The sequence below is a fragment of the Contarinia nasturtii genome, unplaced genomic scaffold (assembly GCF_009176525.2).
Source record: "Contarinia nasturtii isolate CC-2019 unplaced genomic scaffold, AAFC_CNas_1.1 Cnas_scaffold_630, whole genome shotgun sequence".
Classification (NCBI taxonomy): domain Eukaryota; kingdom Metazoa; phylum Arthropoda; class Insecta; order Diptera; family Cecidomyiidae; genus Contarinia; species Contarinia nasturtii.
The window spans coordinates 2,442-146,620 of record NW_022197981.1 but is presented as its reverse complement, the minus strand read 5'-3'; the positions used below and the strand labels follow the sequence as shown (position 1 = coordinate 146,620).

At 33.2% G+C, this 144,179-nt stretch overlaps 8 protein-coding genes across 31 annotated transcripts; 4 read left to right on the top strand and 4 right to left on the bottom strand.

Annotated features, from left to right (window-relative positions):
• Positions 1-22,232: 22,232 nt before the first annotated feature.
• Positions 22,233-42,184, top strand: LOC116340353 (zinc finger protein sens). 3 transcript variants are annotated; one of them, XM_031766819.1, is made up of 7 exons: positions 22,233-22,303; positions 22,455-22,862; positions 33,414-33,594; positions 34,253-34,435; positions 34,643-35,346; positions 38,141-38,291; positions 41,494-42,184. In XM_031766819.1, the coding sequence occupies exons 3-7, from the start codon at positions 33,423-33,425 to the stop codon at positions 41,760-41,762; spliced, it is 1,479 nt and encodes a 492-aa protein (XP_031622679.1). In that variant the 5' UTR covers positions 22,233-22,303; positions 22,455-22,862; positions 33,414-33,422; the 3' UTR covers positions 41,763-42,184. The 3 variants fall into 3 exon arrangements, with proteins under 3 accessions (XP_031622679.1, XP_031622678.1, XP_031622677.1); XM_031766818.1 differs by having other exon boundaries at positions 22,272-22,862; XM_031766817.1 differs by lacking the exons at positions 22,233-22,303; positions 22,455-22,862 and adding an exon at positions 33,084-33,298.
• A 1,805-nt stretch (positions 42,185-43,989) lies between these two features.
• LOC116340354 (zinc finger protein 346-like) lies at positions 43,990-46,750 on the bottom strand. Its single transcript, XM_031766820.1, has 7 exons — positions 46,692-46,750; positions 46,550-46,618; positions 46,169-46,483; positions 45,732-45,931; positions 45,541-45,650; positions 45,383-45,451; positions 43,990-45,322 (listed from the first exon to the last, which is right to left on the bottom strand). Exons 2-7 carry the CDS (start codon positions 46,572-46,574, stop codon positions 44,608-44,610), a joined length of 1,434 nt encoding a protein of 477 aa, XP_031622680.1. The 5' UTR covers positions 46,575-46,618; positions 46,692-46,750; the 3' UTR covers positions 43,990-44,607.
• Positions 46,751-47,215: 465 nt separating this feature from the next.
• On the top strand, positions 47,216-53,702 carry LOC116340355 (protein FAM117B-like). 7 transcript variants are annotated; one of them, XM_031766825.1, is made up of 9 exons: positions 47,919-48,047; positions 48,292-48,310; positions 51,592-51,834; positions 51,916-52,022; positions 52,162-52,369; positions 52,440-52,579; positions 52,650-52,758; positions 52,816-52,916; positions 53,048-53,702. In XM_031766825.1, the coding sequence occupies exons 3-9, from the start codon at positions 51,597-51,599 to the stop codon at positions 53,249-53,251; spliced, it is 1,107 nt and encodes a 368-aa protein (XP_031622685.1). In that variant the 5' UTR covers positions 47,919-48,047; positions 48,292-48,310; positions 51,592-51,596; the 3' UTR covers positions 53,252-53,702. The 7 variants fall into 7 exon arrangements, with proteins under 7 accessions (XP_031622686.1, XP_031622687.1, XP_031622685.1 ...); XM_031766826.1 differs by lacking the exons at positions 47,919-48,047; positions 48,292-48,310 and adding an exon at positions 47,216-47,331; XM_031766827.1 differs by lacking the exons at positions 47,919-48,047; positions 48,292-48,310 and adding an exon at positions 47,351-47,834.
• A 6,064-nt stretch (positions 53,703-59,766) lies between these two features.
• Positions 59,767-65,510, bottom strand: LOC116340238. The gene is made up of 3 exons (XM_031766612.1): positions 65,006-65,510; positions 60,296-60,429; positions 59,767-60,167 (listed from the first exon to the last, which is right to left on the bottom strand). The coding sequence occupies exons 1-3, from the start codon at positions 65,090-65,092 to the stop codon at positions 60,050-60,052; spliced, it is 339 nt and encodes a 112-aa protein (XP_031622472.1). The 5' UTR covers positions 65,093-65,510; the 3' UTR covers positions 59,767-60,049.
• Positions 65,511-75,672: 10,162 nt separating this feature from the next.
• On the top strand, positions 75,673-77,223 carry LOC116340167 (E3 ubiquitin-protein ligase siah-1-like). Its single transcript, XM_031766467.1, has 3 exons — positions 75,673-75,912; positions 76,126-76,310; positions 76,536-77,223. Exons 1-3 carry the CDS (start codon positions 75,769-75,771, stop codon positions 77,035-77,037), a joined length of 831 nt encoding a protein of 276 aa, XP_031622327.1. The 5' UTR covers positions 75,673-75,768; the 3' UTR covers positions 77,038-77,223.
• Positions 77,224-78,740: 1,517 nt separating this feature from the next.
• On the bottom strand, positions 78,741-108,854 carry LOC116340044 (whirlin). 10 transcript variants are annotated; one of them, XM_031766208.1, is made up of 18 exons: positions 108,408-108,854; positions 96,210-96,749; positions 95,240-95,335; positions 94,864-95,158; positions 94,610-94,747; positions 94,337-94,511; positions 93,985-94,254; positions 92,949-93,302; positions 92,682-92,866; positions 92,268-92,439; positions 92,000-92,110; positions 91,489-91,566; positions 91,051-91,056; positions 87,343-87,432; positions 83,165-83,248; positions 82,892-83,086; positions 82,699-82,791; positions 78,741-82,616 (listed from the first exon to the last, which is right to left on the bottom strand). In XM_031766208.1, the coding sequence occupies exons 3-18, from the start codon at positions 95,247-95,249 to the stop codon at positions 82,488-82,490; spliced, it is 2,385 nt and encodes a 794-aa protein (XP_031622068.1). In that variant the 5' UTR covers positions 95,250-95,335; positions 96,210-96,749; positions 108,408-108,854; the 3' UTR covers positions 78,741-82,487. The 10 variants fall into 10 exon arrangements, with proteins under 10 accessions (XP_031622068.1, XP_031622067.1, XP_031622071.1 ...); XM_031766207.1 differs by having other exon boundaries at positions 96,214-96,749; XM_031766211.1 differs by having other exon boundaries at positions 92,268-92,433; positions 96,214-96,749.
• A 3,203-nt stretch (positions 108,855-112,057) lies between these two features.
• On the bottom strand, positions 112,058-137,537 carry LOC116340099 (ral guanine nucleotide dissociation stimulator-like 1). 7 transcript variants are annotated; one of them, XM_031766326.1, is made up of 9 exons: positions 127,729-128,150; positions 115,813-117,137; positions 115,531-115,632; positions 114,838-115,440; positions 114,537-114,698; positions 114,080-114,382; positions 113,381-113,796; positions 113,147-113,291; positions 112,058-113,030 (listed from the first exon to the last, which is right to left on the bottom strand). In XM_031766326.1, the coding sequence occupies exons 2-9, from the start codon at positions 116,281-116,283 to the stop codon at positions 112,509-112,511; spliced, it is 2,724 nt and encodes a 907-aa protein (XP_031622186.1). In that variant the 5' UTR covers positions 116,284-117,137; positions 127,729-128,150; the 3' UTR covers positions 112,058-112,508. The 7 variants fall into 7 exon arrangements, with proteins under 7 accessions (XP_031622186.1, XP_031622185.1, XP_031622190.1 ...); XM_031766325.1 differs by having other exon boundaries at positions 115,531-115,635; positions 127,729-128,144; XM_031766330.1 differs by lacking the exons at positions 115,813-117,137; positions 127,729-128,150 and adding exons at positions 132,895-133,399; positions 137,425-137,537 and having other exon boundaries at positions 112,059-113,030; positions 115,531-115,635.
• Positions 137,538-138,319: 782 nt separating this feature from the next.
• LOC116340129 lies at positions 138,320-142,011 on the top strand. The gene is made up of 9 exons (XM_031766387.1): positions 138,320-138,417; positions 138,828-139,091; positions 139,166-139,232; positions 139,311-139,434; positions 139,499-139,768; positions 140,068-140,245; positions 140,370-140,748; positions 140,819-140,952; positions 141,027-142,011. Exons 2-9 carry the CDS (start codon positions 138,915-138,917, stop codon positions 141,138-141,140), a joined length of 1,443 nt encoding a protein of 480 aa, XP_031622247.1. The 5' UTR covers positions 138,320-138,417; positions 138,828-138,914; the 3' UTR covers positions 141,141-142,011.
• Positions 142,012-144,179: the final 2,168 nt, after the last annotated feature.

Genomic DNA, 144,179 nt, shown 5'->3' with positions numbered 1-144,179 from the left:
CCTCCTACATATTGAAATCAATAAGAAAATTGTGAGTACGTGTCTCTCTCTCTCTCTCTCGTATTGTTTCTTTGATAAAAATGACTTTGTTTTGTTGCCGCTTTGCATAAATATTGAATGTGATTAAATAAGAACGACTCTTCAAATGGGAATAGTGGAACGATGTCCAATCGCACATAACAATGTACCATTCTTCCGGTGTAAAGCAATGGATTTCTGAAGTACAAGACACTTTTCTACGGAACTAGAACGAAAGAAGGTGTCGATGAATAAAAAAGAGAGATGGAAAAAGACAGAGAGTGAGAGAAAGAGTAAGGTGTGACAGTAGTTAAATTGTAGCTATATTGATGAAAATGCTCTGTGTTAACCACCGAAATTCTACCGAATTCTATTGAACACAGGAAGTTTGTTGTTCTCTTGAAAGAAAAAAAAAACCCGATGAACTAATAATTAATATTCAAATTATATCCAAATTATTTGTTGGTTTTTCTCAAGCCTAAAGTAATGTTAAAATAATACCATTCGATATGGTCAAATCAATGCCAATAACCGTTTGAAAGGAGAAAACAACATGGATCACACAGAAAACACTGTGTGCAAAAAAACCACACACATAAAAAACGAACATTTAACAGTTTGTTGATCATTTGATTGGCTTTTGAAGTCAAAGAACTCAAACGTCTTTTTTCTTTCTCTTATGTTGTTGTGCATTTGAAAAGGACTTTGAACCGAAACATGGGACCCCGATGCAGCTGGATACACGCATTTGACTTGAATACAAAAAAAAACAAACACACACACACTTTGTGACGTCTTTTCAAGTTCTTTGGTCCTGGATGCACTAATGATTTTTGTTGTTTCGATGTCCTTTTTTACGTTGATTCGTTGTGTTCTTTCTTCTGCATTTCTAATTTATTACACTTAGTCATCTCTCCTTCTCGTCGGAGTTGTTGAGTGCTTGTATGTTTTTTTTTTCTTCTTTCATGCGGCTTTTCTGCGTCACACAAACATAGGGGTCTCATATTATTATATAATGATAACTATGCATTTGGACACCAGCCTGTTTTAAGCCAAAGCAAAGGAAAAAGAAAAAAAAAATGATTTCAAATGCATTTTCAAACGAAGAAAAAACACACACAAGGAATTTTGATTCGATGGTTTCTTTTTTTTTCAGGATGAACACGCGGTACCCGCAATCAATACAGCTCATCAAAGAACGTTACAAAAAAATAACACAACGGACAAGAGAAAAGAAAAATACACACACACATACGCGCGCATCGAAGTGAAACAGATACACCAACGCGTATTTAAACATCAACAGCGATCATCTTGCCCCCATAATCCGAGAAGAGTGTTTTACAAACGGCCAATTTAACCGGCATATTGAGCAAAGGAGGTGTGCAACCAAAATCATTTTGACAATATCACAGCACTATCTGAATGAACAATTGATTTTTTTTCCTTTTCTGAATGTTTTTGATTTCATGCCTTGCAATAAAAAACAAATCCTTCAAAATGACGAATTTTCAACGCTAAACGATCGTCGTCGTCATTGCCATATTTTTTTTTCTCTCTCGTATGGATCGCGCGTGCTCTGAGCAAGAATAACGCATTCGACTTTGAACCGACCATATTGTGTTTCAATTGAAGCGAACATCGATTGCAACCTTTGAAAATGTTGTGTCGAGGGTGCATTTTCACCATGAACAATGCATGCTCATTTCGTTTTCTCTTTCATTCTCGGTGTTTTTATTTTGTTCTGGTTTGCTTAATATGCGCGATGCGCACACTCGATATGCGATTGTATCATTCATTCTCACCTATTCCACTTTATTTCATCGTCCATATGTGCAATTCGATGGTTCAATATGCTCATTATTCAGTTTACTCTCTGCGTATATAACTGTTTCACAAGATCGTTCTACTTCATTCGTTTTATTGTTGCTGATCGTAATTGATTTCCTTCATGTGTTTTCACAAAACAATCGCGCACCCGATGCGCACTTTATCTATTCAATAAAAACAACAAATACCATATTCAGATATCTGAATGTTTCAAGCCTACAAGATTTAACAACGATCTGCAGATCTGTGGCTTCATATCATCATCATTTTCTCTGTCCGATTTCCATTTGTTGGTGGTTACCTTTTCTTTTCTCTCTCCGTTTTTTTTTTTGTTTTGTTACGGTCGAAGCATCGAAATCAAGAGTAAGGATTTCAATGGTCATTCAGATCGATACGAAATAATTTGTTAAATTTCGTTTTGAATTTCTGTTCGTTTAAATTGCTCGGCACAATCACTTGAGGGTGAATACGCAACATTCGAAATTGATTTCATTTTCAGCACGTGCCGCCTGCCATTTTCACTTCCATTCATGTAGCCAACACCAACGAAAATAAAAGATGTGAAAGAGATCAATGAAAATGGAGCATGAATTGAGGATTCATCCAATTAAAATAGAAAATCGAATTGGTGATAGGGAAATTTAGATTTCAGTTTGAATTAATAATCACGAGTCAATGAAAATCCGAACCGCTTTTGAATATTCAATAAAAATGCGTTTTTTTCTACACCCCAATTGTCACATTCGATTGCTTCGCGAGATTCGAATGTTTACAAACGGCATTTTACACTTTTTTCCGTTCTGTATCGTATAACGATTAGATTCATTCTTTTTTTTCGGTCATTATTCCCTCTGAGTGTGATTATTGGTTGTGTATCTTCTTTCTTTCTCTCTCTGTTCTTTTGTTTTATGGGAGCACACGCTTGTTTTACGGAGAATGCGTACGCGTGCCTGCTGTCACAATTTTTTCGGGGTCATGCATTGTAAACACACAAAAAAAGCAACCGATCCGCACACACACACACACACACATGCACATTACACATATAGTAACGTATATTTTCTTTTCCCTGCTCTTTGTAGTTTGGATTGCGTATCATCCTGTCAAAAAAAGAGTAGTGATCAAGGTAAAGCGATGAATAATAAAAACGAAATGAAATGAGAAAGAAGAAAAAGGCACACATAATGCCACTGAAAGTTGAAAGTGTGGAGAAAACATATACTACAACAAATTACATTGTCGTATTTTGAAATGTCGCTAAAGAGCCGATACAAAACCAAAAATATTGTATACAAAACAAATTCTATCTGTGCTTTGGCCGATCAATTTTTTACCGGTACCATTTGATTATATGTGCTATTCAACATTGTACACAAAGCGAAAGAAAATGATATAAGAGAAAAATATGTGTCATTTTATCGTGTTTGCCAATATTCGATATACGTATCCATTTGCACCACAATGCACTCATTAATTAGTATTCGACAAAGAATAAAACGTTTAACAATGTATCGCCAAGAAGATGACATCGATCAGTAATTATATTTCTACTGCTGTTATACTCTGTTCACCGTCGCCTCTGACGATGGCTTCATGTATGTTTTTTCATTGTCGAAGCCAAAGTACGCTTGCCAATCTGCTCTCTTGTGCTATAAATGGTTTTCTTGTAACAATGTGTTGCAGCACATAGTATTTTTCACATCATAATGACAATACTTTCGATTGTTACTTAACTGCTTAATCGACCGGCCTCTTTTGTATTATATTTTCACCAAAAAAACACTTTTTAAGGTGAAAAAAAACGATACAAATAATAAACGGTGTCATTTCTGCTGATTCACACATGCACATATGATTCGTGCACAAGAGAATATGGTATTTGGCTTTATTTATTTATTCTGATTTTTTTTTTACATTTTATTCTTCTTTTTTTTAAATTGAATTGAATTTCAATTTAAAAAAGCAATTTTCGTTTTTCGTTTTAATTAAATAGAGATAATGAAATAAACTGCAATTGCTTGTGTCTTGAAAAATCGATCTGAAAGCATTAAAACTATTGCATTCAATAATCTGATAAAAAACAAATTCAATTTCATTTCGTCTTTTACCTGAACTTTTGTCCGTTGCATTTCATTTTCCTTCTCTGTGCTCTGTTTTTTTTGCAGTCCGAACTGTCAGTTGGAATGATGTTTTAAATGGAATTGAAATAAAATGTGTCATAAATTATTTTATGCCCTGTAAAATTTTCTTGATGTTATTTCGTCGGCGATTTCAATTGTGATTGATGAAGCGAACAAAGTGAATTGGTTTCTGGTGTGTTGCATTTAAATTGCACCGTTATTAAATGGATGACTGTGGCTTTTTCTTTTCTTATTGTTGCTTTGAATGATGTCCGTCATATTTTGATGCGATAGCAGCCCTTTTTTCGAGTGAAATGCATAATATGTGCATCGAAGTGTAGCATATGAGCCAATCTGTTGGTCATAATGAATTCTCTGTGTGTCTCTTTTTCGATGTGAATATTATAATACGTTTTTCGTCTCTATCTGTTGAATTTTCCTTTCATTTACATCCTTAAGCTGTTCTACCGCTGCTATCTAGAAGGTACTTTTTCACTTTGTGTGTGTGTGTTGTCGAAGAATGAATGTAACATTTGCTGTGTTTGATTCCATTGAGGGATGGATGAGCTCATGTGATACACAGGCAAAATCGGTGGTTTTTGGAACAAGAAATAACCTACGGCATAGCATATCTGCGCAGGTCATCACGCTCAGCCCCCGTTGTTGAAAGCATATAGAGACGAATAAGAAAAAAACAAATTTAGCTCCGAAAAAATAACATTACTTTAAATAAAAGAAGAAGTAAAATTATGCATGTGCTGTAAGCTGAATTTGAAATTGAAATTTTACAGTCGGCAGATTGAATAGTGAAAAGTTAATTTACGACAATTTCCGTATCCGCAGTGCGCCAATGAATTGACCCACTTTATCGATTATATATTTAGTCATCTTTTTTTTTTCTGCGGCACATTCACGATCGTTGCGTGCAATCATGAAATTAAAGAACGAAAAACATGCAACGAAATGCAAGCGCAGAGGAAAAATGAGAAAGGATACCTTAATGACGCGCCGAGGTAAGAATGGTAGACTCAAGCACTGGCTATGCTAAATTCGAAATTTAGATTACTCATTTATACGAAAGAGCGGGAAACAAGAGATGATTGGCACGACAACGCTTTTCTACGCCTCTTAAATGCATTTCAATGGAACAGAAGCATAATGAGAAAGCAAATGCCAAAAAGTTCATTTTAAATCGCTTGATAACATCAAACTCGCCAAACCAACTATGGGATTCTCTTTATATATATATTTATGTGTGTATTTGGATTGAAAAAGAACAAAACAAAGCCTAATGAGAATCAGATTCTAAGTCTAATTTTCATTCGTTATTTATATGCTTTAATTTCGTTGAAAAAAAAAATGGAAAGAAGAAGAAGACAAAACGTCAAATGCGTTCTTTGGCCTATCGATCTTGCGAACTTGTAGACTCAACAATAAAAACCATATTTATGTTCTCTTTCTCTCTCTCTTTGTGGATCGATTTTTTGTTTGGTTTGGGCAGCATTGCACTTTTATCTCTCCCTCTCTCTCTCTCTTGTTAGTTTGAGAGCAGCCGCGGTTGTTCGTTAACCTCTGTATAAAAATTGTTTGATAAATGTATATGTCCATTTACCTCATCAGTTTATGCACACAGAAAAAGTGGCAGCAGGACTCAACATTTTTGTTGTTTTTATTTCTTTCGGTTTTCCTTTTCTTTTACCGAAAAAGGAAGGAAAAAAACACACACACACAAAATGTACCAAAAATTGATATATTTCAACCAATAACATATAAATACACATTTAATAATAAAATTTAAATACATAGAATATGAATCATAATTGCCGCAATCGATTTTTTATTTGCTCGAAAATAGCTACAATGAGTATGTCGAATGAAAATGTGCGTATTAATGCGTTGACCTCCGACGAAGAAAGACGATTAATTATGCAAATATTTATATTAATCATGTTCATTATAACAACTCAATATGTATAATCAGCTCATTGCCAAATCGACATTTTCATTTGAAATACAGAAGACGCGCACTGATAATATGGCGCATATACTTGAGAATGGCCAACAACCTATCGAATAAATCGATTGACTTTCCTGCTGACAAGAATGAAATAATTGTTGTGTTTAAAAGAAAAGATGCAATTGAGTTATGGCGTTTTTTTTTCTGCAAGGTTCTTCTGCCGAAATGACGGGTTTTCTAAATGCTTTCATGAAGCGGTGAACAACAATTTTCTTAACCATAATCATCCGAAAGCAAGGCGAAGAAATGAAGAGAAAAAATGTTTAATTAAGTGCGTTTTGGTTTCGTTTCGGTCAATTGTTTTTTTTTTCTCTCGTTCGATTGAGATATGGGTGAGAGAGCGTGTGTTGTAAGTTTCAGCCGATCGAAAGAAAGTGAAAATAATGCTTTCAAGTAAGGCAACCTTGAATTCGTACTTAATAGTAAACGATGAGTGCGCACACACAAATTTAATGCCTAGCCATCCGTCGTACGCCAAAAAAAAAAACCATTTACCATTCGATCGAGGTAAATTGATTATGTCTTGTGCTGTTGCTTGCACCGTTTAATGAAATCGAAATTGCGGCCGTATGCATGTGATCATTCATTGAGCGATGAGATATAGAGAGAATCAGATGGTTTGAAATGAATATGTCTGTACAACGGAGGCTAGCGCACCTTGTGCCGTTAACAATGTGCTCGTTTGCATTGCTGCTTTAAAATAGATTTTCATCGGAATGTAAATCGGACTCGTTTATTTATTTTCTCTCTCCCTCTCTCTCTCTCTCTCTCCTTGTGTGTATGCACAATTTGTTCAACATTCTTTTTTACAAGTTTAACATCAGTTCGATACGGATGGCGCACGATGCAAGCGCATGTTTGACTGTTGATCAAAAATGCTTGATTGATCGACATCATGATGAGAATCAGGAAAATGGCATAAAAATAGCTAAAACCGTTGAGAAATAATGGAAAGGCGAACACAAAAATACTGACCAGAAACAATTTACTTGACCAACATGGATCTCACATCGTACAAAAACCACAATTTCTCTTACATTGTGTTTGTTACTCTTGACAACAGAAACCAACAAAAAAAAAGAGGAGAACAAAACTTGTTGAAATTTCAGCAAGCACGATCAATTTTTAATCCTTTTTCATGCGTTTGGTTAATTATACATGGCCATTATGGTTTTCAATCGAATAACGGGCATTGTGGGTTGAATTTGAAATGGTACCTGTTGCATGAGCAAAAGATTACCAAACAATCATTTATTAATTTTATCAAATGCAATTGATAACTGGGGTATATTATTAATTTACATGTTCGGTTCTTTCATTTTTTGTGAATTTTTCAGGGGGCCCATTTCCACTGAATACGAATGACTGACCAAAAAGGACAAACGCAATTTTATATGCTGGCAATTGAAGGCGGTATATCCAACTAATGTTGATGTTAACGTGCAGGAAAAGAGCTGAACAGTTATTAATCTTATGTTTCAAATTTGTCGTCAGTTTTCACTGTCCGATTTCGATGTCCATTATGAAGGTAAACGGATTTTGACTACAATTGAAAGTCAAAGTGGTACGTAAATATTTAACGGATTCATTGTTTTAATTTCCAGCAAAATAAACGGCATCGAAACGTCAAATTCCGCTGAAATTACCGTAATTAAAAGAAATCACCTGCATCAAAACGGTTCTAGGTTTTGTTTTTATTTCTCTTCATTTAAAAAAAATTGTTTTTTTTTTTTGTCTGTCCATTTGTTAATGCTGCTGTCGATGCTCGAGAGAGATTGTGTGGTGACTAATTGTTGACGCGAGTCAATTGCCGCGCACATTGTATTAATCTAAACCAGAAATTAGCCGGTCGGACGTTTATGTTTCGTAGTTTTCATTCGCATTCTCCACATGGATCGTGAGCTTGTGCGTTCCATATACGTGTATGGTGTTTGCGCGCGCTTATTTGTTGTACCGATTAATTTGCAGTTTGTGGCAGTACACTGTGTTTAGAGCCGCCGATAAATACGAGGTAAGAAATATTTTCCATATTATACATTATTCGTTGTTGTTGTTTTTTATATTAACATTACACATGTTTATAAGCACAATCTTACTGTCTGATTGAGTTTCGGAGAGTGGCCGAAATTCACCTGCCTTCCTTACTTTGTTTCATCCATGTGTGCGCGCATTCTTTATTCCTTTAATATTTTTCTGTATTGATATTTGTTGTTTCTTTCATTTCCACATTAAGCATTTGCGTACTCGTTCGACCAACAGACGACTACGCAAAACTTGAACGAAGAAGAAAAAAAAACCGAAAAGGAAAAATCGTCGCCGAAACACGAACGAACGCTGAATGGAAGAAGAAACATAAAACAAAGTGAGATAATATGATATGAATAATTATAATATAAGCACCAAAAGCACCTTATACCGAATTGAATCCATTTAAATAATTGATAATCATAGACAAATGCTACATGTTTTCTTTTCACTCTCGTTTCAAATCTGCGTCTAGATTTATGCTTTTAGCGCTTTACAATACACATTTTTACTGCGCAGCGACACAGACGTTTGAAGATCCATCGTCAAATGCACTAAAGACTATTGACCTAATACAATCGATTCAGATGATCATCTGTATGCCGAATGTGGTAACGAGATAAAAAGAGATAGAGGTAGAGAAAAATGAAAGAACTGTTACAAAAAAAAAAAAGTAAAATGCGTATCAAAGATTTTTATCCTATATAATGATGCACATCTCAAGAAACACTCTACAATAGCAACTACGATGGCATTAGTGCCAGTGCCAGTCAATTTAACATGTAGAGAGTATATATAAAACGATGACGAAATGGTCGGAGCAACAGGTGTTTTTTTTTATTCATTCTTTCTCTGTCTCTCGCTTTGCTTTTTGACCGCGCGCGTTTCGATTAACCGCTATAACTTATTATAGTCGCATGTGGATTTTTCGAATCACTTCTATATTGTCGTTCTCTTTGTGTCGCTATCATATGCTCTCTTTCTCTTTCACATTTCGCCGATGGTTGTACCTTGGTTTGTGACACAGACACACAGACATACACCGCATCACGGGGACGACACATTTGCTTAAGAGCCTTAGTATCTAGGTTTACTCTTTGTGATCATTCATTATTATAATTTATCGATCGGTGTAATAAATTCTTTTGAAATTCGTGTTGTGCCGTGTGTGCATTCGAAAATGTGCGCGACAACAATTATGCTGACAAGATGCGTTGCTTCTGCTGATTCTTTTATATTCCATTTCTTATTTGGCTTGATATTTCACGATCGACCGATGCATATGTGTATCTATTTATAACGATATAGTGCGATTAATCGTTAACCAAGTTTTTTTCCTCAATCAAACGGAAAATTTAAAAAAAAAATACGAAAATTCCTCAATCTGTTCAATTGACTCTCGGGTGCTTTTCAACCTTACTCGACCACAAACAGAGGGGAAAAAGACGATGCTCTTGGTGAACGAATAAAAAGGAGCAATGACGATCGAAAAACACCCAAAAAAAAATGATTCAATGTAAAGCATATGTGTACACCAATTGTCGAAAACCGTTAATGCCAGCCAGCACGTGACATGGACTCTACAATGTTTTTGGTGTATGCAAGTGGCTATCAAAATACACCACCAACGCGCACTTGCACCGAAGTGCATTCGCATTCGCACTCAAGAGACGCTATACAATTCTTTGTTGTTTTTTTTTAATGCCATTTTATTTTTGGTATTTTTAAGCAGAAAAAAGGGCGACACATGGAATTGTATGCATGTTGCCATACAATGACGAGTTGTGTTTATTGCTATAGTTTATTTGATGTGTATCTAAATCGTAGTGGCCGAAATCCGGGCGAGAAGCTAAAACAAAAAAAATAAACAAAACAAATCAATAACCGTAATAAAAATGAGAAGCAAAAGAGCTAATACCGAAAGAGTGAGAGAGACAGAGAGAGCGAGAGAGAAAGAGAAAAGAGACGAAAATATTGAACAATGCCACGAATCGAATTGGGTGCTGCGCATTTGCAGAGGGAAGGTGAAAAGCGAAAGCAAAACAAACCACGAAAGACTTCAATGGTAGCACAAGAGATGAACTTCAATATGTACACATTTTTTTTGTCTTGAATTTTCTGTTTTTATTTTTAATCAGATGCGTGTTAGTGTCTGTTGTGGTCAATACACGATGAATCATACCGCAAAACGTATTTCAGAAATCGGTTGCACCAAGTGAGTCTACTTGAGGGTGTTTTGTTGTGTTCGTATATATTTTTTATCCTCATCTTTTCAAGTTGCTGCGCTGTACATCGGCCAAGTGTTTTGTTCCTGATCATTGACCATTTGTGTGTTATAAACAGTCGGAACAAAGAACCATTCATATTCACTAATAGCAACAATCTTTTTGGCTAAAACAAGCCGAAACAGGTAAACGAACTCAGCTCGTTGAAATCTGTTTGTGTTGTTGTTGTCTCTTTTCGTTCTTTTATTCGCCGATGCACACTCACAACTGACCTCAACAACAAACAAGAAAACGAACGTATGAAACCAAGTGAAATTCTGTCGTACGTTTTTCTCTCTCTCTCTCTCCCCACTTTTCTTTCATTCGATTTCTTTAGAACCGAATTAAGTTGAAACCGAATGCAACAACAAAATATGCTACTGAAAATTCATTTCATCAATTAGCACACGAACCGTTTGCGGTTTGTAAATCATCTTCCACTGCATGAGTCCTGTATCAGCATTAATTGTGCACAAAACACAAATGAAACGGAACGAAAACTACGGCATGTTTCGAATCTCTTGAAACAACGACGATTTTTGTCATTTGCATTGCCACAAGTGATGCAAAGAATCTGCTATCACACCTCATTTTACTAAAGATGCATCGTAATTCCCGTTCGGCGCTGACTCTTCGGGCACACACAGAGAGAGAGAGAGAGTTCCAATCAACATATAAATAAAATCGAAAGCAACATCAGCGATGCTCAGTTTTTGGATTGCACAATCCAATCTTACCGCTGTTGTTGTTTTAGTGGTTTTCTTTAATTCTCTCCTTCTTCTTCTTCTTTTTCATAATCTTTTACTTCTGTTCTTTCTTCCACATGCAATTCGTCGTCTCTTTTTACTTTGGTTCGGTGGTGCTCTTGCTCCCTTTGCCCGATCATGTTAACTGACTGCATTTAAAATGTATTTATGTGCGTATAAATAAATGTACAGCCTTACACCTGCCGCGCATCATATTATATGGCCACAACAACTGACATTAGGCGCGTGCTCATCACCATCCACGTGCCGCTATCTCCTTTTGACGCGTGGCACCAGTGTGCATGAAACGACGAAACGCTGACCCATTACAACATTTTGATGTGACGATATATACTTCAATTGTACTTAAATTTGAATATGAATTTATTAAAATTCGGTGTAAATGGAGAAGGGAACGGAACAAAATAAAACAAAACGAGAAAAAAACTACACTTTAAAATCCTTTTGAATTATTATGTAATTGTTTAATATTTTTAATCCGCTTCAATTCTATTCAAATTCCACCTTTTCACCAAACTCAATTTGATGCAATACAGTTTGATCGTATTCGAAATTGAATAAAAAAAGCCGATTCGATGAATATATTTTATTTCCAAACACTGGCCTGTGTCGTGTCCGTTTATCCAATTTCCGTGTTTTTTTTTTTTTTTGCCTTTTTATCGGATTTCGTTTTCGAGCGCATTTTTACACATTTCTTTTCTCTTTTCATTCTTTGTTACTCTTCGTTCGATTAACTCTCATTTGGAGACGGTTTGCATGTATACCTTTCGTCATCATTCGTTTTTCTTTTTGTTAAATGTTATTGATTTGTGTAACATTTATGAGATTTGTTAAAAATTATGTTCTGTTCCAATACTTGATTGAATGCCGTTTGTTATTTTATTCGTATGTATACCGTCTTTCTCTCTTCCTCTCTTCTTTGTGATAAGTACTTAATGAGGTCTCATAAATGTGAATTAAACATTTTTTTTTGTTCTTCATTCTGAAATTTAATTCTGAGTTGCAATCATTGATTTTGATTCGTCCTTCTTACGATTCAATTCTTATATTCGAGGGAAAATTGTTCATTTTTTTTTTATTGCTTTGAAATGTTTTCAATGCAAACGTTGTATTACGTAGTTTTAGCGCCTCAATAATGAACTCGATGGAAAAACACACAACGAAAAAAAAAATTAAGTGCAATTTAAACTAACAGCGCGCAACACATTTTGGTTCACACAAAACAGTTAAAATAGCCGCCAAAAAATTAAAACGGGTTTGCTTGTTTAAGAAATTGTAGCCAAAATAAAAGAATGAAAACGAAAACAAAACGGGTGTAAACGGCGTACTATTCTACTTATTTTTCATGCGCGCACTGCAGTTGCATCGGTTGCATTGTTGCCGTCGTAATCGCATTCGAATTGGGATTAAAATGCCGTGGTGAAGTGCGCGGTAGGTGGAAGAAGGTGAAATAATTTGCTTTCCTTTCATATGCTTGTGTTCCTTTTCTTTTGTTATTGTGTTACGTTCTTTTCTCTCGTGTTCCTCTTTATTTTTTGCGAACGACATTTGTTTTGTTGGTTCAACCGTTAAGAATTTCCAACATTCCAGCTTGTAATAGCGGAATTTGATCGGTTGATCCGTGCGTCATATTGTAATACGTATGTACGTGCATTTCTAACAATTCCGTTAGGATTCTTCCAAAATAATTAAACTGCATTCGAAATATGTTATTGTGCATTTGGTCAGTTTTTCGTTTGTTTATTTGATTGAGGCTAACGGCGAATTTGGACAAGAGAATGGGCGAACGAGAAAAAGACAGAGAGAGAGAGAGAGAGAGAGAGAGAGGGAGGGGGCTAAGCGAGAGAGTACTCTAAGTATAGGGATTAATGCACCAGATCGCGTAATTCTCTTACTTTTCACAAAATGCATTTCAAAGCAATAGTTTTAGTGAGATGCACTTTTTTTACAGTGTATTTTTGTTGTTGGTCGAATTTATTTCTGTAACGGATTCACCTTATGGCGTCGCGAACGTACATAACCATACGTTCTATGAAGCGCTTGCTTATTTTCAACATTGAAATAGGGAGCAAAATACGAATAACCAACAACAACAACAACAACAACAGCCAACCAAACTAATAATATGTGTTTGCACGTGAACGCACGCACAATATAAATTACATGGAGAGAGAGAAAAAAAGGGAACGAAAATAAAACGGAACAATCACATATGTATCGAAATGTGACAAAGTCCTTAAACAAGGATTACGACGGGAAAGAAACGAGCACACGCGTGCGCGCGAACGGCACATGCACTCTACACATCAGATAGTAGACATCAGAGAGCATACAGTAAAAATTATTCCCGCTCGGTCATCTTCACCCTCTTCGTGCCATATTTCTGTGGCTTTTGAACATTTTTATTACCGTTTCCTTTTTTTGTGCTCCTGTTTCGTGGCATTTCTTCCCCAATTCCGTTTTTCGCTTTGGTCTCTGTATTTTGTTTTTTTTTTCGGTTCGTTTTGTTTTTCGATCGCATATGCGCGCGATCGACCATTGGTATGTTTCGCCAGTACACCGTTTTTTTTTTTGTCTCTTAAAAGATTCAATCTATATCTGATTGCTTTGGAACATTTTTGACCAATGATATCGTCCGAAATCTGCGTAAATGAACAACGAAAATAGATAAAGTATGACATAAATTGTTGGGCTTGATGATCAAGCGTCAAATAAAAAGAAATGAGACGAAACAGATGCCAACACAACGAAATGATCTTATCTTGATGTTACGGCGCATGATTTTTCGACGCAATGGCCCATAACTTTCAGCTTGATTTTAAACGAACGAAATAACGCAGATAACTTCATGAAAGTTTTTTTTTTACTAAAACAATTTCAAGAAGATTCTTCATAAATCAGGGTTAATGGGGTGGACATGTTTTCATCGATTTGATGTGAATTTGATCGAATTTATTTATTTTTTTACGACGAATCATATGTTTTCGATCAGTACCTAAACTACGCCTGTCGCTAATCACAGATTCTATTTAAGACCTTCTCCCATTAAAATGATTGAAAAACTTATCCCAGAAGCTCCAGAAACTATACAATAATTTCATTGCCAGAACTTGTTTTATTTGATATGCAATGAGTATATAGTTTATTCATTCAATTATATGGGATGTTTTTCTGTGAACCCAAAAAAAGTAGAACATTGTGAAAAACACAGACAGATTGAATTTACTATTCGATTGTGGCATGCGAAAAAGAAACCCAACCATTTTAAGAGGTACAAATTTTCGTTTTTTTCTAAATTGAAAAAAAAAAAACAGTTAAAATTGGAGCGATAGTACAAAAGTATAGTTGTTTTTCGGCAGACAGTGGATTCGATGCCTTAAAAAACGATTACAAACATGAGGCCAAGCAGTGTATGTACAGTGTATCGATAGATGTTATGGCAAGCAATTTTTAGTGCTGATTTGTTGTGAATTTTGGAACCGCCTCTAATTTCATTCAACGATTTGTCTCGTCTCGAATTTATATGTTTTTGCGCATAGACACGGAATAGATGTTATTTGTGTGTTACTTTTGTTTATTGAACGGATGAATAGAGAGAATAAATAAATGAGACTATGCTAAATAATGAATGTTTTTTCTATCTCTCTTTCGCTCTCGTTGATTGCAAAATACTGAGTGTATAATGATTTTAAAATGTTGCGTGGAAATCAAACCAACTAAACTTAAAAGGTCTCTTAAATCGTAGAATATTGTTTTCATTTAGCGTAAAAGCGGTGCTTGAGCCGAAAAAAAAAGAGTGACAAAAACAACGATGAAAAAAGCACACATGCATACACTCTCGCACACTAAGCGATACCTGGTTCAACTGTACGCGCATAGATAATAGAAATCAAATACGTATGTAGGAGCGACAGAGACGTAAACAGATAGCCAACCGACTGAAATGAAAGAAAAATAATAATAACACCAACAATAAATGCTGTAGATGTGAACGTGGGAGGCGGACCTTATGAATCGCATTCGTGTCAGTGTATACATCGTTTCAGCGAGTGAAGCTATTTCACCTTTTATTTCGTTTCTTATATTGCTTTTTGCTTTGCTCTGCTTTCAATCCCTTTACGACACACAACACAGACACACACAAAACACGATATACACATTTTTCAACACCTCTAGCCGTTGTTCGTTACTTGTTCGCGGCAGAGAATTCTCAGAGAACATTTTTCCGCATCGATATCAGTCGCTTCACTTAATTGCATGTTTACTTTTATTTGATTGTTTCCATTGTTATCGTTGTTACACATTCGCACACAGATATATCATATATATCTATTGGTTTCAGATTTTTTTTACCCTTCTCCTCTGTTGAACTGTATTTTTTACTATAAAGTCGAATGATTGACTAGCTTACATGTGATATTTTGACTGATTACTAAATTTTTGGTTCATCAAGAAAAAAAAACTCGTTCGCTCATTGTCGCCGATTTACATGAAAGAACAAAAAAAAATTGAAAATTTACATTTTGTTTTGCGTCGAAATTAGGTGTTTACCATGTCAATAGTATATTTATCTGGCTAAATAAGACGTAAAAATGTGTATTTTCAGTGAAATGATTTTATTTAGCCAACTCGTAAAACTGCTTCATTTTATCGCAAAACAAACGCGAACATTTAAAATTGCAAAATGCTTCGTTTTTTTTTGCACAATATTATGAAAGATGATAAGACAATTTTTTGACATATCACAATGCCGTTAACTTTGATGCAATTATAAAATAATTAAAAATAGAGAATTCGTTGGAATTCAATGTTTTTTCTTTATTGTTCGAATAAAGGATTTCATTATTGTCATAGAAAAAAATTTGAAAATAAAAAACGAACAAGAATCATTAAAAGCCGATCCAATTCAAAATTACCATCATCAAAATATATATGCAATGATACATCAAATCGGCTATTGTTAATGACAAACAAATTACAATGAACACTTGATGCTTTCCATTTTTAGATAAGAATTGTGTGCGGTTTACATTGCAATCATTTTCTCTCTACACGGAATGAATGTGTGTGGCATTTACGAAAAATATTCCCTCAAACGCAACAATAAAAAAAGAATAAAAAAAAGCATAGTTGTCGTTTGTTTGTTCCTTATATTCGTGCCATGACATCGTATTGAATGCGATTGATTGACGGTTCAGTATAGACACTGAGCAGTTGTTATTCAATTCCCGATATTCTTTTTTTCTTCTTATCAACCGGCTGCTATTGATATTCGAAGACTGTCTCAATCTAGTGAAATTCATCACTTTCCAATCATCACTATATAATTTTTTTTTTTTTTTTTTTCACAAGTTAATTACATATTTAATATTCTTTCACAGCCCATCGCAATCTAGTCGATCTTTGGTGATAATTTTTCAAGCCCTTTTGTAAAACATTGAAATGAAAACAAAAAATTTGTCAATTCTATGGTTCCTTCAGATTTTTGTTTATTTTTTTGGTGTCGGAGTTCTCAAGATTGTGGTCTAATGTTTTGTTGCATGAATTTTCTTCTCCAAGTGACAATTCCAAATGTGAATAAAAGATCGCTTGTATTCGGGCCACCGCATGGCGCTGAGAGAAAAAAAAATGCCGTCCGAGAACAACGTGATCCATTGACATTTGCATACACAAAAGGCCGTAACATTTGTCAATGAAATGATGTAACTGAAAACCGTTGTGTATTTGCTTTTGAATGCTGTATGAAAAAAAAAATGTTTGAAGAAAACTATCCGTATATATCATTGCTACTGTTTATCAATCTATTGAAATGACTGATTCAATAGATTTAACGTTTCACTTGCCCCATTGAATGCAATGCATTTATTCTGTGAGAGATTGAAGACTTCATTCTTTCTCGTCTTCATTTGCTCTTCTTTTTTATTGTTTACATATCGCTGGCATAAAAGAAATCTTTTGGGTGTTCCGCTTCGGCTTTTTTTCTCTCTTTCATCACATAATGGTTGATTGCAAATAAAAAAGAAAATGGTTAATGATATTTTCGTTTATTTGATTCGAGTGTGACAATTTTTTCATTATAAATGCGATTTGTTCAAGTTTGATGTGGTTCACATTGGACGATTGAGATTTTTTCCATTTGGTGTAACCTCGACTGCATTGGGGTAGCTGATCGTTTACCACCAAAATGACATCTATGGAAAATGTTAGTTAAAAAGCCACACCGCCTAGGTCATCTCACATGTTATGTAAATAAGACAAATGGCTTTGGTTTGGGCCGTATTCTTATTCAAATCTTTCATATGAAGAGAAAATGCCCAAATTCGAAAACGGAAATAAAAAGCACACAAATAAAACATTCAACAATTTCTATTTTCAACCACATTGTGTGTAATTAGTCATATGAATGGACAATTTTCAGTTGTAGATAGACATTTTCACACGAAAGCCTATGATGTATTTAAGCTGTTGAACGGATGCTCAAATAAACTACTTTTTCGTTGCATCCATTAAACAAATGTCATGATCGAATGCGATGAAACTTGAGTTTTTTTTAACAAAGAAAATATTGAAGATGATGTAAAAAAAAAACTTCGTTGAAATGAATGCGACAATTCCAGATAGTCAGATTCCAATTTAACAAAATTAGAGTAATGAAGAATCGGCTTTTATAATCAATTTCATTTGATGAAATAAAATCAGATACGTTTTGTGAGTAAACAAATCTAATTCAACCAGATTCAACGCCACACTTAAACAAATCTATAAGTCGCTGTTCACTACTTCGAAGAAAACAATTTAATTAAATAAGATTTGATAATGTGTATCAGCGTCACACACAATGACGATCAAACAAAATCTTATGAATACAAAGATAAATAAAATTTGGAAAAATGAATTACCACCTATGAAGCGCCAAAACGTGAGACTGAAATTTAGTGGGAATGAAATTTAGTCGATGGCAAACATTGTGAGTGCCAACATCGTTTTCAAATTTGTATCAAATCCATCGGCAAGTCGGCAGTGATTTCAAAACGAACGATTGGTCATTGACACGCGTGATTAAACTATTTTCATTCAGTGCAGAATTTGGTGTAAGTGTTCTTCAATCCAATTAAGGTAGTACAATTACATATTCGAATTGTGTTGAAAGGAAGTTTTTTTTTCATTACATTAATTAAAAAATAGAGGACAGACACGGTAAATTTTCATTAAGAAATAGTATCCAGATTTCGTGGCAAAATTTTTTGATTCTTTTTTCCACGAATTCAGAGACATGTAGACGACGAATATTTAGATTTAAATTAATATTTATTTCATTTACATTTCTGTTTTCTCTCTTCGTTTTTGTTCTATCACTGTGTCCGCTGTTCTGGAAAGAGATAGACCATATCACGTTTTCAACGATGCGAACACTTGTTTTGATTCGAAGCAATCGCAATTGAATCGTAAAATTCGGTAGCAAGTTTTTTTGTTTTATTCTGGTACGCATCTGATCCGCATGTTCAGAAAGACAATCAAACAAAGCAGCCGATGACAATAATGACAACAACAATAAGAAAACATGTGTATTTTTCTCAATTAATAACAATAAAAATATATATTTGACAAGAAAGTGACAGAGCAACAAAGAAAATTCCAAGCACCGAAAACAAGACAAGACAAGATATCAAACAAACAAACAAACGAATCATGACCAAAAAAAATTTAACAAGATCGATTCGACATCGTATTGAATCGATGACACACGAATCGTGTGAACGTGATAAAAAATATGGAGTTGTGTGTGGTCGATCGCAATTGCAGTTGCCGAAATGAAAATCTGTTTCAAATAAAAAGACGTACAAACAAAAGAATGAAAAGCACATTGTGATCGGAAGATTTTGTATTTTCGCCTACAATGTACAAAGATTAAGGGTTCAAACGAGGTTGGACGGTGAAATGCATTTGTAAGGTGGTTCAGTTAAATGATTCAAATACTAAGTCAGTAACAACAACATCGACAGCCAAAGTCAACACAAAGTCGTTAAGTCGAGTCGGCGGTATTTACTCGATTTACAAATGAGCCTTAATTGGATTGAATCTTATAAATTTACACCGCCAAGACAAGAGTTTTTTTCATTTTTGCAAAATTTCCCAATCGTTTATGTATAGTTTTGGTCCGACAAATTATTTTTGTGTATATTTTTTTTATGCATCGGAACGAAAGAAAGACAAACAAACAAAGAAAAACAAAAATCGGAAGAAGAGATAATAATGATTTGTTTGCACATGAAAATGCCAAAATATTATTCTACCAAAATTTGGGTATTTCTTCCGAGAGAAATTCTTGCCATTGGTAATAATCCGATCAAGTGCAAAATCTATTCGTAGCAAATATATTCGCAGTTAATATATTTCTTTATAACTTTATTCTCTGCCATGGCAGCGAGACAAAGAGAGAATTTATGATGGTCAACACTGTGCAGTACAGTTTTTTATGCATACCCCAATTTTGTTAGACAATAACTCTTTTAATAAGTGCTTTTTTCTCATTTAAATGATTTCATAACTACATAAAACACAGACGAAAATGTGGAAAGCGATATCGAAAGAAATTCATTGAGAAAACCAAAAAAAAAATTGTTGCGATAGAGAGAAAGAGAGCCGAAACAAACTCAAATGAAACCGAACCACATGCTTATTGTTGCCAAAGCAGGTATATCTATTATCGTGAATTGTTCATAGTTGTTTATTTATATATTTGTGATGTAATCAGACAAAATTTCATTCATGCTTTGAGAAAGACAGTGTTTTGTCATTTGGTTTGTCAGTTGCCATCATCTTTTTCACTCTATTGAAGAATACAATTGAAAATGCATACATTTTCACTTCTCCATGCATTCAAAAAATGAAACGTTCTTAGTATGCTACAGCAGCATTGCTCGGGACACTTCCTGTTGTATATTGATAACCATAAAAAAATGACTAAGGTACTTGTAAAACTTTGTTCAGTCTCAGTTTTCGCCAAGTTAGAACTATTGTTCTTATTGCACTGTATGTTTAAGTATGTCTATTGTTTTTGGTAATATACTCCAAAAACATCTTCGAACAAAAAAAAAGAGAAACTTGAAGTGTATTAACACTTAACGGCAAACGTGTGCGGGGAAATTCCCACCTTAAGCCAATTTCTTATGTTCTTCTTTCTCACAATGTCTACAACAATCAAAGAAAAAAAAAAACGATTCGACTGCAACGGCAATTTGCATTCATTGACAAAACAAAAATATGATTGAAATTGTTTTTTACCTTTATATACTTGTTTGTTTTGGCTAAATATGAATAAAGAAAGATAAAAACTATTGCTATTGATTTAACTTCGTTTTATATCTCTTCGAAACTACTACATTTACTGAGCTTCCATAATTTTGTGCCGAAAATAAAATATTACTGTACATAATCTGGTGTATAAATACATATAGATGATAAAGGGACTTATCTCCTAATTGGAATCACTTTTTTTAGTCTTTTTTTTTATCCAAGTTTCAGTTTTTTTTTTCAAATCTTACATACTTAATTTTCCCCTCAACTTTTCATTATATTCTAGTGATCGAAAAGATTTCAAGGCACATTTTCATATTATTTTTCATCACTGTCAGTAATAAGCAATTTTCATCATGTTCAATGGTGCATATCACGATCAACAGCATCAATGCTTGAAACAAACTTCCTATTTCATTTTCTTTGAAATAAAAATGCAGCAGGTACATGAAAAAACATTGTTCTCTTTAAATTTTGGCCGAATGAAGAACTATAGTTTTATTGGCCCGTATATTTGACTATGTCTATTGTTTTAAGTGATATGCTCCAAAAAGATGCTTAAAAAAGGAAACTTGAAGTGTATTATCGCTTAATGGTGTGGGGAATTCCCACATCATAAGCCAATTTCTTGTTTTCGGTCTCTTTCTCTTTTTAACTTTCGGTGAAATGGGAAAGAAACCTTTGGGCTATTCATAAATTTAAATACGTTTCCTTTTTTTTTGCATGTGATTAGACAAATCCGAATGGCGACAGACAGATCATAAAACTTCATGTAGTAGATTTCCATTCACAAATACCTATTCGTTCATAACCTTTGACAAAATTCTGTTTTCGCACATATTTACGCACCCATTGAACTTTTTTTTTCACCAATATATGAATGAAATACAGTGTTTTGACAGGCCTTTGTTCTTGAGGCCGAAGATTTTTTTTTTCTTCATCAACATTGGTTAAAGGTTCGCTTTGCTAAGGATTTATTGATTATTGTTTTTTTTGCCAACATTTTATTTGAGATACTTTGAACTGAACAAAATTGTTAACCAGGGAATGCCATCAGATGAATCAATGTGATGGTTTTATCAGAAAACATAAAAAATGAATTTATCGGAATCTTGAAAAATAATGTAGCAATAAAAACTTTTTACTTCACTCGCAAAATCATGCCATACCAATTACCAAATCGATCAATTTTGGAAAGGATTTTTATGAATTGCAATTAATTTTCAGGAAATGTGGACAGTCTATGAACGCGCATAAAATCAAATATCATAGAAATTGGTAGAGTCAACAAATTAAAATGCAAAAGTATTCGATCGTGTGCATAGTTTGTTTTTGGTTTGTCTGTAATTGGCGATTCAAAAACAAAATTTCAATATGTAAACACGCGCCAATACATTAAAGACAACGGGAGCAGCTTTTTTCCGATGGGTTCCCACTTCGATTACAATGCATTAAAATGTCAGTGTGTTCGTGGTTTATTTGGCTTTTTGATTGTTATGCATGCTGTTTCTGCATCGACGAAGAAACAGAGACAAAAAAAAAATGTTCAAAGAAACTGAAAGAAGCAGAAATAAAAGAAGCATAAAAATTGTACTGTAAAACGTAACAGTACCCATTGCGATTCCTTTCTCAGTTTGGCTCTGCTATCTCTCTGCTTTGTTTCTCTCTTTTTCTCTTTCGTTGTGCATGCACGATCCTTTTTTCAGTTGGTTTCTTGTGTTGTTGTGTTTGCATGTACCTCTGTTAACTGCTGTTGTTGGTGCTTACTGTGTTTGTGATCCAATCCATATAATGTGTATTAAGTATGTTATATGAATGCTTTGGGCTCTCTCGCGCGCTCTGTGTGTTGAACAAAACACAACAATGTGATGTGTATGCTCTTGACGTGCCGAGTACGCTCCGTTTTGAAATTCAGTCAGGTGCGAGACACCAAAGCAGACGGTCGTTCTTTTTTCCAAAATAGTTGTATGCTCTTCACTTGGTTCATTTTTGTTCACACACATTCAATAAAAAAGCACATCCACCAAAATCACATTTTTCGATCGTTACATTAAAACAAATTTTCAAAGATTTTTTTAAAGGATTTTAAGTGTATTTTTTTCTTCATTTGCTGAAGATCAACATCGAAGGATCAAATCAACGTGTGATATTCGATGAGTTTAAAACATTATTAAGTTTAAAGGTGTACCGGAATTGACAACGAAAAAAAATTTAAATAAATCTTGCACCAATCGAACAAATCATCGACACGATCGTCCAAATGTGATAGATGGAAAACAATGTTTAATTTTGACCAATAAAAAAACACTTTTGAAACATTGTGTGATGAAGTATGCATAGACAAAATATATCGACCATAAACTAATTTCCGTTTTTATTGTCAAAAATCGTGCCATTTCAATAAAATAATATAACGGGAACGATCACCAGCGAAGAGATTGGCCAATAAACAGCAAATAGTCTTTAAAAAAAGAGACTTTTTAGTGAATCATCAATATAAAAAAAAGGATCATCAAACACACCGGTAAGTCGAAAAAAAATCTTTTTAAATCATAGAAGTGATCTGTGTTCGTTAACTGATTGAGCCGACGGGAGATTTTTTCTCAATTCATTGGCTTCAATCAATTAAATCCTTTTTGTCACTCTGCTTGACCGATTGATTGTTCAATTTACATTTGCTCTTTTTTTATTTCTCAAACGATGTTCACTTATCAATACCTCATACCGTAAGATTAGACACAAAAACGGTTTTAAAATCTCATTTTCATTTTTTTCTTCTTCATTCAACGTGAGCTCATTTATTTTTCACTCAACAAAAACTGAAACACTGTGTATACATTGATGAGATCGCATTAATTTTGGAAATTAAAATGCACATTAGCTTAACCAGAGAGAAAAGTAAAAAAAAATATGACAAAGAAAAAAGATAAAAATGAGTGAGCTAGAGAAAGAGAGATCGATCGCCAGCCAATCGGCCAAGCTGTTCGACGAGTTGGTCAAGGAGAGAGAAAAATGCGGAGAAAGAACTTAAAACGGTTTGTTCAAAAGAGATTAAACCACCTGCCACAATCAATTTTTTTCTCAATTTTTGTTGCTGCTTGTGTCTCGTGTCATCCACAAGAGTCAATGGTTTTTATTTTCTGTTTATATCGATCGTATATTTTTTGTTGTTGTTTGTCGATCATACGGCTTGTGCTTTTCTCACTCACTGTGGCCAGTTTTATGTTTAATAATCCTTTTTGTCGTGTTCAAGCGGAATTTTTTTTTTTTTTTTACACGGTTTAATTTTGTTAAGCATTTGGCTCGAGCCGAAACCAATGCGCTTTGATTTGATTTATTTTTCTTCTTCTTCTCTTCGTCATAATGCTGCGATAAAAGCTGTCATAAAATCGGGCACGTGCGACATCCCAGTGCAAAAGCAAAACGCACACGCACAAACAATCCAAACCAAACGAACAAATATGTAATACAAAAACAAAATAAATTGCCGAGAGTTAATTGCGTGTGCTCTGAAGACGATTGCATTTGCAGCCGTTCGATGTTCAATGTGTAACAATTTTTAAATTATAGTTTTGATCAATTTGGCTTTTATTTTTTGGCAAAAATTTCTGAGAATTTTGTATTTCACATCTTTTATCCAGCCACGGAATGTGAATCATGTGCATATGTGTTTTTATTTTTATTTTGTGACAGAAAACGAAAGTGAATTATCTAACTTGGATGCGCTTTTCATAAGATTTTTTTTAACGATAATTAATGAATTTAATTTAGCATTTTTGATTTCCGCAATGTTGAATTGATAAATGAAATTTATCATTGAAATGATTGAAAGTGAATTTTGAGTTGAACGACGGAAAACACAAAACACATAGCTAATTAACACAGATTTGGAGCATATGTGAAACGTAAATATTTGTCAAACGAAAGTTAACCGATAGCCAAAATATTTCCGGTCATTTTGAAATTAGTTCATGTGTGATCAATTTCAGCTTCCAAATAGATCAATTATTGGCTGATTGAGAGTGAAACACTATTTTGTTTTGTATTGACATAAGACAGAGAAAGTGTGGTCAGTTTTGCGTAAATCGCATAAAAAAAGAGCAAACAGCAAAAAGATGACACACGGTTCTTAGTTAGACATTTGTTTGAACTGCGACGTAAAGCTCGGTGCGTGAGTTTGTGTGAGATACGAGTATGTATGACATGTATGAGCATCGTAGATCATTTGCTGAATATTAATATTTTTGGATTTGTTTTGTGCACACAATGTTCCGAACTTATTTAGTTCCGTTTTTTCCGGTCTCATTTTGTATGAGACAGAATAAAAAAAAAACAAATGAAAACGAAGAAAACAAAACAATAAAAAATAAATTCAATTCATCGGTCGTTCTCATGGCAAATATTTGTTTTACATTGTCTTTGACACGGAAACAAAATGCTCCATAGAGTATTTCAATTGCATCTATTTTAATTTAAATTTGAATGAAGTGTTTGTGATGCACATTGCCCAAAGATGGGTTATAAGTAGAAAATCTATTCATATTCTTCGTGAAACCAAAGAAAGCAAGAAATTGGACGGCGAGTACATTTTAAAGCAAAGATAAATACGACATTTAAAAGAAAAAAAGAATCATTGTGCCGTCTTCGTGATGAGGGCCAATATGAGTCAAGAATTGAGTGGACAATGTATTGCAACTGTTTCAAGTGAGATCTATTGTTCATTTTAAAATTCAATATGCACGGCACAGTTTGGTCATCGCGTTTTTTTTTTTTGTTTCTTCTCTTCTCTTCAAAAAACCATCTTACCTTAGCAATATTATGAGCAATTGTTGTGTATCATCTTGTGTCGCTTTGTTACAAATATCAGACATGAATGTGTCAGATTTTTGTCGCGCGACTTCTTCCGTGATGCATTCGATGCATATTAACAATTCATTGTGTAACCGAAGTAAATAAAAGGACATCAAATCAGAAACAAAAAAAAAAAAATACAAACAAAACATGGCGACAGACAAACAAACTACACACCATTTGGTTCATATTGAGCGTAAAATAAATTCAAACAGACAATATACAATTAAGACAGATTTCCGATGATGGGAAACAATCACGAAAGGAACTAAAGGAATGGCCTAATGAAGTGGAACGCATACATACAATAGATAAACAAATTGGAGTGAAGGAAATGCACAACAATGCACATATACAAATTTCAACACTTTCAATTTTCAATTCGTTGTCAGTTTGTTTATCGTCGACTTCTTTCTTGAGCTCTGGCGTCCGTGCCATATGTGAATTGATTTCATTTCTCAATCGCTTGTTGTGTTACCACTTTTATTGACAATGGGTTTTGTGACAGGAAGCACCAATAAATTCCGTGGCTCGTTTGTGTCCATTCCAATCAATGAAACGATCATTTACACATTTGCGTGCATCAATACCAAAACCAAAGCAAATATAAATCAATTGTAATTGAAATTGTTTTATTTCTCTATTTCTACTATTTTTCAATTCATTAATTGGAATCATGTTCACATAAAAGCTGAACAAAATCCCATTTCTTTTTCTCTCACCTAATATTAAATCGTCGATTATCTCCACCACTATCTAAACGATTGTCATACACTGGTCAAAATAATAAACCAATATATCCGTGTCTGTTGTGCTTTTAACTTCGTCAAAATATCCCAAGAACGTCTTTTTTTTATTTTGTTCTCATCGCTATCGCATTTATCGCGACGATTTTATGTATGTGGGAATATGTTAATAGTTGCGTGCTTGGTTATTATTACCCTTATGCTACATTTCCGAATACCCCTACCCCTTGCAAATGTGGTGGTTAGTGATTCGAAAAACGTACTTTGGTATGGTGAAAAAAAAAACGAAGAAGAACATTCACCAAATTTATTACTTCCACCCTCATTTCAATTTTATCGAGTACAAATGTTTCACACGCGTTCATGATTTTCAACCAAATTAAACTGTTCGTTAAAATGACGATTATTGCGCGAAATGTAACGAACTTTTTTATGCTTTTTCTTCGTTTAGCTTGGAAATGAAAAAAGGGGCACATTTGTTTGAATTGTTTAACGAACTTTTTAATTGAAAATGATGCATGCAAGGGATGGAAATTATCAATTGGATTTCGTTATATTAAAATTGTTTTTGGTTAATAATATTTTTGGAAAAAACTTCAGTCAAACATTTTTGTCTCAAAATTATTTTTGATATTTTTGCGCAATTCGAGTCGTAAATAAAATTCAGAAATCAATTCGTTTTTTTAATTACTTTAACAATCAAAATATAAATCATTTTTTCGAACGTCACGACCAAAACAAATGCAATCCAATAATTTCGAATAGATTGCTGGTGCTATCATTTGGTTCTGTTCTCCCTTTACTTCACATATTTATTTATCAGTTAATTAATTTAATTTCCTTCATTGTATTGAATACTCTCCCTTTGTCACACTTTGAATATGGATTGACATTTCAAAAACATGACCGGTCGTTCAAATACAAAAAAGTCCCATATTTGATTTTTACAGCACGATTTGATGCAACGACGGAAAAAAATAAAACGCAACTATTATCTAATTACATTGGTCATTTGGTGTGTGTGTGTGTCACTCGTGTGCTTTCATTTCCAAAACGAAAAACCAAATCCTTTTCCCCATTTTATCGGAATTACGTGCTTTAATTTGCTCTTGTCTTTTATTCTTGTAATAGACGTTGTTATTAAATTGTCGTTGTTCGTAATTTAATCAATTTGATGGTTTTTGATATCTTAATTGGCGTACTTTAATTTAAAAACGATGCACAATTTCCAGTTTTCACCTTCAAATAATCATAACAAAGCCGACCGCGCTCAATGAGCGCGAGGGGAAACGAGTTGTCGAAGCGATAAATCGACAAACAAAGCGGTCATCATCGTTGTTGTGGTCGAAGCCATCGTCGTTGTTCCCCTTGCTCGTGCATTTAATTTGTACGAAAAAGAATGAACTTCAATCTTAAACCAAAGCATTTCATTTGTTCTTGGTCACCATTCAGTTACATTTTTTTGGTGCTTTTTTTACAATTCTCTTCATTCTGTTGGCTGAAAATCGGTGTTGCGTGCAATGTGAATACACAACACGCTTTGTGCATTGATGCAATACAAAAATGTTTGTTAAATAAGTAACAAATAGTTGGCACTCGCCGACTGGCTCGTGGATCGTGTGAACCAAGTGGGATATATGCATACGTTCTCTCACTGTATATTTTTCTCATCATTTCTCATTTGTGGGAAGATACGGTGGGGACAAAAACCAATTCATTTTAAAAGCCAATCGAATGGCTGACTTTTTGAAATTAATGTGCACTTCTTCTTCTTATTTCAAATGAAAATCCAACAAACATATTCATAAATTATGAATTCGATTCATCAAATAGCGATTTTCGAATACAATTTGCATAATGATTTTTCTTTATACCGTCAAGCGTGCACACAAATCGAAATTGTGAGTGTTGTGGATTTGTTTTTTTTTAATAAAGTTTCTGTCGCGATATGCTCCAATGATTTTGATTGCATTTTATCATGTTTTGATGAAGCACGTGTGCGACAAATCATCATCATCCACGATAACAATCGCATCGATAAAATGACACAATGGACAGAATAAAATGGACGAAACTAGTGCGAATCCATTTGAAATTGGATCGCTTTATCATTTAAGTAAATTGCCACTTGATTATTATTCCATGCATTTTCCATTACTTCATTTCAATCGTATTAGATGTTTAATTAGTATTCATTTTAATATAAACGGTTCCAGCAAAGAATGGCATAAGAATAAAAATTGAAATATAATGAAAATAGTAAGTAATTTTTGCGATGGCATTGCATTGAAAATGGTAGTGGAATTGGCAGTGAAAAAGACCGTTGCAGCAGGAATAGCAGATGATACAAACGAAAATAGTTATTTAGCATTTTGTATTCGCGTTCGAAACAAGTGTCATATGGCCAAACGGTCAGTCACTTGTCTATTTAATTGCAAATTACCTAGTGAAACCAAGTTGCTTTCCGGCCAACTTTATGACCAAGGTCAGTTTGTGTATACGTTGTCTCTTTTTACCATTCGATTTTAACGCAGCCCAAATTGGCGAGTACGCGATCATGAACGCACACACACACACACACACACACACACACACACACACACACACACACAAGATTGGTACGTGCCAACTTGTAACCTATAATTGCATTCAAATATTTTCATCGATTCTGTGTGTGCTATAGCTCCGTTCATCAAAAATGTTCACCGCATTTTTATGCAAGATAATTGATCACACAAGCTGACCGACCGAGCAAGGATACACCATTCGAATGGGTATCGTATATGTTTGTGTGCGCGTTCGCACATTTCTGAAATCGCTTAATTTTTACATCCGACCTGACCATTCCAATCCCAAACCAGTCGGGCGTTGTTGTCATACATTTTTTGTGTTTGTCTCGTTTTTCCCCCTTTTTCTGTTTTACTTCTTTTTCGTTCGACTTTGTTTTCAATTAATCGGTCAATTTTCATGTAGCTGTTGTTACACTTGCTACCAATCGACCAAGATCGTACAGCGGCACATTTTGTCGCCTTATATTAAAGTACGCATAATGTAACAGCTAAAAACGAAACGAACGAAAAAGCGATGAAAAAAGCAATACATGAAGGAGCATAAATGTCTAAAATAATTCAAAACAGCTCATCATACAGTAATATAAGCATATTTTGTGTCCAGTTTTACTTCATTTTTTGTGAATGTATTGGATCTCGATTGCTCACACACGAAATCATCTCTCTCTCTCTCTACCTCTCGATACTCTGAACACAATGTTTGCATATGCTCAAGCAACTGTGTGCAATCGCATTTAATTACACAATATTAATTTATATATTGTTATATCCAGGTGATATTCACTTTTTCTTTCTTTTAACACGGTTTTTCGCTTCATTCTTGATCATCCATTTTTGCATGTTCAGATGTGCGCACGCACGTATTCGCATACATAAACATCAAACAAAATCATATTACAGATCTCTTTTTTATATGTATAAACACAATTGTTCAATTGACTATGCATTAACAAGATGTGAATATCCGTTAAAATGCTACTATTTATTTATTCATTTCAATTTGCAATGCATTATTCATAATATCGATCATTTGGTTTTTGAGATCAAAATCATATCTACCAACAATCCATTACTTGAGCTGAAACAAGCGTTGTTAGCTTGTTTGTTACTGGCTAGGGTCAGAAGTGTGACCAACACAAGCATTTTCTTTAAGTTTACTCTTTAATTTTAAACCAGCTTCCAACGATATAAAAAGCGCTCAAAGGGATAGCGCGTTACGTTTTTTTTTTTGCCAACCTGTTTTTACCAACAATCGAGAAATAAGTTTTTGTCGACCGATTAGACAATATAACCCATTTTCGTCTATTGCCAAACAATCGCATATTTTTTCCGCCGATTGCTTCAGTAAATATGTTTAATTTTCCGAAAAAAGAATGCGAATCATCACAGATGACAATATTTACATGACTTACTTTGCAAAATTACTCAGCTTTTTGTAAAGAAAAAGGGAATTTTGTGGGCTGAGAATGTGAAATAGGGCTGGATTTGTATTTGTGTACAAGTTCAATTTTATTAATACCCCCAAGTAAATGTAATAGCATAAATTCAATTCTTCTTGTATTAATGGATATTTAAATTCAAAATAATTGATATGGAATAGCATAATTGTATGTATGGCACGTGTGCACGATCACTATACTAGACATTCCGACACTTGCATGCAAAATAAAAAAAAAACAACAAAAGGCCATAAAAAAGACAATATTTTACAGAGCCGTTAAGATTGTCAGCACAAAAAAAAACCAGAGCACATGCTAACTGTGAAGAGCAAGTAATTTTCGGTTTCATTATTCGGAGTTAAGATCGAGTACAAGTACACAAAAAAACGGGCGAAAAGAATGCGTTATGCGCTTCAGGTTGCTTTGTGCGTGTGACTCTGTTGACAAATTAAAACTGTCCAAATTATTGCATGTGTAGCCTCGATCAACACTTTTTGTTTCTATGGATTCTCTTTTTTCAACCAGTTTGTGTATGTGTCATTTCGTCGGTTTGATTGTTTCATTTTTTTTTACATGCAAGTTTGTATGTGTGTCTCTGATTTGGGCTCCTTCATTCAAGTGCAATGCAGCAAAAAGCGACAACAGCATGCATTTCATGCGCTTAAGTGTAAGCAATTAACTTCACTTTCAATCAATTATCAGGCATCCAATTTTGTGAATCGATTTCTTTTGTTACCCTGAGTACGTCTCCACAAAATGACACAAACACTCCAATTATATTGTTTGTTTTTCTCTTAATTTTTAACACAAATTGTACAATCTCAATCTTTGACACGGATCAATGGTTCCATACATTGAACGACCGATCAATGTTATTGTTTTTGTTTCATTCGCAAAAAAAATAGTCAGCAGTTAAAAAAAAAACTATGCAAAATGAAAGGATGAAGGATTTTAATGAAAGAATTTCACAAGTTTTTGTGACACAATTTGAAATGAATCGAAAAACAACTGACATCTGTGACCAAAAACTCAATATCAACTCGATATTAAGCAATCGTTTTTGGATAGATCAAAGGCAAATCTTTTGCTTTTCGTTTTGCTTCACCAAATAAAACCAAATCAACTTCGAAATCTAATTCATTGATCCCAACAGTAACACCATTAGACAATTCAATTAATTGCATACCACCCGTGAGTGTAATTATTCAATTCGTAAGTTTGGTGCAAAAAAGTAGACACACACCTCTTCTCTCTTCTGTCGCTAAAGATTTTTGATCCACAATGGTAGACGGATTAAAAGCAAAACAAAATACGGTTTTTACAATACAATTGTTCGAATTCACGTTAGTTTTCATAGTTGCGTCTATGTTAAAAAGGAAATAAAAATTCAGATTTTCAAGCTTAACTTCTATTGTAATTAGTGTATATCGAGACGGTGATGGAGAATTGCATGCCACAGCGAATAGAGTGAAGTCTTAAAAATGTCATTTTCGATGCATACGTATTAAACAAAACTATTGATTAATAGAAAATGGATGGAATGGGGGTTTTTGCGTGTGTGTGTGTGCAAGTGAGGTAAATAGATATAGTCAGTGGAAAAAAAATCGCTGTGTTTCCTTGCCCGAAACGAAATTGGAGTGCGATTGAAAGACGGATCAAAAGTTGAATATTTTACTTAAAGTCGTTGTGAATCTGCTTAACGATTGTCAATGGTTTTTTTTTTCATTCTCTCACCTCTTTGAGTCTTCCTCATTGGGATTGCCATTTTTTTCGTGTTGTGTATATTACCGCGCTTTATTGTTGTTGTTTTTTTCTCACTTCTCGCACACTGGTCGCGTTTGTGTGCGTTGTGTAATCATATTTGCTAACAGTGAGATTACAGTGACTTTGGGCTTTTGTCTCCGCCCATTGTTTACATATTATTTTCGAAGGTAGAGAAATCTACCTCTCTATTTATCTGCCCATGTATTGTCGGTGTTGTTGTTGTTATTCGTTTATATATATATTTTCTGTTTATTTGATCTCAACACCTCACCATTAAGGCACCTCTTTCTATTGATTTTCGTTTGTTTTTATTTCGTTCGTCTTTATTTCGAAATGAAGAGCAAAAAATTTGCGTCAAAAGAGAATTGATTGTTTCGGAAGAAGGCTGTTTCATTAGAATCTCGCACAGATACTTCATTTTTTTCACAATTCATGCGTTTTTTTCTTTATTTGCCTCAAATTGTGACGAGTTTTCGCTTCAGTAACAAATTGGATTCATTCATTTGCAATTTGCTGGAAGAGAAAATAGAGTTCTCGCAATATAATTGTATTTGCTTTATTTTACCGTTACGTGTCGCATGGTGTGTATATGTGTGTGAAATTTGCCAACATGCTTATTTTCTATTCGTCGAATCCGATCACATTACAATTTTTTTTTTTCTGGTATGTGTATGAATGAAGGCAATCTTCTGCTCAATTCGCACTAAACGTACACTCCAAAGACAAAAGAATTGTAAACATTTTTTTTTACTTAGTCAGAAAAACAATATCATGGTTATTGAAAAAGTTTTTAGAAAACAAAAAGTTTCACATTTATGAAGGAACATGTTTTGCACTAGAATAGACGGTGAACCAAATGAATCACACATATTTAATAGGTGTCACACACAAGTACATCAATTGATTGGCATTTTCCATTTTTTTTTTTTGTGGTGACAGCGCAAAATTCAGTGTGGTGAAACCATATATATTGGCATTATCGCTAATGACAACAACTTATCGAGAAAAGTCTTTGACCCATTGACGTAATTCTACAAAGAACACCAGATTGCAATCGAACCCATTTGCATTTAATTATAAAAAACAAAATGATGAAATATACTCCCTCCATTACAAAAAAGTATACATATCAAAGGAGCGAAAAAATACTATATCCACAAAAATCTTACACGCGTATCACTGAAAAAAATAAAGATCGCGAACAAAAAATGTGTGCTTCTCTTTCATTGGCTTTGAGCTTGAAATGTGTGTAAAAATATCCATAAAAAGTATCGATGATTTGAACAATCGACACGTGTGTCTGTGAGGCGAAAAAAAACACACAAATGATTTCATCATTCGTTTCAACGTTTGCGTTCTGACTTCTTGCGTCCTCTTGATTTGTTTTTTTTTTATTGTATCTTTGCTTCGCTGAACATTTGGCATTCACTGTCATTACACGATCGACAACGTACCATCTACTTTATACGGCACAAAGCAAAAGTGATTTTAATTAAACAAATCATTTGGCGTACAGGTGAATCGGCCGAAATGAACGACACAGATCATTTATCACTTTATATTTTATCTCTTTGGGCGCAAATTAGCAAAGTAAATTACACTATATTACAAACCGTACAAATTGATTGAACGACTTTTGAATTTTAATTTAAAATCGAATTTCGCTTGAAATTAATCAAATTTATTCTTTGTAAATTTTTAATAGATTTCTGATATGGCCCATTTATCGCCACCGCCATCACCACCGAACACATTGCCATCGGTTACATCAAAATTACTAAACTATCCAAACATTATGAATGGATTAGAAAAATTAAACTTTCCATTGGCAACGTCAGCACTTCGTGCCAATCTCAACACAGCGCTACAAAATAAACTCAGTCAAGGTAAGTCATTAATATCATTTTTACGGGTGTTTTTTCATTAAAAAGAAATAAGAAAATTGACCGACAACGTTAAAATGGAGTTGAGAAAACAGAAGAATTTTTTTGTCGGGCTTTTCATCTGAATTCAGTTTGTATTTTTTTTAGTTTTTTGTTTTAGTTTTTACTACGAACTCATTACAATATTCTTTATTCAACATTTTTTTTCATTTTGTACCTCTCGGTATGAATTCATTCATGAATTTCGTTTACAAGGAATTCTCAGATTGATGTTTGGTACATGCACTGAGCCTGATTATCGTTTGCCACACATTTTCGGCACTTTTTATTTTCCACACTTGTTTCATATCCGGTGTTAAAAACAAAACTAGAACATAATAAACGAGTGGCGTCAGCGTACATTTCGTATGCACTGAACAATACTGATTGTTTGACCATTTGAGGTTAAAATCTTTATTCTTATATCCTTTTGTTAAAGTCGAAAATTTTCTTCTTTTTTCTTTTAGTTTCCGTATTCGTTCTCATTTTTTCTTCTCTTTTTTTTTGTGTGTGTGACTTTCGTTTATTCTATTGCTATCACCATTCAGATATAATACTAATGAACTATTGAATATTTCATTTTTACAAAAATCGTTTTGTTTTCATTTTGCTGTAAATCTAGATTTTTCATTACTTTACAATCCGCTGATTTATCCAAACTCATTATTCTGGCCGCCAACATTCTTTCTGCCATATCAAAATGCAGCAGCTGCAGCTGCCGTTGCCGGTTTGACAGCATCACCCGAATCACCAAATTTAAGTAATCATCGATACACATTGACACCAGAAAAAGACGATGCAGCCGGTAAGTTGATTAAGCGAGTTTTGTGTTTTAGTCTTTTTTTTTTAATTCACATGTTGATTAAGAGAGATTTTCGTATATAATTTTTTCTCATTATTCGAAAATCAATTGAAAACAGAAAAAAAATATTATCGCTTTAATTTATAAACTTTTATGCATTTTTAAAATCTTCAACAACGAAAAAAAACCTCTCCTCTTTTCAACTTTCAGAAATCGATGAAGATGAACCATTGAATTTATCAATAAAAGCAAATCGATCGAATTCGAATGCGATTATTTGGTCGCCGGCCAGTATTTGTGAAAAAGAATCGGCGGCCGAAGGTGTTATGCCATCAATTAAAGTCGAATTAGATCAGATCAAATCGGAACATTTACATAATCAAACTGTAGGCAATTCATCGTCGTCATCATCGTCAACGTCATCAATTTCATCGTTGCGCACGCCACAATCGTTGCCAATTCAGGAACTATTTGAAAAAGCACATGCCACTGGTATTTCAGCTGATTTTCTACAAAAATTACAACGAAGAACGAATGATACAAATGGTACGTTTCCATCATCGCTAACACAAGCAGCAGCTGCAGCCGCCGCTGCTGCGGCCGCTGTACAAGCCGCAACAAATACCACCGAATTTCTATCACATCTACACAAACAAGCTGAATTTGATTTGATTGCAAAAAATCATTTAGATCTCTACACGGAAAATCTTCTCAATTCCAACGAAAATCTACGGAATAACAATGAAAAGCTACGGAATGCAAATTTACAAAATTACAACAACAATAACAACGACACAACATTGAACGATGCCAACACACTAAATAATACACATATCAAAAATACCATCAACAAAAGCGACGGACCAAAGAATTCACGCAGCATTGAAGGCAATAGGATGCAAAAATTGTTTCAGGTGAGTCACATCAGCGATGCTGTTTTTTTTTGTTCACCGAAATTTAGAATTTTAAATAAAAAATTAACAGAACAGAAATATTGACAGCAAATCCATATAATTTTCGGTTGGAAATTATGTTAATTGCAATCGATGAAAAATATTACTTCTCGGCATTTCTCTAAAGAAAACCATTTTGAATTTTATGAAAAAAATAGTAAAATTTCACCACATTTTCTATTCGCTGAGGTTTTCTAATTTAAAAATGTTTGATAACGACTTTATGGTAACAGATTTCAAGCGAACACCAAAATGATTAGGCGGTACAAATGTCGAATTTTGGACACAGTGACCATTCACTTTCATGATGAACCATCGTACTTCCTTGTGTAAATCATGACGGCAATCTGTTTTCTCTCGTTTTTTTTTCTCTTTCTCTCTGTTTCTCTCTTTGAATCTTTTCCGTAACACAAAAATCATTTGATATGGTCGCGTATAAATTTCGATCGAATGTTCCTATTGAAATCAATAGAACGATTTCATAACACATCGCAACCACATTTAAAAAATGATTGAAAAGAGCAACGAACATCTAATAACAATAAATAGATATGCAACGAAATTTAAACAGAAGAAAAAAGATAGAAACGACGGTTAGGTAATCGGCACTGTAAAATAAATATTAAAAAAAGAGAAAATGTCGAGAGAGCTGCCGAAGAAGAAGAAGAAGCAAAAGAAGAGGAAAAAAGAACTTAAACGTGTTGAATCCTGACGGACTCAATATTAGCAACTGTTAGTAACACATTAGCATTGAAACGAAACAACATATTGCAAGCAATCATTTTTTCTTCCTCTTTTTACCTCTCGTTTTATTGTTGGTCTTTTTTTCTGTCATGTTCCTGTGTTTCTCGTTGTTTCGTTTTGGACGAATGAATATTCCCATTTCGGTGGTTGCTTTTTTTTTGTTGGGCGCGCTCTCAACACCACACATTCAACATCCATATGTTTTAATTTTGTGTGTAACATTATTTTACTGCTCATTTGTTCGGCTCTCTTTCGTATTACATACATTGTCAGACAGGATAGATCGTTTCGTGTGTAAGCGCGCGACATATTTTTTTCTTCTTCTGTATAGTTTTTTAAAAATTGAGAAGCGAACATTTTTGGTGGATACAAATAAAATGAATGGAAAAGAAAATATGGACTCAGATTTGGCTATCAGTGAATATGCAAATGTCATCTAATGTCAAAACTCATGGCAGCTTTTGTTGCCATTCGCTTCGATTTCAATATGCTGAAAATATGAGAGATAGACCTTTGCCATGTAAATTAACTACAACTTTTGATGAGCTCCACATTTTTTGTTTTGTTTCTGCCACGGATTCGATGTCATATATACATAAGATTACAATACGTAAAATGCAATTGTTTATCCGTTCATTGTAACTTATATCTTTATTGCGACAATTAATAATTCATCAAATATAATTTAATCACGTTGCGTGAGTGAATGAGCCATTATTTTTTTGGTGATATTTGATTCAGGTGTTCAAATAAACAGCCGCGCAATATTGTTGTGTGTCATAACATTGGACGGAATCAATTAAAAGAAAAATAATGCAAAATAGCTGTGTTGCGACTAAAAACTATTGCGGCCATAATCAAGTGTATATGCGTGCTCCATTGCTCCCGGTGGCCAATATGTCATTTACTGCGTGTCAATTCAATTTGATTCATTTAGCCATCGATGGTATTATATCATAGGATTATAATCACATTTCCCTTTTGATTTATATTCGACAAAATTTACACCATCTTCAACAAAACTCGATTCGAATTGTATTTAAATGAAATAAAAGTTTCATTTTATCGTTTGGTGTCACGATATTTTCAGTTTGCTTCGAATATAGAGAAATTATGAAACGAAAATGTTCATCCCTACAAAGAAAATGTAATCTGTTAATCTTATTGCATGCAATAAAGGAAAAAAACAACCCCAAATTACATTGTCCATCGTCAATAAATGAGAAACAATCGCATCGACTGAAATTACCAAACAAAATGTATGGACGAAAGAAATAACCGCACCAAAATATGACAATTTCATGTAATTGGATAAATTTGTTTACCAAACTATCAGTATTATTGATGATCTCAAATAACAATTGTCGGTTTTTTTGTGTGATGTGTGTGTGATCGAACGGGGCAAATCGAAATTCTAGATTTATTGTGGTCTTGCCGCAGCCACGCCATTAATAAATTTAATAAATGGTAGATTTGTTACGTAAATTTCAAACGTTTGCTCATAAATATGTCGGTCAAACCGCAACAAAACAAAGTTGGTCATCGATATCCATACAATTAATGAAACTTAGCAGTGAATTATGAACGCTTTATTTGCTTATTAATTAATGGACATTTATTTGTTATTATTGTTGGAGTCGCTCGAATTCTTTTTAACAAATAACAAAGTAATCCATGCCGAATTGAAATCATAACACAAAAATCTCAATTCAATGCTATACTATGGTCTTGTCATATTTTATCAGAGAAACAAAAACTCTTAAAATCACTCAGACTAAACTAATTCCATCAAAAAAGGAAAATCAAATCACAGGCAATCGATCACATTTTTTTCCCTCTTTTATGATTTTTTTATGAATTATTCCGTCGAAATTAGACGACCATAATTTTCTTTCCGAGTTTTGTATTCAATATTTATTTTTAATCGACTTTTGATAGAGTTTTTGTACTTAAAATACACTTTTTCATTCCATCGATTGAAAACTAATTCATTTTTTTATTCTCTTTGCAGTGTAAACAATGCAACAAAACATTTAAGCGATCAAGTACGTTATCCACACATTTGTTGATTCACAGTGACACTCGGCCGTTCCCGTGCGAATTTTGTGGTAAGAGATTCCACCAAAAATCAGACATGAAGAAACACACCTACATTCATACCGGTAAGTAAAGAAACATTTCACAATAACTGAATTTCATTGATCTTAAATTAAAATGGATTAAAAACGAGTATAATAAGACGCATTCAAATCTGCAAACAAAAAAAACCAACATAGATTAATATAGTTTCAAAATGTGCCTAATATAACTTCCACTTTTAAGAATTGCCGCAATTCATTTTGTTCATTTTGATCACATGTACATACTTATTTCATAAAATATTATCTCTTCAAATGCACTTGGCGCATTGGTTGACGATGAAGTTCAAATTATATGCAATGTGGTACAAAGCGTTTTTTTATTAACTTGAAATCATTGTTTGTTCATATTCATTTGTGTTGCCTTTGTTTGGTTATTCTCGATTCGTTCATTGTTCAATCTTAATCGTAATTTAAAGATGCAAGTGCGTTTTCCCTTTGAAATCCACAAACTATTTGGTCAACCGTAAAACGAAGAATAATCACTAGCAAATCACTGTTCATAAAAGTTCACTTTGTGCACATGTGAGGACAGTGTACGAGCCTAGATACCCAAAGCACTGTTAGAAATGAATAGAAAAAAAAGGTGGAATGTCATCAAATGCAAGTTCATAAATCTTATCGTTTTGTGCATATAATTTATGATGTGCACCCTACACTATTCTGGTGCGCACGAATTAAGTAAGGACAGACTCATCAGTTCATTACACCCACCCAGGACGGATGATTAGACATATCAATTGCTTTCGCAATGCAAATAAACACAGCAAATTAAGGCAATACAGACTCTTCTATACAGAGATGAAAAAGAAAACCCAACGCATTCGGAAAGAAACCGCGCACGAGTCATCGTTTTGAAAGATTTCATCTTTGCTTTCCTTTTTTGTACTGCTCGTACAAGTTTTTTTTCTTTCATTTTTCAATGTTGCTCTTTTCTTCTTTCGTGTACTTGCTCGCTCGCTTTTACTCTTGCAAATATAATCCAAATCGCTGAAACGCTTAAGCGGCAAATGTTCATATTATAAATATATATATACAAATAAATGCGTCGCCTTGTTTGACGATGATTTTTTTTTCGCTTCTTGGTTTGGGTTCGTTTGGTTTTGTGTGTTGATTTGATTGTGCATTTTCTCGCGGTACACAATCGAAGCAAATGAAAGAGCGGTACACCGCTGCTTCCATTAGTTAAATATGCCCACAGTTTGAGATTTCATTAAACCGGGCACCGCCGCCGAATCAACCAAGCCAGTGAACAAATGTGCGCTTTTCGCAAATAACCGTGCAAGATGAATGTGCCTGTGTAAATAGTGCATAGACCATGCAATAGAACGAAATCGGCGAGAGAGAAAAAAGTGTATCGCTAACATTGTGGCCAAGAGAAAGACAAAACAGCCGGCTCATTCACAAATAGATATATATATTTTTCAACTGTGTCAACTATTGTTTTCATTGTGTTTTGGAATTCCATTGCATTTGTGGATGCGAGCGCGCGCGCGCACATACAACAATATCAAATAAAATTAATAGAAGTAATTTTTGCTTGTCGTCGTTTTGCCTGCTTCGCATTTCCTTAAACAGAATTTCAAATGCTTTGCAAACCGTTGTTGTTTTTTCTTCATCGTTTTCTTTCTCCGCTATCCTTTCGTTTTATTTCATTTCATTTGCTTTCGCTTGTGATCTCATGTCGTCTTTTATTGTTGACTGTGTGTGTTGTTTTTCTTCTGTTTTGTCCATATCTGATTACCTATAGAAATCGCTGCAATCATTTTGCACTGCACATGGTGGCGCTTTTGAATGTTTTCGTTGTCTTTTTTTGGAACCATTTTCAAAAACTGACATGAATGAACCTCAATTGCTCGAGTGTTTTTGCTAATGTCGCACCGCATTTTTTTCTAATATTTATTGCATGGATGACATTCTTTGACCGATTCACCACTCGAAATTTGCTTTCGGATCTTTTTTTTCTTGTTGTGCTTAGTTTTTCCTGGGCCTTCAATTAGAAAAAAAAAACACACAAGCACACATCTGCATTAACAATTTTGCGATCGTATATTTTCGACTTCGCTTTTTCTATTCCTTATCGGTTTAGTGCTCTCATATTTTTCAGATTGCATTTATCGATGTTGCAATTGTTCTATTCCGCCGTTGCCATTCAATGAACGGCCAGAAGATGCGTTACATTTTGTGTGGCGGTTGCACCATTCTTTGTTTTTAAACAAGAGAGAGAAACGAATATTTTGCAAAATCTTCAACTATCTATTTCGGTCTTTTGATTTTCTTATTGTTATTGTTCATTTTTTGTTTCATTCGACTTTTGTTGTTTTTGATTTTGCTGCTACTGTTTCGATGAGGCTGATGCTGTTTTGCATTGCAATAGATCCATATATTTGAGCATTGAAATAAATTTGCATGCTAAAAAAAGAATGAAACGCCACACCGACTCTATGAGCCTGATCTAGAGAGAAAGAGCGAGAGAGAGAGAGATATATATAAAAGAAAATCTACCGAGATTCAATCGCATCGATAAGCAAATTTTGTCATTCAAACGCGATATACGCAATTGTTGTAATCGGCCACCAAACATACCGTGTATATTAAATTGTAGTCGATTTTGGTTTGTAGCCAATTAAAAATGAATAAATAGAAAAAAAAGGCTACATTGCAACTCAAATAAACATTAAGTTGGCGCTTATCGCTCACTACTTCTCTCTCTTTCTCTCTCTCTATTTCTCTCTTCGGCTTAACTTGTCTATTTTCATCTTTTGTATTTGCGTCGCTGTACTTCTCAAATCGGTTGCTTGGCGCGTATCACAGTAGCCAATATTTAGAGTGAGCGTTCAGTGTCCAAAATCAATCGATAATACCTAGATATGCAATACAATAAATGCTCATGATACCGCACCGCGATTTTAATGTTACGCGCGTACACAAAATTTACGATCGATAAAGATATGAGCGTGTTGGAGGATCGAAGCATCGATACATTTCCATTGGTCGTTTACATAGACTCCCATTGATTTGCTCGATCGATAAAATTATTTACTCCACATAAAATCAGAATCGCAGCATTTGGATTTCTATTTGTTATCATTCGAATCCATTCAAAAGATCAATGGCGTTCAATAAAATGTTTTCATTGAAAAAAAAAAAAAAAAGATTCCGATTCAGAGTGTATTAAAAAGAAAACTAATCCATTTATTTACCTTTTTTTTCATTTTATGTGCAGGTGAAAAGCCCCATAAGTGTGTGGTATGCTTGAAATCGTTTAGCCAAAGTTCAAATCTAATCACTCACATGCGCAAGCATTCGGGATACAAGCCATTCAAATGTGGTTTGTGCGATCGTGCCTTCCAACGGAAAGTTGATCTTCGCCGACACCGTGAATGTCAGCACAAAACTACCGACTCAGCACCCGCATCACCGATTCACGAGCTTGCCAACACCCAATATCTGCCCAATTTAACCGACATGGAAGTGACAAGCAGCTGCCTATAATAATAACAACCAAAATCGCAATCTGCGATGGAAAGAGCGAGAGACGTACATCAACGGGATAAATTCCAATCTTCACTAAAAACAAATGATCCCGACATTTCAAGTTTTTTCTCATGTGGATGAAGAAACAAAAAAATCGTTCGTTATTCAAAGAAGAAACATTAAGTGAAAAGAAGAAGAAGAAGTAGAAGTAGGAAAAAAAAACAAGTAAAGAAATCAAAGTTTCAAGGCTCAAATACCAAAATTAGATGAAAAACAAACGTTCTGAAACATATTTATTTTTGACTAGAACTTAAATAGTTGCCATTGGCGAATGAAGTAATTTCAATTAAGATTTAGAAATATAACGCTCAAATATTCGAAAATCCAAAAGTGGTGCCCAAATAGCACGTGAATGGATTTGTATGAATAAACCAAAAACAATGGAATCTTATTATTTAAATAACAAATTATTATATTAAAATGTCTTTGATTAAAGTTGTTCAGTTTTTTCTTTGCAGTTGAAAAGAATTTAGTAAAAACTAAAAAAAATAAGGAACATTTCTTAAAGTTTAGAAGAAAAAAAAACAATGTACCAACAAATAGGAAAGAGACGAAAAAACACAATTAGACAATTAGACTATTATGTTAAAATGTTATTCGCTTGGAAATATGAATTTATTTCATTGTAATTGAAAATATTGAAGATGAATTCCGTCCATGAAGTGTTTGAAATTTTTATTGTAAATCATTCGCGTATGCTACATTTGAAAACGAAAATTGCTTATTTTATCAGTGGATAAATTAATTTATTATAGAAAAAAAAAGATGTTTGTTGATCGCTAAAAACATACAATTTTATTGGTAAATCATTTGATTTGTTTGCTCATTCTTATCTTAAGATAATGTGATTTAATTTAACGGCAACAAAAAAAAAAAGTCAGAAAAAAACCCATTTCATTTCGAATAATTCACGGTCACATGATGAAAATCGTCATTTACGGATATTTCGATAATCAAAATTATGCTTAATGCTTTGTGTAACCAAATTTTGAAAGAAAATTCGCGAAAAATACACCGATACAATAGGCAATAAGAGAATGAAAAAAGAAAAACAAAACTGAAGAAAATAATCAATGGATGAGTTTAAGAGCATTACGTTTAAGAGCGCATTTACCTATATCACACCATCATTAGTTTAATTAAATTTATTTTTCATTTAAAATTGTAAACAAAGGGAAGCACAGCGGTGAAAATGTATGTGAATCGCCTGCATTTTTCCAGCCAGTTGATTTGTGTAAAACATTAAATGAAAACAAAACGAAAAAAAAAACAAGAAGTGAAGATGAAATAAACAAAGAAAGAAACTAGTTATTATTTTATAGAAAACCAAAGAGCACACACAGACATACACACACACAAATACCATTTTGCGAATATCAAAGGCAAAAAAAAATTATCTATTACATGACCGTAGTAAAATTCACAGACTTAATTTTGATGAAATTTCAAAAATTTCAATGATTCGCCTGTGCGTCACATACACGCGTGACCCAATTTGAACACTCGTAGCTTAACTAATTTGAACTTGAACATTCATAATTTATTATTTTTTTTATATTAACTGTTCATTGCTTAGTCTGCAAATCGTTTTTAGTATTTAAAAATATTGTCAACATACAGCGACCAACTCAAAGAATACTTTTTGCATCACATTTTGTACGTAATAATTTGCTCATCGATGTTTTTGACAGCGTTGTACCTTTGATTTCAAGCGCGAATATCTTGACAAAAACCAAGCGAAAGGAAAGAACAACAACAAATTCTTAGGATAATTGTTCAGTTTTTATTCGTTCGTTTTTTTTCCTTTTCAAGGAAACAATCATTCTATTTTAATCTACTATTTAATTTATCTGTAAAGATGTTAATTGCTTCGTTTAATAAGAATCAAAGAAAAAAAAACATTACGAAAATCAGTTTAAATAAAATGAGAAAAAAATAAATACTTATATTGCATTTTATTTATTTACTTATTTAGAATGCTGCTACATAATTACTTAATTGGTAAAGTTTCAAGTTGATGTGACATGAAAAACAAATTTTATAATCCATTTAAGTGTTTATATTGAGTTTTTAATAGCACTTTTATATTGAAATTGTATTTATTTAGAAACTATGAAATTAGCATCGTAAAAAACGTAAAAAAAATCTCTATTGATTCATAAGATTCTTACATAAAAATATTCACAAAATTAATTAGAAATTTTCAGTTGGTTTCTGACTTTATCAGTCAATCTCTGTAAGTTCACTTTTAAAATGACCGATTGCACAAAGATTTTTTTTTAAATTTAAAGCAGATGGTTTCATTCTTGCCGAACATTCTTTTTCGTATAATAATTTGATCATGCATGGGACTTTGACATTTCAATTAAATTTTATTATATACTTGATGATTGAATTAATTTACAATATCAATTTATTTTTCAATTTCATAATATCCAAACCATAGTCAAACACCTTGCCACGTCTCTATAGTTGTCTCTCTGTCATTCACATGAAAATTCACATTTCAGCCATGCCAACTGTTTGGTGTTGTTCCTTCTTGAAAGAATTGAATCAACAAAATACTATATTGCAATATCGCGATATGAAATGTTAATAATAAATTGAGATGTCTGATGATTTATTTTTTTAAACTTCCGCAAGAGGTACATGTAGCTTTGGATTGAAGCGTGATACTCTGAATTTGAAATAATGTTGTGCGACCAAGAGAAATAATTCGATTCGGAGTCAAAATAAAAGCATTTTATTATTGTTTGAACGAAGCAAATAGCTTTTGGTGCATGCACCAAAATTTGAAATGTGATTATTTTCGTTTAACGGTTTTCATGTGACGTTTGCTGGAAAAATGCTGACTGAGACATACTTCCGATGAAACACTTAAATCGCAACACTGGCAATAGTATTGACCCGATGGGGTCCGAAATACCGAATAATCAACGGACGATGAGCCGGACGCCAGCATTTCATCGGCATTCGAATTGATTGATGGTGACTGATTTGATCCATCTAAAATACATTGAGATAATGTATGTGACACTTCTGAATATGGCGGAAGTGCAAGTTGTCGTAATTTTTTTGCATGCTTTGCACCAGCCAAATGCAAATGCATATGCATTTCGGAGGTAACAAAAATATCACACAAATTACAATATTTGCTCACATCAACGGATGACGTATTCAGATTTTTGAGATGGGCTATTTCATCTACCGAGATCGGCGTCGTTACAGCCATTTTAAATGTAGATGCGATTGCAGATGCCGCACCAGCAGCAGGAGTAATTAGTTCTTTTAAATCATCTGGATTTATATCGAAAGAATTTATGGAGCCCCTAGCATTTGTATCAGTCATCGGCTCGTTGTCCATTTCGGGAAATGATTCTACCGGAGGCGGCGGCGGTGGAGGTGATTTTAATACGGACTCTGGCACAACCACAGTCTCTGTATTCGGTGTTGGTTTTGGTTTTAGAAAATCCTTACCAATAAAAAATCGATTCGTTGGATCTTCTTCAATTTTCGATCTGAAAATAAAAAATCGCATAATATTTTTCATTCAAATTGTGATTACTTGATTAACTCACGTTCGAATCCATTTATTGTTCGCATCGTAGTATCCGGGTCCACCGGGCTTATTTTTGCCAGCCAAAGCACTGTGAGAATTCAAAATTTAAAATGTCAAAAAATTGAATTAAAACAAACGGTGAATACAAAAGAAAAGCAAAAACACATAATAACATACTTTTTATGTTTTCTGCCCATATTATGTTGTTTGGCATGTTGCAATGAGGTTAGAGCTAAATCACAGACATCGCAGTGGAGCGCATTCGGTCCAGTTGGACCTTTCGTTGACTAAATTTCAGAATGGAAATTCAATTAATATGTTGAATATTCGATCGATTAAAAATAGTAACATTTTTTTAGTGAACATACTGCATGACGCTTCGGAACTGGTTCGCCTGTTCGTTCTGACCACTCCAATAGCCAATGATTTATTTTTTTCTCGTGATTCTTTGATTCATAATGGAGTCGAGCGGTCGATGGTGAATTTAGTTTTGTTGAACATAAATCACAACACAACGGTTTGAATAATTTTATGAGCTCTTCTGGTAATCCTTCCGCTGATGGCATCACTACAAAAAAATACAAAAACAAAAAAAAAAACATTTATTTTTCAAGAAACAAGTCATAATCAAATTATTACACGCCATGTCATTTGCTAAAATGTCAAAAACACATTATTTTGTAAAATCAATCAAAGGGTCCTATCGTGTTGAACACGAAATAATATTTTTTTTTGAAGCGAACGATCAATGAAACAACGATGTGTATAATCCGGTATTAGCATGTACACTTCATAATGAACTTACTGAAAAGTGAGCTGCGCTTAGTTGGTTTTGGTACTGACATTTGTTGAATTGGCTCAACATTTAAATTCGGCGCCTGATGAGGTTGTGATGTTAGTTGAGGTGCTGGTTGAAAAATTGGTAATGTTGGTAATGGTAATATTGGTGGCGGTCGTGGCTGATTGACCATAGCCAATGGTGAAATATATGATTCCGCCTCATTGTCAAGGGGTTCGTCTTCGCAACCAGGTGGCGGTGGGTTATTGAGAGCAAAATGGGCTTCTTTGTCCGTTGTTTTCAATGGAATTTTATATCCTTTGAGCGAAGCAAAGTATTCACCTATCGAAAAATCATTATTCACAATTATACAAATGTCAAACACTAACATAAACCTTCAACAATTACCCGTAAAAATGTCATCGCTATTCATTTTTTTCTCGCCAATTAAATTGTTCAATTCAATTCATGTTCAATCTTCCAAACAAAGTTTGAATAAAAAAGGTTATTCATTTGAATTTAAATAAAATAAAAGAGTCAATGAATTTACTTGTCATAAAATAACACTAACAACACGAGACAAAAGCGCATACAAAACAGAAGATAGAATTAGTTGACAGTCGAGCTGTCAGCTGTTTTAACTAAACGAACACAATGGAAAATGTGTGCGTTCAAAGTAAACTGTTGTATTTTATGAGCGGTGTTGCATTTTTTTTGGACTAGGATTATTAATTCGAAAGTATTATTTGGTTATATTTAAATGAAACGGGCGCCCATTTTCCCATAAAATGTCAATTGATGGAATATTTATTTAAAACCAAAAACAAAAATACTCTAGAATTTTCGTTGCTTTCTCTGGAACAGTACAAGCATCACATTGATTGGTACACACATACACATACATATACACATACATACCTCACACAAACACGCAACGAATGAACAACGATAGACAACGATGACGACGACGACGACGACAACAACAAGAAGGATAGTGGTGTTGTGACGATCGGTACGATGCGATTGTGCGTGTGTTGCATTCCATGGTTGCAATCGGTTCCCGTAGTACGTTCGTAATTGATGTGTATTGTGCGCGCTGATTTGTCTTGTGTATATGTGCGAAATACGATTCGATTGCCATATTATCGCGTATCACATTGAATAGAAAAAAAAAACATTGGTATTTTGGTGTTGGTATATTCGTTTATTTTTCTCGCTCGCTCTTTTTCATTCTTAAATTTGTGTGTCATTGATTTTGATATATGGTCATAGTTTTACAATACCGACAACAACATTGAAACAGCGATTGTTTCAATGATATTTGATGTAGTCAGACGCAGAAACAAAGACTACGACAACTGAAAAAGCATTTACGTAAAGTGAATGAATATACAAGGGAAAAAGCACACATTCAAATCGAAAGAAACAGAAAGAGAAGGATAGAAGAAGCGAGAAAAAAAAACTACACACAGAGAGCAACAAAAAAAAAGAGAAGAAGAACGAACAAGTAAAGAAAGACCAAAGTCAAAACGATAAAACAAGCCTGAAAACGGAAAAATCAGACACACACACATCGGTTAGCGGGCCAGAGAGCGATCGAAGGAGATAGATACAAGAAGCAAAAATATTATTATAATATTGAAAAAAAAAAAAAAAACGAAAGAACGAACGACATGCTGAAAACCAGTTAAACGTGAATCTAGTTTATATGAATATAAACTAATTTGTGTGTCTTGTGCATCTTATTTATTTATTTGATTTTCTTTCGCTCGGTTTTTATTTTGTTGTTTTTTTTTTTCTTCATCATCACAATCATCGTTAATATTGCGCGCTGTGTGTATTAAATAATTCCCAATATTATTTTGTGTATATTCGGTTGGGATTTTCGAGTCGGTCCCACTGTGTGGTTAGTGCTTTTTTCTGTGTATTTATCACAACAAATTTGTAAATTTCCACTTGTGTGTAATTTCTTTTTTGTTGCTCAATTCATTTTTTTGCTTAAATTTCTTCTGTTTTTACTTTGTGTGGATTACCTCGCCACATTGGCTGATACATCTCTTTTTTGCTGTATTGACATCGCACATATATTTGTGTTTTTTTTTCTCGTTCGTTCGTTATTTTCTTAATTTGATCATCATCATCATCGTTAGAGTCGTCATCGTACGAATGGTTTGTGTTAAATTCATTTATTTCACTTCCTTTTCCCAATCATTTTCTCTGTGCAAAATTTTAAGAGTAAAAAAAATTCGAGTTCAGTTAAATTCAAGCCATCCAAAAAAAAAAATGAGCCAGTAGAATAGTTTCGATTAGTTTTGTGCGGTGTGTGCGACTTTTTCTCTTTCATTCTTCGTGTCCCATTCCCTGTGTTTGTTCGAAAAAAAAAAAAACATTTTTAGTGTGTGTAGTATTTGCGATTTACTCATCGAATTGTGTGTTTTTGTGTCGACAATTTTACAACTCAATTATTATAGTCGCTCGCATGAATACATACGTTGTACACAATACACGAGAACATATAAGAAGAAGAGCAACCAATGTCCTCGTCAATTTTGTGCACCCATGGATTCGATCCAAAAGTGGAGCGATGTACCAAATTTTACAACCAAGTATAGTTCGAGAGATATGGCATTGAATTTTTTTTTTTCGTATGATATCGCATTTATAAGCATGCTATTTGGCTTTGTTTGGCTTGAACGAATTATAGAAATTTGTGAACAAAGATTTGTTGTTGTGATTTTTTTTCCTTGAACAACTAAAGAAATATTTTTCGTATATTTTTATTTTGTCGTTGTCATTGTCGTTGATATAACTCTCTTGTCTAAATTCGCCGATATGTTGCTCAAGTGCGTGCAAATGTGTAATCAGTTTTCAATCGAAGCGTGCTAAAGTAATGAAGTGTAAGTGAATATAATTTCTGTGTATAAATATACGCTGCCTATGTATATCATTCATAAAATTGGTTGAAGTAGCCAACGGGTATGTGAGTGCGAGTACGAAAATAACAGGAGAAAAACAACCGTACACAAGAAGAAAGCTTGACAAGTGTGAGAGATAATGCATATAAACACCGAAAGGATCTTAATATGGCTCACTCTCTCTTTCTACCTCCATCCCTCTCACATCGATCGATTGGCATACGTTTTGTGTACACAGAAACCGAACGTGTCAATTTTATAACATAGTCAACTCAATTGACCGTGATTTGGTTTATCCACTTGATATGAGCAACAGCTAAAATACGGTTTTTGTTCGGTCAACAGCAGCAGAGATAGAGAGAAATTGATAGACAAAAAGAAACTGCGATTTGGTGTGTGTGTGTGTGTTTATACCTATGTGTGTGTATGAGAGAGAGAAAACACCACAAGCCAAGCGACGTCTCAATCAATCCATGAATATTCCGATAAATTATAAAGCGCATTTATGCATGCAAGAAATTTTCTCTGACATGATATACCAATGATTGAATATATATTATGTGTCGACGGAGCCGCATTTGACAACAATTAATTACTGTTCATTTTGCGGTCACATGTATCGATCGGTATCATTACCCCCTTTAGCTAAATAAATCCAAATTGTCAAGTGTCAACTTTTGAAACGAAACACACCGAGATACAGATAGACACAGAGAGAGAGAATGAAATTAGTAATTGAAAACATAAAAAAACACACACAACAGTCGGCCAATATATTGCAATTATAAATGTGTGATATTGAAAATTCCCTTTGATCTATTAAGCCGCCGTTTTTGTGTCTGTCAATTCAAAATGCCGGAATTTACGCTTTTCTGCACTAATTGACTCAATAGAAAGCATAGACAGAGGTATTCATTCAGACTGTAAAAAATTATATCGAGTTTCGTACAAATTGGAAATGGCATGAAACACAGATTTTACAACATCTGAATTAAAATCTGAAAAGCATTTGTGAGCAATTGCATTTTTCGTTTTCATCATTTTTTTGAATCATGAATTTTTACGAGTTTTTCGACCTAAACATCTATTCAGTTCTTTTCGTTTTTTTCTCTCTCTCTTGAAAACAGACGCGACACACTCCAATGGTCTTTTAAATACATCAGAGACCGTTTTTCCCTCTGTTTTTCTCTTTTTTCGTAATTAAAAGCAAACACTTTTCATACAACGATTCTTTTGGATGTTGCTTTTTTTTATTCGTGTACTCATATTTCCATGATGTTTTATATATGCACATATAAATAGAATTGAACGTCGATAGAAAAACGACACATACAGAGTTAAAAGTTTGCAATAGAGTGGCAACACAATAGATCCCTCCGACGACAATCACTAAATACCGACAATGTCTTTTGCATATACTTTTATACATATATGCTCTATAATAATTGTCTTTACGGCTCTCATTCTTTCTATCTCTTTCTCTGATTCACGCGTGTATTTATGTATGTCTTGGGCGAGCATGATTCGCTCTTTTAATTTGTTGTCATTAGCTTTTCACAAAATGTATGTGTGAGCGTGTGTGTGTGTGTGTGTGTATGTTTGCATGAATCGAAAGAAATAAAATCATAGCATATGTGCGATTTTCCCTTTTAACAAATTCATTTCCAAACGTCGTCATTATTATATATTCAAATGGAATCAAAGAGGTGTAAAAAATGAATTGTTTTTATCGTAATGCAAAGTGGCAATGGCAGAGACGGTCAACATAATTATATTTATGACTTTTTGATAGCTCAGAAAAGCCGATATGGATCTTTTATTTCACCCTCCACGCTCTTCATTTTTAACCACATGAAAAATGGTTATAAGAGTGTTGTTCTTCCCGTCTCTCTCTCTCTCTCTGACGTCCTCATTTTTGCTCTCATTTCTGTATACATAAACGCTTTCCACGAGTGCATGTATATAATTTTGAAGCGTTTTCATATGCTTCGTACTTACGCGATGCAATGAATAACGACAATGACAGCGACGACAAAATCGACAACGATGGAGAATCGGCGAAATTCCAACACAAATCAATAATTAAAGCGTTGAATGCAAATGCCGGCTGTGGCATTTTACTCAGATGTCATATTACGAAACACATTTTTGTATTAAAAAAAACGTAACACGATCGCTTCAGTTAAGCGTGTTTTTCCGTTTTTTTTTTTTGCTTGTGATGTGTCACACGCGAATTGCTATAGTGAAAAAGAACTAAGAATATGATATCGTTTTATCGATAGTAAAAGTGATTTGAATCTCGTATCCAATTTGTGAGACTTTTTTTGTTCGCTTTTTGCGCCACTTTATAGACGAAGTTTTTTATTTCTTTTTCGTGCTATTGCTTGCGAACTCGAATTTTGTATCGAAAATACATTTGAAACGCGTTGAATTAAGGGAATTTATTTCTGTTTTTTTTTTTGCGTATAAAATTAATTTATGTGTGACTGTATTTTTGTTATAGAAAATTCTATTCATTTATTGAAACATATATAGGTGCGATGTCAACGACAACATGTAATGTGCGTGGCAAACAATCAGATGGATTGATACAAAAAGTTGGACCAATGAAAGCCACAATTCCAATGTCATCGTTGCTTCGGCCACTGAACAGTGCTGGTCTTACATCAACTCAGTCAAATCGGCTTTTTAGTGCAATGTCACCGCCTATGCGGCTCATTTCACCCGATCACAGTAGCTCCGGTCATCGTAGTCCTGGTGCCAATAACTATTATAAAGGTAATATTTACACGATTTATCGATCGAATCGTTTTCGTAGACCTCAATTGATGACATTTTTCTCCATATTCTCATTCACAGGCAAAACACATTTATTAGACAGTGCAACTTTGTCATCATGCATACGACGCACAGTAAGTCTGGATGCACTTATTCCAGCCAAATCAACCGATGTCGCTAATAAAACGGTATGCTTATTTTTCATGATGGAAATCGCAATTTGGTGATTTTCAAATAGAAAAATCTTATTATTTCTTTTTCTTAACATTAGCCACACATTGTTTTCAATAATAAAATTGATATTAATGATTATTCTCATTCACATAGCATCGAACAACTACTTATACAATACTACAATTGGACAAAGCAACGCAAACTGATGAATCTTGTATTTTCGGTATCGATTCAAATGTGGACTTTTCAATTGATTTGTCCACAAATAAATCGGAAAAAGTTTTACGGCAAAGATTACAACGGATTCAACAACGAACTGGAGAGCATTCCGTTAGTTCACAAACTTTAAGCCCGATTCAAAGTGAGTTTTATCTTGTTCTAGGACAATAAAAAATGGTTAATTGAAATGAATATTTTCATTTTGCTTTCAGCGAGTCCAGTATTGATACCACCGCGATCATGTGCGACACATCGTCCAATGCGTAGTTCAGTTGAAGGATTGAATCAAGAGATTGAAAAACTTGTATTAGTACCTGGTCAACCACACTCTTGTCGACCAGAATCTAGCCATGTAAATCATATCATAATTCTTTAACATAGTTAATAACAACTAATTTTTATTTAATTTTCTGCTATCACAGTTTACTCGTGGTATACCTGAGGGTCATCGAGCGCCATTAGCTGATATTTTGCACAGTGATACTCGATCGGTTAATACTCAAACGCCAAATCGAGATTTATTATCTTCAGGTAGATTTTCGCCTGAGTTCTTTAATTTCCTTTTTTTCATCTAAAAATTTTTCACAGATGAAAGTCAGAGCACATCACCTGATGATAATGTATCGTCAGAAGCTTCGCCACGTATTAATCGATTTCTAGCCCGATTGCCACCTGATGGTTGTGAGAAAGTAAGAATTTTTTTTATCAAATTAATTTGTTAGATTACTTATTTTTGCTTCAACATCGTATACATCATGTATTCAATTTTGAACAATTTGAACTTCAATTTGAATGTTTTTATTTTTGACAATAAATATAGGTATGCTTGAAGTCAAGTGATACAAGTCAAGATCATCTGTCTCCATCGTCAGCCATATTTAAGCCACCGGTTGGTTTCAAATTGCGCCCATCATTGGGATCGGCATTTCAGCCGCTTCAACCGATACCAATATCGGCTGGAGCTGTATCGTCTGCCATTGATGATAGTAGCATTACCGATGCATCAAGTACAACTCCGAATTAATTTTCTTAGTCACTTATTAGCAAACTGTAAATGGACATCAATTGCCATTCATTCTTCATCTGCTGCTTCTGTGAGATATATAGTGCGTGTGCGCTGCAGATGATCAAAAATGAAAACAAATTCAACATACAAACACAAAGCATGTAAATTGTTTTCAAACACATCCAAAAGCATGTTCATTTCCAAAAAAAAAGGAATATTTGTAGTTTTTAACTCATAAACAAGAGTGCAACAAATGAACATTTTGTAAATTTTCATACAACACGGAAAAAGAAATCCATTATATTATTTTAAAATATTTTTTTATTCATATGAAGAAGATAAAAATACGAGAAAAAGAAAATTGTTTTGAGGAAATGAGACCAAATCGGATATAACAATAATAAAAATAGGCATGAGATATCGGTCTCATTGGGAATTTAATGAGCAATGGTCATTTTGAGAAAAGTCATGTGAAAGTCTGATGCAAAGCATTTTCATTGAGTAAGGGATTCAAACAATTCAATTTTTCCCCCATTCCCTTTAGAGAAACACAATAATAACGAACCAAACAATGTGAAAAAAAAAACAACAACTAATAACTAACAGAAATCAAATCTATTTTGTATTTTCCACTTTTTTGTCGGATACAATGAAACTGTTACATTAATATTCTATATTCAAATAAGCTGCTTGATAAATATTTCACACACACAATACATTGAACGAGAAACTGGCACATAATTGAATAAAATCCAAAACCCGTTGACAGCATACGTAACACACAGACACAGAATCTAATATATCATTTAAAACAAAACTCTATATACCGTATATAGGATTTCTTAAAGGACAAATAACAAATCAATTAAACAAACAGATTCGACTCTTTTTTCATAGCAATTTATTAGTGACAAATCAAACAAACAACATGTCCAATCATTCTTCACTTCATTATTAGTGATGAGTTTGTAATAGTGCAAACAGAAAATAGCAGAAGAAATTCTTCAGTTCATTGAAACGTGCAATTACAGGGTATATATTCTGATTGTCAATGGACGTTAAAAAGATTTCGTTTTGTTTATTTTCATTTTGGTTCAAATGAAGCACACCTTTTACTTCATGCAAAAGCAATGAGACCGCAATGAAGACAGGCACGCTTTTGTCATGTGGACACCATCATTTTATTCAATAACTCAGTAGCAAACTAGTTTCTGATCACAAAAAATAATTAAGGAAAGAACCCATTTAATTTTGATACACATATAAGGATCAAGAAAAAATGAACAGAGCATTACATGTAAAATTAAATTTCTCTTTAATATACTTGTAAAATGAGCTAATGGATTCTGACACATAAATTCCTTTTTTGAAGAGAAATTTACTATTCAATTAACTTTTTATTTAATTGACGAATTTTTTGTTTTTCGTATTTTTTGTTTGTCTTCAATTTTCCATTATTTCCGCATTTTTTTTTTCTTCAAATACGTACAAATTAATTTTCAAATATTTTTTTAAATGTTCAGTTTATACTGAACCTTAAACAATAAGAACCTAAAAGTAGAAAACAAAAATTGTAATTAAAATGTGAAAGATTTGCTTATTTGACCCTTGTGTCACATCAATTTTTATTGAAAAATAGCAAAATAGAATTTTGAACTGTGTACACGTACAGTGAGTGATATAAGTAAGGATCTAAAGAATAAATGAACATTGTGGACATCAAATACACAAATGTTGATGTGAACATTTTTTGGAAAATCTTTCGGCTTTAAAGAACACAAACACACACATATAGATATAATCCACACAAAAGATTTAGCATTGTACAAGAAATTGAAGTGAAAAACAAACTTACACAATTGAAAAAAACCTGGAGTATTCAAAAGAGAAAGCAAGAAATGAAAAAACAAAAATAATAATACAAGAATCAAGAAATATATTTTTATTTTTTTATGAATGAAATATTTTTAAGCTAAGCAAATTTAATATAAGAGTTGGCATGGGTTGGGATCAATTCATACATGATAAAAAAAAAATTTCGAACAACAATAACAAAAAAAAAAGTTGCAGTGAAAACGTGTCGTCGTTGGCACAGAGTGCTTGAATCGCGAATAATGTTTCATTGAAATGAATGTTTAAACAAAAAAAAAATAGACACAAAACCAAATTTTACAAAATTCATAAGTTCGACGAACTGAGTTCGTTAATATATTTTTAACTTCCATTAGGTCACACACACATACATAAAACTGTGCAAAAATAAATCAAAATGTGATTAACATTGGATTAACGTTTCCCGACGAATTGCAAAGAGAGACATTTGCTAAACTAAAAAAAAAGAATTCGAACGATTTAAAAAATGGAAAATGAGAACAAAAAAAAAATGTGAAAATTCGGCTGTTAAAAATCTTTACAAATTTTAATATAAAAATGAGATAAAGAGTAAAAAAAATGCATGTTAAAGAAAAACGTATTTATTTTGGAATAATTATTTAACGTGACAACAGTCGACGCACACACCGCAATTTAAATTATGGGAAAGTAATTTATGCCAAAAACAAAACAAAACACGAAGAATATGGAAGTTTGTGCATGAAACGGTTGTTTTTTTTTAATTAGACGAAAGAAAAAAAGAAAAATGATGCAAATTCACAAGTCAAATACAAATACAATACGAGATGTGCAATCAAGCGCCTGGAAAACACACGGAGAGAGATTAACAAAAAACTGATTTTCAACTGAATTTGCATCGTACACACTTACGTCTGGTTGAGCAATGATACGAGGGAATGAAAATGAAAACACAAACATTTAAAAATTTAACGAAATCAGACAAAAAACAAAAAAAAAATCTGTACTGCACAAGTTTTGAATTTAACTATTTAGCCTTTGTTGTAACTTGAAAGTGATAACCACTCGATTAACGTTATGTGTAAATTTGAGACAAACAAATATATCTTAAAGAAATACACAAAACACACAAGAAATGAAATTAAACAAAGTTACAAGTTATAGATTATTTATGTAAAAGTGTAAAATAAAAGAAGAAAAAAATTGATAAAGAATGAAAGAGTCGATGCTTGTGAGGGACGAAATCAGATAGAGGGTAAGACGGAATTTATGAGACATTTGTCATTTGCACGTGAATAATAACGCGATGATATGTACTCTCAAATGCAGATATATCAATTGATAAACGACGATGATTAAGATAAAGTCAATAAGTTATTTCTTTTATGATAAGGTTCACAACAGGAAACAACGTTTTTTCTCTCTCTTTTCGTTTTATCTAATTTACACATAATTTACGTTGCAAATATAATGTGCAAATTAATTTTAATGAAAATAGTAATTCCAATAGAACCACTTTTTATTTGCATGACATTCATAAATCAAATAAACATGCACACGTAACGAACGATGTAATACAATCAGGACAGACAAAAAGATGATATCCAAACTAAGCAAACAGAATAAATGGATATTTTATTAAAAGTATTTACAAAAATATATTTAAAATGTTGTTTTATTTACATTAATTTTGGTTTTGGTATTTTGTTGATTTTTAAAGGAACAATTTAAAAAAATATATAATCAAATCATATTTTTATTTAAATCTTTGAAATTATTTTACTTTTCGTTTTATGTTTTGATAAATCATTGACATTTTCATGATCATAGTTCAGAACGTCAAATATTCGTTTATTGGTTTACATCTTGGATATGCGTTCAGCGCCCAAAAGTATGCATTCATTTCTTTATTAATTCAATGCGCTTTTGTGTGATGTTTTAAGCACATTTAAACCACATCGATTATGAATACTTGAATTAACACTTAGTGCATTGAATTCTTTGCATAAAGCCTGTCGAAGTGCAAAAGAAAATTTCAAGGTGTGTGGTATATGATCGGTTAATATTTAAAAGTTGCTATTTATTCTGGAAAAAATGTCCTCGGGAGATTTTTATATTTGCATGAAAATGTTTGAGAATTTGATTCTCAAATGGTCTCACTCCATTGGCACTTTAAATACCATGGGAAATAACTTTCATGAGCTCTAGATCATAGATTACAGAGAGGGGGCAATGACTTGTTATCCATGCATTTTACCTAGTGGTAAGTTTTACAATTTGGCGTTCGTTTCAGAAGATCTCGTAAGTATACTTTACGGACTGTTGCTATAAAAATCTATTTGATTAAAGAACTATGCCAAAAAGTTTGCCAGTGATTTTATGCATTTTTATTTTCAATTAACACATTTATTTTTGTGCATTTGAAAGTCAGACGTATATGCCAGTAACTGTCATTCATGTCGAATCACATAGAAAATAATAACGTCGAAAAACTTTTAATGATGAATGATAAAATGTCAAGCACAATTTTGACGCCTTTTTGAATGATCCGGTTTTTGATACCAAAGATAGATAAACCCGAATCGTTTTTGAATGTAAATTAATACATAAATTCGTGAATTTTTTCGAACGAATGTATTTTAAATGAAATGACGTATTTTTCTACGAATGATTTGGTATTTAATTTCAAAATCGGACGCAAAAGTTACCAATATGTATTCGTCGAATAAAGGTCATTTCGCGGAAAATAATATAACTACCTGAATGGCTAAAACTTTTTTCAGTTTTTTTTAGAATGAATTTTGAACAATATGTATAAAAGGTATACAAATTTTGGCCACAGAAACTCGAAAACAAGACAAACTAGAAAAAATTAGAATTTCTTAGGTCATGTCAAATGTACACGTATATCAGATGTTCTGCCTACATTTACGGTAACACATTCAAGGAACAAACTGTTGTTGTCAAAATATCGAAATATACCAAATAACTGAATATTTCGCCTCATTTCAATTGAATAGTCAGCTTAATAAAACATCAACGTTAAATACGTTTTACTAAATAAAAACTATGGGTCGATTTAACATTTATGATGAGATTCGCATCCGTTAAAAATTCAAATTTGATCAAATATATCAAATGATATATCCACTTCAGCTAACAATTATTTCAGAATATTTTTACATTAAAAATGTATATTTGACAAATACAAATTACAGTTGAATGAATCCACTTGTTTGATTTACATCCATTGTATAAATAATAATGTTTCAGCTAAAAGAATACGACATTGCATTTTTCATTCCAGTTTCGATTTTCGAAAGTCATTTGAAATGAGTTTGACACTGGAAGTTCAACCGCCGTCACATTGGAACGATTCAGAGAAATGCGAATATCATCATTTTTTTACATTTTAAAATGTGCCTTAGCATCGTGCCAGTGTTTTTAATTCACACAACAGTATGTTAAGTAACAAGCGTATTTATTGTTCTTCCAATTCTACTAAGAATTCTCTGTCTTAAGACACTCTCCTAGCACAAACCACTTAAAGTTACTTGGCTTAAAAACATGTTTATTATTTCATCGTTTTCGGAGATTTTATTGAACAATTTCTGGGCTCCATTACTGTCGAATCAAGTTTTTCAAAACACAAGTTGAATTGAACTCCAGGGGGATTCCTATATGAAACCAAACTTTTTACTCGTTTGACGACGTGTGAGTAATGATCACCATAAAGTTCTTCAAGAATTGTGCAACTTGCATGTAGTAAAAGCCCTTGGGCTAACAGGCAATTATTTTAATAAACAGATAAGATTTCCTACGATGACTGAGCAGATCTTCATACTTCACATTTAATATCATTCATCTTCTTTTTTCAAAATTTTAAAATTTATAGCCCAAAACTTAGTTTTTTCTTAAGATCTTTTAATCACACAATAAAAATAGCCAGCTAATTGTGTGATAACTCCAACGTTTCTCTCTGAATTTTTGTGTTTTATTTATGATTCATTTTATCGTGTCTACAAAATGATCTTCGTGTGAGAATAGGTAAAAACGGTATAATTCTGAATTTGCAAGGGGTCCAAAAAAAGTCGATGCTCACGTTTAAAGAAAAAGAAAAATGCACGATTTTTAATTTCTAAATAATTAAGTCAATTATATTTTATTTTAGTTCAAACTGAAAATGATTATCTTATAAATATAAATTTTGATGTTAAGAAATGGCTGGAAATGAACGTTGTAGTAAGAGTCTTCAATTGCGATGAAATTTATTTATCTGACAATTTAAGTTGAAATCAAATGAACCGGCTCCATTCAGTTTCGAAATTGAAGTTCGAAGACTTTGAAACTTCATACTCTTCGATCCATTTCTTTAAGGAAGAAATTGTTTAAATTATAATACAGAGAATACTTATGTTTTTTTATGTTTTTGCTTCTTTTTTTTTTGCATGTTACAACCTTAGAAATGTGTTTTGTGTGTTTCAATGTAACTGATATTTTAGTAAAATTATAAGAAATGGAATCGAATATTTGTCCAATTGCATGATCTCCTCGATTTAATTTCGAACAAATTTGATCGAAATCACATACAATATGCAAACAAATTTGAGTTTGTTTCAGTGTATTGTTCGATTTTTATAAATCTACGTTTCAAATAAAATGTTAAAATAAACTCGTACGTATAAATTATGCACTAAATATGCTATGTCATACTTTATGAAAGAAAATAATCAATTGTTAGAGTATGAAAAATATGTGAAAATAACTGTGCCACTGCAGCCCCATTTGTGAACCGAATTTAAATCATATCGTTCGTCCGATCTCAGTCAAAATGTAAACTAAACCATATATTTTGTACATACAAAGTGACATCAATGAAACGGACATCGACCGATACAAACATGGTCTCGCCATCAAAGCAGTGCTGTGAATCCGGTCCAATTAATAGCGCCATCATTAGTCAGCCTATGCGAGGGCCGATTCGCCGCCGGGATTTGGCCGGCAACGGTAAACAAAGGCGCTAACAGAGAGATCGTCATCAGTCTTGAGGCATACTACATTATTTTCCGTCGGACATACACATCTGAACATTTCATAAAGAAGAAAAAAACACAATAAATTGATAATTTAAGTGATTTGAAACAATGAAAATTATTCCAAAATTGAAATGAAATTCGAAAGAAACGTAAAAAAACCATTGTGCCAACTTACGTATTCTTCATGAAATAGTCCACTTTACGTGTGAATGGAGTGTAAACAGCCCAGCCACATGGTGTATTCTCTTGGCATATTGCTTCTTCTTTTGGTGTTGTTGAGCTTACTGCCTCATCGGCTGAACGATGCAACTGAAATGGGAAAGAAACAATTTCAAATAATTTCTCATTCTCATCCAACTTAATAATTATAAAATGGAAAAGAAAAAAAGAATTGAGATTGAGCCGAGACAAAAAGTGTCATCAAATCCGGTCATTTATGCAGTTCATTAAAAATGATTTAGGATCAAACAAAAAAGGCGCCGTACAACTTCAAAATGAGCACATTATTTATTGTGCTATTATTGTAGTGCGTATTGTTAATGGCGTTCATTCTAATTGATGCGAGATTTATGGTTGAGTCGGACTCCTACAAACTCCTTCCAAGTATTTTAAGCGTGTGTTAACGAAATCGATATTATTAATGATGGTGTTACTGTTTGTTATAATTGTTATTTGAAAAGTATTTGGTTTTTCGTTCCGAGAAGTTCATGACAAACGTTTGTTGTTGACCACCTGTGAGAATGCGAGCATTTGCACGTAGGCTCGACACAATCGGTGTGCGTCTATTGGCCCATACACTGAGTGAGCTTCAGAGTTCAACAGTGAGTAACAATACGAATATGAATCGAACCAAATGAAAGAGAGCTAAAAACCAAACAATGACATTCCAGAGTGCAGAACAATAGAATATAGCATGTGTCGGCATAGCTGTATGAAACGTACAAATGGAATGTGGTGTATTGTAAGTGTACGATCGGATGGGCGCTCGTTTTCTTTTCTTGTTTGCTTTACATTCATTCTTTTCATTCTTTGACAGAAGTATTCATCAAAATTGGAAAAGAAGCGGGAAAATAAACAGTTCGATTGTGATTTTTCATTGAAGAATCTTTCAATACATTCGTATCGGAATTCATACTTTGGTCAGATAAAAATGCATTTTGTTTGCGCCATAGTTTCGTTTCGTTTTTTTTTTTTTTTCTGATATGACTTAACAGAAACTGTGCTGCTGCAACAGTTAAATTGCCATACAGTGACACACCCACTTTTGTTCATTACATATTGTTATCGACAAACTGGCAAGATTCGACTTATACATTCTTTTTTGCGCCAAGTTTGAGGTCAATTCTATTGAATTTATTACGCACATTTATTTTACGCTGAAGAAAATCAATCAATATGGTTCCAAAAACTAGAATTAGTTGCACATGCGACCGACTTTGTAATCGTTAACTGATGCAATTTGCAATAAATGAAAAATAACCGAAACAACACTTGGAATTGAAAGTGGTTAAAATGTAACAGAAGTAACTTAGTAAAGCAAAGCATACATGAAATGAAACGAAGAAAATGATGAACAAATGCTACGCAAATCATTTTCAATCAAAATACGAACTCACTTTAAAACTGTACACAACGATTTGTGGAAGAAAAAAAAAACTGTATCAAAATCAATGAATTGACGTCGATCGCTTGAATTGTTGATATTTTACAAATGATACACAAGTTTGATTGCGCATTGTGAAGTATGAGCAGTCGACCCAGTGCTTGCAGATCATCTCTCTTTCTTTCGTCCGATAAATATTATTGTGTGTATTTTGTATGTTATATGTCATCAGAAGAAGAAGAAGAAGAAAAAATCAAATACAAATACACAATAATATAGTATATGCGTCACATGACCGGGTTGTAGAGGAGAACATCGCTCTCGCGTCTACAGTCAATCGAATTGAAATGTGCAAAAATTTCATGTGAGAGTATGAGAATTCTATAAAAAAATAATAATAGAGTCTCTCAAACAAAAACAACGCGCAAACATAATCAATTTTTACGAAAGAAAATGAGAAGACGGAGGAAGAGAAAGAGAGAGATAGAGAAAAAACAGCGTGATGCGCAACATTCATCTAATCTCGGTCAAAATTTATGAATGAAAATTTCCATTTAATATGTTCTTTCGCCCATTTGTCTTGAGTCGCACACTAGAGCTGCATCATTTTGCGTTTGTGATTCCAGTTTTAGTTCGCATTTAGCTTTAATGCCCGATATTAAATAAAAGAAGAAGAAGAAGAAAAAAAACTTAATAACAACACTTTACTTTTTTAGGCATTATCAATTGATTGACTTTATCTGAGGCAGTGTGATCTTATCACCTCATGACTGAATAGGGAATATCACGATCGATGAATTTTAAAATAAAAACCTAACGAGAACGAATTCATTTGCCGATTCTATTAACGATTCACAATATTTTATATTGATGTTTATATTCTCAATTGAGGGAGGGAATGTGCTCGAGTGAGTGAGCTGGCAAGAGGGAGCGAGAGAGAGAAAGGGAATGCGCGCGAGATGACGACAGCAATGGTCTTCTGAGAATTCATATAGATATTTTTTTTCTTCATTCGCGCGGTGTGAATGTAAACAATTCCATTCAGTATTTTATTTTGTGTCGCTACATATTGTGAGGTTAAAAAAAGAACGTTCTCTCATGGAATATTTTATGGGAATTATATTTTTTGCACATGAATCGATCGTTATCATAAATTCCTTCAACATAAAATCGCATAAAAATGTGTGTGTGTATATATGTACGAATAACGACGATCGATTTAACTAAAAAGAGGAGGAAAAGGCATTTAAAATGAAAATAGTAAAAGAAAAAGTCTTTTTTTTATTCATTAATTCGCTCCAACGATAATTTCGTAAAAACATATCAATTTAATATGACGCACACAATGTTATGTTTCAATATAAAGGTCACATAAATTTGCGTTTTTTCTTTCTTTCCTTTTTCCAACAAAGCTTCACACGCACACAACACCGACAAAGAAAAATAATCATGATAATCGACATGACACGGGCATGATTATCGATTGGCTTTTAATGATGCACATTTTTGGCGTTTGGTTTGGCTATTATTATTTCGATATATCGTCAATGCATTTGATCGGTAGCTGAAAGCTCAGATATTTTTGTTTGTATCCAGTAATTCTAGCGAGAGAATTTTTTTATTTTCAAATTGAGCTTTCAAATGTTTAAAAATGTGAAAACAAAATGTCGAAAACAAGATACAACCAGAGTGGTGACGCTTGAAATAGAAAATTGAATCGTCACTAATTTGGCTGCGATCGTTTTATTTTTATGTAATTAATAAAATATCCGAAACAAAACTGCGCGCAAACGAATTACGTGCGGAGAACAACGCGGCCACTGATCGACCCAAGACATAAATAAATATGCATGAGATACAATTTGAAAATAGCGCGCTTGCGAATCGCCAATAGCCGTTGTAATATAATACGCAAAAAAAAAATACGAAGAAAAAAATCGGCAAGCACAATGTATGGCGATATATCTATTTGATTTATGGCAAATTTTTGTGTGATTCGTTAGTGTTTCCGACCTTTTATTAACATTTTTTTTTATTTTACTGTGTTTGTCTGTTTACTCTTCTCATTTTCATCAAATAACTTAAAATTGTTTGCATCAAACGCCTCTTTTGATGCGTAACATTTCATGTGAAATGGTCGCTTGGCCAATAACATGTTTCATCCGGACACATGTCTAAACATTTTTACTGTGTTTTTATTATTTTTGTCGTTGTTTTGGCTAGAATTAATGCAGCACCGATTTCATCATTCTCTGATTCATTTAAACTGTTTCATCTAGACTCTCATTCATATGCAGTGTCGCAAAGCAGACACTTGGATTTACGTTCGATTTTATTTTTGTGTAAATTGTATATAGCATTTATGTTACGATTTGAACCATCGTATACGTATTGGTTTTTGTCTCTCTTTCACTCGCTTTTTACTTTTTTCGCTTACAGTCGCAGCCCGTCACATGAATTTGCGCACTTGTTTCGGCATTCAAAGTCGAAACAATTGGTACAAACTGCAGATATGCGATTTTATTTAAACCATATCGACATATGTAACGGTTCAATAATTGGTCATCTCTCGACCAAGGAAACTTTGTGTCGCACACACACGCATACAAACACAACAAATTGAAAGTCAAAACACTTTTTTTTTACTTAAATTATTCATTTAAGCGATTTATTCAATTTAATTATGCATTTAAATTGCATCGAAAAGTGTTTAATTATCAATTATGGCATGCTCTTTTTTTAAACAAATAAATCATGCCAAAAAGAATAGAATTAAATACAAATGAGCACGTGATATACACATAAAATAAAGTGTGTCTCAGTCTTGGCTAATTTTAAACTTCGCCAAAAGTCTTAAAAATTAAGCACATTGTAAATACATCAACTCATATATATTTACTTAAACCAAAAAAAATTGAAATTTTAATTCTTTTTCCGAGTTTAAAACTAGTATCTAATTCTTTTTCAAAACATTTTTCAAAAAGGAAAAAATAATTTTGAAATAAATGTGCGTTTAATTTGCACGTAACCATTTTTAGTTTTAAGCGTGAAGCTGATGATGACACATACATCGTGTTGAAATGCATTCGTATTGTTTGTTTGTTTGAATAAAAATTCCCAATCATTTTCATAAAGTTAAAACTGAAGTGTTTAATTTTTGTTTATTCGCTCAATTTCGAAATTTGTAATTATTGAAGGGAACTAAAGAATAATTTAATTTTAATGAAAATCTTATTTTTTAAATAAAAATGCGTAAAAATATTTAAAAAAATCGATACATACCCGAAAGACGCGTCCGGCACTTGTTGTCGCAATGAGAAGGATGAGTGTAAGGACGAGCACTTGCCACAATTGTGTTAGTCGAACCATTGTGATTGATGTTTTTTGTTTATAATTAAGGAAAAATTGCCGCTAATTTGTTGATATGTAACCGTTCGGAATTTTACCGAAAATTGAATTTTGAATTTTTCGATGGTTTGTTGAATACAGTTGAATGAGCACTTTTACAAATACGCACTCTTAAAAATTAATATTTATTTCTTGTTTAATTGAAACCGATCAATAAACAGGAATTTGTGTACAAAAAAAAGTGAAAGAATTTTCCGAAAATCGAAATGAATTTCCGATCAATGTAATTTGAAGCAAAAAAAAAATAAAAAATAAAAATACGCGCTTAATTTCTTTTACGTCGATAATATGGATGTTTTGGTTTGTTCGAGAACTCGGAACGTTTTGTATGTGTGTCTTGTGTGGTGGATTCTTGATTTGTAAATAAATCGTAGACGGCAAATGGCTTTGAATTTATATTCAAGACTCGCAACGAGTGGTGTACGTTTTCTAGCCGCCTTGCTCACGCTCAAAAGCGATAGAGAAGCAACAGAAGAAAAAAACACACATCCGAAGCAACAACACATACTCACAACAACAACAAAAACAACAACAGCAACAATAACAAAATACACATCACCGAATGAATGAACGGCGCTGTGAATGAGCAAATAGAAGAATCACAGGAAAACAGAGACGAAACGTATACGCACAGATACCGTACCGTACACAAGCATGGCATGAATAGTGTGCAGCTTTGCGTATTGTTTTGTTGTTTCATCATTCAGTTCGATAATTCTCTGTCTCGTTCACTTTGAAATCGGGATGACACACAATGTATCAAACAGAACCAACAGCGAAAACGTGAGGCATCTCAGCATCCGTAACGTCCGTTTTTCTTTCTTTATCGTCTTCAATATATGTTTCACGTTTATGTTGCGTTTCAATTGATGTTTTTCCGTTTATTGCTTTTTGATACGAGTTTTTCTCGTCACGCGTTTCGCTCTTTTTCACACTACGTACAATTCAAACTACTCGTTATTTATCCAATTATGTTTTTTATTCGCACAAAATCTAAGCCTATCTAAGAAGATCTAATGAAATTCTTTTCGCCATTTAGTTTTGGAGTATGATTGAGATTGTTAATTAGATAAAATCAATAAAATTTACACCCCGAGGAAAACTAATCGATTCACGAATCGCATTTGGATGTCAATATAATTGGATCATGAGATGCTCCTTTTATTTTATTTTATCTTCGAATGCATTTTAATGTTGAATTATGTGATTTGTTTTACCAACATGTATGTACAATTCTCTTCATCAATTGATTCGAAGAATTCATTAAATGTTCAACCAAATTTTTCACCTTCTTGGAAATTCCAATTCTGATTGATTTATTGATATTTATGCTTTGACCGGAGACATAAAAAGATGAAGCATTCCGGCTAGATGGCTTTTCATTCTATGGAAATTTGCGGAATCACAAACAGGCTGTGTGATGAGATGAAACGAACTGAAAAAGAACAACAGCTACCAACAAACGACAATGAAGAAAAGAAAAAAAAGAAGCAGCAGAGAGCATAAAGTTGCAACGTGGAATTTGATCATTAAATAAGCATATTTAAACATGTTTGTTATGTTACGTTCCAATTAATGATTGAGATCTCTCTTTTTTAGTGATTTTGAGAATGTTGATGATGTTTTTATCGTTTTGTTAAAGTCGCTCCTTTGATTATTACCAATGTCATTTGGCGTTCTTCAAGTGAAATGCGCAAAAATCGCACAGAAATGCATTTCTTTATTCACTAGATCGTCGCTTCTCTCTCTCTCTCTCTCTCTCTCTCTCTCTCTCTTCCTCAATATTCTCGCTTTTGTCTCAAATGTACACGAAAATGCCATGAAAAGAACAACGTCTTGTTTCTTTTTTTATCAGCAGGTGGCTTTTGTGAAATTCTTTCGCAGGTAGAAGAAGTGAAGAAGATCCAATGACCATGAAATGACTCGTCATAAAAATGAAATATGTCTTATGAATGAGTAAATGCACTGTTTGGCACGTGAATATCTGTATGAGTATGTTGCGTTCTGAACTCACTTCGATTCGTTAAATACACAACACAAATCTTAAACGCAAAATACCGCACGTATTCATTATCAACTAAACGTGTGAAGGCGCGCGAGATATTTTCTGTGTGTTGGTTTGTTCATTTGCATTGATTTTTTTTGTAATCATCAACATGAAAATTCATCAAATTCTTTACAATGCAACTGAACTTTCAGAGTCGTTAAAGTGGCACTTGGTCTTATCGGTTTCGGTGTATTTACATTGTTTCCAATGCTCGCTTTTAAATATCATATCAAAGACTGTATTTAAGTGTTTGTTCTATGATTGTCAATGCACCTTTTTCAGATTTCAATTCGGATCTTTTCGGTCTTCGCTACAATCAAAACAGTTTTATAACCATTGATTAGATCGATTATATCGCGGTAATTATATCATAAAAATGGCCCGCAATTTTTACTGCAAACGAACAATAAATTCTTTTGGCTATATTGTGTCTGCAGTCAGTGATGGGCCATCGACATGCATCCTTCGAATTTATTTATTAAAAATTGTTATTTTCGGTGTATTCATTTTAAAAGGCGATCGTTTCATTGCAGATAGCCAATGTAGCTTTTCAACAGCTAGGCTTTTTTTCTATTACTATCCAAGTGGTTGATAATTTGGATGAATTATTGATCGATGAGGATGATAGTATTTGTTGCACTGCCATGTTTGACATCTCACGATGATGTAGCGAAACGTCGTCGGTTCGATGAAATGCCAAACTTTTGAACGAAATGCAACTTGATGATTTAAATTTAGCATGAAATCGTAAAATATACAACATTGAATGACCAAAAGCCATAATAAAAAGTTTATGTGTCTGAACTTGGTGATTGTGTAATATATGTGTATATAGAACCGAAGTATCTGGCCACAGTCATAAAAATGACCCAAAGTATGGATTGGCGAATATTTTCTTTTTGACATTAGCATTATCTTGGTGCAAGAAAATCGATGCGATTTCTCTCTCTCTCTCTCTCTTTTTCTTCCATTTTGTGCGATGCAGAATCGTCAAATGAAGTGAAATGGATTTCATGCATGCATCTTTCGTTCCATGAATATAAAAAAAAGAAGTTATACTTTGTTATTATCTTGTCTTAAGCCGTACAACAATCATCTTTGCTTTATGATACAAGTCAAAACATCGTATACAGATATTGTGTTTGCTATTTTACTATCGTTTGAATTGATAACTACCGCTACGCATTGCATGCTTTCGATTGTGTACCGCATTTGTGTATGTTATTTAACTTTAAATTGGTCTTTGTCAACGTAGGCTCGATTCACATGCAACAGATTAAAGACGAACAGTAAGATCGTGCTGCCCAAGCATGGGAGAAAGAAAGAGAATCACATGAATGGGCCAATGGTCATCGCATATTTAAAAAAAACACACACATAACATTAAATACATTGATCACACTTGGACTGAGATGTCATTAGCTTTCGTATTAGTCAGAGAATAACGTGTTACTAGTGCGCGCGCGCTCGCTCGTATACGCATTGTTAACAAAATGGTAATGCGATACGAACTTGTCATATATACGATTTAGTTAGTTGATTGACAAGTTCAAACAGAGTCTATACAAATGATAAATCAATGCCGCTCCACGAAACAAAACACTGTGGATGCGTAATTACATTCCTTTGAAAAAATGTCTTTAATTTAGTCACGTGCACACACATTGTTTCGCTTTGCATATTTGACGCACCGTGTATAAGCCTCTTAAAATATTTGATTTCGAATTTCCTGGAAAACAAAAAACCAACGAATAAATTCCTTGTTCAAACCTGTTGATTAGAAATTTCTCTGAAATGTTACACAATGCCAAAAATGATGTCATCCAAATCGGATGGATGACTCAGCAGTTTTGGAGAGAATCTTTTTTTTTTTGCGCCCATGATCACAATCTCTTATCTCGTCATTTTGCGCAGTTACTTTCATAAATGGTTTCCTATTTTATTTTTTATTTTTTTTGATAATTGAATGTCCGAGTATAGGGATCGATGTCGATTCTTGTGTAGTTAATTTCGTTATGGAATTCCCATTTCACTTTCAAACAAATCAAACACTAACATTTAAATGGGAGCAGTATTTCCAAAGCAATTAACGTCACTTCCGTAATTAATCGAATGAACGCGTCGTAGTACAACAAAAACAAAAACAACGACAGCAACAACAATTGAAGAAGACGAAGAAGAAAAAACCACAGAAAAATAATCGGACTTCACTAGAAAAAAAAACCCAACTTCAATCTCGTTTCTTCTTTTTTTAAATTAGTATAAAAATACAATGTTCATTGATTTTTAAATGGGAATATTTGATAAGGTGAATCGAATTCACCAAAAAAGCAGCATTACAAAAGTCTAGAGTTTTGACTGAAATATATTATTGTTGTTGTCATTGAACAGCTTCGAGATTGTTTTGTCATTTACATAGGCTGAAACGTAGACACTTGATCACCGGCGCTATCCCTATTTCTCTATTTCTATTTTTCTTTGTCTCCATCTCTCTTTGCGCTTAATATTGTTAGGCGCATAAATATCAATACGCACATTCCAATCGCTGTCGCACATGGTGTCGTGTCTAACAGACGTTCTGTCTCTAATAGACACTATTGCTACTGCGCGCCAAATATGTGACCACATTACTCATGACAACAAAACGTTGTGACGCAAACCACATTTTCATTTTCTTTTAATCGAATATATCTTCGAGAAAGTAAGTAAGTGTTCTTCCAAAGTAAGTGTTTGAAAAATAACTTGCTCTTACAATTTTATGCGCACATTTATTTGCGATTTGTCATTCGATTGATTGTAATTGAATCAAACCGAATGAAGAAAAAGAAGAAGAAGAAGAAGAAGAAATAGAATCAATTCGAATGGAATTTTCAAAATGGAGCATCAACTAACATACTTCTATATAATAACTGATTTCAATTCAATGGGTTTTTGGCATTAATTTCTCATTTAAATGCAAATTTGAAATGTTTTTCACATGAAAAAAAAGAAGAAATATGTAAAGTTGAAGACGATGATGTCGAGATGAAGATAAAACAAACGAACTCATGGCCGTGTGTATCAGATCGATTAGATAGTTTTAACGGATGTCATCGCATCACACTATTCCTTCCATTGCACATGTATTGGTTGTGAATAATTGCGTGAAATCATGGTATTCCATGAAAAAAAAAAATATCGTACGATATAACCGATTCGATCGATTGTATGAGAAAAATTTATGGGTTTATAGCACTCTTTTTCTTTCTCTTTCTTTCTCTCTCTCCCTCTCTCGCTCTCTCTCTCTTTCTACATTTTGCAACTATATATGCATAACGGGTCTGAAACAAGAATGAAGGGAATGCACACGGAGCCAGATACGGATAGCAAGCCAGTGTGCCATACCACCGTGGAGAAATGCATTTAACGGTCGATTATCGAAAATATGAGTGATGCAATACATGGCATAGATTACAACAAGCCACATTTTTCATTCTACTCGGTTGATGAAACAAATGAGAAAGAGAGACAACTACTTGTCCTTTCACACATTTACTCTCAGACACATTCCATTCGGCATAAAAGCGCCGACACCCAACAAAATTCAGCAGAAAGGACTGAAAATGAAATACAATGCATAAACGGTTCCAATTGGTTGCTAATTTCCTTTCCAGTTAGTTTACGGTTTGTTTTCACATTCATAAAATTCTCACTAATTTCACCGTTTCGATTCAGGTAAATTTCGATCAATTTAAGAGCCACTCGTAACGTATTCAATCTATTGCTTCATTCACATTCGAAGCCGCATTGATTTTCATTTTCGTTTCTATCTATGCTTTCCAATTGAAATTCTTGGAAAAACCCTAAGAGGCGTGTGTGTAAGGAACACATTTTTGTTCAATCAAATTTAAGAATTACTTCGAATCGAAGAAACGGAAATTTATACATAGTGTGTGTTGGATGAAATGTCGTTATAGTATAGCAATTCTATTGATTTATGTTGGTATAATGTACCGATTACACCAATGTGATGCAACGATCCATTGATATTCCGAAATACGCAACATATCAATGCACGTTTTGATTTGAATAACGGCAATTATTATTATTTTTCTTTTTGGTTTTGTGTCTGAAAAAAAAAATCGGACCAAGAAAAAAAACTTCCAAGAAAAAAAACCCACAATTTCAAATGCCAAAAAAGACAAGATAAAAGTCGGAGCGATCACAAAGAAAGAATTTTCTTTCTTAAATATTTTAAACATAAATAATAATAGAGAAATGAATATATCTTTTCTTACGTTGAATTTTGTCTTTAATTTGAATCATGAAATTTTCAAGAAAATTGTATCATCAGATGAAATGATTGATTGCCGGTGACGAGAGGAATGACAAGAATTTGTCTGGCCGTATGATATATTTTCACATGATGCAATAACGTCGACAACGGCCGGCATATTCGTTTTAGAAGTAATCGCCGTACATAATCGAAACTATCACCGAATACACATTAATTTTAATTTGATGCGCAATTCTATTTCAGAGAATTCAAATCAAATAAAAGTTTTTCATTTTTAACAGGAAGTTGGATTGGACCAAATAAATGCATTATTTTTGTCGCACTTTTGGCTGAAATACCAATAAATTATGTTACTGTACATTGCTATTGTTTTTTTTTTGTTATCGACCTCCCATTTGGTTTCGAAACCATTCAATTTTATGCAATTGTTTCTTCTCTGAAATGCTCGAAACATTTTTTTTTTCGTCAAGGATATCAAAAAACGAAAGCCTTGATAAAATTCCCAGAAAGACGAAAAACATTCATAAAAATAAAAGCATATTACTTTTTAACGTGTTGGATTCTCTCGCTTCACGCGCACATTTTTATGTAGTGCAAGTTGCATTTCGCGCATGTCGAGTGGAGTTTTACAGATCGAGTATTATTGTGAGTGATGAATAAAAATAAACCGAATACACATCATAGCATGGCCCGAATTTCGTGTGCAATCGGTTTCGTTTTGATGGAATGGTGTTGTGCACGATGGATGGAGATTACGTAAAATTTAAATTGCTTTTGATTAGTGCAAAATGAAACCAATTTACACTTGATCTGTTTGTATCGAACCACAGGCTCTGGTTGTTGTTGTTTATATTGTTTATGCAAAATGACACCATGGAATGTATGGAATGCATTTTTTTCCTTCGACGAAAAAAAAACCACACACCATTCATCATCGTGTTATTTATTTTGTATTGCCGTCATTGTCTATGTTTTCGGCGGTTGCCAGTGCCACACACATCAAACGACATTTTCATTCGCGATGCGAACACTCTTTAAAGAAAATTGAAAACAAATCAAGAAAAAAAAATGGAGCGCACGAAAAAGCGAGAGGGAGGTAGAGAGAAAAGAAATAACCGATTTCTACATATTTCATTTTAATTAATCAAAGAGAAAAGCATCACAATGTGTGAGTTATTTTTGACGCATATCACAAATTAATTTGTTGCGTTCGACTGCCGAAATGTAAGGTTTCGTGCCGAAAATCACATCGAAATCGAATGACGCTGATGTGTATGATTGCAATTATGAAGAAGAAAAATCAAAACAATTTGACAATGCCAATCGATGGTCGATTCGATTACATATCGTACGTTGAGTTAATCGGCATATAAAATATTTGCAAGATGAAGTGAGTGAATTTATATGCGATGAAGAGCGAATGAGAGAGAAAACGATAGTAACGTGACTGCGCTCATTATATTCCATTCATATGTGAGAACAAACAATTCCATTAAAATATCAATAAATTTGCATAATTGTCTGGAATGTCTGAGATTGTGTATACTGTGTAGTCTAGTAAACTTTCTGTGTAGTCTTCTATTTCAATCAGTTTATATATGTTTGGAGCGTTTGTGAGGCACTGACAAAAAACACTGACCTTAACAGTGAGTACAACAAAACTAAACAAAACCAAATAAAACCAACTGGAAAATAAACAATCGATGGAAATCATCACTGAAAAAATTCGGCTTGCCATCCATTTGTATACTTTGTGGAAAAAAAATAAACAAAAAAAGAAGAAGAAGAAGAAAAATGGAATAAATTGAATAAGTTATCGCTTATGTTGCAGTTGACTGAAATTTCAATTTTAATTGCATTGCGCATGCCAAATCAGTACACACTCATATTCGACGGCAAAGCAAAAGGTCATTCAAACATTCAAATGAATTGAACGTTTGCATCATACGTACGCATTGTGCACGTGGTATTTTCCCAATTATGATAACCTTTTTTTTTCAATAGAAAAATGATGATAAAAGGCGACAGTTCATTGTACAATGTAATACATTGATGAAATTGCGCTTATGCTGTCGATTGTGCGATCGCATCCTCTGCTCTTGAACAAACGATTTCGAGCAAACAAACGAGTACACGCAAAACAATTATTGGATTATAAGCTGACCAATAACAGAATAAAAAAAAATTAACACAAACTGCAAATAAAACATGAAATCGTACTCATTTCTTATTGGTCACCATAAAAAATATTGCGACTCCCAAGTGGAAGCGAGACGACACACTGAACAAATTATTACGCACAATGCATCCGTCGGATTTTGATGATCTACAACTGAATTCGGTTTATCAATATCTATATCGTTTATTTGACGAGAACAAACAACATTCTTTTTTTTATTTTCTGTAGCTGATATACAGATACTTATTTGCACAATAACATCCTTGAATGCGTGTCGTAATTATTATTATGTTTTTCTTTTTAAAAACAAACAGATCGGCATCAGATTATTGACCTGTTATTGACGCCACATAAATATGTCATTTTGCATCAAACGCACAAAATTAAATCCAACCACAATTTGAAATCTCGGTTGCAGAAAAAAAAAAAACACATTCTTTTGGTACACATATTATCTTGAGTTTCATTTTCTTGTGAAATTCGATTATTTTTGAATTAATATGCAACCAAAACGTAGCAACACTGACACAAATGGTGTGACAGTTTAACAAATGGTGTGATCTAACTATTTTTCTTATTAATATTCGTTATTCAAAAATTGATTGGATTACTTGGAATAGATAAGAGCTCTTCATGAATGTGACACGCGAAGAATCCGAAAACTTTTTTTGCAGTTATCCTTATCAAAAACCAATATATGACAATGTTCCATGAGATTTTTTTTGTCTATTTCAATATAACTGATATTTCATGTTAACTAATTTCATCAATACAAAGCGAAAAAAACTCAAACTTTGGAATTATTTTTTAAAATCATTCTTCTGAGATCTAAGGCTCTTTGCATTGTAAAGAGAAAAATGAATCATTTTTCGGATTAAACTACTATCTTTTTTTATTTAAAAAAAAAACCTTCGCAAAATGATACAATATCACTGAGAACACAAATTTTGCTTCAAAACACTATAATGTTCGAAAAATGATAAAACTTTTATTTAACTTTTAAGTGGAGTGGCATCATTCGACGTAGTATAAATTTGGGCGCATAAATTAATCACAATTTAAAATTGTCAAATATGTTGACATTTGTAATTTGTCAAATATGGGGATCACATTTTAAAATTGAAGTGCACGTAGTTTGAGATTGTGTGGGACATTCTCCAACACACACACACCAACATCATCAGTTTTAATTGTCGTTCAATAACAGCGGTCATGCTAAATGCAAATCCATTAGATATACGTAACTCTATCTCCATGCGCGCTGCATCAAATTCAACTAAAAATCAATCAAATAGTTAATGTTTATATATTTTTCGGCATATTTGGTTTATAAATAATGACGCAAAATGGAGAAGCAGCAAGTTTTTCGGCAAGTGGTTACATGGAAAATGTAGTAGACATTCGAAATGCAAATCAAATCAATGGCCAACAAATGGATCACTTATTTGATGAATTAGTAATCAAAACACAAAAATATCGAAATCGCTGGTTGACATCTGAAGCAAAAAATGACGCCATGAAAGATGTGATTGCAAAACAATTGCATGAAATCAAATCGTTGCGAAAACAATTGAACGAAATGTCAAAGAGACTACAAGTTGCCGAAACAACGTCAAAATTGAATGCGATCAAATACAATCGCATGTTCAACAGTTTAAAGTCAATTATTTCGGAGACAGATCCGAACATTGACAATGGCGGCAATAAAGCCACATAATGTTCGAATCAACAAATATCGCTCAGAGAGACATTTGAAAAAGACAACAAAAGAAAAGAACAGTAACCAAAAAAAAAATTGAATCATATTGTATTTGTATGTGTATGTTTGCCAATACACAATCGATTGTTTATTTGAAAAGGAATCGCAATCGCCGGTTTTTTGTATACAGTAACACAATCACGTACAACCACGTATAGATAGATTTGTTACAGTCAATATCGATTGCATTTGTATTTGTATAAATAACTTAGTAGCATTTGAATATACACCACTCAAGTCAAAGACGCTGCATCATCTCAACGCATAGTTTGTTTAAAGAAAAATTCAGTAAAACATTCAAAAATATTATATTGTATATCGTTTTGTCAATTTCACCATTTCATTAAAAATCGAAGAACATTTTCTTTTTAAAAAAATGGCATCATCTATTGAATCACAATCATTAACTAAATTTAAGTGTAATTTTTGCAACAATATTCCATCCGAATTGCAAGTTAATCGATGTTCTAACGGCCATATTGTTTGCTTGCAATGCCGTATTCAGCGTGTATTCTGCAAGGTAATATTTTTATCCACTTTTTTCTTTGCATAAATGAATTGATTTTGATGAATTCATCGCCAATCAATATTTATTCACTATTTATATCGAGTTGTTGTACTAGATTCTTAGAAGTTAGTGTTCTCAAGAGGAATTTTGGCAAATTTATTTTTAAAATAGTTTCATTTTATTGATTTAATGTAAAAAAAAATGAATTTGTCTGTTTCATGACAGTGTTCGTCCGATACATTTGTGAAAATACCAAATCCAATCGTGAAAATTGTCGGATCAACCAAAAAAGAATGCAAGTTTAAGAACGCCGGTTGTAATTGGGTGATTTCAAATGACGGTGAAGATCATCACGCTGAATGTAAATTTCGACCATACAATTGTATTGGTGCTGCATTGGGTATTTGGACGTAAGTATTTTTTTAAATTGTACATAAATTCATTATTACATTCACTTACAATCGAGCTTGATTTTTATGCAATTTTTTCTATTTGAAAGTTTTAAAAATATGCCCTAACCTAGTAAAGCCTATATGCCCTAATGACAATGCATAAATGTCTTGATTGTTTAGAATAAATTTAAGGAAAAAAAAAATTCATTATCTTATAAAAAGAAATGTCCAATTTCATTTCAGTTGCGACTGGATTGGTACTCAACAAGAGTTTGCCGCTCACATGAAGGAACATCATGTAGAAAATGGCAATTTCTTCAAACATTTTACAAACAGTTTCGTTGATTTTGAACCGGATAAGGAATGTGTCAAATTCAATCTGATCAATGCGTTCAATAAATATTTTGCCTTTTTGTACTTGAGTCATTTGGACGATGAAAATATTGTATTCGTGATTTATTTGCTGGGTCGAAAGATCGACGCTCATAAGTATGTTATTGATTTCGAGCTGAAGGCAAATAACAGTCTGCGAAAGGTGAAATTCATCGAGGAATGCTTCACCGATTCGGACGATATTTTGAAGGTTATAAAGGATCATCGTTGTTTTGTTGTACCAAAAACATTAATGGAGTCTTATTCATCGGATGGCAAATTGGAATTTCGATTTGTAATCAAACGCAGAGATGTCATGGAAGTGGAAATCGTAAACCAACATCAATTAATGAACAATTTATTGCACTATTAATTACTATCGTCACCAATGACTATCCTCATTTCATTTGAACAAATTATTTATCCAAAAAACTTCATTCTTTTATAACTTTAAGACACAATCCAATTAGATAATAAGAATACCAAGATAACCATTTTGAAGAAATAACATTGTCAAAAAACAAAAATAAAAACACCTGTCAAATCGTCGAAATAAAAATGCCGTAATTTCCTTTTCATTAGTTAATTTTTATTTATAATAACAATATATAATAACAGAAATAGTTGTTTTGTTGTTGTTGTTGTTGTTGTTGTTCTTAATTGTTCTTCTTTTTTTTGCTCTTCATATAATGTCACTCATCAATAGTTTTTTTTACCATATTTGGCTTAATGTATATATATTTATTTATTTACTTTTATGCAATTAATTATGCACTTGTATATATCTAGATAATGCAAACAAAAGCGTGAGCTTATTTTGTTAGTTTGGAATTTCGCTTGGATCGTGGTTGGAACGTTTTTAACGTTGAAAGATGTAACTTTTCGACCCATTCCAGAGCTAAATTTCCATGTCAAATGGAAGCCAGATCATATGCACAGTTTACAATTAAGATTACAAATTACAGTAGACATTCCATTCGTTTTATTTACTTCCAATAATATTTTTTTCGGCCGTGTAACGAAAATCCAGACCAATGTTATATTAAATTTAGCAATTCATCAAACCGAATAACATTTGGTTATATTAGAAATGAACCTTGTGTTCAGAGCATTGTGACAGCGTTATTGGTTTATAGATAATTTGGTGTTTATATTTGATTTTAAGCATCGTTCTGTTTTACGTTCTCAATTCCAAAGTGACAAAGTAAAATAGTTTCATGATGACGGAAATTGGTTGGTAATTTTTTCATGCAAAACGATAACTGATGGTCAAGAAACATGGCCAAATTTTCGATTCAAATAGCCGAATGGGATCATCACACAATTGTAGAAGGTTGATCCACTGTTTGGCACCGAATTTAATCCGCTAGTTTAAAACTAGGGGAACTGGGCGTGACCATAATATTGTCGCCCTGAAACTGTATGTGGAATCATGTAAGTAGAGTTAAGTATATCATATACAATTGATACTAATGATTGTCGTTTCTCTTTTTCATGTATTCACACCTAAATACCGTAGAAATAACTGAAACTACACACAAATCTGTTCTCAAATTCGACCATGAACATATATTGCCCTGGAAATGGGTGAATTTACGTTGAAAATCGTTCCTTGTTTTAGATCGCGGTCAATTTGCAAAATTTCAAACGATATTAATAGCAATTAACGAAATAACAAAAAAAAGAGTGAAGAAACACATATTGAAAAGAGTGAATGTTGTTTTTCTCTCTTTGTTAATTATTTGGATTTTTTCATCTAGATATTTCAGCTCATCTGGATAACGTTAGGCGATGATACGAAATGAAAACAATAGAAATGATTGTTATAGTTATGGTAGTATATTTATACCTATACAATACAACAATCACTTCTATTGTTTTCATTTCGTATCATCGCCTAACGTTATCCAGATGAGCTGAAATATCCAGATGACAAAATCCAAATATATTGTCTGAATTTGTTTGCAAATAATCTGCTCTTCAACAATTTCATGTCGTGTGTTTCTCCATCTTCCTTTCTCGTTTTCGATTTTGAGTACATGTCAGTTTTAATTGTTTTAATATGCAATCATTTCATTTTTTTTTTTTGGTTTTTCACATCTCTTGTTTTGTTATTTGTACAATGCAAGGATCCACTGAACGCATCATACATATTAATTTTGTGTGTGTGTGTGTGTCTTTTTGTTTGTTGTTGAGAAACTTGTGTACTTTCAATTTTTGGCTCTTAATCAAAGGAAATGAGATACTATTTGGAGTCTGACAACTGATTCTTAAATTCATTTAACAAAACTATGCCAAATGAATGACAATTATATTTAACAATACAATGGTACACAAATGATACTATTTGGTGAGTTAGAAAAGTTTGCTTTGTTAATATTTTTCTAAATTTTTTTTCGGTTGTGAATTGTGCGTAAATAAATCTCAGCTGCACAATACACACCCCAAAAAAAAGAAGCGAAAAATTAACAAAAAAAGAAGAAATTAAACTAAAATTGAATGTGTACATAAATATCATCGTGTAAGAGTGTATTTGTGTGTAGTGTTTGAATTTGATCAGTGTACATACAGTGTGTGTGTGTATCTGTAATGTATACTGAATATTCATGTGGTGCCCATGCCGTCCAGATGTTCCATTCGATGAATGTTCCTGTGGAACTGTGCAGCGATTCATCCAGAATGGACTTTAAATCATTTCACTTGAATTGAAACAATTGAACGTTTTCGCATTGTGCAAATATGTTATCGTTTCTTTCTTCGTATGTGAGTCGTCGATTTCTTTCATTCGAATCTGTTCAATCGTTTGTTTATGTGAAATCTTTTAAAGTCCAGAATGATCAATAAAATTTCGATATTATTTTCTTATTATGGTGTTATTGGTTATTGAATCACTTCATTTATTGTTCGCGTCTTTTATCGTGTACATGTATGTGTGTGTGTGAATATGTGTTTTAATCACTTTTCATACTCTCTCTCATGGATTGTGTTTGGAGTTTGTGTTTTGTTTCCGCAAACGCGCGCGCGGCTACTAGTAAATTTGTTTGGTTGTTGTTTTTGCACATTTAGTTTTTTTTTTTGTTTGCTTAATTTGGCTGTTAAAAACAAAATGTACGCTCAAAACGGTCAATATGCTGTATTTGCCTATGTACGCTAGCTTGTTCTCTACATATTCGTTCAGTTGGGATAGATTTTGTATCGTTATGTTGCTTTTTTTAATCTTTAATTTCTTTTTCATTTTTTTTTTGTTTTTTTTTTCCTGAGTTTTGAAATGGGGTATTATGGTGTATTGATGAGTTTGGATTGTGTTTGAAATATATATTCGATGACAGAAAAATGCATTCCTAAAATCGAAGCTCTGAAGTGTTCTGTAAGTGATTGATTTATACGATTTTTAAAATTTAAGTTCGATTTATTTCATCTTGCCTATATCAAATCGAACGGTGTGGGGTGTACGCCTTTCTTTGCAATTTAAAAAGGAGTCTTAATTTTAGTATTTCATTTCAAAGCGAAAAAAAAACCATCCACATGAAATGTTTGAATTAGTGTTGTTAGTGAATTGGACTCCGAAAAGTAGAATTCGAGACTACCGAAGAGCTTTCAATAATTCAATGTATTTTTTTAGATGAAGTTAATTAAATCTAGTTATGCGAATTATCAGAGTCCGACTTCATGCACATGTGAAATCTTAGCCATTTTTTTCCTGTTGTTGTCGAATTGTGATTAAGATGTGAGACATTTATTACATTACTGTCTATGTGTGTCTGTGTGTGCAATGATTAATTTGCCAATGAAATCGGTAAAAAAAGAGATTATTGATCTCTAAAATGATTTTGTTTCGATGGTCCTGTTTTTGAACTGTCTATGTTTTCATCATTTGTTATGAATTTTATTTTGTTTGTTCATCACTTGTGTGTTTTGGATTTTTATCATTTACAAAAATATAAATCGATATTTTCTTGTTCATTAAATGCAACGCATCTATATATTGTGTGTGTGTGTGTATGTGTGAATAAATTTGCGAGAAAAACTTTAATAAATCGAGTTGTGTGATTAAATTGTATGAGTCTGGTTTTTTTTTTAATGAGAATTTACAATTTTTACAATTTATTCCATTTTTAAGAAAAAAAAAAACAACAAAAAACGATACCATTTGGATTCATTTCATCTACTACCGATCAACTACTATACTATACTAAATTGCTACAAAATTTAAGATTATCGCAACAAAAATCTCAAATTTTCTGAACAATTGCAACGGAAAACAAACCATTTTGTTTTGATTTTGCATTTTATGAATTAACAACATTTCAAACTTTTTTTAACTTTTAAAATAATGCTTGACTTTTTTTCGTATAGTGCAAGGTCTTCATTCTTCATACAAAATGTAATAATCTATCAAATATTCATATACGAATCTCAGAATTCAGAGGAAAAATCTTCGTAGGTAAAGCAAAAGAAAAGAAAAACCAATGAGTGTCGAAGTTGGGAATTCATTATTCATACATGAACTACCTTTATGCCTATTGAATTCAAATATGGAAAATTTAAAATGAAATTAAAATCACTTAATCATAGCAACTATCAACTGTTCTTCTTTCATTTAAACAGTTTTCTGTACACATACGGTTTTAAATGAAAACTCAATGAACAAACGTAAAACATCACACATTTTGTTGTTGGAAGAGTTGTTAAATTAGAAAAATAAAACGAATGCTCTAAATATATCTTCGCAATGACGAAGAAAAATAATCAATTTTTATATCATCGATATTTTGAACAGTTCGATAAATATTCGAACTGTGATTTGTAACATTTGTAGGTGAGTGCAAAGCACAAGTATAACGTGTGATTGTGTTTGTGTATTTGTGTGATAAAAATTGACTGGCAACAAATATCTACTTGTGAAACTACATTACAAAAAAAATTATAAATATAATGCTTCAAAGTCTAGCAATCCCATTTCATGTTGTTGTTGTTGGTTTCATTTTAAATTTTCTAATAAGAAAACAACATAACGATAAATTTTCTTTTAAATCTTTTTGTTTTAATTGATTGCTCTGATTTCGCATTTCCTAATTGATAGCAAATTTCATAGATATTCACATTGATATTTTGTGATTTTTTTTTTGTTATTTGGTTAAGTTTTGTTTGTGGAGTAATTCGTAATGAATGGCTTAAGCGAAACCCCCAATTGAAGGAATTATAAAATGGTAGATTTTTTTTTACATTCAAAAATTCAATTTATATGAATGTACATTGTTCATGGAATTTAAATTTTTTTTTCGAATTAAAATTGGAAAAAAAAGTGAAAAAAATTTACTTTTCGTATTTCGTTTATCAAATTCTTGATTAAACAGACTAAATTGCTCGAAATCCATTTAAAACTATTTGCGTGCAGAATAGGCAACTTCAAACGTAACGGTAGTAGTTCATTATTTATTTATTTTTCATTTTCTTCGTGTTTGAATGGGAGATTGATTTACTGAGATGAGTTTTTGTTTGTAATGTTTCAGGCTTTTGTGTATGCTTTTTTTATTAATACAATTAAGCTAGCGATACAGCGCATAGGTTGATAAAAATTCGTTCCGTCTTAATATTTTAGCTAGTTTTTTTGTTGTTGTATTTATCTTTTTTTTTGTTCGGTGATGATTCACATGTTAATCACCTATATTATGGTGACCACAACCACCACTGTCACTGAAAATGTTACACGTGACATTTGGTTTAGCCGCTATTTTCTGTTGATGATGTTTTTGTCAAGTCAATACCACACTGTTGTTGATCAATATCCGCAGGATGGCTGGCCGGCAGGGCAAGCAAATGTTAGGCCTCTAGAAAAATTAGTGCAGTCGGTTTAGGTTCCAAATTTGATTTTTTCGCTTCAACCACTAAAAATGTAATGTCCGGCTTATCCGGATTGGCAAAGCATTCGGCGATAAGGCGTGCAACATCCTGCATCAAAAACAAACAAACAATTTTAATTTTTTATATTTTTCGAAAAAAAAAGCCAACAAAAGTATGGACAAATGTTCACCTGATGATGCATTCCTTCGACTTTATTACCATCAACTTCAAGAATCAATTGGCCGACCTCTAAGCCACCAGTTTCGTATGCGGCTCCATGTTCCTAAAAATCAATTCAAAGTTTTTTTTTTATTATAGAAATTTTTTCAAAGAAAAAATCCTTGTCGCCTTTTTCAATGGGCATTTAAAAAAAATCAATTTACATGGATGTTGATGATTCTTGGTAATGGATGTTTCGTATTTGCACCGCCTTCAATAGCAATTCCTAGTATTGGTTTTGTCTTTTTAACGGTAATATGTAAATTTCCTCTATGATCAGGTACGACGTGTGGATTGTGTTCGTGATTTGGATCGTTTGATAATCCATTTGGATGCTCACCCGACAAACGCTGCATTGACTGTAATACGCAATAAAAAAGAAGATAAACAAAAACCAAAAATCTAAATCAACCATTTAAATATTCGACAGTATGTACCTGATGCCTGCGTAAATTGCCACCAAGTAGATTTCCCGATTCTTCTTTCATATCAAAACTTCTAGACAGTTTGTTTGCTAGTTCCTGGTCGTTTATGTCGCCAATCAAACGGCCAATCGAATTAGGATTTTAAAGGGGGAAAAGTGAAGGAAAAACTTATTTATGATTCACAGGAGTGCCAATAACACAAATCTTGATTCACCAAAATAAAATGAATTGTGTTTTTTTTTTTTTTTTTTCAAGAATCAATCATCGAAAACAAAAGAGATTTTAATCTTTTAATGGTCGAATTAATAATCGGTTTTCTTAAGATAAAATCTAATTATTTTATTTGATGAACATCAAAATTATGAATTTGCTTTAACACATTCGAACGACGGGTTTGAATTAAAATTATGTAAAAAAACTGATAATGTGAACGACGTTAAAATAAATGTATATATATTTGGCGATAATCGCATTTCAATGAAAATGACATTTTTTTAATTGCGTTTCAAATATGTTCGTTTGCTGAAACGTTTAATTTCACGCCTGAATCACATCCAATTTTCATCCAGTGCATTCGGGCCTTTCCTTTTTCGTCAACGATTTCATTTCATGATTTCGAAAAATTCAAGCCAAAGCGCCGCAGGAATGAAGACGAATAATGTATATTCAACTTTAGATTCAACTATGCAAATGGAAAACGCAAAAATATGAAAATTAAGGGAATAAATACCTCTCTACTTATGGTGACAACGAAAATATATATATTTATATATAGAACGAAACACACACATTAAATGGATGAATATATAGTGAAACCTACTCGTAAGATCTACTCTGGCTTCGAATATATATTATATAAATACTTTGAAAGTTAATTAAATTCGATGATCATTGGACTTACAAATCAAACAGAAACAAATTTTCTAATTTGTCCATAATTATTATTAGACACTAACCCAAAAGGGGAAGGGGATAATATTCACAGCGATATTCGATTCGATAACAGTAAACCAGCACACACAGAAACAAGTATTCGAGTACGCTTACTTGCACTTGCGGTGTTAGTAGAGGCTTTACCCCTCAAAATGAGTTACGCACTCTATTTAACTCTATTTTTGGTGTTAGTTTCATCGAAGTAAACGCATCACAGTGAAAAAAGAGAGTGCGTAACTCATTTTGAGGGGTAAAGTCTCTACTAACACCGCAAGTGGGAGTAAGCGTACTCGAATACTTGTTTCTGTGCAAGAATATTCAATCAAAATATACAGGGTGGGCCAGAATAACTGAAGGGTTTTTACTTAACATTCTTACGACTGTACAATGACTTTTGATTCACTCGGTCTTGCACCGCTATGTTTGTTGATCCTTAGCCTAACTATTATGATAATGCGTATTTTTATTCATTGTTTATTTGAGACGTAATAATAATGGATGTGAAACATCAGATCATCTTAAAGAAGCGATAAGATTACTGCCTAAAATGATAAAAAAATAAAATTCACGTAAATAAGCGTATACTTTCCACTTAGTCCGTTGCAACGGAAAACAAGTTTGCATAGAATGCAGCGCCAACTTTATGTGAATTTTAATTTTTATCGTTTCGAAGCATTGATATTTTCCTACAGCTACAAAACGAACAGGTTTGCATGACATTTATTAAACGTACTATCAAACGATACAAGGAACGTGGAACTGTCGATATACAAAAGAAACCCGGGAGAAAAAGATCCGTTCGTACAAAAGCACTCATCAAACAAGTCAAAGCCAAAATTCGCCGAAATCGCCAAAGAAGTGCCAGAAAGCTGGCTCAAGAGCACAATATTAGCCGGTCTTCGATGCGACGTGTTTTAAAAGAAGCAGTGGAACAGTGGTTACGAACAAATTTGGCCGATTTCATTGACAAAGATTCATGGCCGCCATCGTCTCCCGACTTAAACCTATTGGATTTTTTTGCTTGGGGCTACATGACATCGAAGCTCAATAGTCTAAAGATTACGAAGGTTACCAATTTGAACACATTCAAGAAGAAAATCGTAAAGATTTGGAACGATATTCCCATGAATGAAATTCGTGCCGCGTGCGACTCGTTTTCAACACGTCTGAAGCTGGTAATCAAACAAAACGGTGCAAGAATCAAATCCAAAGGCTAAAATCCTACTAGAAAAAAAAAATATATAATTCATTTTATTCAAAAATTAATTTTTTAGAGCCAAAAATACATCCTTCAGTTATCCTAGCCCACCCTGTATATACATTGATACCGAACAAAAAAGTAACGTTTTTTTTTTTTTTTTTAAATCCATTTTAACATTGAAAAATGTAACCCATTTTGGTGGTCATTTTCGTGTGAAATAGGAGATGAATTATAGGCATACATTTCAAATAAATACAGATTCCACATTTTACAACATAAATGTGAACCCAACCCAACATAACGTCAAGTTTTAATTTTGCATTTTAATTCGAGTGATTCATTTGTCGCAGAAAAAAATAAACAATTTTTATACAAAAAGACTGTGTGATTTGATTTTGGTTTTAGCAAACAGATTTTTTAACGTCTGTTATTGCAGCTATTTTAAGAATTTATTATATAGAATTTGATTACATATCGACTTTCGTCAAAAAATTCTTGAAAATACACAGAAACGCGGTAGTTTTGTAAGTTGTACTATAGAGCTACTTGTTACAAGGTCGATGGAGTATTCTGGCTATGTTTTTTCGACAGGGCATCTAACTGAGCAATTTTAATCAATATCGTAGAATTTGAACTCGAGTCACAACAAACAAAGCAAGTTTCGCGAAAAGAAGTTTTTGCGGATTGGGCTCAGGAATCCGAAAAATTGGGTTTCAAGCAGTTTCAAGTTGATACCGAAAACAAAATGTATTGGTTTTTTCTAAGCTTTTTTAAAAATGAGGAAAAAATACTTTTCAATTACTCGTAAATTGAGATTTTTGAATATTTTTGTAAAATCACAAAGTAAATTCCAGAATTATGTACTCTTCCTGTACGCTTCCTGTGGTCACACAATCGAAATGTGTACAAATAGCTTTTGATAGGCATTGTTAATATAGTATTACTACAGCTGAAAATTCGATGTCACATTTCTCGGTGCCGGGTAAAATGAATATACCATTTCAGTGCTTCAAGTGGAGAAGTAGATAATTTCATAATCTCTCAGAATAGAATTTTTTTCATTTTAGTACAAATTCAGTTTATTGGTATATATCTATGCATGAAATAATCTCCTAGCTCAAATTTAGTGAGTAATCACAGAGCCTGCGGCGCACAGTTAAAAACCTTTCAAATTTTAACTAATTCTTTTTTGCTCATTTTTTCTTCTTCTATTGGTGACGTTGAAAATAACTGAAACTACATATGAATCCGACCCCAAAATTAATCGTCAACATATAGTTTAGTGACTCAATAGAGTAATAAAGGTCTCTAATTTACTACGAAAATATTTTAATTAAATAATGTTGTAGCTACTCTGCCTATAATTTAATAATATAATTTTGCATTTCTTTAATCGGCTGATTTAATATGTATTGTATATAATAACAATAGGTAAATTTTGGACAATTTTTTCAAATATTCATTCAACGAAGAATTGCACACTGCACTCATTTTATCAATCAAACATTTTCCCTTTTTTCTTCAAAAAAATAAAAATAAATAAATTCTCATCGTATGACTGCCGTAATTAAGCCGTTCATTTGAACATAGAGCAAAACTGGCCAATGATGTTTGAGGTAATGAAAATGAAAGAAAATTAAAATAAAGGGTAGAATGGAACGAAAACTAAGTCGATGACTTATCACAATTTGTGACCACTGGTGTCTTATTACGATTTTAATTTGTTATGAATGAACATTGATTTTACGGAATGTGTGTTGGGATCACATTGCACTTTTTTCTGCATCCATTCACACTCTTACATTCGATACACGTTCAGTATGAATGAAAGTGCGATTTGTCTATGTATTTTCTGCAATATTAAACTTGATGTGTGACTTTTTTTTGATGATGTGTTTTTTCGTTGTTGTTTTTCTTTTCTATTTTTAATTGTTCACTTGTAAATACGCATATAAATTATAACTTACGTAAGAAAACGTAAAATGAGGTGTGTGTATGTGTGTGTGTGTGTGAAAGTCAAAATCGACTGTCAAATTCATATGAATAAGTAACTTACGGACTTTATTACGTCGCGTCCAAAATACCACGACTTGACACGTTGTGTTAAACCACCAAATTGAGAACGAATCCCTTCGAGATAGCCCCCCTGAAATGGAATATCAGTTGTCCATATCGTGACTGATCATACGATTGTTTTTTTTTTTGTGTGTGTTTTTGTAGTTGGTTCATATTTTTTTCGATATTTTAATTTGTGTGGATAGTTTCGTTGTCAAAACTAAAATATTATGGTACACAACAACAACAAACGAATGGAAATCAATCTAAATATCATTCCAACCAAAAAAAACGCATATATAAATGTTTATAATGATTTGTGTTTTGTTTTTGTTTCGGTTGCTCTTGAAAATATGCGTATCTATATGAATGAAAATTGAAGAAAATTTGTTGCTGTACGAAAAAACGAACATAAATTTGAACGAAGAACAAATGTGTAAAAGTGGAACGAATTTTTTGAACGGAAAAACAAAATATACATAGAAATAATATGGAAATTATTGTTTTTTTTTTTAAGTTTAATTGAAATATGTCGATGTAAATTTCATTTTAATTTTCATGTTGTTTAAGTGTTTTGTGTATATGGGTGTGTGTTGTATGCTCTAGTAGATGGCAATGCAAATTAGTATTTTTTTGTTTTGTTCAATGATGAACAATGTTTGAGATGAAGGATTTTATTGACTATTTGAAATGGTCACATTGTGAAGCTGAACATAGAAAAATGTAGAGAGAAAGAAGAGTAAGAGATAAGGCGAGAATGTGCAAATGAGCGGAAAAAATCATGGCTAAAACGAAAATCAATGAATAGCAGAGAAGAAAATACAGTTATTTCGAATGAAAATTATTATGCGAACAAAACTATTTGAATAATAATTCAAACTTAATAAATTTATCCGAGTTAAGTGTTGTGTTTCGGTTGTTAAAGTTCAGTCTTTTACATTTTGTAGTTCTCTTCAAGATTTCAAATGCCACCACACAAGTGTTTATTAGAACGAATTAGTTGAATGCATTAGAATTCTTATCAAGCGCAACGAATGGATGAATGAATGAATGAAAAAAAAGAGAACTATAACTTATTTGAGAGAGCGAGAGCTGAAGTGATTGAGTGAGAAAGCGAACAAGTGAGAGAACGGGAGAGAAAGAGACTTCGTAACACGAAAGCAGTTTATGGATCATGTTTTGTGCACGCAAGCATATTTAATATTGCAGTATTTTTTTCTCCAAATTCGGTTGATGTTATTGGTGGTGGTGGTGTGTGTGTGTGTGTGTGTTTGTGGTATTTTTCTATGATTTGTTGTTGTTTTCTATTTTCATTTTTACTTTGGGGTGGGAAAAAAATATATTAAATTTGTTGTTCGTCGACAAAAAAAAAATGTGATGTAGAAATGAATGTAGAACATACACACACAAACACATGCTTACAGACACACGCAATTCAATATATTTAAAATGAAACTGAAACTGTAAACACAAACGCAACTTGATTGTTTTTGGAATGGTGTTGTTTTTTTATTTATTCGATTATTTTGTATGTGTGGGTTTTTTTTGTTTTTAATTTTTGGTTCATTCAAGTCATGGTGCCAATTAAATCTAGGAAAGCAAAGTGTGAAGCCAAGATTGACTTTGTAAGCTGCACGCTAAAAATTTGTGCCAACCGTAAAAACGAGCTGTAAAAATGCTTGTCCATCTTTCTAATTGGTTTTGATTTTTGGCCAAAGATCACGCTTTGCATCGTTCTATTCATATCGGACACACAATGACAATGTGCTTGGTTCTTTTTTTAAAGCTCATTATGTTGGTGTTTGGTGTGCGTTAGTAAAAGAGGGTGAATGATCGATTTGACCGCATTCAATTGCTGTTTAAAGCTTAATTCGTGACAGTGTGAGAAGGAGAAATAGAGAAAATAAAAACAATAAAAACTACGACTTAACAAGAAAAGCTTTGAATATGTGATGCATCTGATATAGATGCACACGACTCATACATTCGCAAAAAAAGACAAACCATTAGCTCTGTATTAGTGCAATTTTTAAGTTTTTGTCCATTGTTTTCTTCTTGCAGCTCTGTTTAAATCTAATATATTTCTTTTTCATTTAAAGTTCATTGATCAGAATATGCAGTGTGCAATGCTTAACAAACAAATTTGAAAATAGATAAATAAGCTTCTAGAATGCCATATCAATTCGTTTGCATCACTTTTTTTAACATGATGGTCCAAAAATATTGATTATGAGCGTGGGGACGATGGAAATTCATTTAAAATGATGGAATTTATTAAAATTTCACAATTGAAACATTGTGGATGTCTAACCCAAAATTCATATGGCCGCTGAAAAAGGCAAGATAATTTAGTCTATCGAACCCAATAACGTCATACTACGTGAATGAAAAGTATCGATTATTATAATGACGAAATAAAAAGTTTCTATTGCGTGCGATGGACTTTTCTCTTGCTTCCAATAGCCTAGTCATGTGAAGTTCAAGGTTTGTTCGAATCTTTTTAGTTTTTGATCAAGTTAATTCTATTCGGTGAATATATTGGAATGGAGGTGAAGGAATTTTTAGGAGTCCTAAATCTGCAAGTTGGATATTTATGCATTGGGATTTCTGGAAACACAAGCGGGGCAACTCTCTTTTTATTCGTTTTCAGCTTAGATCACATATGATCGAATAATCGAAATTACGAAAATTTTCCGTAAAATATCTTATTTTGTTGAGAAAATCAAACAATTTTCATATATTTTGAGACTTTCCCACTTGTTTTCGTTCGAAAAATAAAAACATTCGATTCAATTCATTAATCAAATATCTATTGCGAGTTTCTCTAAAAGTTACGAATTTCACTATATATGACTGCATGCAGATCATAAAATTCTATATTAATTATGCGCTACAATTTCGTCTTGTTGGCAAAATTTGAATGCAAAACAAATGTATATTTTATATATATATGTGTGTTTTTTGGTAATTATTTGTTCGAATTTCAAACGATTTTTTGACTAAATCAGCTGAAGAATTGATTATATGCATACAAGGCGATAGATAGATTCTAATATAACGAATAGAAACTTTCAACTATTATTCTACAAACAATCTACACAACGGCTAAATATAACTGTGAAACATCTGTTCAGTGGGTATCTGATGGTTTATCGAACTAAAAGAAAACTAACATAATTCGAATGCGAAAAAATTGTCTAGATATATAGCGGAGAATGAAAATGACTTAACGAAAATCACACTTCTATGTCTCGCAGAAATGTGCATTAGGTGAAAATCGGAAGAGGTGAGAGGTTATTTTCATTCTCAACTGCACCGCATTCGAAATGCATCGAAAAAAAATGAAAATAAATAAATATTTGGCAGACAATGGAAAAACAAAAGAGAAGCAGAGAGAGAGAGAGAGTGAGTGAGAGAGAAGGAGAGGTAAACGAATCGAATGTGTTATCGTATCTTATTTCACGTGGATGAAAATCATATACATAATAAAATGTGTGTATTTGTTATATTTTAGTATTTTGTTGATTTAAATATTATATTAACGTTCAATTATATATCGTTCTGATAATGATTAATGTTATTATCGTGTCTAAAACAATCCACCGATTCAAATATGCGTTTGCATGATCAAATAGCTAAACATAATGATGATAAAGTGGATATATCTGTGTGTGTGTTTTTTTTTTTTTTGTTGTTGTTTTAAACTAACCTGATCCTTTATTCGTGTCAGAGTCATTTCCAATTGGATTTGGTTTTTGTTTTGTGAGGCATTGTTTAAAGTTTTTTTTTATTTGAGGGAGGCCAGTCAAAAAAAGCCGACAAGTGCGATTGAATGGCGTGGAAGAAAGAGAAAGAGAGTATGTTTTCCGTAAGAACGAACAAAAAAGAAACAGAAAGAATGAAGATATACATTAGAAGAGAGATATTTATTTAGATAAATTAATAATTGATTGAATTCAATTGGCGTGTATTATGTAAAATAAATGTACCAAAATTACAAATGCGAATGCAAATTTTGCGGTAAACACGTGAGAGACTATTTATACTTTTTTTTGCGTATAATTGAATAAAGAAGTAAGAATAATACGAAAAAAGCAACATAAAATAGAATAACTAAAAGAAGAAAAACAAATTATATCACAATTACCGCGTCATGGCCATATTCCGTTCTCGCTAGCTGTGATTCACTAACACGATTCGAACGTGTTCCGTTACTCGTGTAATCCTGCACATTTTTTTCGTTCGTTTTCAATTTTGTTTTTTTTTTTGTTCGTGCATGCCAAGGTAAAGAGGCACAGCCACAGGCCACATGTGTGTTTTGTGCGATTTGTTTGTTTATTTGTATGTTTGTATATATGGGAAGAACAGTGATGAGTGAGTGTCGGTTTGATTATTGGTTTAGTGTGTGTGTGTGTGTATATGTTGTTGTTTTTTTGAAGAGTGTTTGTATTTTTTGTTGTTTCGAAAAGAAAGCATATCAACAAAAGCGCAAAACGAAAGTAAAAAAAAAGAATCATCAATAAAAGAAGTTTTTTTTTCACGAATAATATGTAAAATTAACAAATCGTATTTTATATTAAATTCGACTAAATTGATAAGCGAGAAAGAGAAAAGGTCGTGATGGGGGAATTTTAAATCTAAATTAAATTCACACTTACTCTATGTCTGTCTCGATCGCTCAAGTATGGATCTCTACTGTACACAAGTTCATCGTAACGTGTACGATCTTCTGGATATACTAACTCTCTAATTTCGGTAACCAGTGTATGCTGAACGTAAATACAAATTAAAATGTTAACCAACATAAGTAAAATGTATGGGGAGTATAAAATGAACAACACAAAACAACATCGAATTTAACATTTTGAATTGTTTTTGCTGGTCGTTTAAAATGGAATCGTTGATTTGAAACATGAATTAACTTACTTTCTCTGGAGTATCTAACATTTCTAATAAAACCGAGACAAAGGCATCAATGGTCATCCCTCTACTACCATATTCGTTAATATAATATGAAAGACTAGCAAAATTATGTCTAGGTAATAAAGATCGTGCTTTTTCTTCTACCATAGCGGATATAGGACATTTTCTTCTGTTCCTGCACCGAATAATTAAAAAAAAAAACAGAAGATGTAAACCAAAAAAATCAAAGGTAATTCAAAACAGAAGGATGGCGTAGGAAATAAATAGTGAGAGAGAGAGAGAAAGAGAAAGAAAGATAAATAACCATTAACGATCACAATCTTTTTAAAAAGTCAGTTTTTTAAGCAAATTGCACAGTTTTTCTTCTTTTTTTTTCTCAGTGTATGTTGGTCGATATAAGTTTAAACAAAGACATACCTTGGCTCAGTTGGACTGTAGGCATCCCAAGGCTCAGGCTCAACGGAAGTACACGAATGAGGTACTTTGCCAACATCTCTAACAACTAATGACATACGCTTATGATATTTTAATTGGCTAACTGCTTCGTCGTGTGTTACATCCAAGAATGATTGGTTATTCACTTCAAGGATTTGATCTCCAATCTATTGTCAAACATATTTTCAAATATTTAGTTGTTGAAATGAAGCAAACCAAAATAATTATCCGCTTAAGTTTAACACAAACCATTAATCCAGCTCGATCGGCAACGCTATCCTTATCAACACCGGTAATAAAGATTCCTAAACCATATTCGACACCGCCACGTATCATTAAACCAAGCGATTGACCGGGTTCAATGAGGAGTTCAACATTTCGAATGCGATCGCGTCGATCATGTTTTCGTCCACCATATTCGACTGGTGGTGAGGTGGGACGCCCGTGTCGATCCATCCAAGAGCACGTTTGCCTTGACGGATGATTATATGGATCACGTAATGGTGGCCCAAATCCATGTAATGGTGCCGTTGAATTAAGCATTGGTGGTGCACGAACCGTCATACTTATTTGTCTTGACGATTTTAATATCTGTACACATCGCTGAAGATTGAGAATAAATTTATTAAAATATAATAAAAATCTCTTCTGTTTTTTTTTTGGTATGGAAAATATTCGCTTAACCACATACAACATTAACCACCACCATTCAATATGGCACATGATAAATGGTAAGGGTGTTTCGGTCACACAAAACACACACACAATGCCATGATACAAACATACTAATCACATTGATTGCGTGCAATTCTAATGCGCGTACACAGTAGAAAAACCACAAGTGGATTGATTGACTGGCCCATAAAGCCACCATCACCAATGTTGGCCGTGACATCAAAATCAACTAATGCGATACATTTATTTAAATACTCAAGAAAATGCTTGCTCCAAACAAAAGAGAGAGAGAAATAACAACAGAATTCTACGTCGTTTGAATATTTAAATAGTTTACAAATTATTTAAACTATATTGCAAATGGTTTTCAAGCTGGCATGTCATAATCCACCGTCTTTGCATACAATGCAAATGAGAAATAGAGAATATGTAGCTCAATGTTATACATATTGTCGTTTAGTAGGCCACCTTTTTTTCCACACACCAAATATTATTTTGTAATGTGTATGGACAATAGTTCAAATGATCATATATAAGTGTTGAATGCAATGAATGGAATGTGTACTTGTGTGTCGGAAAATAAATGACAAAATCGATGGTAATGTAATACCTTTAATGCTTCGTCGTGGCTAACCGATGTAAAGGGATTACCGTTAACTTCAAGTATTGAGTCACCCGGTCTCAGTCCAGCACGTTCAGCTAATGAACCTTCTTCGATGCGGGACACATAAACACCTTGGCCAGCATCTTTACCGCCTTTCACACATATTCCAAAGCCATGTGTATCCTGTTGGTCACGTGACATTTGCACCGTTCTCGTTGACAATTCATGAATATTTGTTACACTTCGATCTCTATCACGTTCACGCTCCCTCAGTGTCTGAATGTGACATACGAAAATGTTTGAACATTTCAAAATATTAAATGAACAACAAAAAGTGAATTCAATCGATTTGACTTACTCGATTCACGTGATGTGTTGTTGATGGTGGGCTACTCGCTGGGCTTCGTCTGCCTCGTTCACGAACAATGCCATTGCTATAATTATAATTGCTAGGCGCCGAAGATGAGGATGTCGTCGTGCCGAACAAACGAAGCACTTGTTCCGGTGATATTGGCCGTTTTTTGTTGATATTGCTATGTATGAATAAAACAATCGATTAAAAAAAAACAAATCAATCAATTGAAAGCGAACCAAAATCATAGGATATATGAATTTGATGAATGATATTTACGCATGTCTTGAAGAAGAAACATTAACCGATGATGAACTGATTCCAGTGCCACCGCCTAACATTGACACATTGGCGTTTGGAATGTGTGATGAGGAACCCAAGTAAGCTCCACGATTTGGGAGTGAACCTCCCTTTGGTCTAAAGCACACACACCGAGAGAGAGAGAGAGAGAGAGAGAGAGAGAGAGAGAGAGAGAGAGAAAGAGAAATGTTTCCGTAAATTGGTTGAAAAGTTATAAAGCGGTTACAACTTACGGATTTTGTTGTGGATAATAATGCGGCGAATGAGGACGTTCGATGATTGTATAGGATGTGCCAGGTGGTGAATAGTATCGTCCACTGGCCCGTAATGAGCTCGTGCTATTTGTGATTCGTGATGAATTGCCATAGGGCTCAATAATGTCTTCAGCTTCAAAACTATTTGAACGTATATGGCTGGTGCTAGCCGATGTGGATGAATGGTGTAGTGAACTGTGTGGTTGATGATAGTTTCTTGATGATGACGACCATCTTGATGGTCCTAAATCACATAATTCGGCGTAATCATTACCTATAACATATGTTTTAACATCAAATAACACAATCGATTATTATTCACAATTTTATTGATTTTAAAATCCCAATAACTTACCGCTTTGCATTGCTTTATGAGATCGTTTGATGCACAGTCGTAACCGTTGCAATAATATGAATGTTATGTTCAGTTCGAGTTGTTTCAGTCAATAAACTATGTGTGTGTGTTTTTTTTTGTAAAAAAAGAGAATGAAATAAAAAATGGAGTGAGTAAAAAGTTTTGAATATTCATGGATGAAATATACTATTTTCAAGGTCTTTCGAAAATATATGGGAAGCCAGAAAAAATAATCTATATTTAGATTGTTTCAGTGATATCAATCAAAATGAGTGGGCTATTCTTGGCATAACATACGCAAAACATGACTTCACATATGCTACAAATATCTGTATTATGCGAGAGGGTGTGCTTTTGATGCCAAAATCCAACCGAAATCCGAGCTGGAGCACAGCTGCAATCTCGATAACCACTGTATATTTTGGCAAACGGCTAATAGTCATGTTATGCTTGAATTATGGTGATATATATAGGCTAGAGTGGACCAAAAAAGCTTTTTTCCGATGCCTGCACATTTGAGGACGATTTTTTGAGCTTTTTATGATTTTGAATGCAAAAAAAGTATTGATTTTATGGTAAGCTATTGTATGATTTTTGTAATAGGTTCTGGCACTGGAAAATCTAGGGACTAAATGACCAAAAATTGATGGGAAAAAAAAAAGAAATCTAAAGAATTTTTGGAGCTAATTCTATTTAGTGTAAAATGCGTTTTTGGAGGTAAACATTTCAAGAGGTGGTTCTCAAACGCTAGAGGGAGACAATGTGACAAACTTATTTAACACACGATAGTTTTGTACTATTATGTGAATATATGACACAAAATGATTGTGTTCAAGGATGCTGTTCACTCAGAATTCACTCCTTGATGAAACATATTTTATGTGTTTGTTTCACTTAGCATCATTATTAAAAACTCAAATATTTTCGATTCACCCTAATCAGTAACAAAGAGGTATAGAAATATGCTTACAAACCCTTAATTTGTAGAAGCATAATATATCAAAAGTACAACATGATTGCACCACTTCTAGGCTAATCATAACCGACTCAATTGGAATGGAGGCATTCGTGCGATGCTTTGTCTCTTGTGTTTAACGCAATCAATTCATGTTTCTAGAAAAGAATGCATATGAGGTCAATTATTGTGCTTGTTGCTCCTGTTCTATTTCGATGATTCGCCGATTCACTTGTGATCACTCTTTTGTTTGGTTCTTTTTTTATTTATCTATTGCACTGTCGATAATACACTTGCACATCACTGTTTTTTCTCACTCTCTCTCTTTCTCACTCACTCTCACTCTCTCTCTCTCTCTCTCTCTCTCTCTCTCTCTCGCTCACTTGAGTTACAGCTTTAGCATGTTAACATTTTATTGAATGCTTGTGAATGGAAATTCCATCGTACATATTGGGCTGTTCTATGTTTTGTTTTTCCATATTTAACATGATTCTCCACTCAAAGTCATACGTTTTGCATTTTCACGATCACAGGCAGCATTGTTAGTCGCAAAATCTACAAGAATATATACAGAATTAAATAGCTTGATTGAGAATACCATTTGGATATGAAATTGTTTGCAAGTATTTAAGTTTATGTGTTTGTGTGTGTGTGTGTGTTTCGCTGTAATCGAATTGAATATAGACTACTGTTGTTTACTATTTGCTGCATTTGTTTCCATTTGCATGATATCACCAAAGTTCGCGTTAAGACTCACGTTTTATAATACATAAAAGCTTCATTCGATTGCTATCTAGCATGCACTCAATTGCATATATGCGCACCTCAAAACAATTGCAATGTACCTCCTAGCTATTTCGCATGCACTGCCACCATATTCGTAAGATAGCAACAACAACAAATTATGCAGCAAAATTTCGATATAAAGACGAGCAACATACGAAGAACAAAAAAAAATATGGTGAAATAAATGGAAGAGAATTGAAAAAGCAAATTCCACACCGACATACATATAGAAAAGTGGGAAGGAAATCGGCAAGAATTGTCTAATAGTTAGATGTTGTCAAGAAAATGTTTACAACTTATAGCTATTTGTATGGTTGTTCCGATTTAGGCTTTCAACTATTTTTAGCTATCTACTTATTGCACCACTGATTCAATTATGCATTTCCGCGAAATTTCATGAATAATTTCGGCTTTCGCACATATACCTCATCATTCGAAACAATTGAATGAAAAATATAAGCACGCATTTACACACGAAAGCCTAGACGTCGTCAATGGAAATCTTTTACTAACAACTTGGCTGACGAACAACAATCAATTGGTCAACAAATTTGCTGTGTGTTTTTTTTGGAAACAGATGTGCAGTGCACACTTGGTGGTTCAAATGACGTACGCCAAACACGTTAAATAAAAACGACACACAATTTAAGCCATCGATATAAACACAGATATAGACATAGTCGGCACACAAATTTCGACAATGAATATAATACCAACACCGAAATATGAACACGAAAAAAAAACTTTATTAGTAAGCAAAATAGCACGGTAGCAACCGAAATAAAAAGGTTATTTCATTAAAAATTGACATATTAATTTATTTCTCTTGTTTATTTCCCTAGTTACCTGAAAACTGTAACGTCACATGCAACCTCTTTCTTTCTCTTTCTCAGTCGCTCACAAGCATTATATTTGAAATTTTCGAAAGAATCTCATTTTTGGTACTACATACCATTTTTTTACTAATAAATTCAACTTTAAACTATGCACATCAGAAAACGCATTTCTGGCATTTGACCAATTCTACTGCAGTCAGAATATGTATAATTTCTCACATTCCGCAACAAATATTCCATCCGCATTTCAGTTTTTCTTTTGCTCTATTTTCACATATAATATTCATTTGTGTCTAATTGTATAAATTCATTCAATGTACCGTTTTTAAGAGAGAGAGAGAGAGAGAGAGAGAGAGAGAGAGAGAGAGAGAGAGAGAGCACATTAAATGAAGAAGATGAATAAATATTTATTTCATCCGAATTTCTCTCTATGTTTGTGGTTTGTTTAATAATAAATGGCATTTATTTTTCCAGCATTCGACTTGAGGTGTTGTGTGCGTCAAGAAAATCAATTATTTCAAGTTTTTTTTTTGTCTTCGATGCGATGATGCTTATAGTTCATTTCGATGTGTTCATATATTAGTAATCTGAGAAGCACGACATAAAACATTTCAACAATTCAATTTCATCCATATCCATACAAAATCGAAAATTTCATAATGAATGTATGTCGATGGAGTCGACAGGATAACGATATTTTAGACGAAGCTATTAGTCAATCGATATCTTCAATAGCGCCCAGACAATTTTTCATTAGTAATTTCAATGAAATGGAGTTTTTTTCCACTCTATTTTCCGCTCTGCACGATAATTTAAACGTTTCTTAGCAGCATTCGAAACGTCGAATTTTCTACCATATCGATTGGCACTGTGTAGAGTTGGTGGGACAATTTGTAATCTCAATACATGTTTTATTGTCGTAAGTGAAGTTTGAAAGCGAAGCGAGTGGAAAAATCGAACATAAAAAAAACTATGGTAATGGAGGGCGAAGAAGGAGCGATGGTGTAGGCAACACATTGGACCAAATTTGTATGTGTGTTGTGATTCTGTGTGTTTACATGTTTTTCTTGTGAATCGACGGGAAGTGAAAAGAAGCTTCTTAAATAAAATTGATAGTTTGGCGTCGTTTTATTGAATCTTGGCTTATGTATTTTAATAAATTTTAAATTCCGGAAATTCATGTTGTAGATATTCAATATTTTGGTGAATTCTTTAAAATATCAACATCATATTGGAATTCCAGCAAGAGGTAGACATTTATGTTTGTATATCATTTCTGAAGCATAAACATTTTTCATAATTTACCATGGAAACGACACATTTATGGTCATCGATTCGGATATTGAAGAGTGCATAAAATCAAAATTTCAACATTTCTGAATGAAAATAAGCTTCAAAAAATAGCACACTGTCTGTTTGTTCATCATTATTGTGCGGTATCTCTATATCTCCCCCTCTGTACTTACAAGCGTAAATCTTTAAGAGCTATCCAGAGAGTTGAATAAGAAAAAAAATGGAGAACAACACGTAAATAGAAAAGGAAAATGTTTGTGGTTCTGCTCAAGGTCGTGGCTCTTGAAAGCGATAAACAGTCAGGGTAATGGTTGTGTATTTGGCGTTCAGCGAGAAAAAAAATGTTTAATTTAAATATTTCCCAAAACAAAATCGTTTTGAAGAGTCTGCTATTTGTCGAAAGAATCTCTGATGAAGATGTGGAAAATACATATTAGAATTTTTCGAAGACGGTTCTTTCCCGACATTGACGTCAAACTTTGAATTAAAAAAATGTGTGAATACGGAAGAGCGAAGCTTGAATTTCAATTAAAATAAATAATGAAGCAAATCAACTTTCTCGTTAAGCACGCCACAAATTATGACGAAAAAGAAATAATTGAAGGATTTTTTTGTAAGAATTCTACAAAATACGCGTAATAAAGAAAATTGATAATTTGAACACAGCAAAGAGCAAAAGAGAGAGAGAGAGCAAAATTTTAGATGAGTGTACATAATAAATTGGCAACAAAAATTTTATTTTTATAAAATTAGAAAAAACTCTGGCGTTCGCAAGAGAAAGATTGAGTCAACAGGAGCGTTCTGTAGTGTGCGTTTTATTGTGAGTTCTGTTTTTCGTTCATGGAAGGGAATGGGGGCGGGGAGATTTTCGTAGTCGGCGTCCTTATCGATGCGAGCTTTTGAGATTGTGTTCGTGTCATGTTTTATACATAAACATTGCTATAAGTAGTTGGGTGAATGGAATTAATTGTTTTAGTCTAAAACACAAAAAACTGGAACGACGTCCCATGCAAACACTGGGGATAAAACAATATTTTGAGCGTATTATTATTGTTATCGTTACTGCTGCTGTTGCTGTTGAGGCGATCGGTAATATAATGACCGTGCTTGAATGGCCTGAACTCATGCGAAACCTCAACGTTTTCTATTTATCATTGAGCTACTTTAAGTCGGTCGAAATCAATGGAAAGCTTGAGCCAAGCTCACTCATTTACACGTTTCTCTCTCTCTCTCTTTATTTTCTTTCTTCGACCAACTGCATTAAAGAGACACATCTGAATCGGGGCGGTTAAATAAGTTTGTGCTAAATCGAAAACTTATTACCAGCTAAAACCCTTTTCCTCATTCAGCATTTGCAATTTCATTAAAAATTATGTATAAATTGACTAAGAACTACTTTAAGTTGGCTTGCATTTCAAAACGATTTTCTTGTTCGTCAATTAAATTAAATTTAATTAAATTAAGGTAGAATTTATATGGAATTTAATTGCATTGCATAAAATACACGCTCACGCATACACCCCCGCATATCCGCACTTATAAGAACCAAAACAAAGAGATAAAGAAGACCATGTTCGAGAGGCTTGATTATAACGAAAACAGCATTTTCACTTGGCCTAATCAAATGAATTAAGAAAATTGTAAAATATTCCAAGTTATTCCGAGAAAGTTCTCGTTACGGATAAAGTGAAAAAGATGATAACGGCCTTGTGAATTATAGACAATTGTTGTGTTAATAAAATAAAAAATATACACAGAAAAGAAAAACATTTGAAAAAAAAGCTAGATAAATATTCATTAAATTGAGAGTGAATAGTCTGTTCGCAATGCACTACTTGAGGCCAAAGGTAAAAATTACCATATTAATTATGTCGCAGTCGCAATTTTATAAAAACCATAAAAGGTCGCATGCAAACGTTCAAATATCGCAAATTCTGTCACACCCTCTCTCTTCATTAACACAAACTGTTTGCACGCACTATGCGCTCATTTGTTTTATTTTTTTCTTCGAAAGTGTGCCAATCAATTATGAATATGTGTGCACGACAAAGTTTTTGTCACATCTCAATAATGAATTACAAGATGAACCACAATCAAAATCCGACTTCTAATGCGATTTTTACATTTTTATAAGCCTATCTCATACTTCTATCAGCCGTACCATTAAAATTCAATAAGCACAGAGAAATTAAGCATATCGATTCGTTAATTTTATGCAATTACATCAATAAATGTACCCAACAAACAAAAATGTATCGTTTTTTATACATTTCAACATTGAAATCACTTTCGATGTCAAGTACGACATGATAATATGACCTAGCCAAAGGTTATCATCACAAAAATGTGCAAGCGACAATTGCAACATTTCCGTAAACAATTCCGACTTTGTTTGTGGCTCATTGGGATGGTCGTACGTTTGTAGATAAGTCGAGTTTATTGAAAAGAGCATATTGATGACTAGAAATCAATTCAATTTTTTTTTTATCATTCAAAATGATTTTTTGTTCCATTGTTAACGTTGAATATGAGTTAAACTACACAAAAATGCTGTCTTACATTCGACCGTGACCTTTTGCCTAATAATAGACGATTTTTCGTTAAAAAAAATTGTTGATTATTTTTAAATCCAATAAAAACCACCAAAATGGAAATAATGGAAAATGTTGGATTGCTTGATCATAAACCAAAAAAATGTCCCAACATACTCTATAATGTATATTTCCATTCGAATATGGTCTATTCATCATCAGTTTGTTTGCATTTATATTTAGCTTAAACAATGGCTGCTCACTTTATTTACAACCAAATAGCCTTGATCGATTTATTATTTTGTACAATTAACTTGATAATAATTAATAAAACAACAGGTGTTACAATTCATTTTCTTCCGAATATATTCGGCTGAATTGTGACTCTGAAGTTGACAATGTTACCAAGTTATCAATGAGGCCGAAAAGAAACACACATAAACCCTATACCAAATGCTTACTTCGGTACGCGCGGTAAACAAGAAATGTGGTGAACATAAAGTTTGAGTTTGGTTGCGGTTTATATTGTACTGTCATAATAACAAGCACATAGCAAAAGTGCCCGAAAAAGACGGAGATGGAGCAGAAAAACAAAATTGGAGAAGAAAATTTCTATCGATAGAACTAGATCTAGTTGTCATCTGTCATTTCTCTATGTGATTGTATTCATCGGCTCAAAATCACTTCGCATTAAGGCTTTTGCGGGAAAGATATTGTGATTTTCTAGTACGTTTTTTTTCTTCTTCAAACATAAATAATGTGACTCTTATGCCTTTCATTCTTATTTATATGTTTTTTTTTGTTTTTTTTTTTTTGATTCTAGAAAATCTATATATGGTATGTGTGGATGGTATATACGGATTTTTTCGAATCGGCATTGTATACTTGTGATTTAATCAGTGTGCTCATTGTGTTGGTGTGCGCGCGAATAAAATGACAGTCGAGAATTCATGATGCAAAAGGAAAGTATATTTCCTTAAACTACCGCAGCTGATCTACTGAATCGCATTCTATGTGAAGTGCAACGAACAAGGCGAAGTAGAGTGTAATTTTAATGTATGCGCCTTATGTAGATTACTTCTTGGCCATACATATGTTATTATAACTAGCTATAGCTCTCAAACTTGAATCCTCTAACGGGTGCTCATGTGCACGCATAAAAATCGTAAAAATATATGAACCTGAGATACAGTGAGTGTCTGTTATATTATTTGTTTTCTCTGGATTTTCCACTTAAATGCACATGAAATGCAATATACTTTGCCACACTAACCGTTACTTTGCAGCCCGAAAGAATACTTGCAAAAAAATAAACTGTTCGGCAAATGATGAGCGACAGAGAAAGACGGTAATGGTAATATGTTGTTACCACATTTCATTTTCTTATCAATGACGTCATCGCATAATTTTACTGCCAAATATTTTCATTTATTATTAACATATCTTCTCGCCTATCAAATACAGTCACAATGGTTTGTTTTCAATATCTCAATAAGCATCAGAGTGATGAACGACTAAGCATTAAGCGTTTAGTATTATTGTTTTCAATAATAATAGAACATTTGCGTACACAAAGAGGGGAGAATAATCAAAGAAAAAAGAAAGAGAATATTTCCACAAAGCAATAATGGAAAATGAGGTGTTTGAGTGCGTATTTTGATTGGCGTTTACCAAAACAACAGAACTTTGGCGAGAGCGTGCAATCGGTGTATTAAATACAGCAGGTGGCGCACCAACATTTTTCACTCTTTTTCGCTAAGCTTTCATTCAGTACGGCAGAAAAATCAATTTTTTGTATGTGTGTGTGTGTCATTAGGAAAACAATTGTAATTACTATAGCATCTGTCTTCCGTGTGACCGTTGATCGAATAAAGTTTAAGCGTGTTCAAAATTCATTGAATAAAATTCTAATTTGAAAAAAAAAAACTCATCAATGTTGTTTCATTTTATCCATTTTTTTTGTTACACATTGTTTAACTATTGTCACATAAAACTGTGAATTATTCTTTGTGAATGACAAGATCATGTTTTTACGACATCAATCTATTCAACAGCCAAATGTGATAGAACATTTGAAAATAAAAATGGAAATACAACAAAAATTCATTGTTTGGTTTGGCATTGCACATGCATATTCAATATTCAGTGGCTAATAAATTTTTTCTCTTGCTCTTTCCAACTTTCTCGTTTGATTTTGTTTCGTCGACAACCATAAAAACAGAGATGTAGAGCAGAAAAAAAAACAACAACAGAAAATTGACTTTTAAAGTTGCTGTCATGTGCTATTCTTTTGTTGTTTTTTTCTTCTTCTCTCTGTGTGTTGTTGAAATGGCCCAGAAAACGTACGTAAAGTATCACATATTTTGCAAAGTGACCAGTGTGGATTCCATGGCTTCCCACATGGGATAAAAACGAGCCTCATAAATGGATGATGTTTATGTTGTGTGTGTATGTGTGTATGCGCGCGAATGTGCAATACACAAAATGGCAAGTGTTGTTCTTTTAATTGAAAATGAAAATGGTTCGGGAATTGAGAAGAAGCTCGTAAACATAACAAGTGCAGCATAATGTCTTGATATAAAAATGACAATAAAACCAATGAAAGGGAGATAGATAGATGACACTATATGGAATAGGAAAGAATTAACGTAAGACTGGTTGGAAAATCAAGTCTAGCAACGGAGAAAGAGAGAGAGAGAGAGAGAGAGAGAGAGAGAGAGAGAGAGAGAGAGAGAGGAATAAACACATTATCACGAAAACATGCCGAAACGTTTTATTGTTGGCTATATTTTGTGTAACAATTCAATATTCAAGCACGTTGCTCTACACTTGTACGCTTTTGTATTTTCACTACTTTTCGATTTTCTTTCTTCGTTTGTTTCTTTTTCTCGCTAGCATTCATTTAAGGCTAGAAATGCGTACGATTCGATGAAAGCGAACTTGAGTGAAAGAAGAACCTTTTTTTGTCATTTCATCACATACTTTATGTTCAAATCTGGCTTTGTTGTTGTCGTTTCGAACTGTGTTGTTGACAAATGTGGATTCAGTACAAATGCACACATCCAGTAACTAGATTCCAGTTCACGTTTTGTCTCTCTATCAATCTCTCCCCATATCTCGTTCTCGCACATCAACCAATGAACTCCAATACCATCGAAGCAACTATGTATATTATTCGCTGTTGACGTTGTAATGGTGGTTGTTGGTGACGAAGGAAGAAGAGGAGAAGGACAACAATAGCGGCAACGAAATAGGAAAAAAATAAGCAATTCGAAGACATAAATCGATATACTTTGCAACATTTCCAATATTACATGGCACGAAATAGTGTTTTAAGACAATACAAATCACATTTTAAAAAGAGACGCTCGAAATCGGAAAAGTCGTTGAGCAATTAAATTTTAAAACAACATTGCAATAGCACATAACCAAGTTATTAAAGTTTTTGTGTGTCATCGATTTCATGCTGACATCGAATAATTATCATGGCTGAAATGCGAAAGAGAGAGACAGAGAGAGAGAGATATGGAAAGAGCGTATCAAGGGAAAACAGGAACAAGAAAAAAAATGATTTTCCATTTCTGGCTAATTTCCCAATTTTGTTTTCCGAACGACGAAGTTTGATCCTTTGCGTTTCTTCATTGTCACGAATAGCCATGGTGGCTTAATAACAACCGGGCAGTTGATAACATTCTAGTCAAATTTGGATCTATTATGTTTATGCGTTCAGTGTCATTGCTCAATGCACTTAAATTCAGGATTTTTTTTTGCATTAAAGCCGTTCTGATCTGAGCTTATTAAATAAGACAAATTTTACAATGACGGCACCTTTTTCACTTGCCCCATAACAAATTACATTTTAATACGATTGAGCATTTTATGAACTTGGTTGTTGAGTTTCTGTATTTATAGTTGACGTGGTAATTTTCTTTCGTATTTATAGGTTTTCATGTCAGTCTCTTTCAATGGTTTCTTCACTTGATTTCAATCGAAAGACAGAGTTCAAATACGCGTTACTGTATGTCACTTGAATGATGTATTACAATTATTAGAATGTCTGTATATATGGTGTTCTCCTTTTTTCTTTTTCATTTTCCAGAAAATAATTTTTTTTTCATTTTATGTTTTTATTTCCCTTAATCTCTCCATTAAAAATGATTCAGCCCATGTGACGGTCATTGTAACACGTGAAATGCTTGAAATTATTTATTCAAGCATTTGAAGAAAAAAAAACCATGTTAACCGCCATTAATGATGGTTGTTTTTGGTTGGAAAATACCAAATTTGAAATGGAATTCACGAAATTGGGCCAACCGAAACGTGTATTTTGCGCGTTTTCCTTATTTCGGCCAAAGTAGTTGCTTATATCATTTTGGTTGATGGTGCATTTGCACATTTGATTATCTATTCATTCAAATTTACTTGAAAGAACCACGTTTCTTTTCGTGTATATGTGGATGTATGTGTGTGTAAGTGTGTGCACGTCGTTTTCGTACAATTTATAAGGCATTTTTTGATAGGGAAAGATGCATCTATTATGCTATGTGTTTTTGTGAATCTGTTGCATATTCTCCGTGTTAAAAGCAGTCTGCGTGGATATCTTTATTATGCAAAAATGATCTATATTCACTTTAAAAAGAAAGCTTGTAACGTTTCCAAAGAAGCGATAGAGAAAAAAAGTGTTCCGTGTTTGGGATTTCACGTAATCGAATTCTGTGCTTTTTCTTTCTTTTTTCCCGTTTCTGTTTCGGTCTCTTTCAGTTTCATACGAATCAATACAATATGGATTGTGTTTTTGTGCAGGTTTTTTTTCGCTATCGATTTTGGCGATAGATTTGGTCCAAATGATTGGATTCGTTTGAGCATGAATTTCATTGCATAGCAAAATTGAGGGTCGATAAAAGCGATGGAACAACGATGCAAATGTCATGGCTACATTTCATCCACTCACGGTGCTGAAACGTGGAGGTAGTATCATTATGTTGTTGTTGTTATTGTCGCCGCCGTCGTCGAATTGTGTGTGTACATAGTTTTGTCGTTGACAAAAGGAAATTTATTGAGTTTGCACAACACACAGAGTTAGCCAAAAAGGATATACAACCGTGCAGAGATATATGTATATTCAGTGAAAGAGCTTAAAATTTATACACATAAATAGCACTACTCTTTCTGCTAATAACAATCAAGGAATCCAATGCCTAATATATATATTGTGCGCTCGAGCTTCCAACGCAAATGATATATTACAGATCAAAGTTGAAAAAGCATCGACAAACTTCCATAAATATTAACGCTATTCGTGTGCATGTCGTTGGTGTTGTGTGGGCTTTTTTTACGTTTATTAGTTTTACTTGTCGATTGGATTGAGCGCATAGCTCATTGGCCATTGTTTACATGTTTCTAGTCATTTTCAGTGAACTCGAGCTCCCTTTTTTACCATTAACAAAATACCGAACTTTTTATCAATTGTTTAATGCGCTCGAGAGAGCTTATTTCATTATTGTATGGCATGAGCCGCTTGTATGTGTTGTAAAACATAATTGCGATAATTCATTAGAAAAGGTGTTGTTTCTCTACTCTTTCGGTTTGATAGGCGATCCAAACCATTTTGGTTGGTTGTTTATTTCCTTTTGTGTCGTTGTGTCGTGCCGATAAAATTCATTTTACCCCAACTTTTCTAATGAAAAATGAAGAAAGAAAGAAATGAAATATTTCGTGTACTGAAACAGATTCAATTTATTAGACAATGAACAGAACATCTGTGTGTATTTGTCAGTGGTTATTATCATTTTCTTCTAGTTTTTTTCTTCACTGTTTTCCTCTTTTTGTTTTTTTTTTCTCTTTCTCTCTATTTCTCTCTTTATCGTGTGACATTTTTTAAGTCTTGATTTTTCTCTCTTATTATGTGTGTGTGTGTTCGACGACATACACCGTACATCGTGCACTTTTATCTGACAGTCATCTGTACACGCATTTCGTTCCCTATCCGACTGTGGGTTGTAAAGTTGTCTTCTTTTGGGGAGCGGTCGCCGAACGCTTTATATTTTATTATTTCAAGCATATATATGCACACACGCGTTTCACTTTCTTTCTTTCTTTTGCTCGCACACTGTGTGCCTCATTTTGTCATGATTCTTTTTTTCTGTCTTTCGTTCTGAACAACATAAATCATCGTGTGTTAAATCAATCAATGAACATTTTTTTCAAGTCTAACATATAACTATGACGGAGTTTATAAACATCTCTCTCTCTCTCTTTTCTTTTCATAAAATCGACTAATAGTCTATTTTTTCAAGACTCTTAGAAATTGAAATGTAAAAAAAATGAAAGAAAGAAAATAAATTGACTTGTATACGAATATCATGTTTCATACTTCATCGAAAGCTCATTCGGTCAAGTCATTCATCTTCCTATTGCACTTGTCGTTCTCATTTTTGTAGGTTACTATATTGGAAATTAAATTCCAAATCAATTTATTCAAAATGCACAAAATTGTGGCAATGTTTCAATTCTCACATATACACTTTGGACGCGATTCTCTCTTGCCCATTCACTCTTTCGCTCTGACTCCTCTCTCTCTCTCTACTTCTCTCTCACATTCGTTGATTCCGAAACATTTGTACTTTTCGAAACACAAACACGCATCACACGGGGTCGATGTGAACTTTTTCTATTTTTGATACATTCTTTTCCCTTTTTCTTTCAATTCTTTTACTGCAAAACACATTAATATTCGAAATAAACACTGTAAAATAAATGTCTCTTACACTAATAATCTTCTTTTTCTCCGTTTTCTTCTTCGATTTTAAATTTATTGCGAAGCATTCGTATCAAAACGAAATTTTTTTACAAAACATTCTCGATGAAATGATGATAAGAAATTGTAAATGATGATGATTTAGTCCTTTTTTTTGAAATCGTGTGTGTTGTTAAAAAAAACTCACTGTGCAAGTCGTTTTTCGGTATTAGAATTTGGATACTTTTTTTGTATGTTTTTCTTCCCAGTTCTTCTCACTTTTGTGTTCATTTGATGATTGTTTATTCGATTTTGTTTCTCTGCATATATAAACTTGCCGTTGAATATTTCCTTTTTTTTCTATATACAGTATACACATTGAACTGAGGATACTACACGTTGTGGGAAAATCATTATGCACACGGACGAAAAGCACGTCTTTTCATAGAAACATTTAACCTCGAACTGAAAATTGTTATGTATAGGAGGATAGAAATAACATTGAAAACGAAAAAAAATACTGTAAGAGTGACAAGGAAAAGCACAATCCACGACCGTACGACCAAATCAATGGATAAAATGTGAAAAGGAGAAAGTTGTATGGTACTTATCAAAACGAACGGTACACATACATTTAACCATACATAAATACACACACACACACACGAGCAAATTGACGCATACAGACACACGGAGAGAACGAGTGGCAACAACGGCAATTATGTTAAAAAGAATGTAACGAATAGCATGGATAAAAAAAATCGACGAATTTAACCGAAAATATGGCCGCCAATATTAAATATCCTTTGGACATGAACACAAAAACATATCTAACATGACGATGGAAATTGGTGTGAGTGTATGCATTGACATCTACGCACACTCGTTCACTTTTCTTATACAGAGTCGGTTTGAATGAAATTGCGTTTCAACACGACACACCGAACTGGCATTGTATGGGTCGATTTGTGGATGTGGGTGTGTGTGTGTGTTTTGTGTGCATGGAATTGTCGATGTTGCCACATCAGGGTTCAAAATAACTTGTAGCTTGTTCGTCATTCAAAAGCGTCATAGAGCTTTTTCACAATTATCGCTTGCGGTATCATGGGTATCACGTATAATCATCATAGTTTTTGTTTTAAATTTATTCAACGGGAAACGACGAATGGATGAAGATATGTCTTTGTCGTCAAAACTTTAATTAGATTTCGGTTTAAATATTAGATAATTTACCGACAAAGAATGCCAAAATAAAAGAATATTTATGCAAAATGTAATGTTCGGAAGGAGAAGTGTTTTGTCTTCAATCAATTCGTAAACATTTTCGCTTTATTTGCACAAAACTAAACGCAACTCTCTCTCTCTCTCTCTGTCATTTCTAATGGCATGTTAAAGATAAGTGGTTTTTGTCACGGAAACATGAAAAAGTGAGTATCAAAGTCTCACTTTCTGTTTTAGCATGAGCTTAAAAATGTTCGAGCAGTGGAAAACCGCTTTTACCACACATACAGAAATATTGAGGGAAAGAGACAACCATTTCCCCCCCATTTAATATTCGATGTGTCAGCAATATACTGTGTCACAGTGTATCGGTTTCTTCCCGCATGACTTTCGGCACCGAAGTGAAATGTATACGTATACGCGCATACTTTCAACCGAAGATGCATCAAATAAGCATGAACGTTTTTTTTTAATCTTCAAAAGGGAAATCATTTGATTAAAACATTTTGAAAGTAAAGGAAATGACCGTACCAACACAATGAAAAGATAGATGAACCGTGAATGTGGCAGATTTCCAGGGATAAAATGTGATGAGCGAGGACTATGTGAATAATGACCCCAGATCAATTTAAATGAAAAAGTCAATTCATTAAAAAAAGAGCATATTTTAATATCAATTTCAACGAGCCGTTTTAATGCCAATTGCCTTGAGATTCGCAGCTTATTTTTCGCTTTTCATAAAGATTCATTTTTAAATTATTTCATTTTAAGGGTTGGATTATATTTTATGGGTGGGAAAGTAAGTAGAATTGGTTTGAAGAAAGTATTTTTTTTTAAAGATACCTGTATACGTCCTGTCGTAATTACGTATTTCTTTACACCGCTGGAGGTGTAGTTGAAGAAAGATGAAACAGATCCACTTTATCAACGAATTGAAATGTTTTTACAGTGTCCTGTATAAGTGAATCTTCAAACGAACCTCCAATTATTTATTATAATCAAAATAATCATTTTCGGCGCTAAATTTGTACAAGCCCATCTAATGTTTGTGCATGAAAGTTTTGGAGCGATCATTTAATTAGTTGGCTTGTAGAAATAACAAAAGTGGGTGATACCATTGCCACCTTCATCGCCGCCGGCTTTTTCGCCTTTGACTTATTGCCACAATCAAACCAATTAACTGATCGTGTTCAAACTTTGCATAAATATTACGTGGGGTGGTTTTCGCATCTAGAGCTTAAAACAATATTGACATAACTCTTTAACCAGCTCTTATATAGCAAACAATTCTCTATAAGAGAAACAATATTTGAATAGAAGCCAGTGGATTCCATTCACTTGCGGATGTCTTTGTGTTAACAATGTTGGCACAAATATATTTGAAAACATTTTGCTTGTTTTGGTTTATCAGCAAAATCAAATTCAATAGATAATTTGTACTCTCAAAATATCTTCATTTTTAAAAATCGATATTTTGATTTTCATTTCGTTTTTTTTTTTGTTGCATTCTGTAAATAAAAAGCAATACAAACGAGTTAAAAAAATATAGTTTATTCATTACTTCCATTGGATGACATGGACAAACAATATGTTTGTGTTGTGCCTTTCTTTCTTTCTATCTTTTTTATTTACAAAGGTTGAGTATTCCCATATTTTTTTTTTTTGTTATTTACTTTTGTTTTCTACAAAATATTTGATTTGACCAAATTAAAAAGTTATTATGTCAGTCCATCTTAAATAATGATATGAAACGAAGATTAAATTTAAAAAAAGATTAAAGAACATTTTGCGTCAACATAATTTAAATTAGATTAAGAGAAGAAGAAAACAATTGGAATTTTTTTTTATCTATTTTATAATCAAATGAATCGGAATTTTTTTACACAGATGAAATTTAAATTGATATGAATTTTAATATTTGCCTTGGAATCGTTAATTTTTCTTCTTAGTAATTTATGATGACTCGACACGGATAATAAATAATTCGTACAAAATGGTGTTATTTCATCATCATCATCTTAGTTAGAAAATTGTCAAATATACGGTGTCACGAAAAAAGATTGCGAGATAATTTGCACAGCATAAAAGTTGAATGAATGTTTGGACGCAAAATTCTTCATATTTTCTTCGATCATAACGGACACTTGAAATTTGACCAATTTTGTAAACAAAAAAAAAATCATAATTGTTTTGATTTCGATATGACTGTACTACTTCTGTTTTGTAATGAACATCGTCTAAATTCCACGTTCATGTCTATCACTTTTTTACGTCATTTAAATATATGTTTGCTCAAATATGTATATAATAATTCAATGAATAAATCTACAGTACACATTTCTATACATGTATATATATATAAATAAATGTTGTTTTATGTTTATTGTTGCTTCTTTTTCGCAAGTACAAAAAAAGTGTTTTTCTCGAATTTTCTCACAAAACTAGTTTTTATACAATATTTAATTCTAAATTTTCTTTTTTGTGTGTATGTGTGTGTTTTATATAAATAAATTACAAATTTTGCTTTCATTTAAATGTTTCGTTCTCTTAATGCTGCCCGAAATTAAAATTCGTCACATTTGTGTAAAATTTCAATTTCACATGGTTGCATATCAATTTTATTTAGTTTGTGCTTAAAATTTCTACAAATTTTGGTGGAAAGTCGTGCAAATTGTTTAGAGTTTTTATGATAAATTTGGACCGTTAAATTGTGTTTTCCTTTTCAGTGTTTGTTTCTCTTGTTTGTTTTTCTCATCTGATCAGCTTATTAGCGTGTATATTGCCATTAGTTTTATAGTACATGATGAACGTCATTTCGGCTCCCCGATCGGATATCATTTAAATGCGAATGCACTTCTTTGTATGTGTATGCTTTTGTTTGTTTCCATATGTTAACCAATGTGAATTCAATTTAAATGCCGGTATTTCGTTTTGGTCGTAGTATAAAATTCAAATTGTATGCGGTGTTAACGGCATAATAGACATTTGCATTTTGCGGCATGATTAATTCTTTATCTGGCAGTACTTGTGCTAATGTATATTTATCGGGATCACCTTCCAGTCCAAGTTTGAGCATCGAATTTTTTATCACTTGCGGTGTTCGTTCATTATTACCTAACATTATGCTCTTGTACAATACAATGCCGTCCAATTCGACATTTTCCGTTTCGTATGTAACACGAATGATATAGAAATCGGGCGATGGATTTTTATGCGGTGAATTTTGTTGATGCGGTGGCATTGATTGATTATAATGGCCGCTACTATTCGAACTGGTGCTATTATTTAGCGATGACGGTATATTATAGATTGCATTCGTTTGATTTGGTTTTCCAAGTGGCTGATAATTATCGGTGCGTGTACTTGCATGTGTTCGCAAATCGATTTGGTCGCGTGAGGTAGTGTTGTTCGCAGTTGACGAATGATTATTTGGCTATATGAGATAATTGAGAAAATAATATTTCAATTAGATTTCATGCACTTGTGTGAATTTATGTAATTCGTTTCATTGTTTGGATTAAATTTCATTTAAATAACAAAAATCATTACCAATTGATATGTATTCGTTGACGTTGCTTTATTTTGTCCACTTGACGACGAATCCATCGATAACGATGACACACTACTTGTGGCTGACATTATCGATGCATTTGGCGGTGTCATGTCACGACCTAATGAATTATGCCGAGAAAAACTACAACAAAAGAGCACAAATAAATAACATTTTAAATTTCGTGTTAAAATCTTATTTGAAAAAAAAAAAAAAAAAAAAAATCTACTCACCTGAGATCATTCGAATGTCCGATTTCACAATAAAATTGTGAACCGGCCCCACTGCTTGAGTTCGATGCAATGGAATCACTTTTTTTATGACCGCTACCGCTAATTGGTGCACGCTTATTGTCTGATGAGGGTGGCGGCGGTTCTAACTGACAGGATAATGTATGCGCCTCTCTTTCGTCCAACACCAATAAGCTGGCAAACCATCGATCAAACAATAAATCTTCGGGCAAATGATATGCATTTGCTGCACCCTGTAGTAATTTAATTTGTGCCAACACCTCGAATTCTTTACGCTTTTTATCAAAGTTTATCAAATTATTTGGTCCAATTGTGTCGGGTATTGCTGCATGTATCATTGTTAAATCAGTTAAAAATGTTCCTAGATATGGTATCGTACCGTGACTAATATGCGTATCCTGTAATTAAATAAATTCCATCGATTGTAGACATGAAATGATAATTAAATTGTAATTTTTTTTATATATCTCCATGTGATTATTTTTAATTATGAAAATAGTGCTCTAGTCTTTGATGCTCTCCAATTTATACAGATTTTTTATTGGTAATAGACTATAGAATGCACTTCAATTTTGTATGTTAATTATATACTTTTGTAAATTATAGATTCAATAAAAAAAAAAAAAACTGTAATTCATTTCAAAAAGCAAAATATAAACGAGCAAAAAATAGTTGACCAACCTGCTTTTGAAAGACTTTTTGCAAATGCCGATCATTTTCGCCAGTTGTATCGGCAAATTTGGCCGTTCCCTCCCGCATTAAAACTTCGCGCTGTGCCCAAGCGTTATTATCTTCAGAGAAAATGCGCGCCAATTCATTAAAAATCTCGAGTTTTTCCCTTGGTAAAACCGCCCAGGTTTTCGATAGTCGGTAGATTGCATTCGATTGAAGACCCGATATTATCGCCTTAAGCGATGAGAAATTTTTCAATATTCTCAGCTCCTGAGCAATGTCAATCCATGTCGAAACGATGATGGCTCTTTCCTGCAAATAAAAACACACAATTGTAAAGCAAATTATTTGAATAATTACTAATTGAAGTACATGCGAATTAATTATAAACTGAAGAGAGAGAAAAAAATGCCACAAGCCAATTTCGTATTCGAGACAATTGTTTTTCCATTCAAAATACACTTACTTGTGGTCTTAACTTTGGTTCAATTAAAATGCTAGAAATGACACGAAATGAAACTGCATTAAATTGTGTGACTGTTGCCAAAACGGTGTTGGCCTCATTTTTATCACGACGTGACCATGTTGCGCCCAAACACTGATGTGGTATCAGCCGCTTAAATAGATCCTGCAAAAAATACCGAGAAACGGAATGTTAAACCGGATAATTATTTGCCATTCAAATCTCAATTCAAAAAAATAAAAATGCGACGATAAATTTGATGTGATAATAGTTCGTAAATGAATATATTGTGTATCGTGCTCACCATATCCATGCGAGTCAATTGCTCGGCAAAGTGTTTAACGGAAATGTGTGGAAATCGGTATGCTTGTAGTAGATGCGATGGTGGCATAAATGCCGGTGTTAAACATAAACCATTGAATTGTTGTGAAAAATCGGTGCTGTAATCATTGTCCCATGGTGTGGCAGGCTGAACAGATGTGCCGTGTGCTCGTGCCCGGGCCAAACGTTCCAATCGATTTAATGCTTTGTGATGCACTTCCGAACTGGACAATCGTTTCGATGTGAATGCGATAATCTTCTTCAAATTACTAACATTCCAATCTTCTGGATAACCATCAAGCCATACATGTAATGCTGCCACTAAGCTCTTTTTATGCTGTTCGGCAAACGATTCAGCACCAAGTGGTTCGGCATGCAATCGTTCATAACGTTGCAATAGTAAATCGATGACTTGTTCAGTACGTGCAAATGTTCGATATGTGGCCAAAAATACATTGACAAACGTACTCTCCAATTCACCATCATCGGTGGATAGTGCTTCAACTAACCGATTTAATGTAGCCGCCTTGACAAAACGCACTCGAACCGTTTCCCATTCCAAATGTGATATTTCATCATCCGAATCCTGTGTTGGGTCACAACAAATTTTTTGAATTAGACACAAATTATACACCATTCCGATTCCTTGAAAAATGAAAATTCAAATTGAACTTACACTGCTTGCACTGGGTGTTGGTCGATGATATCGCACCTTCTTTAGATACACTGTAAATATAACGTCCTTTTCTCGCTCTTCGCCCCATAGTCGCCAAGTAGGCTGCTGGTAAAAAATTGTTAATTGTTATCGATTAGTAAATGAGCAAATATGAAATTTCAGAAGATATTTTTAATTCATGGCAAAGCAATTAGCTTTTTTTTTTTCAATCAAATAACAATGCTTGGTATGGAATTGGAAGCCTCAACTACGAATCGATTTCACATTGGTTTAGATAGATACCTTGACATACCACCGTGTTGTGGTTGCATAGCCAATGTTATTAGTTGCGCTTGATTTACGCCGGCGGCCACAAGTGGCTATTGATAGTGCTTCGGAGTCGGGTAGACTTTTACGTCGTCGCAATTTCAATGAACCGGTCAATGTGTGAAAGCATGTCGCCAAATTTTTTCCACGTAATGCATTTGCATTTGTCTTACGCGGCGATATCGATTTATACAATTCATCGTATGGCTTATCCTTGTCGCACAAATGCATGTCATTGTTTGACTTGCTGATGGACTTGCAACGATTGAGTGTTGTATTGCCACCGACATCGCCATTCGATTCGGTTGCCGGTGTGATGTGGTAAAATCGGCTTTTCACCGTATTTTGATTGCTATTCACTGTGCGCAGTTGTTGCGTGCATTTCTGTGCCAGCACTTTGGTTTTTTCGGTGAGACTCACAAGAACATCATTCGCTGAGCAAAACATTCGCGTGATTTTTTTTGTTTTGTTTATGTCGTCAATCGATTTCTTTGTTATATTAACGTCAACAATTCAAACCGATTATTTTTAATTTGAAATTTGTGCGTTCTTCTTATAATTAAATATTGCTTCTGTCATTCAATTGTTTTGCTTATTCTTTCGAATACCACAAGTAATTAGCTTTGTGATTTCGTACGTATTCCTACTGTTGCACTTGATTTAACAAATTCCATGCACAAATACGTGTTGTCAATACGTTTGCTGATTTATTTATATGTGTATGACACTGTTTGTGTTTGGTTCGTGTGACGAGCTCGTTTATTTCTATCCTTTTCTTTTTCTCGTTATCGCGCCTTTTTCTTCACTCTTCAATTCTCGATCAAATCGTTCGTTGCAGACGTTTGCAGTAGTGCAAAACTTGTTTTCTTATTCGATTATTATACCCAAGTTGTTTGTTCCTTTCTTGTATATTCGTTTTCACTTCTGGTTTAAATCGTAAAAATTCCTTTTTTGATTCAGTTTATTTTTGTCTTGGTTGTGCACGCTTCTTTAGCAGTTTTTTTTATACAATGTTTTTAGTTGACATTATTGTTGTTGCTTTTTATTTTTGTTTGCTTTCTCTTTTCGCCTTTTGCTCTGCACACGGTATTTGTTTACATATCCATTTGAACTAAAACAAAACTGCGATCCTTTTTACGGTCATAAACAACAAAAGCGGTCATTTCAAATCTCTCGTACAATTGCTACTGCTTTTTTTTGTGATTATGTTGAATCCACCTGATCCAATAAGCGTGTTCAGTGGCGGGGATTTAATTGTTTGTCGTATTTTATGAATTGTATTGTTGTTGTTGTTGATATTTCTGTTGTACACATTGGCGATTCGTCAATGACCAAAGCGATCAATCCGCGAGAATATGCATGGAATGAAAAACTTTTATTAAAATTTGTTTTTTTTTTTCTCTATTCGCGATCAGAACAGCATCGTTGGCAGTAAGTTTGATTTATTCGCCTCGATTCACATCGAATAGAAGGCATTTAACCAACATCGACACTCGACAAATAATCGAGATGCACTTTTTTTTTTTTTTTTTTTTTTTCGTGTTTCGTTTCTCATCGCAAATTCTACATTTATGTTGTGCCCTCAATTTTTTTGTTTGTTTATTTGTATTGAGCTCGGTTTGAAACGATAAAAAAACCACCATAAATTGAACGAATTATTTCATTTTTCTTGTTTTAGTAAATTCATTGATTGAAAATCCATTTAGCCGATTGCAATGCACATTGATCGTAGCAACAAAATTAATTGATACAATCGTCTACATTTCACGTGTATTTTGCAAAACAGGCTACTATACACAAGAATTCATCTATCGTCGCTTCGAATGACTCAGAGGCTAAAATGCAAATAACACTCATACAAAATGACTGGCTCAATTACACGTCGTCACAAAGAACAGCTTATTCCACCTTCATTCTCAGGCAACCTCAAAACAGCGTACACGACAAATATTTGAATGAGAGGATCTGCTATTTACTCAATCGAATAAATAATAATTTAACGAGTACTCGAAATAGATTTCATTTTGCGAATGGTTCATGGTTTTTTCTGTTGAAAAAGAAACATCTTAATGAAATCAATTACGTTTTGCATTAAGCAAATGTGCAAAGCAGAGGAAAACATTCGCGCGCTTCTTGAATTAGGTGCGAAAATTGTTGGCACTCATATGAATTGAAATGTGAGCGCACAATTTATGTGACAATTTTTTCATCAGAAGCGATGTGCTTCGTCAGCCGCGCCGAACGTTCATGAACTTTACAGAAAATTCTGATATTTTTTTCAGCATCAGAATATTGAAAGCAAAAGATTTGTGGAATGTAATGGATGTTTTATGTATCTCTGTACAATTTGCTTTTTTTGTATGTTACTAGCACAAAAATGGCATATTATTCACTATTACTAGCTTGAATTTTAATAAAAAAAAAACAACACCTTTTATCTCAGTTATCATAGTTCAATCGTGCGCGATTTGATGATTTAGATTTTGGAATTGAATTTATTGTTAACCCACCCAGAGTAATTATATATATTGAAATGATTTTAGACAATTGAATGCAATCATCATAGTTAGACGTGTGTAACTAACCGGTTTTTTCTCACAGCCTCCATGACGAAGCGCAAATAAGCGTTTTTTTGCATAAATTATTACATTTGAAATGATTTGCAAGGGAAATAACAATTTACACCTTTCTAACCAACAAATTTCATTCAATTACTGTTTAAAATCAATGTAATATACCGAAAACAAAAAAACCCGTATACTATTCTGCATTAAGTTTTGAAAAATGATAGCCGAAAAGGTGTCCGTTTAATCGAGAAAAAAATTGACGATAAAAATGAAGCAATTTAGTGAGTCTTGGGTTTATCGAGAAAAAATTTGGTGTTTTTTGCCTCTAGAATTTATTGAACACGGTACAAAATGCGTAAAATGGTCCCCTATCTCTTTTCCCTTTCTCTTGTCACACGTAATCACCTCTTGGCTGCAAAAGCAATTGATCAAATTCTGACAAGCGAATATAAATGAAAAATTATGTTAGAGAATGTATGCGGGAAGAAATACCTTTGGCCGACCATCAAAAGTAATTTAAATGGAGAATCTTTCTGATTATTATTCTTCCACTTTGTTTTTGTTTCTTTTGTCGACATTTCTCGTGTACATTCATCACTACAAACGCTGACTAAACGTATGCCAAACATCTGTATATAATCAGAATAATTGTCTTCAATGTGATATCAGTTGATGTCAAATTTGTATGCAAACACATTTTTCATTCTCTTGATTTTAGCACCATTGAACAGCGATGACATTGGAAATAAGCAGCATCATTAAATTGTTCACTTCACTTAAATCGATGACTAACAAAAGAACAATCTTATCAATTTTTTTTTGTGATTCTTCTCTCTGATTTGTTTCATTTTCAAATAAAACTTATGTAAAACAAAGAATACAACGAAACAAACAGCGAACGAAGTGAAAAAAAAAAATCTCTTGCTGTTGTTGTGAAAAAAAGGGCGCACAATGCAAATGTTCGACTGAAAATAATAATCGTCTCTTTTTCGTGGTATTTTGGCGTAAGACCGATTGTTTGGATTGTTAATGCGATCTATTCTCACTCGCACTTTCGTGTGTGAGCGCGAGCGTGCGCTCATGGCTCGTGATTCGTAAAAGTGTTTTATTGTTAATAAGTTTAGTTTGTTTTGGGTATGTGTGTTGTGATTTTTTTCGCTAATGCTGTCGACGTTCGACAACGCACAAACAATAATCGTTACGCGCATGATGTTTGTATTGAATAAAAATAGTAAATTGTGTGTGTATATTTATGTGGATTTAATGGCGTTTTGTTTGGGTCACGGACGGCTAAACAAACATTCAATAGGCGATCTTGTGCGCGCACGCACACAGCCCAAGTGAACAGTATGCCGGTCCTAAGTCATCGTCTTACTTTCCCTATCTTGGTCTCATCGTCAAATTTTCGAACGTAAAATGATTCCATTGTGATTCAATGTACCATTGTTGTTATGTGCTGGCTGGCTTTTGGCTTTAAATGCTTCTCTCCAGGTTCTATATTGTCATTTAACCAAATGCACACCGTAAATAAACTATGAACAGTGACACTTCGTCATATATTTTTTTTTGTTGGATGCTCATTTTCAATGCGTGTATTGTTCGCTTCAATGTTGTATGTTACTTAATCGAATATTAACTTGTAAATGGAATTATTCAACATAGAGCTATCATAATACAAAGACATTTCAATGGATATAGATAATACTTGTAAATTTTTCTTATTTATGCATCTACTGCTCTGTATGCTATATGTGCTGCTACTATATTTATATTCCGATGTATGAATGCAATACGCAACGACGATGACGCGTACTTAGAAAAGAATACTTTTATTTACATGAACTCACTTCGATTCGAAAGGAACGTCGAACCGCATTAGTAGAGACGCAAACACACACACACATTTTTATAGACGAAGACATGACAAATACACACAACCAAACATAAAATAAAACAAAATAGAAAAGTACAATGTGACATTTGTATGCTTTTATTTTTAATCAGAATTCGTTTCCGTTGTGCGACAGAGAGAGAATAAGAATTGTGAATGGCGTAGCTCGAAAATAAATTATCACTTTAATCTGGCGTTCAGATTTTATTGTCATTGAAAACAAATGGTATTCGTTTCAAAAATGTGGTAGCCAATTTCAAAACAGATCATAAATTTGAATATCGATTTATTCAATCATATTGGATACAAATTTTGAGTGATAAAATAAATATTTGAGCCCGGGTCTGAAATCGATTCAATTTTAATGGACTATGTCACATTCAGACTACCGTATCAAATACAATCGAAACAAATGTTTCCGATTAGAAATTGACAATGTTTTCATGTCGTTTACATTTTGCCATGTTTTTTTTTTCTCCACTGACAAGCCGTCCGCTTTTGGAAAATCGTTTTTCTTCCGTTTTCACACAAAGCTAAGAGGATGAAACTTCAATTTGAAACTGAACATTGACGTATTGAAAAATCGTCCCTTCTTTTATATCCTTCTCATTTAATCATGAATAAATGAGCATTCCATCTCTCTCTACCTCATTGTATTGAAGCGTTACATCGGAACACGTTCATCAATTTCACTTAATTGAATCACCTCAATATTCATCGCCCACTGTAAACTTGTAAGAATAATGAGGCTCATTTTCATATATTCGTCACTCATTACTTCGATTTGGTTGTCGCGTCATTAACATTGGGCCTCTGTACTTATTCAACGTTTTATTTCAACTTTTCAATCAAGCAGTCAATTTGGCGTTGAAATTACATTGTCCAATTTATAAAGATTGTATTCTATAATCGCACAAAGTCAAGTTTGATACTGACGATGTAGCCACCACACTCGTATGCAATACGGGTTTATTGTATTTGTTTTTGCTTTCAGTTGTTAATTAAAATGTTAATAAGTGTTTGGCAATTTCGCACTACTGCTGAATGATTCATACACCTTTCTTGCGGCGATAAAGCAAGTAAATTTGAATGAGCATTTACTAATCGTATTATATTGACATTGTGAATTGATTGTTCAATTTGTTTGACTGAAACGATTTTCTCAATCTTTTTTGTAATTCAGTGTGTAGCACGTTTGTTTTTTGTCTCTTCACAAATATATATTTTCGAGTTTTTGTTTGTTCAGAGTATTGTATGCTTTCAAAATCAGAGAAAAAAAGAAGCAATTCGGAGAGAAAGCTTCATCGATGTTTTGATTGTCAAACAAAAACTTCTAAAAAAAAAAATACGAAAAGCAAATTGTACACTTTGAAAATGGAATGAAATAATCATTTTTATGGATCATTTGTCGAGGCATTGAATCAAATAAAAATGCAAATGAATCTCATTTACACTTCAAACAACATAAATTCCAGGAAGATAATTTTAGCTCAACGACAGCACTTGTATTCTGTACGCCCGATATGTATTCAGAGAGATTTAAATTCGGAAATTACATTGAACCAATTTTATGATTACCCAACACCAACCAACACCAACCATCTTGACATTTAACTGTAAATTATAGGCTGCGTTAATTAAGCGAAATTAATGCGCATAAAAACAAGTGAAATTGCATATTTTGGTCAGCTTTTTTTTCTATTTTATCTACGATAAAAGCGCGTTCTGAGCCATTGCAATGACTTTTTTTCTCGACTGAACGAACACACATACACAAAAAAATAAACAACCTTATACTTAACACATAACAAAAATGGCATGTGATTATGGTATTTTTGGCAGATTTAAGAGAGCATTGCTTGTAATCATAAAATTAACGGCGACATCTCGGTCGAACTTCGCTTGATACGATATATCGTGTCAATATTTTGTCTATTGCATATTTTCACTGTAATTGAGTCGGTATTTATAGTCAAAGCACAGCATGAATACTTTATTAAGTGAACATCAAATGAATGCAACTAAAATTAAACGATACAATGACCATGATAAATTCTAATGAAATGGTCAAATCGTTTGGATGTTTTCGAGTGGCATGGGACAGCGTTTGGAGTTCGTTGAATTTTCGTTTGTTTAGGTAGACGAACTCTCTTGCGTAGAATATTTTCAACACATATTTTTTTATCTTTTTTATATGTATACATACGCTATCAGTTACATTGCTTTGTTTCTGAATGATTTTAGGCTATTTAAAATGGCATTTTTTTTCAAAGTCCCCCAATTGGGAAAGTCAATTCCCCAAAAATGTTGAATTCTTTCTGTTCATTTGACAAAAAGTTGGACAATATTTTGAGTATCAACATGTGTATCGTACAACATGAGCTGCTTATATTGGTTAAAAGTTAGAGAAAAAACTGATGAAAATTGTAGCTTCTTATCAATACGGTGTTTATGATGTGGTGAAAAAAACGTTGATTTGATTTCCGTTAGTTAGTCAAGAATGCATATCAATTGATTTGAATGAAAGTCATTCGGTTGCTACAATAGAGTTTAAACGCACTTATTGATCTATTTATAGATGGATTTTTTGCAGTGATTTTCCTCACATTCCCTCTCTCTCTCTTGTTCGCTCTTTCGCCTTTTTATGATGTTTTTTTTTTGTTGGTGGCTTGCCTTTTTATCATTTGTTCGCAGCTAGGCCTTCGTTTGTTTTCGTTTCTTGTTTACAATTTTGCGTCGCTGTAATTGTGGTATTTGTAAAATGATGGCATAGTGTCGTGCGCGCATTGTTCAAATGCATGTATGTGAGTATACGTGTATTTTGGCTGTGTTGTTCATGCCAATGATCGGATGCGAAAAGTATGTAATTTAGAATAAATACCAACTGCGAAAGTGGATCGAATCAAGTGAGAGATATAACGCGTTTCAATTCAATAAGATGCGATGTTGTCAAGCACCTACCAGGTATACATGTATAAATAAATATCTATTGTAAAGCGACACACCGACCGAACTAGCTTGACGAGAGATTGGGCGGCCGCAAAATAAAAAAAAGTGAGACAGACAGAGAGAGAGCAGACACCAAAAGAGAAAATTAAAACAAAGTTGGCCGTTGGCAATTTAAGTATGAGTGTGATACTGGTCGTGTATGTATCTCCAATTATAACTGCAGTTGGGCTAACGCTCGTACCACTATCATTGCAAGTTGTAACATTCTGTCCAGGTCCGATGGCGAAATTCAATTAATCTCTTGTAGCATAGTTTGATATCGAACGATTGGCGAACGCTTTGTGATAATAAGCTAATTGGTGTGAGCATAAATCTTGTTGATTAGACAAACGGAACTTTCATTCCGTTAAATTAATTGCTTTCACCAATCATGTTGCAGAAAAAGTTCACGGCACACAAGAGAAAAAAAACGCGACTGTGTCACTGAGCATGCCACTGAAAACAGCTATCGATTCGATTAATTCTCTCTTTTTTTTGCATTAATGCAGATTAAATATGAACCTTTGATTATCCTTGTTTGTGAATAGTGACACCTGCGTGCAATGCTCCATTTCGTATTCGAATGAAACACCTGGCAATCACTTTGTGTATGGTAATGTGTTGTGTTTCGTTGTTGCCGCTTTTATGCAAGCTGGTAACATATCCACATGGGATATAACAATGAAATGCAACCAATTCAATTTTGTGAGCAGCGATTTTGATTGGATTTTGATTCGATTTTCTTTCGTTTTATTGCTCATTACTTTTTGTTTTTCTGCACATAAACTTTTTATTATCGATTTTAAAATTTCGAAACGCCTGTATTCAGTGAATCGATGGCGGTGACGATCAATTACATACCGATATACACTCACACTCACACACATACCTATGCTGAGTGTGTGCAAAAATTATATTTTCATGGCAAAACTTGAGCAGCGAATTAACCTACATTGATTGATGTGGTGAGAGCAGAAGTGTTCGTGCCACTTGGTTTGACGTACACATTTCGCATGAAATCTCTTGGAAATGCAACTGTAATGATGAAGCACCTGTGTATTGTGATTGGGATTTTCAATTTGCACTGTTCATTATGATTTGTGTTTATGATTGAAAGGAATATCGATTCATTGTCACTTTTATCAAAATGTAAAGAAAATGGTCGATACATAATATCGATGCAATGATTTTTTTTGTTTGTTTTTGTGCTGCATTTTGCAATTCCAATAACAATGTCGAATGCAGAAAAGGAAAAAGTGTCAGAAACATCAACAATAGCGGTGAATAATAAAACTCCTTTTATGAATAAAATTACGGCGCCATAATTTTACTATTAAATGAGTCTAATCGTATCGAACAATGTTCATTTCCATACTGACATTTCGATTGGCATGAATTTCGATATAGAGTTCAACGATCATAAAGAAATGTTCAACGAACCATATATTTAAAGGACTGTCATATGCAATCGAATGTTTTATTCATGCAGCCGGGAGTGAACAGAGTGAGATGGCAAACGAGATAAATGATTGCGGTCAAAGTGTGTTCGATTTTGTTCAATTGTCATTTCAGTTGTTTGTCACAAACAGATAAAAGGACCGTAATCCATGAGCAACTTACATTGTTATGCGTATTGCATGCGGTTTTATGTGGGTTGTCTGACATCTGGACCGACCAAACGACCCAACAAATGTAAGCATACATACAATATCGTGTCCGTGTCATTCCCATAATTTCGATTCGAATATTTTGAATGTTAAATGACTCATTTTCATGTGCACGATGAATATATTTGCACGATGCATATGCGTACATATTATGGCAAGTGTTCAATAAATCGAATGATATTGCATCAAATGGCGACAGGGTGAATGTGCATACCCAGGTTTTTGTTTTTGTTTTTGAGGAAAAAAAAAATTCATTTAAATGCAATTATTTGTGGTTGTAACTTTCATTTTTGTTGGTCTTGTTTTATTCTCGTGCGCATAAAATATGCGGCAGCAATGCATTAGCGAATAATTTAGGTTTATTGGAATTTTAATGGCGGTGAATGAAGGGCTTTTAAAGAAAATTAACGAATTTTTTTATGCAAATTTTTACTTTGGGTTGAAAGAGAGAGGGGGAGAGACATTGCATTTGTATTCAGCGCTTTGCATTTCTGTAAATTATGTCGTTGTGCGCATTTTAATCTAATATTTTATGGTTACATGTTCATATTGCACATTAAACGATGCGGGGGCCATTTGGCCATGGATTTCATTACACAGGAAAATGTGATTATCATACTTTTCGATGTATGACTATAACCATACAAAATCAGTAATTACATGGATACTTCAATTCTTCTTTTTTTACAAAATATCACAATTTCAACTTTTGTTTACATTATTATTTATTTTGTACGATTTTTCATGGAATTTTCAAAATAGTAGCTGGTATTCATCTGAACACTGACCGACATTTTAGTCGTTGATGCGTTTGATAAATAAAAACAAAACAAAAACGATAGAAAAATATATATATATCATATAAATATGATGTAAATATTGTTTAAATTTTGTTGAATTTAAACTATATAGTAATTTTGCTGTATGACTATTCAGAAAAAAAAAATATCTCTCTCAACCGTGACATCGAATGGCCCTACATGCCAACAATAACAAACAAAGAGATTTTCTCTTTTTTTATCTCTCGCTCGCCTTAATTGTATTTCATAATGCAATTATGTTTCTAGTTGGACTGAACTACGCCGAAAATAAATGATTGGTGTCACTTGAGAATGTACGCGCACATTGCAATGGCTCAACGGAATGTCCGCATATTGTGCCAATGCCTAGACATTTGACAGATCAAACGCAACTCAAATGGTCTGAAAATGGTGTCCCATCTTGAATCTTGAAAGAACACTGTCATTTATTCAACATTTCAACAAAAGAGCATTGATCAACCATTATGATCAAAAGAAATGGCACATAAAAATAGCCGTCTGTGTTCTAATTTAATGAGAAAAAATAGCCAAAGAAAACATTTTACTGCAGGCAAAAGCTTCGAATTCTTTTGTAATATGAATGAAGAACATTTCGATTATTTGATGAATTTTTTTAATAAAGTCAAATTCGAAGTAAAAGATTTTGGATAGTTATGGGTAAAAAAGAAATGAAAGAAATCTCAAGGCGAAAGAAGTTCTTTCCAAGGTTTTTCTTCTTCATCCAAATTGAATCCGTTCCAAAAATGAGTTTCCATCGGAATTTCAAATTTGCTTATTATTCTGGCACATTATACATTTTTGTGGCACATTGTGTGTCTCGTCTTCACTTATTTGATATAAATCAGAGACGGTTATTTACATGCACGTCTCATTTTTTGTGTTATACAAATAGAAAATAAAAACGAGCATTTATCATAGATTATCATACATTGATCAAACTCTAGAGCGATTTCGAAGCACGTTTCATATACCACTCCTAAGCCTGATTTGTTCATTTGAATGAATCGCACGAAAGCGATGAGTCAGTCGGTTTATTATTCCTACTCTTTTTTTTTCTTCTCTTATTGAAACAATTTGTTGTTTATTGCGTATGGCTCAATAATTCACGTTCTTACGACGAAAACGTTTTATTTTCGGAATTTCATTTTTTGCCGCTGCCAAAACCAATCATTCTCTCTATGTAATTTGACACGATGGGTGCGTGTGTGTGTATAGGGTTATGTTAATGCACAAAATTCTGAAATGCATAGCTCAAAAGTGCGGCCAAGTTTCTGTATGGCTACTGCATTTGCAAATGTGTTATTTCACAATCAGTGTGTGTCTATGAAGTGTAAACAGCATTTAAAAAAACACTTTTCATAAAGTGATAAAGAAAGTAAATAAAGGGGGACAGAGATTGACTGTGGTCGTTTAAGGAGCTGATAATTTTAAAAATATAACACAAATCAAGTAGAATCAAATAAAATGAAAAGTATGCCATAAATCTTATTAAAAGTTTCATATTCAACTCCTTATTTATATACAGAGTATTTTTTGGTTATTTTTTTCGAAACTAGACGAATCTTTTGAAAATCGATAAAAAAAACGTCGCATTCGAATTTCGACGATTCAATGAAACTGTTCTATCGTAAATTCGTTATATACTAAAATCTTGAAATAATTATTCGCGTAAACTCTTCCGTAATAATTCGGGTGTCATGTTAATGATTTTTTTTTTTTTTTTCAAAAATTCAATTTACACATCGAGTAAGTGTTACTTCTTTTTTTTTGCAAAGAGCATTTTTTGTAAGTTTAAATAAAAACATACAGTTGTAAGTGCACACAAAGCACATGTGCTGAGCATGTGTCAAACGCGCATTAGATTGCATTCGACTGACAATTTCAAGTATAAATCGGTGCGAATAAATCAAATCCAAACTGCATTTATCGCTTAAAATAAACATAAAATTGAATCATACGTGTTAAATGTATTATATTTTGTCTCCTTTTTCTTCATCAATATTTCATTCGCTGTTAATTATTTTGATTCTCATATTTCTTCATGCACTTTTGAACAATTGATTAGTCCAGGGTTACATCAATTTGAACTATTCAGCCGAAAAATGAAATTGAATTCATTTCAATGTTAAAATCGAATGTATAATTCACAGCTGCAACCGTATGACAGTTCAAATGTCACTCCACATTTTGTTACTTTCCTTCAATTTGTACACATTACAATTATTATCACAGTAAGAACAAAAAAAAATGCACAGCAATAGCATAAAACTCAATGTGACTGTGGCTGAATGACAAAACTGATACGTGTACGAACATTTAAATGAAATAACCGATTCAAAATACGCACACCGATTTTTATTCTCAAACATATATTATTTATTTTATCAACATAAACGAAATAAACGAAAAATAAATTACGCGCGCAAAGTGAGACTAAATGTCGCTCAGAAGCATCGAGACAAAAACCAAAACAACAACTGACAATACTCAAAGCAAACAAACCAAGTCATTGCTTTGATCAACTGCTCTCTGTCACTCAAACATACGCACAAAAGACGCGTTCACATGCATGCACACACATACACAGACACACGCACACGCACACCGCCACAGTTAACGTTGACTTCGATGGACTATCAACGGAATCTGTATGAATTCAACAGTGAGCGCTTGCATGTGTTTGCATTGACAGATGTGTACTATTACTATACTAATACCGTGACATTGTCATCGATTTCAATGGCTCTATGTGTTTGATAGTAGTATTTTGTTTGAACTGTCAGAATAAAAATTTTCTTTTATATTCAACTTGATGTCGACGGCATGAAACGGTTCCGCAAACACATCTACATGCATCGACGTACACTGTAATTGTGAAAAATGGTTTTCAATTCGTTGATATCTCTCGCCAATAGTGGGCTGCACTTGACTTTTATCACTTTATTTGAATGCATTCAACGGCGGGCGCAAATTATGTTCTGAAGATAAAGAAGAAGATTCGGTTTAAAAAGTACAAAACTTATATTTTCCCTCTCTTCGTTGAATGAATTATTACACCTTTGTTTATATCGCATATGTTATTGATTCAGTGGCCATCGTGAATAATATCAAGTAAAAAACTACAATGCTAAACTAACTAAATAAAAAAAAAAAACAAAATCGAAAGAAAGAATGGAAAACAATAACCAAATTAAATTCAACTGTTTATAAAGAAAATCGTCATGGTTCGACAGTTTTCTATTCGTCCAGTCGCTAATTTGCGTAGGTACTTTATGTGTGCAATGTATTCAAAGCATATATCTCTCTTATTTGATATACACCATTCGGCTGAGGATGAAATGAAAATGTTGCAATTGAATGAACACTTCTTGGCTTGGCTAAGGTTTAAATGCTAGGGTGACACGCACGCGTGATCACCGCCATCATTTTTATATACGCAATTATTGTTTTGTTTTGCTGTTTCTGCGTCTTTTTTTCTCTTTTTTTTTGTTCCTATATTATGCCGCCGAATTCGAATTACATTTCCCATTCACCTCTCCCAAATGTTGGACTCTTTTGTTTTCGCTGCTATCCAACTTATCTTATTCGTGTATTTTCATTGGGAGTATGTTATGCGATGTTATGAGAGAGTTGAAAATTATTTTATTATGCGTATCGAAATTTGAAGTGTTTCGCAATTTAAATGATGACTTTTATCCAACGAAAAACTTATGCAATGCCATGAACATGGATGAAAATCCACTTTATATGATACACATACTTATACACGATCTTTGGATGTCCTATATGCTTCAGTGAAGGATGTTGCATAATTATGTTTCATGAGCAAAATTGCCTTTCTTTTCATACCAATGAGTTTGCACAAATTTGCATCCGACGACAATGATAACAACGATGAAACCAATCAACTGAATGAAATGTATTAGAACGGATGTGGGTGCTGCTGTATTGTTCACTCTTGTTAAAGGAAAATTGCACACTTTTTTTTTCATTTCCATGCACACCTGTCTCTCATAATATCTATGTCTCTCGTTCTCTTTTTATCACAACCTCCTTCACCCTTTTCATTCCATGCAAAAAAATTCTCGATTTAATTAGAATTCAGTATGTTTTTTTTGTTATCAAATTTGCAGCCGTTTATTAGAATACAATATTTGAAACAGCAATAAACACCCCTGAATACCAGTCACTGTGGCACACTATTGATAAAACAACAATAGCATTGCCGCAATCGATATCGTATTTATTCCAATTAATTGGCAATAATAATAGGCGGTAGCAGTGTTTGTTGCGCACGATTATCGATATATGCATGCTCGTGTGGGCGAACAACGATTAATATACACCATTTGTCAAATGCCAATTGACGACATCATCCGTCTAAATAGTAAATTGTCTCCCACCAATTAATAATTACCTACTATAATTATAATACATGAATTTGAGCAACAAAATGCTCGAAGCCATTACTTTGTTTGCGTTCTCTTTCAATGTATTACGCAATTTTAACAAATTTTGAACCACACAAATTAAATAGAGCGAATTAAATGACTTTTAAACACCGAGAAAACGGCTTTTTCTTTATTTTTTTTTTCAACGAAATAAATGTCTGGTTTTATCCGAACTACTAAAGAATTTTATTTAATTTCATACAGTTTCTATTGGCATCTTGTTTTAGAAATCTGTTTTTCGACGAAATGTATGATGATTACAAGCGAAATTAAATTCATTCGCTCTCTCAGGCTCATTGCTCGAATAATGAGGTTTTAAATCTCTTTTGTCCGGTCATAGCAAATGAAATTCGTGCTACAAACATTTCCAAGAAAATAACATAGACCAAAAATGACACGAAAATATTCGAATGCAAACATTTATTGGCCTTGAAAAGAAAATTCAATGGACACTCAAGTGGTATCAGAAAATGTTAATTGTATGTTATAAATTATATTTGGAGAAGATGAAGAAGAATAAGATGAAAAAAGAGTACATGGAACAATGACCGTATTATATGTTCGTATAATTCGTTAATTAAACCAAATTCATTTGATGAACATTGATTTTGCGATCGTGAATTTATTCAAATGTGTGTTTATTTTCAACGATCATAAAGCGTTTCATGAATGAGTTCGTATAAAATTTAATTCAAAAACATCGAGAGTTTTAATGTTCATAACGTTGATTACTTTTCCTGTTTATTCGACGGAAGGATTCTGGTTTTTCTTTTCATTTCATTGAAAGTGTTTTTTGTTTGTATTTTTTTAAACTCGTAATTCGTATTCACTAGATCAGAACTCCAAATTGGTTTCCTATGCAAATGAACTCTCTAGACATTTATGCAAAGAATAGTTGTAGCCGCCTGTTAAATCACGGCATAGTAAAAAAAGGGTTTTTGTTACTATAAATCACATGTAGAAGAATTCGCATGTGAAATGACTGGAAATAAAATAAGAAAACAAAAAGAACGGCAAAGATAGACGTTGCCGTGCGTCTGTGTGTATTTTATTATTTTGCACACTAAACTTCTAGTTGTTTATATGGTCAACTGGAATACGTATACGTTCAATTATTGTGTTTCGATAAATGTAGCTATTATTAGTATTTTTTTGTTCTTCTCTCTTGATTTTATTTTCATCCATTCGGAATGGTTTTTTTTTTATTGAAATGTTGTGTACATCAACTTGTGTGCTTTGGCTGACAATTATTTTAACATTATAGAAAGAGTAAGTCGTATGAATGTAACAATACGGCACAAAACCGCCGCACAACAATAACTATAAAAATCAATTCATGCGAATTATAAGAGAGAGAGAGAGAGAAACATTTTGAGACGAGTAACAGAACAAAAAAAAACAATAATGAAACAACGAAAAAAAGCACACACGCACACACAACAGCAAGAGAGCCAAACGATATTACTACAAATTTTTCACAACACAGTGGTGAGAGATCAACGGCTCTAATTCGAAGCAAAACAGCCCATACACATACATAACCATATGAAGGGAATAATAAATAATAAACAGCAACGCGCGAGAAGAAGAAGAAGAATAAGAAGAAAAAAACATGCACACACATAATTTGTTTTTTTTTCATTTTTAATTAGAGATGTTCGCAAGAATGTCGAGAGCAAGATCGAAAGAGAGAAAAGCAAACATGTAGGTAAACGCGTACACGCAACACCATCAGGGTATTACGAATATATAAAAATTTGAATTCCACTGAACCGTAACGATAGAACTTCTTTCATCTATCCCAATTGAGCTCAACAACTTTTTATTACTACACATGATATTTTGCTTCTTTCTTAATTCTATTTGAATTAAGCGCGTATGATGTGTTCGTTAGCTTAATTTAGCAAACTCATTGAACTAATAGTGTTTTTGGCTCACGAAGATTTTTATCATTGACACCGAGAATTTAAAGCGAAACAAAAAAAAACCCGTGGCCAAATACGAAAACATTATTATTTTTTTGCAAAATTTTCGAGCCATGCTAATAAATTTCGCTGGTATATTATCTGATTATGTTTGCTTTGTTATGTTTTTCGTTAGATGTATACGAGTTTGAGTCTGCCTGACACAAAAAACACAACTTCACACAGATTATGGTCATTTAATATTTTCCATTGAATCTATTCTGGATCTCAATTCTAATGCTAGAACACTTTTTTAAAATTGTTCATGACAAAAAAAAAAGCAAGCAAAATAAAATAAAATATCATGCCGTCAATGTCATGAGAATCCCATCGATTTAAAGTTTTTGTTTTGTTTCTGTTCAGTTTGCACACTTTTTTTTTCAAATTCATTTATAGAAATTTCGCTGCGTGTATTGCAAACTGCAAATTAAGTAAGTAAAACCATTTAGTTCCAATGAACGCACTTAACATAGATACAAAAAGGTAATTGCCGATCAACACGAAAAAAAAAAGAAGTTGATTTGAAATTCGGTGGCCTAAAGCGTGAAGAAAACTACTGCATTTCGTCTGATTTTATTTTCTGTAAATGTTCCATACCAAGCATTGTTGAAATAAAAGAAAACATTGAACCGGTTAACTGAAAAGTGGGTTTGTGAAGAGGAAAACACACACACTCATAAAAGATATATGAGAAAACGGAATTACATACCAAACTTTCAGCTGCATTTTGTGTCATTATGTCTCCCAGTTGTCACCATAATATTATCGAATAACCATTGTGCATTTGTCATCAATGGTCTAAAAAAGGCTGCATTCAGGCCAATCGTTACGAATGGCATCATTTGCTCGCCCCTGATACGAGTGACACCGAATCGAAATGATGCACATGTGACTGTTTCGATGCACAAAATAACCAAAATACTTTTATTATTGTATTATCCACACTCACTACTCAACTCACAAATTCTTTTCAAGCACTTGAACAGACTTTTGATCAATAAGATACCATCGATATTAGACGATGGCCAACACTTATTCAGTTTGAGAGGATAATGCTCTCTTTCTTCTTTTTTTACACTGAAATTATTTTTCTTTTTTGTATTTCCATGTTTCTTTCGTGTGTTTTGGTTTCGTTAAATTGTTCGTTCACATAATTGTCGAGCGTCGTCTAATCGATTTTCACTCCATTAAGCAATTTTTTGTTTTGCTACATCCTGAAAAGAAAAGAAATTTGTTTAATATTCATGTATAGCATGTAATTTCGGTGGAACAAATAATTTTTCAATGTTAACATTTCGTTTTAATATTCATAAATAACAGTTGTCGTATCGAGCCGATGTCCAAATTTCACTATTTTTTACTATGGTAAAAACGCACACTCAAATTACCATTGTACGACGCACAAATTCGATTTGCATTTATTGACCAATAGATATGGAATATTTGTCGCGCTCAAGTGACTTCTTTCTCTCTGTGTATCTCTATTATTCGTCTTTGTTTCTCTGTGCGTTCAATTTGACTGTGAATTCCGATGAAAAATACGGTAAAATTACTAGGCAAAATGAGACAAACGAAAAAAAACAGCAGTACACAAAAAGAGTATGCCTTGAAACTCATACACAGCAAACGCTGTCAACATTCCATTACATATGATTAAAAGCTCAAGTCTCAATTCGTTTTTCATACACATCAATTTCTCTTCTCCATATGCAGAGCGAGCGAAAAGAGAAAGATGCCTAATGAAATTCACATGAATACCTTTTTTTCCGTAACTGTTGTGGTTGTTAACTAAAAGAAACTTAATTGTGGCCAATCGATGGGCGCTCGCACATCACTTTTTGTTGTGCCAAATTACTTTGCATTAACAGTATGTACATATATTTTTGCATAAACATCGACCATAATCATCATTTTGACGGTGTGTTTTTAACCAAATCGATTTGAATGATGAGTAAAACCCCATTGGAATATTTATTATTCATTTTAATGTAATTTCTAATGAAAAATTCATTGAATTTTCCATGCAATGACGTTCAACGAACAATTTTTTTTCTTCTCTCTCTTCGTCAACATTGAAATGTAAATGATTCACTTTAAATGATTAATAGTTTTTATATCGAAAGATACAAATATAGTAACCACTTTATTGAGGATGAGATCGATCTTGAATATTATTTAATTCAACTTGACATAAATTAAAATATTAAAAACGATTTGATTTTCTCAAGCACTGGAGAAATCATTGGTGCATAGCCATCTATTATTTTCATAATAAACAGTGTATATATAAATGATGTTAAGCGATGAGAAGAAAAAAACAAAATATGGCACAATTATAGCACAATGACACATTGCCACAGTCTTAACAGACTGCTTACATTGGTCAAGTGTGAGCATATGACATTCAATGTGCTGATTTTTTTCTCTAAATGGAATATAGGCTACTCGGTTTGTTCGGTCAGAATCAAGTGTTGGTTTAATTGTAACTTTCTAACAAGAAATCGATTTGTGATATTCTCGCCTCCGATCTTACAAAAGAACAGAACAGAAACACAAATACACAAGCGCGCACAAGAAGTAATTCACTCATACACAATTCGTATGTATCGTGGCATCGATGTACGGTGGTGGCAACGGCACACACATATATGCATTGTGTCTACCACCACAAAAGATCGCTCTCAGTTTTGAATAAAATGTCATTTGAGTGTCTTCTTGCTTTAGCACCTTCAATGACATTTGGCAGGCAACTGACAAACTCAAGTAACATCGATACAAACTGTCACACGCAACGTGTCCAAACCATTCGTGTCGTATTGTCAAACAACGATGTATTGGTTAAAATATGCACAACCATTGATATTTATATGTAAATGTTATTCAAATATCGCACTCTTCCGATTTCACTTAAAAAGTCTCACTCTCACACAAAATGTACTCTCATTTCCATTTTTATTTTGCTGCTTGTTTTGTTCAAATTTTATTTATAAAATGATGAAATAATGGTTAAGAAATTTACTGAAAACAACGAACAAAAATGCGATCGGCAGTATTTGGCAAAGTGTATATAGAACTCGAACCCGTTTAAAATCGCTATGCCCAAAAAATTGTTTCGCATCGAATCGTGTTTTTTTCTTCATTTCACAAACTATTTTTTTTCTTTTCACATGTTTGACGTTTCAATAGAGGCAGAAATAGAGAGCGGAAAAAAATCTGTAGATTTATTGCATACACTTCTAACTCACTGTTTTGGTTTAGTGGCATGCACAAAATATGATCTCAAAATAAGCACTTTCTTGAATGAAATTTCAAAAAAGCAAGCAAGTTATCAATAACATCCATTCGAGATGGATTTGCAAATGAAAATTCATCGCATTGCCATCGAAATGGATCAATGTGCTTCAGCATTGAAATGATTTTTTATTTTATTTTATTTCTTTTTCTACTGTTTCGCCGCAACTATGCAAACGATCTCAAACTCGGTAAGGTGAACGCATTCTCAAAGGTACTCGACTCATATTCATTAGTTAGTTTTTTTTTTCTTTTTTCTTTCTTCTGAATTGAAGTACAAAAAAAGGCACACTCTCAGGTTTTGAAATGAAAATCGATTGAATGGTGATAAACGTAATTAACGGTACCATTCACCATCATCTGTGCTCAAGTTAGCGTACACCAATTTTGTTGTTGTTGTGGTTGGTTTACTCTTACGCGAAATTACATTCACACAAATACAACCGCCACAAACACTGTACCTTTATTTCTGTTTATTTCATCAAATACAAAATTTGTTACTCTTAGTTTACATGCAAAAACAAAAGCATACAATAAATTGCATGCAATAAATATAATATCAACACACAAACACACACACCGACACGAGATAAATAATAGAAATATTGTTGTTATTGGCACAACATCATTATCACTAATTATCATGGCCCAAAGATATCCTGTCAATTGTACAATGCACTCGACGTCGATTGCTTTTTTTATTTTGTTTACCTAATCTTGATGAAATTCATGTTTTTCGGTGGTTTGTTCATATAAAATCTCTGGCTCTCTTATAAAATTGTTAATACACTTATTATTCTCTTGCAATTGCCACATATATTTCAAATGGCACACAAACTCCACAATCCAATTGATTTTCGCCAATATTCATGGTTAGTTTCTTTGTTTTTTATTATTACCTTTTTACAATTCACAAAATAATATATACTTGATAGAATGTCGACGTTTTTTCTCTAGTTTTTGCTCTAAATTTGATGATTCGGGACTACGTATACTGTTGAAATGCGATTTCGGATGATCGTTCTCACTTGTTGGATGGGAGACCAACAGAAGAAGAGAGAAGAAAAAAAACGTATCAGCGGAATCGTATGCAATACACAGCCATTTCACGAGTATATACACACACATATACAAAGCGAATACAGACGTATACAAGCGAATAGAATGTGCGCACACACGGTCTGACAACAACAACAACGACAACGATGGTGCAGGCAGGTAGATGTGAGAGTGATACGAACATAAAACGACACAACAATTTGTTCAAAAGAGGAAAACGACAACCACTCCGATACAAAACTATAGACGCAATGGAAACACGATCACATACTGCCAGCACCAACTCACAATTCACCGTTTCGCTATTATTTGCTCTGTCACACGCATTCACGATCACATAAACAAAATGAGATGGATATAGCGCACACAGCAACAAGAGCTATAGTTTTCGAAAGAGAGACAACACCGAAAACGAAACAAAAAAAAATCTTTTTTTCATCGTTCAGTCGATAAACATACTTTATCGCACTTAAACGATGGAATTTTGCGCGTTGGCATGCACATTCACTAAATATTACACACTCTCTACATCAAAAATGGACTTACATTTGCAATACCGTTCGATATTTGTGAGTGCAAAAAGACAGTGAGAGAAAGAGATGGAATCGTGATTGTGCGAACACACGATCACCATCAAAATTGTGGGAAGAATCAAATAACCAAAATCCTTTCACCAAATCTTGCAATCTTTCTCTTTATTTCCTCACATTCGAATAGAGTAACAATTCTAAGCCGCCAAAACATACAAATCGAATGAATGAAATCCCATTTTAATGGTACACAATCGTAAAATCATTTTCATTTCCATCACACACACACAATCACATCACATTTTCATTGAGAAGAAATAATATCAAGAAAAAATTAATATTTTAACGAAACGTCAAACCTTAAAGAAATATTTAAAAAAAAAAATGTTTAAATAAACAACACACTGATGCTATATTTCGCTTTCGCCGAGCCACGACAACTGATGCAGTACACCTATTTCGATGAGTATCGTGGCTCGTTTGTTATTGTTGTGATCATAAAATGAGGTATGATGCGGCCCACCGTTTCATGTTAATGATTTCTGTTTGATTTGATTTGTCATCGAATAAAATGCCAGCCCAAGCCTATGGACTTGTATCATTACTGTATGTCACTGTCCGATCGTAATGCAAACTATTTGTTATGCATCGAAAACATGTAAATATTCATCATCATCATCATTGTCATTGTCGTTATTATTCGCAAACCTCGTGATGTCAACGCCAATATTAGTCGTATGCATGTGATGGTATGTGTGTGTCGTAGTTCAGCGAACAATCGAAACAATTCTTTAAATGATAGTTTTTATGACAATTTGCGGTTTTTATTATTGTTATTATTCGCAAACATGCAAAATCATTCAATATCAATATAATTTGAATTTCGTATTGAATGCATGCACATTTTTGTATTTTCATTCAGTCCATTTCAAATATTACCCACCTCCTCCCCCATCTCAACGTTTTAATTCAATATGATGATTAAATCGCAATTTTTTCTATACATTTCATGTTTCTATTTTCTAATCGAATTCTAACGAAGAATGTCGACGTGCATGTAGCGTCATCTGTTGATGAGTCTTGTTTTTCACACACCAACGTCAAGTGACTTGCGTGACAGCTGATGCTGTTTACAAAGTATAAATATGTGCTGATGTATGTATGCGGTGTGTCTGTGTGTGCTCACACAAGATATTTTACATACAAAATCGAACGGTTCGATTCGATGCAGAAGAATAGAAACAAACATAAATACAAAAATACAAAACAGAAGACGCACACTCACACGATATTTCGCCGTTTTGACAGTGACCCGTTGCTATTATCATCTGTCTTGGCTCTGTTTGTAATTGGTACATATATATTCATTTCCGAAATTAATAAAAAATCTTTTCACTACAAATTGGAATCGAATTATTTATCATTGATAAATTCTTTGATAATAAGATTTAATTGTGCCACGGCCATTCGGTCATTATAACGTTTTAATTCCAATGAATTTCGGGGTTTACATCCATCGAAAATGAGATTATTTGATTGAATTTATTTTTGGAAATCCATAGTATTCAGTGTATTGTGTGCAATTTATGGTCGTTGATTTTCGTTGTATTTTAACATACTGGGTCTAATTACTTATCAATGATCCATAAATATTTTTCAATTGAATATGTGGATTTCTTTTTAGTAATGGAAACAATATGTTTTATTTTTAATTCCCGAGTGTTAACACAATTTATTATTATTATTTTATTGATATTTTCAGTGCATTGTCGTTGCAAACGAATTTGTCTATGAATTGGTGACTTGAAGTGAGAAATTTTAAAAATCGTTTGTAATAATCGTTGGAAAAATGAGTGATCCAGATGATTTAATTGGTGTTGCATCAAATACACCGAGACATTCACTTGGCTCAATCGGCATTTTATCATATAGTAGCGGTTCGTCGATATCACCATCGAGCAGCAGTTCAAATTCAGCAAAATCAGCCGTAAATGAATGCTTAGGTGCATGGCTCAATTATCTTCAGGTGAACATCAATTTGGAAAAAAATCTCTTCAGATTTACGTGGATTTTTTCAAACATTTTTCTGTCTCTCTTTAGATTCTAAATAATTTATGCACATCCGGCTATAGACTTGCACAAGCCATCGCAACACTTGAACAATGGGGTAAGTTAATGATAATGGTCAAACATAAATAATGTAATTTTTTAATTTCTGTTGTATTTTTCTCTCTGAATCAAAAAGGTACAATGCAACAACAACAGCAGCCATCACAACCAGCCCAAACAGCACAAAATCAAAATCCACATTCGACCGGCAGCACATTAGTTGCAACACAATTTATAAATGCTTGGGATGATTTGGCTAGGTAAAGCGTACCAAAAGTTTTTTTTTTTCTTATTATAATTCGTATGTTGGTTTCATTTCCATAGGGCCACCACTGTTGCAACAAGCACAGTGAAATCACACATTGTCAGTTTGCTACAAGAATTTGTAACACAATCGCTAACATCATTTGAACCTGATTCGGATATACGGGACCACAATCAACAGATTATTATGGAAACAACACAAACCATGGTCAATATTCAGCATCAATTTTGTGTGGCCAGTTATGATTCATTTTCAACATTAATGTGTTGCTTCATGTGCCATGCTCCTGTTGGTTTTCCACATGATTCCGATTGTGGATTTCAAAAAAGGTATTACTTTTTGCAAAGCGGTACTACTTTTAGCTACTACATTTGGAAGATTTTTTTTATTTGCGACAAATGAATCAATAGAATTTAAGAAAAAAAACTAAAACTTAACGTTGTGCTAGTTCGGGTTGCTATAAAATGTGGAATATTTTATTTTTTATTGAAATGTTATGCATATAGTCGTATGATATTTTATATGCATACATACCATAAAACTAAAGCAATAAGCGTGTGTCGTGTTAAATCGTTCTTTGCTGTGTTTTATACTTTCATTAACGATTTGAATTCGATTTATTGAGCAGATCAGGTTCAAGTGATTTGCGTTCACAAACACCATCACCACATTTTGGACCATTGACCATGAATGTACCAAAAAATGATCGTGATATTTATCGTACGGATGGAGTCAGTCAATCAATTACTAATCGAAACATGATGAATATGGAACTTACTTCGGCTCGAGTACCGTCTCCGCATCAGGTTCGATTGTTACTTTTTCTTTCATTTATTGGATTATATGTAATAATATTTATTGATCAATAAGTATTTGTTTCAAAATGTCTTGACATTCTAATATTAATTGATTGTTTTCATTCCAATTCAGGATGTTCGAGGACCAAGTCCTGTTCATAATTTCTTAGAGAATATTCGAGGACCATTACCACCTCCGGGTCATTTATTGACTATGAAAGGACCATTTCTTCATCGTTGCTCTCGAAGCCCACTGAATTTTCCATTATTTCCATTGAATTCGCAGCGACGATGGTCGGAGGCTGCTGCTGGTGAAGTGAAAGGCGAACCGAGCATGATGGATGCCGAAAATATGCGTCGTTGGTCAATGCCATGGGAATCAAAAACGGAATCGAAAAACACTGTCACCTGGCATCAGACACGTATTATATCACGAATGGCTGTACCACCAAATGCAGCACAAACGTTGTACTCAAAAACCAGCAGCGATCGCAGCCAAACAACAACACCAGGTTTTTGACATTTGACAAAATTCCTTCTCTTATTTTGGAACTAACAATTTATTTGATTGATTCAATTTAGATTCGATGTATCAGTCATCGACAACTAGTCAAGATGGGCTTGCTGAGGCAATTCAATTGCTTTCTTGCCGACCATCACGTGCATATCAACCAACATTGGGACAATCATTTGCCGAAGAGCAACCATCACATTCGGTAAGTTTGCATTCAAATGAGAATCACAATTGAAATCGACTTCTTAATGTTAAAATTTTTGTGATTTTGTTTAGAACGTGGGCACATATGAGATGTGGTCTCGAGACGAGGATCGAATACCATGTATAAAATTTCCCAAACATTCAAATAAATCGAACGATGAACAAACACCACATCCACCACCATAAAAATGATAAACATTTTAATATTTCGCCATTTAAATTGAGAGACATGGATTAATTTAATTCAGATTTTTTGTTTCGAAGCATGTTTGCATTCCAACATCATTATTTATGAATCGCCTCATTTTCGATATGTCATCTAACGGAACGTCTTTATATTTTGCGAACGATTTTGTTTTTAAATTTGATGACACATGTTACCATTATCAGTTTCTGCGTTGGTTGTTGTGACAATGAGTAATAACAAAAATTCGACGATTAAATGGGTATTAAACATCGGATGGCCTCGCGTCATCCCTTGACTTTTTTTTTAATTTGAATATTTATTCATGTATTAAATTTCATTGTATTATCATAATTACAGGGCTTATTTCTTTACCAGAACAATATTTTTGTTGTAATGCAATGTAAACAAAACTTAATTTAAATTTTTGATTTAATGAATTAAATTTGAAATGTGTTGAATATTTGTAGAAAGGGATACCTTATTTCTCCATTTAAAATTTGATTTTATGCTATTTTTGTGTACTATGGTTAATCTAGAAACCAAATTACCAGTCGCTTTTTATAAGTGCTCGTTTTCTTCGTAGGAAAAATCGATCAATGTTTTTAATGTGATAATTTCGATCAAAAGCTATCATTTTATGAGATTCCAACAAAAATGGAACCATTGTTCGAGACATTATTTACGTGAAATTAATTTTCTGTATATACATTTAAAAAACATTTCGATGCGGAATCAATTGAATTACAATTTTGAACATACCAAAAAAAAAACCTGTTTAAAAACGTCATTATTTAGGTAGATACTTTATATTAATACTTTCATCGTCACCAATGCTAACATATTGAGATTAATATTAATGAATAGGTTTTTTAAAAAAATGTTGAAATATTATTGTGATATTTAAAAAAAATGAAACAAAACTTAGACATTTTCTTGATACGAATATATTTAACAAGCTTCATGAATTAATGAAAAAAAAAAGTTAATAAATCATCCTTTCCATTCTGTCGTTCAAAATTCAAAATTGAAAAAAAAATTGTATTGTGCATTTTGATACGCATTTTTTCTAGTGGAAATTCAGTAAATATATCGAATCCGAAAAAGAAAACATTTGTTTTATCTAATCTAATCCAGAAATCGAATAATAAGAATTTTTTTTTGCAATACTTTCAACGCCTTATATTTATTAATGTAGAACCTTCGGAAGGCTTTGACAATACTGCTTCTTCCTCATTTTAAGCTGTAGTTTTCATAGAAACAAATATTCGAGTACGGTTACTCACACTTGCGGTGTTAGCAGAGAGTCTACCCCTTAAAATGAGTAACGCACTCTATTTTACTCTATTTTTTGTGTTAATTTCATCCAAGTGAACACATCTTAGTGAAAGAAGAGATAAATGTGTAGTCAAAGCCGCTTGCGTTCAACGTACATATGTATGTATCTCTTCGTTCACTACAATGCGTTCACTTGGATGAAATTAACACAAAAAATGGAGTAAAATAGAGTGCCTTACTCATTTTATGGGGTAGACTCTCTGCTAACACCGCAAGTGCGAGTAAGCGTACTCGAATATTTGTTTCTGTGTTGCATTAGATCTTACTTTGAAGGTCCATCAAGCACATCATTATCCGGGATTTTCGATTTCTTTTTAAACACATTTTGGAACTGGCACTTTTTGAACTGCTAATTGTAATGACAGAGAAACAACAATAGGATGCTGAACAGGAATACATGCAGTTAAAATAAAACTAAATTTTAAATTTGGCGCGCTCTTTAGTTTCGATGTGGGCTTTGGAACTGAGGGCGCTCGCGTCGATTGTGTTACATAAACTCAAGTTGCTTCTACTGCATGCAGGAACATGTAGGGGACTCTTGACAAATGAACTATTCTTCACATGCGATGTGTACTTTCCAGTGGCGGTATTCTAGCCAAATAATTTCGAACGGAATTATTGTTTTGTGTGTGAAACAATGGATTCAATTATTAGCTGTAGTCTCGAACAATCAAATACATTTGGCAGTACACATGCCAACGATAGATTATAGTATTGAAATTTATCTAACCGAACTTTTTTATGTAAACCGAACTGAGTTCAATGTCTATTCAACGTTTGTATGAAAAACTGTTTTTGAACATTAAATTCAGTTTATTCAAATTTGAAATTGCAGATGTGTTTTTTTCATTTGCAGGAATTTTTTTATTCAAAATGATCAATGGAAAATATCTCATAGACGCATTTAACAAAAACACAAAGAGTTTTTTACTTAATTTGAGTGAAGACGAAGAAAGAAAAACACTTAGGATATTGTTTTAAAATGTGCATATTTGTATGCCGCGCAACGTTTGAATTCAAAAAATACAACCAATTACAAATATTCGGATGTATAGTCGAATGTCCGCACATGTGAAAGTCGAAACTTGGGACTAGGTTTAAATAATTGTACCAAAAATGTACTTAATTGTACCGCAATTTATTTTTAATTGTACCTTACTCGTTTGGATAATATTAGAGGTTCAAATTTCGGGGCACTTCAATTTGCCGGTCAACTAGCCAAAATAAAACTCAAAGATATTTTTAAAATTTTTATGGCTGATAATAATTGTACCTAAAATGTACCTTACTTCCTGAAAGTTTCAAGACGATCGGATAGAAAATATGTATAACTCCCATACAAAAGTTCCAATATCTGGAGTAAAATAATTTTTCAAAAAAGTGTGAATTTTGTAAAAATGAAATTTTTTAGTTATAGTTGGAATTTCTTGAAATTTGATATGCCTTATTTTTTTCCGATAGAAAATAACTTTCTGAAATTTTCAAGACGATCGGATAATAATTGAAGATGGCTACCATACAAAAATCTTATAATATATGAAAGTCAATTGAGAAAAATAAATAGTATTTTGGTTCCATTTTCCCGAATTCACATACCATTGCATACATATAAATAACGTACTGAATTTTATACATCAGAAAACCAGAAATTGTGTGATTCAGCAGAGAAATACATTGCCAAGAATATAAAATTCAAATTGTAT

Bases quoted from the DNA above. Each gene is read 5' to 3' on its own strand.
- LOC116340099 (XM_031766325.1), bottom strand. From the start codon at position 116,283: ATGTTTTGCTCAGCGAATGATGTTCTTGTGAGTCTCACCGAAAAAACC. The intron at 115,441-115,530 runs GTAAGTTCAATT...GACCCAACACAG, and splicing joins CAACACCCAGTGCAAGCAGT to GATTCGGATGATGAAATATC. The intron at 113,292-113,380 runs GTGAGTAGATTT...CTTTTGTTGTAG, and splicing joins GGACATTCGAATGATCTCAG to TTTTTCTCGGCATAATTCAT.
- LOC116340353 (XM_031766817.1), top strand. From the start codon at position 33,239: ATGAACGACACAGATCATTTATCACTTTATATTTTATCTCTTTGGGCG. The intron at 34,436-34,642 runs GTAAGTTGATTA...TTCAACTTTCAG, and splicing joins AGAAAAAGACGATGCAGCCG to AAATCGATGAAGATGAACCA. The intron at 38,292-41,493 runs GTAAGTAAAGAA...TTTTATGTGCAG, and splicing joins ACACACCTACATTCATACCG to GTGAAAAGCCCCATAAGTGT.
- LOC116340355 (XM_031766821.1), top strand. From the start codon at position 48,621: ATGAATACATACGTTGTACACAATACACGAGAACATATAAGAAGAAGA. The intron at 52,023-52,161 runs GTATGCTTATTT...TCATTCACATAG, and splicing joins CCGATGTCGCTAATAAAACG to CATCGAACAACTACTTATAC. The intron at 52,759-52,815 runs GTAGATTTTCGC...AATTTTTCACAG, and splicing joins TCGAGATTTATTATCTTCAG to ATGAAAGTCAGAGCACATCA.
- LOC116340044 (XM_031766208.1), bottom strand. The intron at 94,748-94,863 runs GTAAGTTGTAAC...TGTGTGCTTTAG, and splicing joins TATTATCCACAACAAAATCC to ACCAAAGGGAGGTTCACTCC. The intron at 94,512-94,609 runs GTAAATATCATT...ATTCATACATAG, and splicing joins GTTTCTTCTTCAAGACATGC to CAATATCAACAAAAAACGGC.
- LOC116340129 (XM_031766387.1), top strand. From the start codon at position 138,915: ATGAGTGATCCAGATGATTTAATTGGTGTTGCATCAAATACACCGAGA. The intron at 139,435-139,498 runs GTAAAGCGTACC...TCATTTCCATAG, and splicing joins GCTTGGGATGATTTGGCTAG to GGCCACCACTGTTGCAACAA. The intron at 140,953-141,026 runs GTAAGTTTGCAT...GATTTTGTTTAG, and splicing joins AAGAGCAACCATCACATTCG to AACGTGGGCACATATGAGAT.
- LOC116340354 (XM_031766820.1), bottom strand. From the start codon at position 46,574: ATGAATAGCGATGACATTTTTACGG. The intron at 46,484-46,549 runs GTAATTGTTGAA...ATTTTTCGATAG, and splicing joins TAGCGATGACATTTTTACGG to GTGAATACTTTGCTTCGCTC. The intron at 45,932-46,168 runs GTAAGTTCATTA...ATTTTTTTGTAG, and splicing joins TAAGCGCAGCTCACTTTTCA to TGATGCCATCAGCGGAAGGA.
- LOC116340167 (XM_031766467.1), top strand. From the start codon at position 75,769: ATGGCATCATCTATTGAATCACAATCATTAACTAAATTTAAGTGTAAT. The intron at 75,913-76,125 runs GTAATATTTTTA...GTTTCATGACAG, and splicing joins TTCAGCGTGTATTCTGCAAG to TGTTCGTCCGATACATTTGT. The intron at 76,311-76,535 runs GTAAGTATTTTT...ATTTCATTTCAG, and splicing joins GCTGCATTGGGTATTTGGAC to TTGCGACTGGATTGGTACTC.
- LOC116340238 (XM_031766612.1), bottom strand. From the start codon at position 65,092: ATGGTTCGACTAACACAATTGTGGCAAGTGCTCGTCCTTACACTCATC. The intron at 60,430-65,005 runs GTATGTATCGAT...TTCCCATTTCAG, and splicing joins GTGCCGGACGCGTCTTTCGG to TTGCATCGTTCAGCCGATGA. The intron at 60,168-60,295 runs GTAAGTTGGCAC...TGAAATGTTCAG, and splicing joins GACTATTTCATGAAGAATAC to ATGTGTATGTCCGACGGAAA.